Here is a 144179-nt window from a genome sequence, read left to right as displayed (position 1 = left end):
GTCAGCAATATTCCCTATTCGTCTAGTGGTATTTGAATTTATTCTCTCATTTTAGTCCTGATTGTTGAGCATTACTCTAAAGGTCTTTTATAACTTGATTTACCAAGAAAGCAGATTAGAAATCTATATGGAGACTCAGAGGCCTGCAAAGGGGAGCAATTAGGGAAAGTGTACTATTCAGCTTTCCTTTCCAAATACATAGGGTTAATACTTTAAGTTACTTTGTACTTCTTGAGGTTTGCATTTAAAAGACTATATTGTACAAATCCCCAAGCTATTGTAGCGACATTTATTTTTAGTCCTTTTTTTTTTAACACAATAGACTTCTGTTATCCTTTTCCCACTTGGATCCCATGTTTCAAACTATGGCCTTATTATAGTATGTATTTATCTAATCATTTTTAATTATATTTGCACTAACCCTATTTTGTATGTTTTGACATTGTTTTTATATAATGCTTAAGAATATATGTTCTGGCCCAGATCTGAATTTCTAAATGCCATTACCCACTAAAAGAAATCAGGATTCCTTGGAGAAGGGGCTGATTCTATGGCTAGGGAAAAGAAAGTCTGAGACATGTCCAGAATATAATTTTGTTCCAGAAGGTAAAAAAGAGCTCAAGGAATTAGAGGGTCTTGTAAAAATGACAGTCGAGTCCACTTGAGAGTTTTACCAGAGGCCAAATCTGGAACAACTAGAACATGAAAATGACAAAATGAATTACAATATACTAATTTTAAAAATCCACAAGTTTACACTGGGAGAATACATTTGTGTGTATATATGTATGTATGTATGTATATGCATAACCACAAATATATATATACATAAATAGTTAAATGAAGAAGCTCTTTGTTATGGTACACTCCTACCTAGTAAATATGGAATAAATGATATGTGTTATGGGCTCATTTGTGTCCTTCCCAAATTCATATGTTATATCCCCAAAACCTAGCATCCCAGAACATCACTCTATTTTGAGATAGAGTCTTTAAAGAGACAATTTAAGTTTCAATGGGTCTTTATAGTGGGCTTTAATCAAATATAACTGGTGTCCTTATAAGAAGAGATTAGGACACAGACAACCCAGAAAGAGGGATGGCCATATGGTGATATGGATATGGTAGGAAGGTGGCCATCTGCAAATCAAGGATTGAGACCTCAGATAAAACAAACCTACCTCCAGAACTGTGAGAAAATAGATTAGTTGTTTTAGGTACCAAGCCTGTGGAATTTTGTTACCACAGTCCTAGGGGAAAAAAAATACAATAGATTTTTTAAATTTCCATTCAGTTCAGTTCAGTCACTCAGTTCAGTTCAGTCACTCAGTCGTGTCCGACTCTTTGCGACCCCATGGACTGCAGCATGCCAGGCCTCTCTGTCCATCGCCAACTTCTAGAGATTACTCAAACTCATGTGTCCATTGAGTCGGTAATGCCACCCAACCATCTCATCCTCTGTCATCCCCTTCTCCTCCTACCTTCAATCTTTCCCAGTGGATCAGGGTCTTTTCAAATGAGTCAGTCCTTTGCATCAAGTGGCCAAAGTATTGGTGTTTCAGCTTCGGCATCAGTCCTTCTAATGAATATTCAGGACTGATTTCCTTTAGGATTTCCTTTATGATTGACTGGTTGTATCTCCTTGTCCAAGGGACTCTCAAGAGTCTTCTCCAACACCATAGTTCAAAAGCATCAATTCTTCAGTGCTCAGCTTTCTTTATAGTCCATACATGACTCTCACATCCATACATGACTACTGGAAAAACCGTAGCTTTGACTAGACAGACCTTTGTTGGCAAAGTAATGTTTCTGCTTTTTAATATGCTGTCTAGGTTGGTCATAACTTTTCTTCCAAGGAGCAAACATCTTCTAATTTAATGGTGGCAGTTACCATCTGCAGTGATTTTGGAGCCTCCCAAAATAAAGTCAGTCATTGTTTCCCCATCTATTTGCTATGAAGCCATATGTGAACCGTAAACTTCCTGATGTTCAAGCTGGTTTTAGAAAAGGCAGAGGAACCAGATATCAAATTGCCAGCATCCGCTGGATCATGGAAAAAGCAAGAGAGTTCCAGAAAAACATCTATTTCTGCCTTATTGACTATGCCAAAGCCTTTGACTGTGTGGATCACAATCAACTATGGAAAATTCTCAGAGAGATGGGAATACCAGACCACCTGACCTGCCTCTTGAGAAATCTGTATGCAGGGCAGGAAGCAACAGTTAGAACTGGACATGGAACAACAGACTGGTTCCAAATAGGAAAGGAGTACATCAAGGCTGTATATTGTCACCCTGCTTATTTAACTTATAAGTAGAGTACATCATGAGAAACGCTGGACTGGAAGAAACACAAGCTGAAATCAAGATTGCCAGGAGAAATATCAATAACCTCAGATATGCAGATGACACCACCCTTATGGCAGACAGTGAAGAGGAACTAAAAACCCTCTTGATGAAAGTCAAAGAGGAGAGTGAAAAAGTTGGCTTAAAGCTCAACATTCAGAAAACGAAGATCATGGCATCCAGTCCCATTACTTCATGGCAAATAGATGGGGAAACAGTGGAAACAGTGTCAGAATTTATTTTGGGGGGCTCCAAAATCACTGCAGATGGTGACTGCAGCCATGAAATTTGAAGACGCTTACTCCTTGGAAGAAAAGTTATGAGCAACCTAGATAGTATATTCAAAAGCAGAGATATTACTTTGCCGACTAAGGTCCGTCTAGTCAAGGCTATGGTTTTTCCTGTGGTCGTGTATGGATGTGAGAGTTGGGCTGTGAAGAAGGCTGAGCGCCGAAGAATTGTTGCTTTCGAACTGTGGTGTTGGAGAAGACTCTTGAGAGTCCCATGGACTGCAAGGAGATCCAACCAGTCCATTCTGAAGGAGATCAGCCCTGGGATTTCTTTGGAAGGAATGATGCTAAAGCTGAAACTCCAGTACTTTGGCTACCTCATGCAAAGAGTTGACTCATTGGAAAAGACTCTGATGCTGGGGGGGATTGGGGGCAGGAGAAGAAGGGGACAACAGAGGATGAGATGGCTGGATGGCATCACTGACTCGATGGAGGTGAATCTGAGTGAACTCCTGGAGTTGGTGATGGACAGGGAGGTCTGGCGTGCTGTGATTCATGGGGTCGCATAGAGTTGGACACGACTGAGCGACTGAACTGAACTGAATGGGACTGAATGTGATGATCTTTGTTTTCTGTATGTTGAGTTTTAAGTCAACTTTTTCACTCTTCTCTTTCACTTTTATCAAGAGGCTCTTTAATTCTTCTTTGCTTTCTGCCATAAGGGTGGTGTCATCTGCATATCTGAGGTTATTGATACTTCTCCCAGCAATCTTGATTCCAGCTTGTGCTTCATCCAGCCCAGCATTTCTCATGAGGTACTCTACATGTAAGTTAAATAAGCAGGTGATAATATACAGCCTTGACATACTCCTTTCCCTATTTGGAACCAGTCTGTTGTTCCATGTCCAGTTCTAACTGTTGCTTTCTGACCTGCATATAAATTTCTCAAGAGGCAGGTCAGTTGGTCTGGCATTCCCATCTCTTTCAGAATTTTCCTGAGTTTGTTGTGGTCCATACAGTCAAAGGCTTTGGCATAGTCAATAAATAAAAATAAAATAATAATAAAAACATAAAAGTTGTTAGCATTGCCAAGAGAATGCACTTGACATAGCAAACACCTTCTTCCAACAACACAAGAGAAGACTCTTCACATGGACATCACCAGATGGTCAATACTGAAATCAGATTGATTATATTCTTTGCAGCCAAAGATGGAGAAGTTCTATATAGTCAGCAAAAACAAGACTGGGAGCTGACTGTAGCACAGACCATGAACTCCTTATTGCCAAATTCAGACTCAAATTGAAGAAAGTAGGGAAACCACTAGACCATTTGGGTATGACCTAAGTCAAATCCTTTATGATTATACAGTGGAAGTGAGAAACAGATTCAAGGGATTAGATCTGATAGGCAGAGTGCCTGAAGAATTATGGACAGAGGTTCATGACATTGTGCAGGAGACAGAGATCAAGACCATCCCCATGGAAAAGAAACACAAAAAAGCAAAATGGCTGTCTGAGGAGGCCTTACAAATAGCTTTGAAAATGAGAGAAGCAAAAAGCAAAGGAGAAAAAGAAAGATTCCAGAAAAACATATACTTCTGCTTTATGAACTATGCCAAATCCTTTGACTGTGTGGACCACAGCAAATTTCCATTATATAACAATAATAATTCAGACAAGAATTATCAGTGAACCCACTGAGTCAAAGTCCAACGGTGGACATGTCTAAATGGTATTATTGTATACCCTACATATTACTTATTAGTTCCACATGAAAAAAAATAACTTTATACTAGAGAAACATGGCAGATACTTCAACCAAATGATCAATATTAACATCAGCCATAATAAGACAAACTGAGTCCCAGTGCCTCCTGCTGTGATTTACTGAGAAGGATACAGTTGTTAGGCATTCAGTACTCTTAAAACCATATACTGTAACTTGAATTGAGTCATAAGGAAAAAGTTCAGTTCAGTTCAGTCGCTCAGCCGTGTCCGACTCTTTGCGACCCCATGAATCGCAGCACGGCAGGCCGCCCTGTCCCTCACCAACTCCCGGGTAAACCTAAACTGAGGAATACTATGCAAAATACTATTTTGTGTTCTCCAAAATGACAATGTCATAAGAGAATCTGCCTACCACTGTGGGAGACTCAGGTTCGATCCCTGGCTAGGCGAAGGTCCTCTGGAGAAGGAAATGTCAACCTGCCCCAGTATTCTTACCTGGGAAATTCCAGATAGAGGAGCCTGGCAGGCTACAATCCATAAGCTCTCAAAAAGTCAGACACAACTTAGCAACTAAAAAACAACAACAACAAAAGTATGCAAACTATTGTTCTGTGTTCTCCAAAATTACAATTTCCTAAGAGAAACAGAAAGCCTGAAATCTTGCAGATTAAAAGATTAATCTAGAACAGAAAAAAAACATTTATGGATGACTGGTAAAAGTAGTAATTTGGACTACACATTAGATGTAATGTATCTGAAGTTCCTGAATTGATAATTATACAGTGATTATAAAAGAAAATGTTCTTCTTAGGAGACGCCTATTGAAATATTTGGGAGTAAAGGAGCATAATATATAAAGTGCTCTCAAATAGTTCACCAGTATTATATATAATATGCATAAATACATAGTAAAAAAACTACTACTGATATATATATATGTATAAATGTGGCAAAATTTTAATACCTTGAGAATCTAGGTGAAAGGTATTTTTGCATTTCCCTTATAACTTTTCTGTATGTTTTATGATTTTTTCCCCAAATTCCAAAGTTAAAATTTATGCCCTGGTTAGAGATATTTTGAGTCAACTTGCTGGTTTTGTTACTTACAGTGTGACACTGGGCAATTTATTTAAATTATTCAAACCTCATATTTCTAACATGTAAAGCAAACTAATATAGTACTGTTTTTGCAGTACCATGAAGATTAAAGACAATACCAATAAATCTCTCATCAGGATATCTAGAACTGAGTCACCTCTCAAAAATACTAGTTGAAATTAATGCCATCTTGACCCATTATAGAATAGTAATCCATCCACTTCAACTATTTAAAATAAAAATGGAAGTTTCTTAAATGTTTAAAGTAACTATCATATATACAAGCATCAGAGTCTACTTACTGTTACTAGCTGCTCAGTTTGAGCTATTACCAAAGACAAGTCAAATAGTATACCAGGCATACCAACTCAAGCTCTGTAACTTATTAATATGAGGCTCCAGTCAGTACCTGGGTTTCCCAATGAAGTACCAGAATTTTTTATTCTCAACAAATAAACTGCAGATATTCAGTGTTTCAAATAAGTTTTCCCTCAAGGAGTTGACATAATATCCAAACTAGAGATAAAGGAAAAGAAATTTTACTTTGATCTGTTTACATTCAGTTCTCTAATAATCCTAATTTTAACCTTCAAAGAATCCAGAATTAGTGTCCTAAGAACAATGAGGCATTCTGGACTGTATTAATGAAACAAGAATAGTAGTTTACCAAATAGAAAAAAAATAAGAAAGAATTCTTGCACTTATACTAGCAACAAAACTGAGTATATTTCCTTTTTCCATTAGTGGTGAAGAAAATATCTTTGCAGGAGGCAGTGTGCACATTTGTATGTAGAAGCATATAAAAGGTTTAACCTTAGAGATTGGAATTCCAGGTAAAACAGCCTTGTTTAGACAGGGGTGAAGTGGTGGCACAGACTGACATCTCTGGTTTAGTCCCTTAACTGGAAGAATTAAATTTAATGGAAAGATTATCTAGAGCTTTATAATATCTTTTGGGGCTTCCCTGGTGGTTCAGAGGGTAAAGCGTCTGCCTGCAATGCAGGAGACCTGAGTTCCATCCCTGAGTCGGGAAGATCCCCTGGAGAAGGAAATGGCAACCCACTGCGGTACTCTCACCTGGAAAATCCCATGAAGGGAGAAGCCTGGTAGGCTACAGTCCTCTCAGTCACAAAGAGTCGGGAACGACTGAGCGACTTCACTTTATAATATCTTTAGATAGATATAAAGATATATATATATAATATCTTTAGATAGATCATATAAATAACCATAAACAATAGCATTTTGAGCTATTTTAAGAGAAGCAACTATGAAATTAACCTATGAAAAAGTGAAGTGGAAGTGTTAGTGGCTCAGTTATGTCTGACTCTTTGGGATCCATTGGCTGCAGCCCATCAGGCAACACTGTCCATGGAATTCTCCAGGCCAGAATACCGAGTGGGTAACCTTTCCCTTCTCCAGGGGAACTTTCCAATCCAGGAACTGAACTCAGGTCTCCTGCATTGCAGGCAGATTCTTTACCGCCTGAGCCACACCAGGGAGGCCTATACTAATATATAAAAGACTGACTGTCTTAACGATCTCCAAGAAGAACATGACCTTTCCACTTAAAGTTATATTTCTGGCATCAGAGGCATGCGTCATAGTCATCTTATTATACTTTGCAGCACTTAACAGAGTGTCTTACACATATTAGGAACTCAATAAATACAGTTCGAATGAACAAAAGTCATAGTTGTAATTTTGGAATATGCAACAAAGTAAGGTAAGAAATTTACAGAAATATGAGAAAATTTGTATAGTGAAAGAAGTTGACTGGGAAAGCACTTTCTCCAATTTTATCTTCATCATTTTATTCTTTTTTTCTTTTTTAAATATAAATTTGTTTATTTTAATTGGAGGCTAATTACTTTACAATATTGTATTGGTTTTGCCATACATCAACATGAATCTGCCACGGGTGTACACGTGTTCCCCATCCTGAACCCCCCTCCCACCTCCCTCCCTGTACCATCCCTCCAGGTCATCCCATTACACCAGCACCAAGCATCCTGTATCCAGCATTGAACCTGGACTGGCGATTCATTTCATATATGATATTATACATGTTTTAATGCCATTCTCCCAAATCATCCCACCCTCTCCCTCTCCCACAGGGTCCAAAAGACTGTTCTATACATCTGTGTCTCTTTGCTGTCTCACATACAGGGTTATCATTACCATCTTTCTAAATTCCATGTATATGCATTAGTATACTGTATTGGTGTTTTTCTTTCTGGCTTACCTCACTCTGTATAATCGGCTCCATCATTTTATTCTTTACTCCATTCGTGAAGGTGAATCTATCTCAACAAAACATACAATGTATACCTTGTCTCATGCATTTCTGGCTTAGTGAGGCCTGTTTTCACCATCTAATGATACTTCAACAAGTGCAGTTCACAGAAGACCTACACCACAAAATCAATGGAAAATTATACTGATGGAGTACTGAACCCATCATTAGCAATAGAAGTACATTCCTGTTACCATTGTTAGCAATACAGTTTGAATGAACTCACTTACATTTGCAAATGAGGAGATGATGTATATATGTATATATACATTTATGAAGTGACAGATCAATTAATATTTATGAACATATTTCCAATGATTCAACACACTAGTCAATCGCAGAAAAACACGATCCCATTCCTTACCATAAAAGGAATTCATTTTTGCTCTTATTTTATAACGTGCATCTTTAGTTCCCATGGATATTGTTTTATTAACTGTCCTGAAAAAAGTTTCAAACCTCCAGCAGCTGGTACTAAGCTTTCTCTGCTACTGGATGGCATATAGGACTATTAGAAACATAAAACAAGACTTGATTTTCACTGGATTGATAAAACAGAGGATAGAATTAAATCACTGAAGTTCTGTTTCTTGAGCTGCCAGATTTTCTTTCTTAAGAAATCTTTGAAAAAATGTTTATAGGTGACTTTATTGATATTTTAGCATATTCATTCCCCGGCCAATAATATCTTTAAGTGTAGCAAAGTATCATGTTCAATTTTATCTTCTAACTGCCATTCCCCATGGCAATTAGCATTCAGAAATCATTTCTATGCTGTATATTAAATCATGAACTACAATCTCTATCCTGTCTCATCTTCCAATGTCCATTATTATTTCATTTATTATACTTTGTTGTTGTTCAGTCACGAAGTCATGTCCGACTCTTTGTGAACCCACAGACTGCAGCACACCAGGCTCCTCTGTCCTCCACTATCTCTTGGAGTGTGTTCCAATTCATGTCCATTGACTTGGTGATGTTATCTTACCATCTCATCCTCTGCCACCGTCTTCTCCTTTTGCCTTCTATCTTTCTCAACATCAGGTTCTTTTCCAATGAGTTGGTTCTTCCAACCAGAAGATAACTGATAAAGTGGATAAAGTATTGGAGCTTCAAAAAGAGTACTTCCAATGAATATTCAGGGTTGATTTCTTTTAGGATTGACTGGTTGGATCTCCTTGCAGTCCAAAGGATTTTTAAGAGGCTTCTCCATCATCACAGTTTGAAAATATTAATTCTTTGGTGCTCAGCCTACTTTATGGCCCTACTCTTAACATTTACACAAGGCTACTAGAAAAACCATAAATTTGGTGATATGGACCTTGTCAGCAAAGTGATGTTTCTGCTTTTTAATACACTGTCTGGGTTTGCCATAGCTTTCCTTCCAAAGAGCAAGTGTCCTTTAATTTCATGGCTGCAGTCACCATCCAGAGTAATACTGGGCCCAAGAAAATAAAATCTGTCACTGCTTCTACTTTTCCCCTCCTATTAGATGGGATGCTTTTTCTGACTATTAGATGGGATAGTTTCCTGAATGTTGAGTCTCAAGCCAGCTTTTTCACTTCCCTCTCTCACCCTCATCAAGAGGCTCCTTAGTTCCTTTCTGGCATTAGAGTAGTATCATCTGCATTCTGAGGTTGTTGATATTTCTCCAGGGACTCTTGATTCCAGCTTGGGATCCATCCAGCCCATCATTTCACATTATGTACTCTGCATTTAAGTTAATAAGCAGGGTGAACATATACAGCTTTGTCCTACTCCTTTCCCAATTTGGAACCAGGCTGTTGTTCCAGGTTAGTTCTAACTGTTCTTGACCCACATACAGGTTTCACAGGAGACAGTAAGGTTGTCTTGTATTCTCATCTCATTAAGAATTTTACTAGTTTGTTGTGAATCACGCAAAGGTTTAATATAGTCAACGAAGCAGAAGTAGATGTTTTTCTGGGCTTTTTCTAAGATTCAATGGATACAGGCAATTTGATCTCTGGTTCCTCTGCCTCTTCAAAATCCAGCTTGTACATCTGGAAGTTCTCAGTTCACATCCTGCTGAAGCCTACCTTGAAGGATTTTGAGCATAACCTTCCTAGCATGTGAAATGATCCCAGCTGTACAGTAGTTTGAACATTCTTTGACATCGCCCTTCTTTGGGATTGGAGTGAAAACTGACCTTTGCAGTCCGGTGGCCACTGCTGACTTTTCCAAATTTGATGATACATTGAGTACAATGACAGCATCCTTATTATCTTCCTTACTATTTTTGACTAAATAGTAGATGAGAAGAAAAACAACACTATAATGTATACTCGTATAGCTTCATTGAGTTAGGCAAGGCCTTTCACCACAAAATGCCTGTGATCCATGAAGGGGATTATTATACTTAGAAATCAACATGCCTAATTGTTTCTCTGTCTGCTTCCGGTATGTAATGGGCACTGGACACAGACTGTTGCATCTGTAGACTTCATCACTGCGTCACAAACATATCAAAAATAATACGTTCTTGATGTGCTGCTAGACGCAATCCAAGCCTCTCCTGGATTCCCCTGGCCTTGAGGAGCCCTGGCCTTTGCCTATATTGCTTCATGTCCTAATACTATCAGCTGTTTCAGGTTCCCTGTGGGCAAGGGCCCCACTTTGCAGAAGCCCCATCTCAGCCAACATCATATGAGCTGCAGCAATTCCAGGGCCAGGTAAGTTCAATCTTAGCTGAATTCCATTGCTGCTATGGGAATAGGGAGATGGGGAAATTGGGGGCTTGGGGTGTGGTTTGGGTAGGAGTGGAGTGAAGGAGAGCTAGGTAACATAGCCTATGTGCAAGAGGGTTAACTCTGATCAAAGGAAAACCAGATACATCAGGAGAGACCATTCAGAGTTGTAGGGATTCCATGCCTGTGTAGGTGCTAAGTTGCTTCAGTCATGTCCAACTCTTTGTGAACTGTAGCCCACTAGCTCCTCTATTGATGGGATTTCCCAGGCAAGAATACTGGAGTGGGTTGTCATGCCCTGCTTCAGGGGATCTTCCCAACCTAGGGATCAAACCCAGGTCTTTTATGTTTCCTGCACTGGCAAGTGGATTCTTTACCACTAGAGCCATCTGGAAAGCCCGCAGGGGCCCCACGAGGACTTTTTGAAGAAATGCTCATGTTCTAGCAGCAGATCTTCTTACTCGTGGAATTCTGGTGAGCTATGTAAGCACTATCTTGTACTTGCTCGCCTTCCTTTCCTGCCTCACTTTCTTTTACTCTCCACAAAGCATTGTCTTATGAGTTTTCTCTCAGTTTCTGTGGGAAATATGAGCTAACAGATATATAGATATTTTTAGAACAGGGAGTTCAATGGCTAAAGTAAGATTTCTAAAATCTCCAAACATTTTTAAGATTGTCGACCAATACCAATCTTAACTAATGTATTAGATGCATGACCTGGACATAGCAATTATCTTTCATATAGCTAATAAGTGGTATTAAGGGATTTAAAGTAAATCTCAGGGCTTCCCAGGTGGTACTAGTGGTAAAACACCTGCTTGCCAATATGAGACATAAGAGACATGGGTTCCATTCCTGGGTCAGGAAAATCCCCTGGAGGAGAGCATGGCAACCCACTTCAGTATTCTTGCCTGGAGAATCCCTATGGACAGAGGAGCCTGATGGGCTACAGGCAGTCCACAGGGTGGCAAAGAGTCAGACACAAATGAAGCAACTTTGCACACATGCAAAGTAAATCTGACAAGCAAATCAGTGTAGGTGAGGTGTCTAGGAGAGTAAAAAGTTAGAAGAGCACTACAAAAAGATGGTTACATCAAAAACTTTGTCCAGAAAAAGATTTCTAGAATTGAGGTAGCCTAGGAGACCTATAGTCTGGAAACCCCATTAATCCTCATCATATTTTAATAATGTTTCCTGTTCTTGAGCAATTAAAAAACCTAGAAATATCTAATTATGATTGTAAATTCTTCTTCATTAACCCAAATCTCTGTGCTCCTTTTTGGACATTCAATGCTACCAATGGAAGTTCTTGCTACCAATGGAAAGTATCTGTAAATTACCTATTAATAACCCTGTAACAAAGTTCTTTTAAAATGCTGTCAGCTTGTTTATCAATATAACAAGAATATAAATGGAAAACAATTCCATTAAGGTAGCCTGAAGGGCGATACTTCTGCCTCAGGGAGTGACCACCAAGCACAAAGTCCTTTGCAGGTTCTTCAAAGTGAACTTCTGACTGTGAGCAAAACTCTGATTAATACCCATCCTCAAACGTGGGAAATCCAGTCTGCTCAGACTTCTAAAATAATTAACATGCATGATAATGCATAATAAGAAATGTGAAACAAGAAGGTTAGCACCTTAATGTTGTATAACATTGTTTTGAGTAGTAATTAAGTGGAATTAGAATAAATCATTTGGCTGGTCTATAGATCTAAAATTGCTGCCTTATTGTTTAGAAATTCACTTCTGATTTTGGCAAGTACCCATTCCAGATGACCAGTTCTATTTTGGACACAGTGGATTTGAGTTACTTATATATTATTATTAGCATCAGGAGACTGATGCTTACTAAGAGTAAGCATCATTAATTGGTTCTAAATTAATATAGACAATAAGTGTCAGAAATAATAATTTAAATCTATCTAAATTCTCTTTCTGTATACCATTCTATATTCTTAACTTTTTGTTAAGTGTCTAAACTCATTAGCTGTTTAAATAATGAGTATACGAGTCATCTAGCTATGATAGGGAAAATGATTGAGGGTACTCTTGGTAATGTACAAAGATGGATGTATAAATTCTTTTAATTGCAGACTTGATATGAACACTTTGCTAAGTTATTGTTCAAATGAATAGTCCACATGACTTCATTCTGTATTTATAAAAATTACTATACACTTATTCTAATGCTACCATTAATCTGTGAAAACCACCTTGATTCAAACTCAGCCACCATTAAAATGTTTGCTAGGGAATTGTTTCCTTAGCAACAGTTACCATGTGCCTGGACAGTTCCTCCCTGTTCATTCTCCAATCTGACAATTGGCATAAATGTTCATGTAGAGCAATAAGGTTGAAAATTCAAATTCAGTGCAAAATGACAAGCTCAAAGTGAAAATATAATCAGAATTAAATCAAATGTTTATACCAACACACTGACTAGGGCAACTGAGTAGACCATAAGACAAAGTTAGGAAAGCATGCAAATGCCACTCAGGGAAGTTGAAAATGACAAGAGAGGATTTATAAATGCTCCCTTCCAGACTGCTGTGAGTCCACTGTTATAGAAAACATAGAATTTTTCTGATGATCAAGAAACTAATTCTAAAGAAAATGCATAAAAGAAATATCAAGAGATGGAGGGGTCTGATTCATGTACACTTTAAAAGTATAAAAAGCCTTCTTTAATTTAGCTATTAATATGTAGCAGATTTCTTAACACAGCTAAAATGAGAATACACTGCAAACCACTTTGGCATTTACAATGTATTGATCCTCATAAGACACTGGGCTTCTAAAATGAAGAATACAAACATCTTCCAAAAAAAGCAAAATAGTTGTAATCTGCAAGAGTCTTTGTAGAATCATAGAACAAAAGAGGCAAAACCAGGTCTCGATTACTGTCTTCAAAAGGAAAACTTGCTCTGTCAGTTCTGTTAGTGCAACTTGAAGGTGCTAAGTGGGGCCACCCACTCAGACCCGGGTATGCTGGACACAGACTCATACACTCATTAGTCTGTTATTTATTCATCCAATCACTCATTCAACATGCATTTATGGAGCGCCTACTATGTGTCACACTGTACTAAGTATTGTGGTAAATAGGGTAAATAGATCTGGAAAGAATAACAGTTTGGTCAACAAGAAAACAGGTACTCAGAAGAGGCAGCTAACTGAAGCTGAGAGACTGCCCAGGAGTCAGACATCTGAGCTCCTTTTCCATTCCCTATGGAAAGCCTGTGGACACGGGGCAAACACTGAGTCTTTCCAGGTCTGTCCTATTTATCTTATAAGTAACTATAAGAGACACAAAAGGAACACATTGTACATTCTCATGCAAAGTTTTATACTTTATAAAACACTCCATACATAAAAGCATAACCATCCCACTGCAAAATGGCCCTCCCTGGAGTGAAGCCCCAATCTTATCCTTTTCCTCAATCACGTGTTCCAGCCTGCACCGTCCAATGAGTTGTTTTCTGCCCCTTGTTTGAAATATGGGCTAGGTCTTAAACTTTACTAAGATCTATGAGTTTCCCTAGTAACACTTAGTCAATAAGCTTCTCATTTCATTAATTTCTAAATGCCCAGTTTTCTATGAGTCATTCAGAGACTGTTCATGGGAAAGGGGGTATGATTAGATTCTTGTCTATTCCATCCTGTCTTGAGCTTGCTCTCCTTTCTTGCTTCCACCAGACCACTACCTAGTGTTAGTACTGAGTTGTAACTAGGGGAGGAGAGAGTAAGATTCAGTTGCCAGCACTAGCATTGCTGACCCATTGTTGGTCTGGAATCTTCCCCACATAGGGTGTCCTATCCATTCTTCAGGAACCCACTCATGTTGGAGATGTCTCAACAGCAGATCTTTCCTCCAGCAGGCACTTAGCCTCTCCTCCACTCTGGTTTTGAAAGTATGTTCTCTGTTTGGGTTCCACCACTCCTCCAAATGTCCCATCTGGTCCGTGTGACCTAACTAATTCTGGTCCACAAAAATATCACAGGCTCGCTTTGCTACAACATATTCTAGGAGCACGAAGCATTCCCAACACAGCTTCTCTCCTCTACCTAATGTCAGGACATCTCACAATAATAACATTTGGCTGGGTAGGATATTCACCACCATAGTGTATTGCTTTTAGATTGTCTTGAACTTTACTAAAATTATTGGTAAGTAATGACCTGGACCCCTAGGGTCACTGAGTTACAGTTACTGAGACCAGGTTAAGAATACAGATTTCAGGAGCCACTCTTGTCAACATACCATGGATGGATTTAAAATTTCTTCTTCCAAAAATATAATCTGAGTTATTTTCGAAGTAATGAGCCCCACTGGATAATATTGTAAAATGAAATAGAAATTTTATACATTTTTCATGATAGCATTGTAAAAAGAAATACAAAACTCTTCATTGCTTGCCTGATTCCATGTTGAGGCAAGGGTTGAAAGAGATGGGCTTTGTTTCAAACTAGCGTAAGCTCGTCATTAAAAAAAAAAGGAAAAAAGCCTAATTTTCAGTAGCGATTTTGCTTGGCTTAACTAGTACATAAAAGCTGGGACTATAATGACACTGAAATCCAATATCATACCACTAAAACTAAAGGCAGCCTTTTATAATTGCACGATGGATTCTATGTTGTCAACTCTAGTTTAATAAAATGAAGGCATCGAGGCAGATTTTTTCCTCTATCTGAAATGTTAATCTTAGTTCAGCTAAACCAGAAAAGCTAAAGTGGATTTGATTCATGAAATAAAATCCATTGCTTTTATAGAGCTTTCACAAGAGTTTTTAATATTAGTTTTTCAAAAATAAGTAGTTTGCTCTCTCTGGTGCACATACTATACACATGATGCCATTTCTGAAAAGAAAACTAAAATTTGAAAATTCATCACTGTGCTTCAGGATGCCATTTATAGACCAAAGCAAGGTATGTGAAAAAAGCCAAAAGTTCTATGAATCTTTCATATATACAAAAATAAAAAAATATAATCTCATTATATAAGTACCACTCTGAAAGATGAAAGCATTTTATGCTATTGCAGATTACCAAAAGTTGTTCCTTAAAATCATGTTCTGCCTTCTTCACAATAAAAAAGGCATTATTTTATTTAGGCAGAAGGATGACAGTAAGTGTGTCCCAGATGCATTTTTTAAAAATGTAAGCTTCCACGTAGGCCTGTGTGTCTCAGTCTGACCGTACGTGATGTAGATCAGCAGGAATTAGACATGAAAACCTTAGCTGTCTTCTCTTTTCAGCATTCATACAATGAATATACTGTTTGTTATATGAGGTTTGATCAAATGTAGTTCAATTCCATATTAGCCAACTAAACTTAGGATATCTTCTAAATTTCCCTTGAAATGGTACATTCTAACTGAGGGACCTGCTTACCAATACCAACATTCATTCCAAATTCAACATGGGGTTGAATATAGCTCAAAGTGTATCTTGCAAAGGACTCATCATTTCTTAATAAACATGTATTTACTGATCTGATTTTGTACTTTTAAAAAATTAATCTAAATCTGGAATTCATTTCACTTTACTCTAAAATATGACTGAATAAAGAACATGCCTGTCATATTCTTTCCTCCTTTCCTTGATTATATATAAAATCAGGGTCATAAGTCCTCGTATAATAAGAAATTATAAAGGCAAGAGCCCTGGTAGTAATAACAAAATGTTTCAATTCCATCAGTGCAGTTTATGAAGTAGAAGTGAGGAAGAGTATAATCTCCTGTGAGATAATTAACTTCTCAGATGCTCAGGACCTAGGACTTCTTAAGTCAGACTCATAACATCCCATCATATTATTTACCTATGCTCAAGTCCATTATCTTACTACTGGAGAAAGGAGGAAGAAAAAATCATAAACATATGTATGGCAAAAAAAATGTTAACAAAAAATAAATAAACATAATTATAAATAAGAAAAATACAGTGAAAATGAATTGCTAGAAACCTTCTTATTAAAGACATAAGATGCAAAAAAAAAAAAGTCATCCAGATAATCTTAGTAGAGTGGTTTCAACAAGAAAAATTTACTTTTTTTTTTCTCAAAATTAAGCTTATTTTTTGGTGGGTCCTTAGATTCCTTGCTGTTCCTAGAACACAACTGCAACTAATAAAAAGATTCTAAAGAATCACAAATAAATAACACAGAGCCTCTGCCATCAAGATATGACCATCCTAGTAGAAGGCACAGATGCATAATAAAGCAATTATATTGCAAAGTGAAGAATTCTATCAGAGAAACAGAACGTGCTGTGGCTCAATGAAGATGCTGGCCCTTCATAAGCCCTATTTTGCTATCAAAAATGAAACTATATGAGAAAAGAATCTGGAAAAGAATATACATTTTCTTTTATTTCAGATATATGTATATGTATTACTGAATCACTTCGCTGTACACTGGAACTAACACAGCATTGCAAATCAACTATACTTCAAAAAAAACTTTACTTGCTAATCTTTGAAAAATGAAAAGTATGTAACAGATTTTATAAAAAATATATAGATTATATAATTAAAAAGCAATTTATAAAATATTTATTACAAGCAAATATTAACTAAACACATAGAAATAAGATAAAACTTTCATTATGAAATTGCCAACCATTACTGGCAGCCTGTTTTCAAATGCTCATTTTGTGACTTCTTAATATAAATTCAGTAAAGTGTCTGCCTACAATGTGGGAGACCGGGTTCAATCCCTGGGTCGGGAAAACCTCCTGGAGAAGGAAATGGCAACCCACTCCAGTATTCTTGCCTGGAAAATTCCATGGGTGGAGGATCCTAGTAGGCTACAATCCATGGGGTCGCAGAGTTGGACACGACTGAGTGACTTCACTTCACTTCACTTCAATATAAATTCAAAACCATAATGGAAAGTTCATATTAGAAAATCAACAGTTTGCATTTTCACTGATTCATAAATAAATCAAAGAAGAAAAAGAAACATAGAAAAAAAAAGCAGTATCATTTTGCCTGGATCAGTTCTCAGGTCACAGAGAAATACCTGGAGGAATCAGAGACACACATAGTCCTCTGACAGCTGCTGCTCCAAGCAAATAGTCAGCACAAAACAATATCCAGATATATTGTAATAGACAGACCTGAGGGCAATACCATCCTTGCTTTTATTGGAATTTAACACTAAAGACCTATCTGGTGGCATATGAAATAAACTGAGGAATGAATAAAAACATTTAACCAAACCAAATATAGACAAAGTGTCATCATAAGAAAGAAAAACACTGAAATGCCTGCTCATGATGGAAACAAGTCCACATAATAGTCTAAAAGGTAGAATAAATATAGTCTGTATATATGATTCATACAATCTATATGCTAGTTAGTTTTGACTCTGATGCAAAAGAGTATACATGAAAACTCTACATGTGATGAGGTGTAATAATAGCATGAGTTTATAATGATCAACTTTAAGCAAAATAAAAGTTTTGCTGGAGTTTCTTTATCTTAAAAAAACGGTTTTTCTAATCGAGAACCAAGAAAGATGTAGAAGAGTAGCCCCGAGGGTTAGGGATGTGACGGCAGGGGAAGGATGTTGAGCAATAGACACACATCAGCTTGGTAAACCTTACAGATGGGGACGGCTACCTTTGCTCAAACCCAGAGCCCACTAGCCCCACAGGAAAGTCTTTCTGACTTTTGCCAATGATATAAATGTTCAATTTGGACCAGGAAGGCAGAGAAGAAAGGTCCTAATTCTACACACTGGGGTAAGACACCTCCTCTTCAATCACAACACAGAAATCTGAAGGTCAGTGAGGCCTTTGCCATATCTGTGCCTCTAGTATCAAAATCAAGAAGGCTGCTCTACCTGTGTGATATTTTCTGTGGGACTGGAATTTCCACACGAGGCGATTTCCTTTAGCAAATGATTCCAATCTGTCACCATTTCCTACAGAGCTCTCTCCTTTATGCTTATTAGGCTTTTCTTTATTAAAAAACTTAAGCATATTACTCCCTGATAAATAATTCCTCCCTATATTTGCATATGTTAGCACAAATTTAGCAAGCATATCACTCACACTGTCATGTTGAGTTTAACCTGCAGCTTTGCAGAAGAAGGAGGAAGGAAATTACACCAAAGTCATGTCTGCAGTTATCCTTAAAATGAGGTGACCCCTTGGAAAAAAATAATGTCATTGTGAAAAGCTGCATAATTCTGAGCACATCACTGAAGACTGATTTTGTACTTAAAGCCAAGAAGGGGAGATAAAAAAAAGTGGAAAACTGTGGTGGCATAAAGCTCATTATTTTAATGAGGTATAGCTTTTGCTCAAAGAAAATGATCCACACTATTGTGCTGTTTGAAACTCTTACCAATACACATCTTGTTGAAATATAAACTTTGACTTGTAAATAGGCTTTAAAGAGGTTGATACTGAACAGATGCTTTCTAGATGTCCTTTAGTCTTTCTAAATAATACTGTAGTGAGTCTTTTTATAGTCCTTCCCCACCCCTCCTTCTGATTTGCTCTGATTTCTTTTAGATGCTGAATAAATTAATGTTTATAGATGCTTCATCAAGACTTGAAGGGTAATTTAATGTAATTGTTCTTGTCCATGATGAAACTCCTAGAATCCAGAAATCTGGGAGTACAGTATTAAGGGTACACGTTGCAATTTACAGATGCTCAGCAAACTACAGTATCATATGGAACTTAGGTGAAATGTAACCAAATGCCAAAATAACATGTTTTTACCTAGGCATCTCAGGATGAGAACTTTCCAACATGCCCTCAGGATAGACAGGGAGAAGGAAGAGGCAATTGGTTCTGTTGAGATATCCAGTAACAAATCAGTCAAATTGAGAATAAAATTAAATGAAGAAAAACCCCATGATGATTAATTAAGCAAGAGATTTTGAAAAAAAAAAAAAAAAACAGAAAGAAAAAGAAGTAAACACAAGCCATCCAGCTGTGTAAAAACCTAACAGGGCACATTGAGTTTGAAAATTTTATCTTGCTGATGATTACAATGCCATATTGTACAAAAGTGAAACTGACCCTAGAACATGTAAATAGAGATTCAGTTCTTATGCTGAAGCACTTATCAATATTAGTTCATAAAAGTAAAAGGAACCATCTCTATCTGAGATAATCCACCTGCTCTTTTCCTTTATCTGAGGCTGAAAATATTCATTTAATAACAGAGAAACTGGTATACAGACTCGAGTTTTAGTAAGCTAAGGATTTTCCAAAACTTCAATTTCATTCAGATCTCAGTAGATAATATTCTGATCAGGCTACGTTTTTAAAGAGCAAAGCAACCACAAGGTCTATTCCTTAAAAACAAAACAAACCAAAAAATCCCTATGCAAAACACACACACACACACACACACACACACACACACACACAAACTATTTGAGAATTTTCAGTAACACAGTGAAAATCTTTTTCATCCTTTCCAACACCTATGTTCATTTAAATCCAGTTATCCATCCACTTCACTCTAGATAGAGAACTGGGCATTTAGGGGAAACACTTGTTTTAGAGCAAGCTTTTTTTTTTTTTTTTTTCCTGTGTCAGAAACAGATTGAAAGCTTTTCATGCTTGATGAACATTCTGGGCTCCGTGAAGGAAAGAAGTGACGGTGCAGAGTATGGGGCAAGAGGATGCTTCTCTCACATCCACCTGTTCCAGTTTTTGATGAACTGACCCACAAATCACCCCTTCATCTTTGTAAACCTCCAAGCCTCTATTCTTCTCCAGTGACCTGGGGCTGATGCAACAAAAGGAGGCAATTCCAAAGCAATGTCAGAGGCCCTTTGGTACCAAAAATAACACCCTGCTAAAACCAGATAGCTAGAAATCTAAAAGGCAATGTTTGTATTGGTCTTTCTTTTTTTTTTAAGCACCTGAAAAATAAGATAACCGAAGCATTTTTAACTCAAATTTTGAGCTGCTAATCTAAGAAATGGGGCTACAAGTATTAAGTTCTATAGATAAAGCAGAAGAGAAATAGATTATGCAGGTTACAGCTCCAGCAAGAGCAGCCACAGCATCTCTGGCCCAGAACAGTAGCACTGCCTAGCTTGCTGTCATTAACTCCGTCAGCACTCCTGATTCCTGCTTCTTTGATGGCAGCCAGTTCATACATCCTCACGAATGCTCTCTTTTCCTGACTTTACAAAAAGCAGAATTGCCTTCTTCTGTATCTACACACGTGTGGCTGCAAAGTTTATTATCATAGTATTAAAAATGAAATTTAAATTTCAAGTATTTAAATATACCCACATATAAATAAAATACATATAAAATAAAAGGAGCTTGGACAATGCATTTTTGTAATTACTTTGTTGATACTATTTCAAAAAGTAGGGGAAGGGCTCCCTTATTACAAACAGTCAGATACTAGTCATAGCCTCATGGTTTTCCTGATTTAAACGTTTTCTGATTTGTATAATTTAGTCCAATGTGATTTTCACATAGCTCTATTTAATATTACTGTAGTAATGTGGTTGTTTTCCTTCTACTTCTAAAGATTCTGTGGAGATACAGAAAATCCCAAATTATCTCTAATTATTTTAAACCTTTAAAGCATACAAAAGACTTGGTACTCTTTATGAAGCTCTAAAGGAAGGCATGGAAAGATTACAACTATAAAAAACACAAATCAACATATTTATTGAGTATTAACCATGTGCCAGGAGTCAGGCTAAATCTTTCCCATGCATTATCTCACTTAATCTTCCCAATGACCCCATGTAAAAGTTAGAATAACCATTGCAATCTGACAAATGAAAAACAGGTTTAAGGAGTTTCATACCACACAGCATTTCTTAGACCTGGTAAAGAGAAGCATTGGTTTGAAACTCCTATAGTCTGAAAACTCTGAAGTTTACAGTTCAAAATAGAAAGTCTGCACCTCTTTCCCATTTCTTCCTTTGCTATTTGCCAAAATATGCCTCCAGCCAGTTTTCTTTGTGCACCAGCTTCTGTCAAACACTGGAGGAGATCAAATAACAGAGGAACAAATATCATCAAAGCACAGCAACCGGTCACCCGGCCAGGTTTCCTTGTTATGGGAACAGCAAAGTCCTTGTCAGCAAAACCATCTGATGGTTGCCAAAGCAGCCTGTCTAGACAACTTAAAAGTCAAGCACAGAAAAAGGCAAAAAATGAGATTTATTTGGAGAATGGAAGTGCCCACATAAAGAGCAGACTTAGTCAACCTTAATCTCCTTGCCCTCTAATCTCCTTGCCATCTTGGATGGTCTTTATCAACTGTACTGTTAATTCCTTGAGGGCAAAAAGGAATTCTTGCATATGAATGGCCTCTGTATTCCCACTGCTGCTAAGTCACTTCAGTCGTGTGCGACTCTGTGTGACCCCATAGATGGCAGCCCACCAGGCTCCCCTGTCCCTGGGATTCTCCAGGCAAGAACACTGGAGTGGGTTGCCATTTCCTTCTCCAATGCATGAAAGTGAACAGTGAAAAGTGAAGTCGCTCAGTCGTGCCCAACTCTTAGCAACCCCATGGACTGCAGCCTGCCAGGCTCCTCTGTCCATGGGATTTTCCAGGCAAGAGTGCTGGAGTGGGGTGCCATTGACTTCTCCGCTATTCCCACTAGTGCAGAGCATTTATTGACTTGATTTAAATAATTTTACCGGGGAGGACAGTCAGGTGAGATTGTTGTTAAATTCCAGATAGTGTTCTCAAGTCTCAGGTGATGAAAAGGTAGCATTTCCCTCTAACAAGACATTTCAGTTGTGAGAAAGACCAGATATCATTCAGCTCAATCTTCTCTTACTACATTTCCTAAATGTTTAATCTTAAAAATGCTCTTTTTTCAGCTAGAAGACTAATTTTGCCATTTTAAGGATTTTGAAATTTATATGAATACTGGAGAAAGCCCATCTATTAGGTACTCATTTATACAGGGATCTGGGATCAGTACATTTAAATTAGGGAAATGGAAGAAGAGTGACCAGTTGACACTGTGCTCAGGACCTTCCTGGTCTTAGAACTGAAAGCCCACATCCTAAGACACCCTTCAGTCCTGAGCAAACTAGAAAGCTTACATAATAGCAGATTTTTCAGGTGGCAATAATAACTAATGAAGGCAATGTTTCCATTCCCTGTGGTTTGCAAAGTATATACCATAACTTATCTATGTATACACAAGCATGCATGCATGAAGCAGTGCACCAGAATTGATTTTTTAAATAGATAAGGAAAGGAAAAGAATTATCATCAGTAAAAGTCCTTCTCTATAATGAAACCCAAGGACATGTATGTAAAAGAAAATGGACATTTGGAATCGGGAATAGGCTATGAAGACAATGACCTCTTAAATGCTATTTAAAAAAATTTTTTTTCAGGTCAATAATAGCCAAATGTTCTAATATCCTGATTTCCCAGTGACCCATGTCAGTTGACTAGATAATGTCTTCTCAGGGAAAAAAAAATCAATATTCAGAGGCAAAGTTACAAGAATGATAAGATATTTAAAAAATAAAATTGGGCAATACTTGTTTACATTCTGAACAATTTCTACTCTAAATCTAAAACACATCAGATCTAGAAACCCTGAGAATACACATTGTTAATAAGAGGTTGTTTGAATTGATTTGTTCAGTAAGGAATACATATACAATAGCATAAAATTTAGGGCTTTAAAGATTTGAAGAGGAGTGGTAGGCTGCAAACCTGTTCAGTGTAAATAGTAAAAAGAAAATGAAAATCCGAGCCAATTTGTAAAAAGACATTGAAAGCAAACTGGGATTCTATTATAATGACTAGATCAGGGATAGGAATTTAAAGGTTTGTTCCATGCTGTTAGGCAATTCACTTTGCTGTCTGTGACCCAATTTTACATTTGAAATATTGACTTAAACCACCCCCCTCCAAAACTTGCTATTTAGTATTGTCTATAGTGGTTTACGTCAATCAGGTAATTGGAAGACTATGATCAATCAACTTAAAGCCAAAACCTTGAAATCACAGGCTAAATTTACAAATTTGAGGAGCCATTTCTCAAATCCATACTATTTATCATAATGGAGATGGCTGAAAACACATACATCCTTCTATGGTCCATCTACAGCAATATCTTCATAACAAAGATTATACAATAATACAGGGGTCTAAAATGACAAGTACTCTTCAAATAAAATGTGTTTTGGAAAGATAACTCAATATGTATGTTTTTATAGTTAAAAAAAAAGAATATTTCAGTAGAGGACATTTCCAAATAATAATTTCCATCTTTGCCGCTGAAATAAATATTTGATTTAATGTTATTAAAATGTCTAAATGCCCTGCAACTATTTCCAATTAACAGTTGCTCTATCACCAGATGGAAAGTCTCCAGCTACTTTAACAGAGTTTTTGAGCTGAAAACATGAGTATTTTAGCCCTGACCAGCAGTAAGAAAAGTAAATTTTTAAGACATTAATATATCTTGCTCTTTCACAACCAACTCCACTTATATACTAATGATGTAATCAAATGTTGCTGGAAAACTCAACTACATGTCCCCAGTCTTGAAAGATAAATATCTCTTATTTAACTTCTGTCATCCTTTTTTCAAACTGTGAAAGTTTTCAGATGTCACGTGAAAACTTTAGACAGACCAAGCAGAAAGAGTTTCTAACCTCTCTCAGTAAGAAATTTAGCAAACCATGAAACTCTTACTCAAAAAGTATGTCAGGGGAAGAAAGGGGAATGGTTTCCATCCATTACTGGTATATTAGGTACTATATATGTATGATATAAAGAAACAATTCATGTTGCTCTTAGCAGATACGGGAAAGCCAGGTGGGCCTGCTAGGCCTTGAGCAAAGTGAAAATGCATGTTGCTTATACAAAAATGTATTGGATGAAAAAAAAAAAAAAAGGTGTAATATACTCTGCTTTCCCCATCATATTATGATTAGGTGACAGTCTTTGTAAGTGTTTATGAAAGACTTGGAGCAAAATATATATGGAAAAGGATGACAAGAACTCAAATTTGCTATTCTAAGAGACTCATTGCGTGCATACATGCAAAGTAGCTTCAGTCATGTCTGACTCTTTGCGACCCTATGGGTAATAGCCTGCCGTGATCCATTTTCCATGAGTTTCTTCAGACAAGAATGCTGGAGTGGGTCACCATGTCTTCCTGTTAGGGATATTCCTAACCCAGGGATTGAACTCTAGTCTCTCATATCTCCTGCGTTGGCTATTGGTTTCTCTACCACTAGCGCCACCTACAAAGCCCGAGAGACTCGTTACTACTAATGAAATGATCATCATGACTTGATAGCAGTAGAGTCAAATAAAAAAATATTATCCCACTGTTTAATCATAATTCAGAAGATGAAGTTAAACACTCCAACAAGATACCTAGATTCCCAAATACTGCAAAGGAGATAGCTGACAACACCACACTGTAACACTTGCTTTGTGTGCTAAAAGAAAAGCGCGAAGAAGCATTTACCTGAGTTAATCCATGTTGTGATCCAGCCAGAACACTTCGCAGAGGAGTTTGAGAAAAGGAACATTCTGTTTTCTGCAGCAGCTAATTTTACTTCTTACGTGGCTCAGTGGTGAAGAATCCACCTGCCAATGCAGGAGACATGGGTTTGATCCCCGGGTAGGGAAGATTCCCCTGGAGAAGGAAATAGCAGCCCACTCCAGTATTCTTGCTTGGGAAATCCCATGGAGAGAAGAGCCTGGTGGGCTACAGTCCATGGAGTCAGAGTCTGACATGACTTAACAACTAAACAATAACAACAACAATTCTACTTCACCGATGTCCAAATTACAGATTCTTTGGTAAATGGCTACTGGCTTCTAGTGTCTTGGGTTACACAGCAAGATGCTTGATTTCTTTAGTATTTCAAATCTACCAAATTAATTGAACAGCCAGAAATTCTTCTTGTATTCTTATATGACAATGAAACATTGAGACAAAAAGATTAGTTTTGTCTTCATCGACAGCATTGATAAGAAGGCACAGAGGCACAAAGTTCTTCTAGTCTCCCTAAACTTTACCTAGTCAGCGTACTCAAAGCATAATTCTTTTATTATGTTCTAAACTTTAAGCCCAGTAAACAAAGGGGAGTTGTTAAATAAATCATTGTCTCATTATTTGTGTAAATAAAAATTACTTGTATCTGGTTCAACCTGCTGTCACCTCAGAAAATACATATGCATACACATATGTTAAAGGTACTTCATATATGACGTGCATTTTCAAAAAGGAGTAATTTACTTATTATTTGTTTGGGGGGCTTCCCTGGTAGCTCAGGGTTAAGAATCTGCCTGCCAATGCAGGAGATGCAGGTTTGATCCCTGGGTCAGGAAGATCCCCTGGAAAAGGAAATGGCAATCCACTCCAGTATTCTTGCCTGTGTATTCCCATGGGGGTGGGCTACCGTCCATGGGGTGGCAAAGAGTTGGACACGACTTAGCAACTAGACAGTAAACAACAACAACAACAACAATTTAGTTTTTAAATAATTGTTCAGAACATCCACCTTTGAAATCATACATTTACTGTCATCTTCTTTCATCTACTGTATAATCTTGACTGAAACTAAACTAAGTGTTTATAAGAGTGAAAAAAAAAAAACCACGAAGAGGGAAACAGAGAGACTACAATTTGCCTAATGTCTCAAAAACCAGTTAGTGACAGAGGCAAGTTATGTAGAATCCAGGTGCTTTGACTCATGACTATTTCCATTAAGTAAGAGATTACCTAGGTTGAGAGCAAATACTATTTTTCAGGACTTATTCCAAAATATCAAAGATGCTGACTGAGTAGAAATTTAAAAACAAACAAAACAAAACAGAAACAGACCCATAAATACAGAGAACAAACCGGTGTTTGCCAGAGTCAAGGAGAATGGGGGATGGACAAAATAGGTGAAGGGGATTAAGAGCTAAGAACTTCCAGCCATAAAATAAATAAGTCAAGTGGGTGGAATATAGTCGATAATGCAATGATTTTGTAAGGTGATGGGTGATAACTGTTATTAGTGCTATAATCATTTCTCATTGTATCAAAATACCAAATTACTATCTTATATACTTGAAACTAATATAATATTATTAAATAAATGTTAATAATAACAAAGTAAAAAGTAAGATGTTTACTAACACTAATGTTTAAAACTTTTCTGAAGAGAAAATTCAAACAAATACATCCAGGTTAAGTGTTAGAATTTTACTTGAACTGAATTTCTTACTCATCTTGCTTGTACAGTACTATCATTTAAATTTTTAAAATCAAATATTATATCTCCTTCAACAGATTTTAAGCTCATGAAAATCATGAAGAGTCATCTTATTCAGGACCTCACTCTCCCAAGAAACACACACACTTGACAAGCACAGTTCCTAGCACATAGTAACAAACTCAATAAATATTAATATTTGTTGAATAAGTGCACGGATTTCTCAAATAAATGACCCAATCATTCCAATAAACCCCTGGAATAACAGTTAACAATTATGTACTCTTCCTGAGTTTATTCAGAATTTGCTTCATTTTCACTGCTGGTTTATTGATAAATTCATATTTAGATTACTGTGAAACTTATCTAATTGCCAGTGTATCCTATATATTCATATGTGTTTTTATTATAAGCATCATTCACTAAACCACCCAAGATGTGCCCACAAAGGGTAATGGCGTCTCCCTGCCCGAACAGTCCACGTCTCCTCCTCCTTGCTTCTCCTCTTATTCTCCACAAGAAAGTCAGACTCGGACTAGGACTCTATACACAAGGACCCTATACTGGTTTGAATTTTGTTAAAGGATATGAAAATCCTTTCTGATTCATCCAGTCTATCAACCAAGAATCAACATCAGCCTAGTTTCAGAGAAACAGCTGGGCAACTCAGACCCAATCAAAGAGTACAAAGTACCATCGCATCATCAACAAATTCTTCAGTTGCATCACAGATACAAATGCCAAACTGATCTACTTTGTTCTGTTTCAACCATCTCCACTGTCTGCACTCAAACTTATGTAATCTCTCATCTAGAGAACTAAACTAGCCTCATAACTGATCTCCATCCATCCACTCTTATTCTTGAGGGCTTGAAAAGAACATCCTATGTCTACCGCATGTAGCCTCAGCTGGGGCCACTCAACTGGGGCCAGAGGATGCACTTCCAATATGACTCACACACATGTCTGGAAAGTTGTCTTGTCTGTAAGTTGGGAGCTCAGCTAGAGCTGTGAGCAAGGGGCCTCAATTATACTTCATATGGTTCCCCTCCTTACTGCTGATTGGGCTTCCTCACAGCAAGGCAGCTAGGCTCCAGGAAGCAGAAAATTGAAGTGGCCTGCCTTATTAAATTTTAGGATCAGAACCAATACAGTATTACCACCACCATACATTAATCACAGGCCCAGCCCAGATTCAAGATGAACAATGTTTGGACTTGCTTGTGGCAGCAAAGAATTTGCAACAATATTTAATCCTTCAAACCCATCATGTTCCTTCTTTCTTTCTTTGTTTCATTCTCTTAGCACCTATCAGCATCATGATAAATTTTACATGGGTAAACATATATAAGAAAAATGGACCACAATTTACATCTGTTCTCCATAACAGTTCTTCAATTTTATATTGAAGAATATAATGGTCATATCTTAGATGAAAGGGCTTGTAAATTGTGCCTTAGGTTAAATTATCAATCTTAATTTTACTAACAAACATTTACCAGAAAATACAGGACTGAAGCAAAATGTTTGCTCTTTCTGCTTTGTTTCTAAGCTTTCACACCCTAAAGCTCAGTTTGTAATATACTTGGCCTCACTAGATCATCAGCCAGAGAATGAGAGAGCAAAGATGATATACAAACAGAGGTAGGGAGCTGGGAGAGAGAGAAAAAGATAGAGAGGGAGATAAAGAGGATACGGACCCCTTAATTAAACATAATTCTGCAAAATCTCTTTAGCTCTACGTTCATTTAAACTCAAATATATTAAATCAAACATACTTATTTTGTAAAATTTCTTTTTCAAAGAAAGTCACTAGAAATGCCTATGTATGTAAAATAAAATCATAATAAATATTTTTTAAAATAGAGCCCATAAAAATAATTAGAAAAATTGTAAATATTTGGAAATTATTTGGCAACATTTTAATAGTTTGCATGCAATTAATTTCCTTGAAAGCAGCCATTAACCAGAGAAATTAGATAGGGATTTGAGCACTATGTTATACTAAAAAGAAATTGAATTCTTTTTCACTTAAGAGGGATTCAAAATGTAGAAAATTTATCATTAATCAACACTGTAGTTAGTAAAAACATGTGTGGGTTGGTCAAGGCTATATATATTCCAGCAACAAATTTTATATTGAATTAATAATCATCTAAGCCATTAAAATGTTTTATGAAATATTATATACTGGTTCTCAATAAAACCGCACCAACTATGAGTGCCTAGTACATAATATGAAATAAATACATCGAGTTTTACTTACTATACACAGTTTTCTTATCCTACAAAGATAATCTTCCATATCGTATGTCACATATATAACTTACATGTCACAAAAAGAAGAACAAGAACCCTGTTGTGACATGTAAAATGTGCAATGAGGATATGGAGAACTTATAAGAAGGGCTGAACAGTCACAGATTGGTTTCAGTTCATTTTTAAGGCCAATTTTTATTTATCTTATGAAAAGACTATATAGGAACTAAGGCTCTGACCAGACTTAAAGAATAAGAGTGAGATTGCTTGTACCAGGATTATTTTCTGGGCATTGGAAAGTCATCTGATCTTAAATAATTTAACCAACATGATAGCACAATATGCAGAATTCACTAGAAAAGCACTCATTACACTTTTCTATACAGTTTATGCATTAAATTAATCTTCCTAAAACATAAATGATTTGCCATATGACTTTTTTTAAACAAGGATCCTGAAGAGCATGACTTTAGTGATCCTCACAGGTGAGTGAGAAGGAAGAAGAGACCAGAAGGGAAACGAGAATATTTTACAAGGATGTGGAATACTTGTGAGAAAATCTTTGTCTTTTTCATCATATTGCCTAAAACAAATCTATAAGGCACAACAAATGAAAAACTATGCCTTTATATACTATGAGGCTAAAATACAAGAAATATCAGAGAAAGATAAAACCAAATGGATAGTAATAAAGAAATGATTATTAAACAGTTTACTAGATGGAATATTTTAAACTTCATTGAAAATATTGCATGAAAAGCTTGAAATAATGTTCAGTGAAAAAAATACATTCATAATGCATTCATAAAAATCATTCATTCTGCAACCGTTCATTCAACACATATTATGTATATATGTTTATAATATATAATACATGTATACACACAAATCTACATGAATATGATTATATAAATGCATAGTTTTATTATATGATGACAGGTGATAATGGGTGAACTTTTTACTTCCCATAATTAAACTTGTTTCAAAGCTAAATTTAAAAGAAATTGTGAATACCCAAACGATCATTTTTAAGAAAATATAAATAGTAAGGATGAACTCAGGGTAAAACAGAGCATGAAATTGTAAACATGAGCAGAACTTATTCTTGCTCCATTCTAAGGAATAATAAACAAGTTCTAGAAGGAAAATGAAACAAAAGTTAATGTAAATCACTAGTCAAAGAGTTGGTCCAGAATACAGTCTATTAAGAAATTAAAAACTGATTTTAGACATGACTGTCTGCATCAGTTGGTTTTCTTCACTATTTACAAACCACTGATGCTCAGAATATCACATGACATATTCCACTGCACTCATATAAAACCCTGTCAGGTTTCTTCTTATCAGTCCATCCCTTCATCAGAGTCTCAATTTCATGCCAAGGTGCTGACTCAGCAGAAATGCCTTGCATAGTGACATGGTGACTTCTGCCCCTAACCACGAGACACCTTTCATTTATATTCATCAAGGAAATACCCCACAGGCATCAAACTGTCTACCCAGATCTCAGCTTGTTATTTGATTATCCAACTTAATCCCATTAGACACTGATATTTTAAATAGCTCAAAAATTGCTGACAAAATGCCTCCGTAAACATTAAAAATTCCCTACGTGAAGAGTATTCAATTCTACAATTACCTTTAGTAAACGCTGATGTTTACACTTATTTAAATATTAATCAGAAACAATTTCAAGTGAAAATGAAAAGAACTGAGTGTCTCAAGAAAAGAAAATCTTGCAAGACACAATAAGACGTAGGGAGATGACAGGAGCTTTCTTCTCTATTTTGGGAACACTGGAAATTCTCAGGAGCTCTTTCTCCATAAAAGGACAAATGGTTTAGTCTCTTCAAAAACTTAGATATAAACTGCATTCCCACTTTATGGAGACCTCTTAACTCACAGGGAATTTAGGAAAAGCATCATATTAATATTAGTATATATGTATACTTATGGAAAGCACAGCTCTGTAGATGCTGTATACTTTTAAATATATATATCTTTTAACAACTCATCTCACACGCTAGCAAAGTAATGCTCAAAATTCTCCAAGCCAGGCTTTAGCAGTATGTGAACTGTGAACTTCCAGATTCAAATTGGATTTAGAAAGGGCAGAGGAACCAGAGATCAAATTGCCAACATTCACTGGATCATCAAAAAAGCAAGACAGTTCCAGAAAAAACATCTCCTTCTGCTTTATTGACTATGCTAAAGCCTTTGGCTGTGTGGATCACAACAAACTGTGGAAAATTCTTCAAGAGATGGGAATACCAGATCACCTGACCTGCTTCCTGAGAAATCTGCATGCAGGTCAAGAAGCAACAGTTAGAACTGGACATGGAACAACAGATTGGTTCCAAATTGGAAAAGAAGTAGGTCAAGGTTCCTTTTATCACTCTGCTTTTTAACTTACATGCAGAGTACATCATGCGAAATGTTGGGCTGGATGAAGCACAAACTGGAATCAAGTTGGCCAGGAGAAATATTAATAACTTTAGGTATGCAGATGACACCACCCTTATGGCAGAAAGCGAAAAAGAACTAAAGGGCCTCTTGATGAAAGTGAAAGAGGAGAGTGAAAAAGATGGCCTAAAACTCAACATTCAGAAAACTAAGATCATGGGATCTGGTCCCATCACTTTGTGGCAAATAGATGGGGAAACAATGGAAACAGTGAAAGACTTTGTTTACTTGGGCTCCAAAATCACTGCAGATGGTGACTGCAGCCATGAAATTAAAAGACGCTTGCTCCTTGGAAGAAAAGTTATGACCAACCTAGACAGAATATTAAAAAGCAGAGACATTACTTTGCCAACAAAGCTCCATCTAGTCAAAGCTATGGTTTTTCCAGTGGTCATGTATGGATGTGAGAGTTTAACTATAAAGAAAGGTGAGCACTGAAGAATTGATGCTTTTGAACTGTGGTGTTGGAGAAGACTCTTAAGAGTCCCTTGGATGGCAAGGAGAAAAAACTAGTTCATCCTAAAGGAAATCATTCCTGGGTGTTCATTGGAAGAACTGATGCTGAACCTAAAACTCCAATACCTTGGCCATTTAATGCGAAGAGCTAACTCATTGGAAAAGACCCTGATGCTGGGAAAGACTGAAGGCTGAGGGAGAAGGGGAAGACAGAGGATGAGATGGTTGGATGGGATCACTGACTCAATGGGCATGAGTTTGAGTAAGCTCTGGAAATTGGAGATGGACAGGGAAGCCTGGCGTGCTGCCATCCACAGGGTCACAAAGAGTCAGACACAACTGAGTGACTGAACTGAACTGACCCTTTAATAAAATGGTCAGGAAAAAGAATAAAAGGAAAATGTAAAAAGCACACTCTACATAAGTAGTTTCCACAAATAACAGAATATTTTCTCTATAGACAATACGAATATGAAAAGTTTGTAAAATCAAAACAGTATATCAACAAATGGTACAAAATATTCACAATATTGAGGAGTTTTTTTTTCCATATACATGAGTAACTATTAACAATCCTCCTGCAAAGACAAACCCAAATTTGAGTTCTGGTTGAATGGTTTTGGCACTAATTCACTGACAGAAGAAAAGAAAGGCCATCCAGAGCTAAATTGAAGCCATGCCCGAAATTAAATAAGAAATAATTTCTTCTTTTGCCCTTACTACCCATCTGTATTTTCTTGATGTTTGTCTTAATTTGTACTTAAGCTATGGTATACTTAGTCATTTAACTTTTATTACGCACTACCATGTACTAATGGAGAAGGAAATGGCAACCCACTCGTTTTCTTGCCTGGAGAATGCCGTGGATAGAGGAGCTGTGGGGTTGCAAAGAATTGAACACGACTGAGCAACTAACACACACACACACACATACACACACACATACCATGTACTAAGCTCTGAGCTAAGTATTTGAGATATAGTTTCTGATCTTGATTATTCACTGAAGAACACCAGTAGATAAATTCTAACAGCTGGCAATGCCCACTGTTGATGGGAATGAAGATTGACACATAAATTCTGGGATAAAAATTGCCTTTTTCATCTAAAGTTGAACAGGTATACATCTACCACCTAATAATTCCAACCCTAGGTATATACCCTAAACTGATTCTAGCCCATGTTTACAATGGAATACTCAAAAGTGTTCAAAGGAACATAATATTCAAAACTTGAGAAAACCCAGACATTCATCATCAGGAGAATATACAAACTAATGTAAAATTATCTTACAATGGGATACAATACAACTGTGAAAATAAACTATCTTCAACCCATAGGAAATGTCGGGGAGGAATATTAGAAATAAAGCATTGAAACAAACCAGCAGAAGACTACATAGAGTATGATACCACTTTAATAAAATTCAAGACCAAAAACATAAGCCCATTACATTTTTAAAGATACACACATACTTGGTTGCATTATTATAAAACAGAAAAGAAACACAGGCCCCAAATCCAGCACAACGGTTATCTTCAATTTCAGACAGGATGGAGGCAGTGGGAAAGTGCCTTCAGGGAGCTTCAGTGGAATTGTCACAATCTGGTTTGTAGTTTAGTGGTTTAAAAGTTCAATTTATTATTATGCTTCTCAATTTGCTATATGTTAGAAATATTTTTGTTTGCATCGTATTTCTCAAAATAAAAATCAATTAATTAAAAGAAAACTCAATGTCAAGATATTGCACCAAGTCTTGTTGAAGATGTCAGGGAAGGAAGGCATGTAATTTCAGCAGGGCTAGAAGATGAATTAATTTTACAGGAGAAGGGCAATTAGGCAGGAAACCTTATGAGCAAGGATCCAGAGATATGAAAGAGCAGTGTACTGAGATGAATGAGAAATACACCTGGGAGCACCTGGGAGAAATGGCAGAAGATCTACTGAAGAAGGACCTCATCACTTCTGTGGAAAGCCTCATATGCCGTGAAAGGAAGAAGGGTCTCTTGTTCAGCTCAGTTCAGTTCAGTTCAGTTCAGTCGCTCAGTCGTGTCCGACTCTTTGCAACCCAATGAATCACAGCACGCCAGGCCTCCCTGTCCATCACCATCTCCTAGAGTTCACTCAGACTCACGTCCATCGAGTCCGTGATGCCATCCAGCCATCTCATCCTCAGTCGTTCCCTTCTCCTCCTGCCCCCAATCCCTCCCAGCATCAGAGTCTTTTCCAATGAGTCAACTCTTCACATGAGGTGGCCAAAGTACTGGAGTTTCAGCTTTAGCATCATTCCTTCCAAAGAAATCCCAGGGTTGACCTCCTTCAGAATGGACTGGTTGGATCTCCTTGCAGTCCAAGGGACTCTCAAGAGTCTTCTCCAACACCACAGTTCAAAAGCATCAATTCTTCGGTGCTCAGCCTTCTTCACAGTCCAACTCTCACATCCATACGTGACCACAGGAAAAACCATAGCCTTGACTAGATGGACCTTTGTTGGCAAAGTAATGTCTCTGCTTTTGAATATACTCTCCAGGTTGGTCATAACTTTTATTCCAAGGAGTAAGTGTCTTTTAATTTCATGGCTGCAATCACTATCTGCAGTGATTTTGGAGACAAAAAAAATAAAGTCTGACACTGTTTCCCCATCTATTTCCCATGAAGTGATGGGACCAGATGCCATGATCTTCATTTTCTGAATGTTGAGCTTTAAGCCAAATTTTTCGCTCCCCTCTCTCACTTTCATCAAGAGGCTTTTTAGCTCCTCTTCACTTTCTGCCATAAGGATGGTGTCATCTGCATATCTGAGGTTATTGATATTTCTCCCGGCAATCTTGATTCCAGCCTGTGTTTCTTCCAGTCCAGCGTTTCTCATGATGTCCTCTGCATAGAAGTTAAATAAGCAGGGTGACAATATACAGCTTTGACATACTCCTTTTCCTATTTGGAACCAGTCTGTTGTTCCATGTCCAGTTCTTACTGTTGCTTCCTGACCTGCATACAGATTTCTCAAGAGGGAGGTTAGGTGGTCTGATATTCCCATCTCTTTCAGAATTTTCCACAGTTTCTTGTGATCCACACAGTCAAAGGCTTTGGCATAGTCAATAAAGCAGAAATAGATGTTTTTCTGGAACTCTCTTGCTTTTTCCATGATCCAGTGGATGTTGGCAATTTGATCTCTTGTTCCTCTGCCTTTTCTAAAACCAGCTTGAACATCAGGGAGTTCACGGTTCACGTAAAAATAATGCTGGTGTCTTGCTTAAAAACTGGCGAGTTACAAGATCATAATTTTCCAGAAGGATAACAATGGTAGCAGAACTGTGGAAAAGAATTACTGGAGGCAAGAAAGGTTTCAGTAACAGCAATTAAGAGGGACGCAGTAGTTTAGGAGGAACTTCCCAGGTGGCTCAGTGGTAAAGCATCTGCCTGCAATGCAAGAGCTGCAGGAGACACAGGTTCGATCCCTGGATCGGGAAGATCCCCTGGAAGAGGGCACGGCAACTCATTCCAGTATTCTTGCCTGGAGAATCCCGTGGAGAGACAAGCCTGGTGGGCTACAGTCCATACGGTCCCAAAAAGTTGGACACTACTGAAGTGACTTAGTGCAAATCCACATATGCAGTACTCTAGGAGACATACACTGGGGTGCTTAATAAAAGTCTTAGCAGTAAAGGAGAAGAAAAGAGATGGACTTAAAGATTATATTGAAGTATAATTGACCCTTAAGTATCTGAAAAGACATTTAAGAGGTAGATTTGCCAATTAAATAGATATGAAGTATTAGGAATGACTAAGAGCCACAAACTAAGAGCTTCCTATTGCCAAATTCAGACTTAAATTGAAGAAAGTAGGGAAAACCACTAGATCATTCAGGTATGACCTAAATCAAATCCCTTACCACTATACAGTATAAGTGACAAATAGATTCAAGGGATTATATCTGACAGAGAGAGTGCCTGTAGAACTATGGACGGATGTTCGTGACATTGTACAGGAGGCAGGGATCAAGACCATCCCCAAGAGAAAGAAATGCAAATGGGCAAAATGGTTGTCTGAGGAGGCCTTACAAAGAGCTATGAAAAGAAAAGAAGCAAAAGGCAAAGGAGAAAAAGAAAGATATACCCATTTGAATGCAAAGGTCCAAACAATAGCAAGAAAGTCTTGTCAAGAAAAGAAAGTCTTCTTCAGTACTCAATACAAAGAAATAGAGGAAAACAATAGAATGGGAAAGCCTAGCGATCTCTTCAAGAAAATTAGAGATACCAAGGGAACATCTCATGCAAAGATGGGCTCGATAAAGGACCAAAATGGTAAGGACCTAACAAAAGCAGAAGATATTTAGAAGAGGTGGCAAGAATACACAGAAGAACTATACAAAAAAGATCTTCACGACCCAGATAGTCAAAATGATGTGATCACTCGTCTAGAGCCAGACATCCTATAATTCGAAGTGAGCCTTAGGAAGCATCACTACAAACAAAGCTAGTGGAGGTGATGGAATTCCAGTTGAGTTATTTCAAATCCTAAAGATGACGCTGTGAAAGTGCTGCATTCAATATGCCAGCAAATTTGGAAAACTCATCAGTGACCACAGGACTGGAAAAGGTCAGTTTTCATTCTAATCCCAAAGAAAGGTAATGCCTAAGAATACTCAGTCTACCATACAATTGCATTCATCTCATAGGCTAGCAAAGTAATGCTCAAAATTCTCCAAGCCAAGCTTCAAAAGTATGTGAACTTCCAGATGTTCAAGCCGGATTTAGAAAAGGCAGAGGAACCAGAGAGATCAAATTGCCAACATCCGTTGATTCATCAAAAAGGAAAAAGAGTTCCAGAAAAAAAACATCTATTTCTGCTTTATTGACTATGCCAAAGCCTTTGGCTGTGTGGATCACAACAAACTGTGGAAAATTTTTTGAGTTGGAAATACCAGATCATCTGATCTGCCTCCTGAGAAATCTGTATGCAGGTCAAGAAGCAACAGTTAGAACTAGATATGGAACAACAGACCAGTTCCAAACAGGAAAGGAATACATCAAGGCTCCTTTTGTCACCCTGCTTATTTAACTTCTATGCAGAGTACATCATGTGAAATGCCAGGTTGGGTGAAGCACAAGCTGGAATCAAGGTTGCCGGGAAAAATATCAATAACCTCAGATATGCAGATGACACCACCCTTACGGCAGAAAGAGAAGAAGAACTAAAGAGCCTCTTGATGAAAGTGAGAGTGAAAAAGTTGGCTTAAAACAACATTCAGAAAACTAAGATCATGGCATCTGGTCCCATCACTTCATGGCAGATAGATGGGGAAACAGTGGAAACAGTGAGACTTTATTATTTTGGGCTCCAAAAGCACTGCAGATGGTGACTGCAGCCATGAAATTAAAAGACGCTTACTCCTTGGAAGGAAAGTTATGACCAACCTAGACAGTTTATTAAAAAGCAGCGTTACTTTGCCAACAAAGGTCTGTCTAGTCAAAGCTATGGTTCTTCCAGTAGTTATGTGGATATGAGCGTTGGACTCTAAAGCTGAGTGCCAAACAATTGATGCTTTTGAACTATGGTGTTGGAGAAGACTCTTGAGAGTCCCTTGGACAGCAACAAGATCCAATCAGTTCATCCTAAAGGAAATCAGTCCTTTATATTCATTGGAAGGACTGATGCTGAGGTTGAAACTCCAATACTTTTGCCATCTGACGTGAAGAACTGACTCATTGGAAAAGACCCTGATGCTGGGAAAGATTGAAGGCCGGAGGAAGTGAGGATAACAGAGGATGAGATGGTTTAATGGCATCACTAACTCAGTGGACATGCGTTTGAATAAATTCCAAGAGTTGATGATAGACAGGGAAGCCTGGCGTGCTGCAGTCCACGGGGTCACAAAGAGTCAGACACAACTGGGCGACTGAACTGAACTGAACTGAAGAGCTACAAAAAAAACAGTAAATTTTGATACTTAACATGTTGACGAATGATGAAGTTTTCAGGCAATAAACATGAGAAAAGAAATGACTTAGGGAAGGGAAATTCAGTTTGGGACTTGGAGTTGAGGAGGTTTGGGATATCCATACAGCTCCGCTGGTAGACACTTGAAAATACAGCAGCAAGTTGGCACAGAAAATCAAATTTATGCACCCTAATTAGTAGTTGTGACCAAGGAATCCAATGATGTGCTTTGTAGAGAAAGTAGAGAAAAAGACTTGAGAGTAAGACGGATGGTTGAAACTTCGGAAAAGAGAAATAAACAAAGAATTAAAAAAACAAAAAAAGATATGAGTGAGAGCTCCAGACTCCAGAGCCAGAGTGCCAAGGTTCCTCATATGCTTCTACGATACATAAGCAAGTTATGTACCTCCTCTCTACTTCAGTTTTTTCCAATTGTAAAAATGAATATGAGAACAATATTTACTTATTATTATTTTGTAGATTAAATTATCCAGTGTGCATAAAATATCTGGCAGGTATTTCTTTTCCATTCAACAATTACAGGTGTATGTACTGTAGACTAGACATCTAGGCCTGGTTGTACAAGACTGTAATAATCTGTTATCTGAGAAGTAATTATACAGATGTTGTGATTTGAACATCCAGACAGGAAACTTTGCTGCTGCTATTACCACATTCCCCAAACCATCCAGTATATCTCCATCTATTGATTAATATTGAAACACCCCTCCTGATAGCAAGACTTTTAATCCACAATACTAAATTTTAAGATGCAGAGTATGGGAAAGGTAATACCATAGCTTAAATTGACAGCAGAAGACTAAAGGATTCAACTTTGATCCTTTCCTAAGAACATATGTCAAAAATGGTGAGAAAAAGACGTGACAGAGCGCTGAAGAGCAGAAACGAAGTGAGAACACCAGGCAGGGAGACGGACTATAGACAGAGGAGCCTGGGATGGACGGACAACTGCCTCATCTCGCATTGAACTAATCCATCCTGACCTACCTAGAAGTTTTGATGAGCAACACTTTTCTGTCATCACAAGGGTTGTTCTGCCACTGAACCTCCATTTTCTTTGTTTATGGACTAAATGATAAAATCCACATAGCATACTTGGCATCGTGTCTGTCCTGTAACACGTGCTCAGTAAACGTTGTCTGCGGTTGCCTATGCTTCAGGCTATACCAAACTCCTCCTGGCTCACAGGAATCCTATCCCACTCTCTCCCATAGCTGTGACACAATTGTTAAGAAACACTCTGAAGGATACCTGATGAAGGAGGGTTTCTATGCCTGGGAAGGAGATGATACCTATTAAGGAACAACAACAACAATGTTAATAAAAAGTATTTAGAGTGTGCCAGATATTATCACATTCCACACAATATTAATAAATAAAGTATTTAGTCTATGGATTGCCTCTTTCATTAACAAGTATTACTACCCAATTTTGGCTATAGACATTGTTATTAATGAAAGGTCAGACAGTTCTAAAAATTTATCAAGGTACCAAATTTAAAAATTAAATCAGTAGTAGAAAGAGAGAATACGGGAGAAATGCATCATTGCATTAATATTACTATAGACAGCTGCACAGGATACCATGATTGTGAAGAGAGTAAGCTTCCATTCTCTCCCTGTCCTCTCTTTATTTCCTTCGATCCCTCTTGAAAGTACTAATTATTGGCCACAAAATTCATGTTGCTTCTCAGGGAGTCAAGTATAATTGACATTCTCAGATATTCTGTAGCTCTCCTCTTACTTCTCATTAGTTTCAACCCCAAGATTTGAAAGCTATCTAATTGCATGCTTGATATTTTTAAGATTAACCATCTATAGTTAAGATGAAAGGAGAATCTTTCAAACTGCTAAAGAACAGAAATACAAGTCCAAAAAAAAAAAAATGTGTGTAAGAAAATATCGGAAGAAAGGAGCAGTCATTTGCTTCATCTGCTGGTGCCAGTTCAGGACAGGATTTTTCAAGGAGGAACTCAAAAATACCAAGATGAAAACACAGGAGCATGCTTCAGATTATCATCATTAGACCACTTATTTAATATACCTAAACAAAGTTAGCCTAAAATGATATCTGATTTCTCAAAGAGTTTATTTTAGTGCCAAAATTTTGTTAAAAAATTATATTCTTATTTTATTAGTAGAAGCATGTTAATGATTTATGTACAATTAAATGAAATTTTTCAGTGATTACATACTATAATAAAAGAAACATAGAATAAATGAAGAGAAAACCAGTTTTTATTCTGGTTTTTATTGAGAAGAGTGAGACAAAGAAAGCCATAGCATTGAAGAGACTTTTTTCCTTTTGACAAATTATCTACTTCTGGTAAAATCATGGGTTTTAAAAAGTTTCTTCTAACTATTTTTCACAATAAACTTATTTCTATTTATCAGGTATTTATTTTTATTTACCATTTTGAGAAGAGGAAAGGAATATCTGACTTAAAATAAAAATGAATTACTCAAAAACAACCCCTGACCAGAACACATCAGCACACAGCAGAGGATCTATATAAAACAGACTTTTGCTGCCCTCTTTTGGAATAAATAAGTGAACAATATCAACTGGAGTCTATGCATTTTACTACTGTCTGTTTCCTACCGCTGCCACATTGCTTAGGAAACAAAGAGCCAGGACTCAATTATCAAATGCCCTGTCGCTAAAGAATTAGAGATTTATTTTAATTTTATGAATCCAAAAATGTTATTTAGCGACGATTATTTAACAGCATATTCATGCTGAAGCTGAGACTCCAATACTTTGACCATCTGATGTGAAGAACTGACTCTCTGGAAAAGACCCTGATGCTAGGAAAGATTGAAGGCCAGAGAACGGGATGACAGAGGATGAGATGGTTGGATAGCATCCCCAACTCGATGGACATGAGTCTGAGCAAGCTCCGGGAAATGGTGATGGACAGGAAAGCCTGGGATGCCACAGTCCATGGGCTCGCAGTCAGACAACTAAGCAACTGAACAGTCAGACAACTGAGCAACTGAACTATTTAACAGCATACTGAATAAAACTATAATTTTTTAATACAACAAATCTATTTTAGATGATAACCCCACAAGCTGGAATGGTAATCTTATAATCAATCTTTGGGGTTTCATGAAGTCTTATAAACAGTAATAATAATCTAAGTGTGAATTTCTAGTATAAAATAAAAAGTAAAGAATTTAACTTTGAAAAATATTAGAAAACTTTTTAGTCTAGCATAATTAAGAAGCACTGAGTATCTCAGTTTTCTAATATACTTATACTCATTTTGGCAATAATATTGAAACTTGCTGGTCATACTACTATCATTCAAAGGAAGTACTAAATATTTGATGAGCTTGTGGAGATTTTAAAAATTAGATAAGTTCAGACAAAGCTTAGGCGTGATCCTTCTATTCATCACCCTTCCCTTCTCTACCAGAAAAAATGCCAACAAAAATGTATGATCTCAAATATTAAATTTCAATAACTATAAATTACATCTGACCCAAACTGAACAAAATAAAATCAACAAAGTTAAATATTTTCATGTGGTTTTGCTCAGATGGACTGATAAAATATCAAGTACAATGTGTATCAAAAGCCATGTTAGTGTCAGTCGCTCAGTTGCGTCCGACTCTTTGGGGCTCCATCAGGCTCCTCTGTCCGTGGAATTCTCCAGGTAAGAATATTGGAGTGGGTAGCCACTCCTTTCTCCAGGGGATTTTTCCAACACAGGGATCGAACCTGGGTCTCCTGCACTGCAAGCGAATTCTTTAAAGTCTGAGCCACCAGGGAAGCCCATCTAAAGTCATAAGAACGTTGAAATCTGGTTATGTTCCTGGGCAGCATGAGCCCTTTAGGAGGGATGCACCTTGAAAATAGGACCAAACAAACATAACAAAATTATTGTATGTCATAATTCTAGGTAGGAAGAACCTAGTATTTCCGGATCCTAGAATCTAACACTAACACACAGAACTCAAAACAAGAGCAAAACAAAACAGTTAAAGTGGATTTATGTAACCAGAAGCCTCATGATAAATAAGAACTATTGTTTGCTTGAGAAAAACTTGGTTTTGAGCATATAAAAAAGTGGAGTTTTAGAAAACCTTATTCATAAAATTAAATTCTTCTACTACAGTGTACAAATTACTGACAGCAGTTTCAAGTGTGGACAGAAGCCTTGCTGTAGTCATTCCACCTAAAGAGAAACTTTGAAAATTCTTGGCTACAATATAACACGTCAAGAACTAGGATCAACATTAGTACATTTATTTATAATTTTAGGGAAACAAATTTTAATCAATAAAATATCTATGTAAATACGGAATCATAATTAGTAATCATCATTTCTTTTTAGGTATTTTTACAACCCTACTCACAATTATTCCATATTTAGATGCCTTCATCAAAATACTTGTTAACTGAATTAATATTTTATAACTACAAATATGTATCAGCATTCAAACCCTCATCTTTAAAAGTGCTTAAATATCACTTCAGTTATTACTATTCAAAAGTGACAAGATATATCAACTCAGATGACAAAAAGAAATTATCAACTGTTTGACAAATATTATACTATTAGAAGTGAGTAAAATCTCTGAATAACCTTCGGGCTAGATGGCTGTCCTAGAAATGAGGTATAAATGAAGCAAATTGGTGGTCTTATGGTAGGAGTCAAAACACCCAGGTGCAGCTAACCATATTGGATATTCTAGAGTAAGCCTAGATCTATAGATAAGTACTTTGTTTGATTTGGGGTAAGAAAATTAAATAGACTTTGTCTAGACAGAATGACCTCACTGCATACATTTGTTCCCACAGAAGCCAGAATCTAATGAAAATTCCAAATTACTTTATTAAATAAATGTCTTTAGCTATGCATATATGTTGCTTTCTAGTGAAGCCCTGGCAATTTTACTGTGACAATAGCAAATATCATACTGCATTAAAAATTGTAGAAAAGTCCTGTGATATGAATGCAACAAACTGACCACACTCTAATTTATTACTTTTTTGTAGTAACTGATTTTTATTTAAACCTACTACTATCAATGAGTAATATTCCGTGGCGGCTCAGAGGGTAAAGCATCTGCCTGCAATGCAGGAGAGCTGGGTTCGATCCCTGGGTCAGGAAGATCCCCTGGAGAAGGAAATGGCAACCCACTCCAGTACTCTTGCCTGGAAAATCCCATGGACAGAGAAGCCTGGGAGACTACAGTCCATGGGATCGCAGAGTTGGACACGACTGAGCAACTTCACTTTCACTTTCACTATCAATGATCATACAGTCCCATAGGATCCCACAGGCTAAATTTGGTGATTTCAGGACATATTGTATAATAGTTAAACAAATGAGAATTTGCAGAAACAAGAGCATAAAAAAATTCTCATTTGCTTTTATTGTCTGTTTCTAATATGACATGTGGGTGTGTATGCGTTTGTGTGTGCACGTGTATATTGTTTTGTTTTAAATTTTATTTAGTTTGTTATTATCATTGTTCTTTTGATTGTGGTTTGCTAAGTTGGGGAAATAGAATGTTTAATTGAAGGAATATATAAGGAGAAGTACGGATGGAGCTTTACAGTTAGGCTGAAACTCTTCCTTCATTGGCTTAAACTTACTAACACAATTAGAAGTTAGTAATGGGAGGTATGCTGGCAGCAAAACTATATTTGGTCCACTCATATTATCTTTTTATATAGTCAATATTTACTGACTTAGGTCAAAATAGGAGGATCAGATGCTTACAAATCAAGTTAATGTTCTGACAATTATTTGGGCTACTTTAAAATACAAAAAGAAGCACAGGAAAGAACAAATGGTAATGGGGAATAACTTATGGACAAACCTGATTACTGCGGCTATTGGAAGTCTGAAAAAGATGCACTGGTGTAAATAAATTAACGTCCTATGATTTTACGCTTGTTCCTTGGAAGAAAAGTTATGACTAACCTAGACAGCATGTTAAAAAGCAGAGACATTACTTTACCAACAAAGGTCTGTCTAGTCAAAGCTATGGTTTTTCCAGGAGTCACCTATGGATATGAGAGTTGGACTATGAACGCATGTAAGAATTAAAGATTTTAAAATTTAAAAAATAAAAACTAAAAAAAAAAAAAAGAAAGAAAGCTGAGAGCTGAAGAATTGATGCTTTCATACTGTGGTGTTGGAGAAGACTCTTGAGAGTCCCTTGGACAGCAAAGAGATCCAACCAGTCCATCCTAAAGGAAATCAGTCCTGAATATTCATTGGAAGGACTGATGCTGAAGCTGAAACTCTAATATTTTGGTCACCTGATGCAAAGAACTGACTCATTGGAAAAGACCCTGATGCTGGGAAAGATTGAAGGCAGGAGGAGAAGGGGACGACAGAGGATGAGATGGTTGGATGGCATCACCGACTCAGTGGACATGAGTAAACTCTGGGAGTTGGCGGTGGACAGGGAGGCCTGGTGTGCTGCAGTCCATGGGGTCGCAGAATCAGACACGACTGAGAGACTGAACTAAACTGAACTGATGATTTTACAGATTGTATAGATTGTTGTTGTTCAGTTGCTAAGTTGTGTCCAACTCTTTGTGACCCAATGGACTGTAGCATACCAGGCTTCTCTGTTTTCACTATCTTCTGAAGTTTGATCAAACTCATGTTCATTTAGTTGGTGATGCCATCTCATCTTCTATCACCCCCTTCTCCTCCTGACCTCAGTCTTTCCCAGCATCAAGGTTTGTTCCAATAAGTTGGCTCTTTGCATCATGTGGCCAAAGTATTGAACTTCAGCTTCAGCATCAGACCTTCCAATGAATATTTATGGTTGATTTATTTTGGATTTATTAGCAGGTAGGATGTTCATGCAGAGAAGGTGATGGTACCCCACTCCAGTACTCTTGCCTGGAAAATCCCATGGATGGAGGAGCCTGGTGGGCTGCAGTCCATGGGGTCGCTAAGAGTCGGACACGACTGAGCAACTTCACTTTCACTGTTCACTTTCATGCATTGGAGAAGGAAATGGCAACCCACTCCAGTGTTCTTGCCTGGAGAATCCCAGGGATGGGGAAGCCTGGTGGGCTGCTGTCTATGGGGTCGCACAGAGTCGGACAAGACTGAAGCAACTTGGCAGCAGCAGCAGCAGTAGCATGTTCATGAAGTGATTGCAAATTATTAGCACAATAATAAAGCAATATCCAGGTTTCACTGATAGCTCGGTTGGTAAAGAATCCTCCTGCAATGCACGAGACCCCAGTTTGATTCCCGGGTTGGGAAGATCCCCTGGAAAAGGGATAGGCTACCCATTCCAGTATTCTTGCCTGGAGAATCTCCATGGACAGAGGAGCCTGGCAAGCTAAAGTCCATGGGATTGCAAAGAGCCGGACATGACTGAGCAACCAAGCACAGCACATATCCATTACTTCATAGTTTTTAAACTAAGGACAAAAGATGAATCATAGCTGGTGAGATTCTGTATTAAGATGGCACCTTCATTTATAAACAAAAGTTTTGCTGATTTCACTATTTCCAGCAGAGCTGAAAAGTCTATGGGTGGTCAGCATTTCAACAGTTGCTTAGTATTTTTCCTTTCTTTTCTTTTTTCAGTTATCAGCTGCTGCCTAAAATCAATTCTTATTGGCATTGGCAAATCAAACTTCTAACACGTCCATCTTTCAAGACTTGGCATAAAAAACCCCAATTCTGATTTGGCACAGAGTGACTTTATCACATCCTATTCTTTGTTGGGTATAGGGGAAGAAGAGCAGAGACATACACAGGGGACCAGAGGCAGGCTGGGATGAGGCAGGAGAAGGCTGTCTCTTACAGTTCATGTGCACGGTGCCAGAGGAAACATCATAATCATCTAAAGGGAAATATGTGAATAAATGAAAGGGGATAAATATTATATACCTCAAGTCTTCCTGCACCAATCCATACAGGAGGCTGCCACACTTTAACTCTTTTTGTGTGTGTGAGAGCTAAGATTCACTGTCTTAGGGCATCAGACTGATTACAGGACTTCAAAATGCAAGGTAAAGGTTTTAGTGGGAAGAAAGGGGGTTTAGAAGAGAGGTTTTAATGCAGCAGCTGTAGAAAATAAGGCAGCAAAGGTGAAAAGGAGCTCATGGCGTCCACCATGTGAAGGAGTCAAGGCAACAGTCCTTCTGGGCCCAGCCTGCCAATGGTGTCTAAGGGTCAGGAATAGGGTAAAACTATGGCAGCCCACTCCAGTCCTCTTGCCTGGAAAATCCCATGGATGGAGGAGCCTGGTGGGCTGCAGTCCATGGGGCCACTAAGAGTCGGATACAACTGAGCGGCTTCACTTTCACTTTTCACTTTCATGCACTGGAGAAGGAAATGGCAACCCACTCCAATGTTCTTGCCTGAAGAATCCCAGGGATGGGGGAGCCTGGTGGGCTGCCATCTATGGAGTCGCACAGAGTCGGACACGACTGAAGTGACTTAGCAGCAGCAGCAACCAGCCCTTTTTAGCGGAGAAGGGTTTTATTGCACAGAGCACATTTTGTCCAGCCAATAGTTGACCACCAGAATCTATTGAGCACTGTCACAATGCAAAAAGCTTTATTCCGTTCTTCTTCACTCAGAGAAACCCCAGTGGAGAATGAGTGATGATATAACTGGCCACAGAGATAAGACAGGTTTAGTAGCCATATTCCATTTTGCCCAGAAAATTGTGCAGGTGTATGTGTGTAACCCACTTATAGTCCATTAAATTACAGAGAAAATTGGCCAGGTGCAAAGATAATAGATGTAATGAAGAACACATTATTTTTTCCTTTTTTTAAGCTTCACTCTTGTTTTCTACTAGGATGCTACTATAGGAAGGTATGGGGCTTAAGGCTTAGAGCTCTGGCAATCACTGTGTCCGTGAATAAACCACTGGTGGTGCTGATCCACTGAGTAGGGAAGAGTGATAAGATAGAAAAAAGTCTAGATCATTGTAAGATTAACCACCTTGTGTTAGTGACCCAGTCATGTCCAACTCTTTGTGACCCCATGGACTGTAGCCCCTCAGGCTACTCTGTCCATGGAATTCTCTAATCTAGAGTACTGGCATGGGTTGCCATTTCCTTCTCCAGGGGATCTTCCAAACTCAGGGACTAAACCCGGGTCTCCCGCATTGCAGACGGGTTCTTTATCGACTGAGCCACCAGGCAGGTACCACCAGACCTCTTTCTACTTACAATAGTCGTGTCATTGTTTAAGCTACTGGTTGTTGATCAATTAGCAAATGCCACTGTGTGTGTGCTCAGTCGTGTCCGACCCTGTGCGACCCATGGCCTGTAGCCTACCAGGTTCCTCTGTCCATGGAATTTCCCAGGCAAGAATACTGGAGTGGCTTGCCATTTCCTACTCCAATATATGCCAGACATTAGGCATATAAATATTATTATATTAAATGTTATCCTGATTAGTCCTAATAATAATCACTACCCAAGAAAGTACCAGATATGTGAGGTCTTCAATAAACTTAGTTCAGTTCAGTTCAGTTCAGTCGCTCAGTTGTGTCCGACTCTTTGTGACTTCATGAACAATAAACTTGAGTTCATGGTAAACACACACACACACACACACACACACACACGAATAAATGACATAATTCCTATTAATTCCATTTAACAGAGGAGGAAATTAAGTTTCAAAAAAGTTAAGCAAACTGTTCAACTACATAGATAGTAGGTGGAAAGGCTAGGATTTAGGACCATGTCTTCTGAATCCTCAAACTGTCTGGCCCACAGTGTTGCTCCCAACGTATTCAGTGAATGACTGATTTTAACATTTAAAAGCAGTCTGTGAGCCTGTCTTGCTATGGGCTGAGCTTCTTGAGCTGTGCTGAATGTATAAATTCTGATGTTCTGAGCACTCAGGTACCTGTTTACATTTGGCTGAATATTGGCCACTACCATTTTCTTGATGTACTGTTCAGTTTTTCATCTAGATGGAGGTGATTTCTTGAATGACATGGTCTCGAAGACAGGTCTTAAATGGGAAGTCCCCACTGCCCTAGTGACGGATATTGTGTGGTATGGATACTAGAGTCCATTCAGTATGGCTTTTTCATATTTATCATCAAATGACAATAAACCTCTATTACTTATTAGTACTTAATTATTAATTTTAATAAAAATTAAACACTACTACTGGTGCCAAAGCCCACTACTGACTATTGGTATAAAAAACACCAATAACTAAAGATTATTAGCTATTTAATGTGAAATATGTTAAATATTATTGATGACAAATGTTCCCTGGAACAATTATAATTTTTATTTCTCTATGGTAACAAATGCTTCTTTATGGTATAGTATGTTTTATAAAATTGTTATTTTAATCTGAGGAAAAACTGTCATAATTATCAAACAGTAATTGATTAGTCTTACTCCTTGGAAGAAAAGTTATGACCAACTTATATAGCATTTTGAAAAGGAGAGACATTACTTTGCCAACAAAGGTCCATCTAGTCAAGGCTATGGTTTTTCCAGTGGTCATGTATGGATGTGAGAGTTGGACTGTGAAGAAGGCTGAGCACCGAAGAATTGATGCGTTTCAACTGTGGTGTTGGAGAAGACTCTTGAGGGTCCCTTGGACTGCAAGGAGATCTAACCAGTCCATTCTGAAGGAGATCAGCCCTGGCATTTCTTTGGAGGGAATGATGCTAAAGGTGAAACTCCAGTACTTTGGCCACCTCATGCAAAGAGTTGACTCATTGGAAAAGGCTCTGATGCTGGGAGGGATTGGGGACAGGAGGAGAAGGGGACGACAGAGGATGAGATGGCTGGACGGACTCGATGGACGTGAGCCTGAGTGAACTCCAGGAGATGGTGATGGACAGGGAGGCCTGGCATGCTGCGATTCATGGGGTCGGACATGACTGGGCGACTGAACTGAACTGAACTGAGTTGATTAGTCACCTTTTCATTCAGTGTATGTTGTGTGTGCCCTTGCCTTGAACTTACTTACTAGATTGCTGCAAGATTTGGTTGACCTAAAGATCTTTAGGCAGGTTTTTATCTGCCTAAAGTCTGACTGAAGGTCTCTTTGATTCAGAATTGCTGAGAATGGGGACTTTGACAACAATTTCCAGCTCCATGAAGTTATAAGATGGCCTGACCCACTTATTCATCATGGGCTGGAGAATTATTCTCTTGTAACTGACTTGAATTTATGTAATGACACTGATTGAGCAATCAACAATGCCTTTATTCTAAATTAAACAAGTATTTCTTAAAAACTTTCTATATATCAGACACTATGCCAGATCCAGGTTGTATAGGGACTTATTGTGGAGCTTAATCTGGAGAGAGAGGTCTTATATTTAGCAGCAATTTTAAAGTAATTTTTTAAATTAAGTATAAAGTACATATTAAAAAATGTGAAACTCAAATGTGTAGCTTGATTTTTAAAAAGCAAACCTACTCATACAACCAACACTGAGAACACAAAATGGATCATTACCAACACCGGACGCACCTCTCCTGTTTCCTTCAAGGGTGAACCCTATTCTGACTTTTCACACCCTAGGTTGATTTCATTTCATTTTAAACTTTTTATAAGAGAAATCATATAGTATATGTTTTTGACTTTTCTTAACATTTTGCTTTTAAGATTCATCACATTCCTGTATGTAATTGTAGTTCAGTCATTCTTACTGCTATATAGTATTTCATTAAATGAATATAGCACAGTTTATTTATACATTTTACTACACCTAGAAATTTAGGTTGTTTAAAGTTTGAGGTTATTATGCTCGTAAGGCTATGAGTATTTTTGTCTTTTGATGAATATCATATATGTATATTGCATATACATCTAAAAGTAGATTTACTAGATCATAAAGTCCACACATTTAGCTTTAGTAAATTTTCCCAAAGACTTCTCCAAAATGATTGTATCAATTTATAATCCCACCAATGTTTTCTGGGAGTTCCACTAACTTCAGATCCTCAATTCTGGCTATTATTGATCATTTCCATTTTGGACATGCTGGTATACAGTTGCAGAGACATAACTGAAGTTTTAATTTGCATTTTTCAGGTGATGAATGAGGTTGAGCACTTTTTAGTATTGATGGGTCATTTGGTTAGCCCCTTTTATAATACCTGTTCAAGTCCTCTGCCCATGATTTTTTCTGTGTTCTTCTCTGGTCTTATTCCTACTGAAGTTTAGGAGTTCCTTATATTTTGAGGATATGAATTTTCCATCAAATATATACAACTTCAACTTGCCTTTTCACTCTCTTAATGATGTCTTGTAATGATGAATTATTAAGAAATTCTTAATTTTATGATAGTCTAATTTTTTTTTAACTTCCTTTACAGTTAGCACTCTTTGAGTCTTATTTAATAAATATATGTCTGTGAAAGTTACTCAGTCACATCTGACTCTTTGCAACCCCATGGACTGTACAGTCCATGGAATTCTCCAGGCCAGAATACTGGAGTGGATATCCTTTCCCTTCTCCAGGGGATCTTCCCAACTCAGGGATCGAAGCCAGGTCTCCCACATTGCAGGTGGATTCTTTACCAGCTGAGCCACAAGGGAAGCCCTATCCCCAAAATAATGAAGATATTTTATTTCTCTTCTAAAATTTTTATTTTTAAAATGTTTTATATTCATATCTGGAATAGATTTTGAATATAGTTTCAAACAAGTTTCATTTACTTAATATGGATATCCAATCAGCCAAGTACCATTTATTAAAAACACCATTCTTTCTCCTCTGCTCTGGAGTGTCACCTTTGGCATAAAACTAGATGCCCAGATTTGTAGATGTGTTCATATACTCTATTTGTCTATTCATCTAACCTTAGATCAATACATCACTGTCTTAATCACTATAATTTATCCAGTGCTATAAAGTACAGGTGTTCAGGCTTTGTTGTTCTTCATGATTTTCTCAGCAAATTTGGCATATTATACAGCAGAGATTTCTTTGTAATACTCTGATAATATCATTGTTGTTTTCCAGTCACTCAGTCATGTCCAATTCTTTGTGACCCCATGAACTGCAGGATGCCAGGCTTCCCTGTCCTTCACCATCTCCCAGAGCTTGCTCAAATCCATGTCCCTTAAGTCGGTGACATCATCCAACCATCTCATCCTCTGTCATCCTCTTCTCCTCCTGCCCTCAATCTTTCCCAGCATCAGGGTCTTTTCTAATGAGTCAACTCTTCCCATCAGGTGGCCAAAATATTGGAACTTCAGCTTCAATATCAGACCTTCCAATGAATATTCAGGATTGGAATATTCATTGGAATATTTCCTGAATTGGAAATTTAGGATTGACTGGCTTGATCTTGCAGTCCAAGGGACACTCATGAGTCTTCTCCAACACCACACTTCAAAAGCATCAGTTCTTTGGCACTCAGCTTTCTCTATGGTCCAACTCTCACATCCATACATGACTACAGGAAAAACCACAACTTTGACTAGATGGACATTTGTCAGCAAAGTAATGTTTCTGCTTTTTAATATGCTGTCTAGGTTGGTCATAGCTTTTCTTCCAAGGAGCAAGCATCTTTCAGTTTCATGGCTGCAGTCACCATCTGCAGTGATTTTGGAGCCCAAGAAAATAAAGTCTTTGTCACTACTTCCATTTTTTCCCAGTTTATTTGCCATGAAGCAATGGGACTGGATGCTATGATCTTCATTTTCTGAATGTTGAGCTTTAAGCTAGCTCTTTCACTCTCTTTTTTCACTCTCATCAAGAGGCTCTTTGGATCTTTTTCACTTTCTGCCGTAAGGGCTGTGTCATCTGCATATCTGAGGTTATTCATATTTCTCCCGGCAATCTTGATTCCAGCTTGTGCTTCATCCAGGCCAGCATTTCACATGATGTACTCTGCATACAAATTAAATAATTAGGGTGACTTTGTACAGCCTTGATGCACTCCTCTCCCAATTTTGAACCAGTCCATTCTTCCATGTCTGGTTCTAACTGTTGCTTCTTGACCTGCATACAGATTTCTCGGGAGGCAGGTAAGGTGGTCGGCCATTAAGAATCTCATTTAGAATTTTCCACAGTTTGCTGTGATCCACACAGTCAAAGGCTTGAGTGTAGTCAATGAAGCAGAAGTAAATGTTTTTCTGGAATTTCCTTGCTTTTTCTATGATCCATCGAATGTTGGAAATTTGATCTCTGGTTCCCCTGCCTTTTCTAAATCCAGCTTGATTGAACATCTGGAAGTTCTCAGTTCACGTACTGTTGAAGCCTAGCTTGGAGAATTTTGAGCATTACTTTGCTATCATGTGAAATGAGTGCAATTGCGTGGTAGTTTGAACATCTTTGGTTTTGCCTTTCTTTGGGATTAGAATGAAAACTGACCTTTTCCAGTCCTGTGGCCATTGATGAGTTTTCCACATTTCCTGGCATATTGAGTGCAGCACTTTCACAGCATCATCTTTTAGGATTTGAAACAGCTCAACTGGAATTCCATCACCTCCACTGGCTTTGTTTGTAGTGATGCTTCTGAGGGCCTACTTGACTTTGCACTCCAAGATATCTGGTTCTTGGTGAGTGATCACACCATCGTGGTTATCTGGGTCATTGAGATCATTTTTATATGGTTCTTCTGTGTATTCCTTGCACTTCTTCTTAATATCTTCTGCTTCTGTCAGGTCCATACCGTTTCCATCCTTATTGTGCCCATCTTTACATGAAATGTTCCCATGGTATCTCTAATTTTCTTGAAGAGATCTCTAGTCTTTCCCATTCTTTTGTTTTCCTCTATTTCTTTGCATTGAGCACTTAAGACGGCTTTCTTATCTTTCCTTGCTATTCTTTGGAAGTCTGCATTCAGATAGCAGGGTAGAGGGACAAATTAAATATCTTTAGATAACATGAAGGTGACACAAAGTGATACCTGAGACAAAACTTGACGGTAGTGGATATTCTTTCAAGTATAAATGCATGATTGTCAATTTGAAGCAACTCAGGATTCAGAGAGATCTTCCATTCATTTTCAAATAACATTCCCTAACAGGCTTCTCTGATAGCTCAGCTAGTAAAGAATCTGCCTGCAATGCAGGAGACCCTGGTTCAACTCCTGGGTTGGGAAGATCCACTGGAGAAGGGATAGGCTACCCATGCTAGTTTCTTGGGCTTCCCTTGCGGTTCGGCTGGTAAAGAATCTGCCTGCAGTGACAGAGACCTGGATTCAATTCCTGGGTTGGGAAGATTCGGAGAAGGGAAAAGGCTACCCACTCCAGTATCCTAGCCTGGAGAATTCCAGGAGAATTTCATGGAGAATTCCATGTATAGTCTATGGTGTCGCCAAGAATCAGACACAACTGAGCAACTTTCACTTTCAACAGGCTTTACCCTGTGGTCTCCTCTGATATACTCAAACTAAAAACTAGAATCCAACTGATTATTACAAATATGCTAATATGCTAAATGATACATCCTGCAAATGTTGAAGACAAAATCTTTCTTCTAACTCCCCCATTCTTCCTTGGTAGTGATAGCCATCGAACATTTAAATTCACTAACTTTCTAAAATTGGGATAGTTGCTTAGTGACTAAGAAAACACATTTTATCCAGTCCTACATTTTTCTCAGTTTGCTTAGAATTAAAGGAGGTGATTACTAAGTGTGAAAAGTGAAGATTTTCTAGATAGTTTGTTTGTTCGTACACATACGAAGAGTGTAATAAATGTATGTAAGATCACAAAAGTACCAAATCCGAGATGGAATGATAAATCAGGAGAGGCATGATAAAGCCAAAAAGAAAAAAAAAAAAAACTCTGTGGAAAATATGCAGTAAGGGACTTAGCAGCAGCAGGACATGCCTTATAATAGTAACCAATTTTCTCATATAGGTTCTGTATGGAAAGAGTCATTAGATTTTGATTTAAGCTCTGAGCACAAAATCAACTGTCCTTTCAGATTATATGTCCAGACTCTGCTTTTCATCACAGCTGTTGTCTCAGATAGGTTCTAGGAGTTGATGAGATGATCAGTATACAATCTACATTCAAAAGACATATTTCAATTATCTACAACTCTGGGACTGAAGGACCACTAAAATACACATAAAATCCTGTACAATTTAGATACCCTCAGAAAGTCTATTAGGAGTTTTGGAGAGGACAGTTCAGATGTGTGAATAAATTTGAAAGCTGAAGTTGTTTGTAATATCAACACTATTTACACAATGTATTCGACTTTGTAAATGAGCTTTTAATTTTCTTTACTAACTTAAGCATAGGCTTCCCGGGCGGTTCAGAGGTAAAGAACCCACCTGCCAATGCAGAAGATGTGAGTTTGATCCCTGGGTCAGGAAGATCCCCTGGAGGATGAAATGACAACCCACTGCAGTATTCTTCCCTGGAGAATCCCATAGGCAGAGGAGCCTGGAGGGCTACAATCCATGGGGTCGCAAAGAGTTGGACACGACTGAATGACTAAACAACCTAATCATGAATTATATGATTCATTTATCTCAGGTTATTCCACTTTAAGTCACTGGGGAAAAGTGACTTAATATGCTATTTAATTAAAAAATTTGAGCAAAGTTGTTACATGGTCTTATTATATGTAAGAATATGAAAATTTTTCATGTTATTTACTTACAAGAAGCCTCTTCAACTGGATAAATCGCATAATTTAGATAACAGGTGTGTCCACCTACAATAGTAACATGCAGAACTAGAACTAACATTTTTGAGCATAGAAATAAAAGTGTCCTTAATTATCACAAATTCAATCATCTTTAGAACTTGAATTCTATTTCTATGATAAAAAATATTAATAAACAAGTATAAAATAGGTTCAAAGCCTAGAAAAGATGTACATAAATAACAAAAAGGTTTTCAGAGTTACTTTCTACATTGTGAAAATCCTGTCATTCAATGCTTTACTATAATATTACAGAAGTGTATTTTTTAAAAATTGAATGGTTGGTATGAAGCAGTAATGATATCACATTTATACTGTTCAATTAGAGGCTTAACTTTCCACTTATAGATATATTTTGAAAGTAAAAGCATGCACACACACACAAATTTACTGTACTCTTAGAATTATTAAATAAATAGTTTTATAGATTTCCATATGCTGAATAAGCTTTCAAAATGTACACAAAATTTCTAGAGATAAAAAACTTACTTATATGGACCTTGATTGCATAAAGCAGAAGTTTAAGGCCTGGGATTTTGAATACTCTTTTGTAAATGGACTCACTTCATAGATATAATCCTAGCGAGCTATGGTATTAGGCATAGAAGTATTTAGAAACAAAGATAGCATAGTCTTTACCTTCAAAAACTCTCAAGTCAGTAAGTAAGAAAGATAAGCAGAGACAGATCACTAGGCCAAGTGGCAAGTGATTTAATGGAATATAAACCAAGTTTTCCAACAACAAAGATAGAGCTGCTAATTAAACTTGGAGAGGGAACACTTGAAATGTCATTTGAGCTATAGTCTCAAGAATGAGTAATGTTTACAAAATTTAAAAAAGGGAGTGATAATTCTTGGTTCATAATGGAGGCTTGAGGATATAAGTTTTCTGCACTCACCTCCTGATGTTTTGTCAAAATGACAGTAAAATTATTTTTTAAAATCACTAGACCAGAAATTTTTACATATTTCTGAATGATGGAAAGTTACTCCACTTATATGTCAGAGTAACATAGAATAAAGTAAACAACATTAGGGCCCATGCTTGGCAAATTACCTCTCCATAAGTAGCTTCTGCCCTGGACTGACCTAGAAAATTCCACATCTTATGTTGGTGAGCATGATGCAAAAAACTGGTTCTCAAGTGTCAATGATGGTGGTTAATCAGAGAAGTTTGTTTAGAGAAGAGCAAGTTTGGCTGTTCTTCCTCTTCCGCTGACAGATAAATTGATGGCTAATATTATTCTTATTGGGAAATGGAAGCAGGGATCTCTTTGGATAAGAGGCTGATGAGAAAGGTAGAGGTAGATGGAGAAGGAAATGGCAACCCACTCCACTCTTCGCTAGAGAATCCCATGGACAGAGGAGCTTGGCAGGCTACAGTCCATGGGGTCAGAAAAGTTGGACACGACTTAGCGACTAAAGAGAGAGAGAGGTAGAATAGAGCCTACAACAACTTCAGACTTCTACAGTGTACCCAGAGGAATAAAAGGGAAGATATATCCAATTCAGAGTGGAAACCTCTTAGGTAAGGCTTCTGTGGTGGCTCAGCAGGCAAAAATCTGCCTGCAACATAGGAGATGTGAGTTTAATCCCTGAGTCGGGAAGATGCCCTGGAGGAGGAAATCGCAACCCACTCCAGTATTCTTGCCTAAAAACTCTCATGGACAGAGGAGCCTGGGGGGCTACTGTCCACAGGATGACAGAGTCGGACACAACTGAAGCGACTTAGCACGCATGCACACATGCTCTAAGAACTTGCATGGCTTTCTGTCGGCCAAGGAAGGCCACTGTAAGTCTTGCATATTCAGGCAGCACAATTCTCATGTTGGGGACCAAAAATATGGCTAGACAAAGAAAAAAAAATTACTATCCAGTTCTTCTCCCTTGACAGGCATTTCTCACCAACCTGCAGTTAAACAAGGTCACAAGACTAGGTCTAGGCAATAAGTTGTGGGTGGAAGTGACATGAAATCCAGGCTAAAACAAAGAAGACCATCAACTGACTCTTCTGATGCATCAACTAAGGAGGCAATGTATTCAGGGTGGTCCACTACGTTCCATGTATTGGGAGAGGGGATAGGAGGAGACAGAGAGAAGAGCCCTCAGCATGAGTAAAGAGATTCTCAGAACAGTCACCTGGTTTGATAGCAGACTTCACATAAATAAGAAATCACCTTCCACCACGTTAAAAAATTTAGACTTGGGAGCTTTCCTAAGACCGTAGCACAATCTAGCCCCTTAATATATAATGGCCTGTTGTATAAAATGACCTGTATGACTGATTTTAATAAATAAGTTTCATTAAGGACTGGGGGAAGGCTATCAAGTCCATTTCCAGTTATGTGAAGTTTATTTAGTCAAACTCTACCACCATTAAAATATTAGTAAATTGAAACTATTAAGATTCTAAAACATAAATTCAAAAACTGGATTTTAGAAAGTTTCAAATATACATTTAATTTTCTTCAATATATCATTCAATCATTTAATGATATTTTATGCCAACATTTAACAGAGGAGTAAATGATCAGTATTTTGAACTCTCTAAGTCATCTCTTACGTGGGACATATTTTCTGCATGGAGAATAGAATGCACAGAAAGGATAATATTTGTCATACTGAATAGCATTTTAGGTCTTTTATTTCCCAAGTTTGGACTCGGACTTGTTTGGTATCAGTGGCAAAGTGAAAGCAGAACATAAGCCTGCAACTTCACGCACAAGCTTTCCAAATCCTGCCACCTCACCTCTGTGTGTGGGAATATGCTCCATTTCTCCCCAGGTACCCTCGAGGGGTCAAAGGGTTAGCTTACTGGCAAGGTGAAAGTCAAAGCCCAGGGAGGTGATCCCTCAGTCAGTCAGTCAGTCAGTTCAGTCGCTTAGTCGTGTCCGACTCTTTGCAACCCCATGAATCGCAGCACACCAGGCCTCCCTGTCCATCACCAACACCCAGAGTTCCTCTGTCGTCCCCTTTTCCTCCTGCCCCCAGTCCCTCCTAGCATCAGAGTCTTTTCCAATGAGTCAACTCTTTGCATGAGGTGGCCAAAGTACTGGAGTTTCAGCTTTAGCATCATTCCTTCCAAAGAAATCCCAGGGCTGATCTCCTTCAGAATGGACTGGTTGGATCTCCTTGCTGTCCAAGGGACTCTCAAGAGTCTTCTCCAACACCACAGTTCAAAAGCATCAATTCTTCAGCGCTCAGCTCTCTTCACAGTCCAACTCTCACATCCATACATGACCACTGGAAAAACCATAGCCTTGACTAGACGGACCTTAGTCGGCAAAGTAATGTCTCTGCTTTTCAATATGCTATCTAGCCCTAGCCATCAGCTATTTTACTATCAATCTCAGGTGGCTCAGTGGTAAAGAATCCACTTGCCAATACACAAGACACAAAAGATGAAGGTTTGATCCCTGGGGCCAGAAGATATGCCGGAAGAGGAAATGGCAACCCACTCCAGTATTCTTGCCTGGGAAATCTCATTGACAGAGGAGCATCATGGGCTACAGTCCATGGGGTTGCAAAGAGTCGGACACTACTGAACGACTGAGAGCACACACACACACACACACACACACACACACATTTCCTTAAGGGGCTTAGCTGTCACTCTGTTCAAAGGTTTGAGCTCTTATGAAAGCCTTGGGCAGCAAAAAACGTAGCCAATTTTCCACAATAATATTATAATAGGGCTTGTGAAATATAAAGCTGTACTCACATGTATTTCTGATTCTAGTGGGACATAATTTCCAGTGTGGTAACTTTTCTAGTATGTCTGTTCTTAGCTTTACAGACTTATGACATATGTGTTTTGATGTTTAGAAATGGTCTTTTCCTCACCCATCACAGTAATGGCCTTATATTTTTATTTCTTCCCATTTTAAATGAAAGCAGGTAGAATATATGTTGCATTTCTTAAAGTTTTAACACTGCTTAAGAAAACTGATGAATAATGAAGGTCTATTATCTGCACAATAAATTACATGTTCTAAGACCCTGTGAAAGTTTATATATTATGTAACTTCCTTTTTTTGTTCTAAAAGTTATCCATTCTGAATTTTCATTAAGATATAAGAATGTCTTTATGAATTGACTGAATAAAATATACCTATCTAAATATCTGCATTTGTGTTCATGGAGTTTTATTATTGAAATATAAATTATTATATACTTAAAGCTTATAAACAATAAACATTATGGATAATAGGCATTATTATATAATTAAAGCTTTTAAATAATTAATATAGATGATCATATCTATATTTCCCTGATAAATATGAGGAAAATAGTTATTTCTGGAATTAATTGCAGCTCATCTTTAAAAAAAGGTGAAATATAACACCACTTAGGAAAATTTAACTTTCTCCAATAATTGGTGTAATCTGCATGAATAAAGAAAACACTGTGATGTTATAAAATTTTGTCTGATAGTCTATTAAATATGTATGGTTTATAGTCCAGAAATATTTGTAAGATGAAACAAGAAAACAAAGAGCATGTAAGAAATAATGATGTCATTATAAGAAGCTATAGCTCTCAGTTATAAGATGAATAAATTCTGGGATCTAATACACAAAAAGACCCCAATGATGGGAATGATTGAAGGCAGGAGGAGAAGGGAACAACAGAGGGTAAGATGGTTGGATGGCATCACTGGCTCAATGGACATGAGTTTGGGTAAACTCTAGGAGTTTTTGATGGACAGGGATGCCTGGCATGATGCAGTCTATGGGGCTGCAAAGAGTCAGACACAACTGAGCAACTGAACTGAAACTGATGGTGATTATAGTTAATAATATTGTATTATATACATGAAATTTGCTAAGAATGAATCTTAAGTATTTTTACCACACATACATACACAAATAGTAACTACGTGAGGTGATGAATGTGTTAGCTAGCTTATGGTAATTATTTCACAGTGTATGCATATATTAAATCATCACATTGTACACCTTTTAAAAAAATTCCATTGTATAATTTAAATATATATGCTATTTATTCATCAGTAAGACCTCAACAAAGCTGAAAAACTATAATAAAAGAAGCTATACATAATAAATATTCATGAAGGTTCATGTGTGTTTTGAAAAAGTAAATCTACCATATTAAGGAAAACATCAGTTATCTACCCTGATTTGATAATTACTAGAATAAAAATAAAAACCTAGTAATCTTTGTCTAACTTTAACCAACATTGCCTTTATTCTAATATACTTTTGTAAGACTATATTAAACAAAAACAAAACTAGTAATCCTAAATATCAGCATTTTATTTAGGTAACTGCAAGTCTAAGGAATAGGAAGGTGGGGTTTTTTTTGCCAAAGCTTTTATTTCATAAACTTTTCAAAAATGCTCACCTATATAGATCAGACTACTTGACTGGACAGTCTCTATGCAAGCTTTGTAAAGGTGTTTACTAAAAGTAAGTATATTTGAATAAATATATACAAGGACTGTGCTTATCCAATCAAGGATACTGAAAGCAGGATGGAAAGAAAGTGATCTGTGGCTCATAGACACTACAGAAATTATTAGCAAACACTAGCAAAGTACGTTATACAAATCATTTCATTTCCTCCTTACCCTGATAATAAGATACTATTAATCATATTTTTCAGCTGATATTTACAAAGCATGATACATTTTTATTAACATCTGTTATTTATTTCTCAAAACCATACTATGGAACAGGTTCAACCACCTCATAAGGGATGTGAGAGCCATTTAGCCAGGTTGATTTACCCACAACGGCTGCTCTCCGAAAGGACATTGCTCCAACATTTCACATTGTTACTGTTAACAAAGGAAAGACAATCTGAACACCTGAAATCCTGGTGACCAAACGGGTCCTTGTACTTGCTCATCATATTTAATTTAGTGGTAATTCTATTTCTGGTTCGAAGTCCCATGTGTGTGTGCTAAGTTGCTTCAGTCGTGTCCGACTCTGTCACCCTATGGACTATAGCTCACCAGGTTCCTCTGTCCATGGGCTTTTCCAAGCAAGAATACTGGAGTGGTTTGCCATGCCCTCCTCCAGAGGATCTTCCTGGCCCAGGGATAGAACCCACATCTCATGTCTCCTGCATTGGCAGACAAGTTTTTTTTTACCACTAGCCCCACCTGGGAAAAGTGAAAGTGAAAGGTGAAAGTCGCTCAGTTGTGTCCGACTCTGCTACCCCATGGACTATACAGTCCATGGAATTCACCAGGCCATGGTCTGGAGTGGGTAGTCTTTCCCTTCTCTGGGGATCTTCCCAACCCAGGGATCAAACCCAGGTCTTCCACACTGCAAGTGGATTCTTTACCAACTGAGCTATGAGGGAAGGCAGCTGGGAAGCCCCTTCTAATTCCCACAAGATTTAAATTTTATTTTATTTTTTGACTCTGAAGACTATATGATAATGTTTAAAATATCATTAGTAAATAGGTGGAAAATACAGCCTTCATTCTCTGATTCTAATGATCTCCAGGGAAATACTAATAACAGGCTGAGCAGCCTGGGGATCAAGGGTCTGGGTTCCACCATCAGAATCCCAGTCCTCCTACTTTCTCTTTGCAATCTGGGAGTAACTCCAGTTTTCTTACTGAACTTCAGTTTTAACATCTATTTCATGGGACTCCTGTAAGGAATAAAGGGATTAACCCACTCAAAGAACTTGGAATGTTGCTTAACACAAGTGGGTTGTTAATAATTCTTTGTGAACACTGTGCAAGTAAGTGGACATATTAATACATGTGCCCAGAGTTTGTCCTCAAAAAAAATATTAGTAGGAAAGACTGACTCACAAAACAATTATTTTCAATGAGATAAACTTTAACTATTTCAAAACGAACCATGAAGAAAGTAAAAAGATAATACACTGACTGGGGGAAAGTATTTCAAAGTATATATCTGACCAACAATTTGTATTTGGAATACAAGAAGAACCCTTGCAATTCTATAATAAGAAGACAAGCTCAAGATAAATACTCAAGACAAGCAACTCAAAAAATGAGCTAATGATATAAAAAAAATTTTTACCAAGATTGCCTAATAACATTAAAATTATGTTCAACAACATAAGTCATTAGGGAAATGCATATTTAAAACACAATGAAAGACCACTTCACACCCACTAGGATGGTTATTCTGAAAAGACAAATAATAGCAAATGTGGAGGATACAACGAAACTGGCTAAAATCCTCCTGCCTTGCTTGTGGGAATGTAAAATGATACATCACTGTGCAAAACAGTTTGACAGTTTCTTACAACGTTGAATACAAATTTACTGTACAAATCAACAATTCCACTCCTAGGCATCCATCCAGAGATTTTAAGTGGATATTCACAGCATCATTTTCACAATAGCCATAAAGTGAAGCCAAATGCCCATCATCTGGTGAATTTATAAACAAAATGTGGTATATTTATAAAATGGGACACAGTAGAACAATAAAACAGAACAGATTATTGGTACATGCTATAGAATGAGTGAACATGCAAAAAAATGCTAAGTGGAAGATCTTAAGTCCTGTTAGTTCAGTCGTTCAGTCCTGTTCAGTCCTTTAGTCCTGTTTGACTGTTTGTGACCCCATGTACTATAACACGCCATGCTCCTCTGTCCACTATCTCCTGGAGTTTGATCTAATTCATGCCCATTGAGTCAGTGATGTTATCGAACTATCTCATCCTCTGCCATCCCCTTCTTCTTCTGCCCTCAATCTTCCCCAGCATCAGGGTTTTTTTTTCCAGTGAGTCAGCTCTTCGCATCAGGTGGCCAAAGTAGTGGAGCTTCAGCTTCAGCATCAGTCCTTCCAATGAGTATTCAGGGTTGATTCCCTTTAGGATTGACTGGCTTGATCTCCCTGCAGTCCAATACACTCTCAAGAGTATCTTCAGCACCACAGTTCAAAAGCATCAATTCTTTGGGGCTCAGCCATCTTTATGGTTTAACTCTTACATCTGTGCATGAATACTAGGGAAACCATACCTTTGACTATACGGACCTTTGTTGGCAAAGTGATGTTTCTGCTTTTTATATGGTGTCTAGATTTATCATAGCTTTCCTTCCAAGGAGCAAGCATCCTTTAATTTCTGGCTGCAGTCACCATCCACAGTGATTTTGGAGCCCAAGAAAATAAAATCTATCACTGTTTCCACTTTTCCCCATGTTTTTGCCATGAAGTGATTGGACCAGATGCCATGATCTTAGTTTTTTAAATGTTGTTTCAATCCAGCTTTTTCACTCTCCTCTTTCACCCTCATCAAGAGACTTTTTATTTCCTCTTCACTTTCTGCCATCAGAGTGGTATCATCTGCATATCTGAGGTTGTTGATATTTCTCTGAGCAATCTCTGACTCTAGCTTATGATTCATCCAATCTGGCATTTCACACGATGTACTCTGCAAAATGCTTCATATTATATAGTTTCATGTATATGAAATGCAAAGGGGTAAATGTCAAATCTATGCAGAAAGAAAGAGATCAATCTAGGCTGGGGGTGAGGGCAGAAATTGACAGATGAGACAAAGGAACTTATGGGGTGATAATAGTTATACAACTCTATAATCTACTAAGATCACTGAACTATATACTTACAATGAGTGAGTATTACAGAATGAAAGGAAAAAAAAGATCTGTGAGAAATTTGGTAAGTGCAAAGTTACATGAAGATATTATGAAAGCACTGAGGCATAGCCTCTCACTGTATCTGGCTTCTGCATGAGATGCTGCTTGAAGTGACTCTTCAGGAGAGGACAAAAACCAGCAGCTCAACAGGAAGAAGGAAATCTAGGCAAGGAGGCTGTATGAACAATGACACAAGGATAAGAAATGGACATGCTAAGATACTAAGAGAAGACTGGAGGAATGGCCGAGACAAGGTGTGCAACACTGCCTATTAGGACTTGGCACCAGCTTGTTAGGTAGGAGGGATGAAGAGGAGTTATTTTTCTCTCTTTTATACTTGATTTTGAAAGTCGATATACTAATAATGGGACCAAAAAAAAAAAAAAAAAGAGAGAGAGAGAGAGACTGCTTTGAGACAGCCCCACATTAGAAAGTTTACTATTACCCAGCTGAGGTACTGAGAACTCATGGCATGCTGTTTGTAGCCATGATACTTGTAGAATTCTAACCACACATCATTAAAAAGCCAAAGCCCTATTCTTCACGTTTATGACCATTTTCTGTATTGCAAAAATAACCCAATCAAAATGGCCTTATTTATATACTAAGGAGTGAGAAATGATTACCAATTCATTGACATCATAGGAATTTTTCTTATTTTTTCATAGGAGTTTGGAATCTCTCAAGGAATACATTCATGATCTTCCAAATAATATTTTCTTGGTACATTGTTGTTGTTGCTTAGTCGCTAAGTCGTGTCCGACTCTTTGTGACCCCTTGAACTATAGTCAGCCAGGCTCCTTTGTCCATGGAATTTTCCAGACAAGAATACTGGAATAAGTTGACATTTCCCTCTCCAGAGGATCTTTGGATCCAAGTCTTCTGCATTAGCAGGCAGATTCTTTACCACGGAGCAGCCAGGAAATCCCCTTCTTGCTGCATATATTACTTGAAATAATAATTCAAAATTATTTTGAGATAAGCCAAGAAATAGAATAATTTAAAATTATTTTGAGATATACCAACTCTCAAACAGACCTAGAGTACATTTCCCAAGGACCTAAGCTGCCCTGCAATGTTTTTATCTTTATCATTTCACCAAAAACCTCATGAGAACTAGGAGACCACCAAGAATTTTGGAAAATATTTGTTTTTACTTTCTTTGCTGTTTGTCTAGTTCACTAGAATATATCTGTCAAAGAAATATAGTCCACTCAATGCAATGGGGTTTTTATTAGAAACATGTTTAAATTAGAATGTATAGGAAATATCCTGCTTGCTTTTTTAATAAATGTAAGCATGTGTAGAAAGGCATAAGTCAACTGAAAAATTTATTTCAATAATACAATAAATAAATCTCAAGCACCTTCTGTGTGTCACTTCTCAAACCTCAGATTAGGTTCCAGTATGGCAAATTGGGTTTCCCAGGTGGTGCTAGTGGTAAAGAACCTGCCTGGCAATACAGGGGACCTGGTTTTGATCCCTGGGTCGGGAAGATCCCCTGAAGAAGGACATGGCAACCCACTCCAGTATTCTTGCCTGGAGAATCTGATGGACAGAGGAGCCTGGCAGGCTACAGTCCATGGGGTCACAGAGTTGGGCATGACTGAGCGATTGAGCACGCATGGTAAATTAAAAAGATCTGTAAGACACAGTCAGTCTATTTCCCTACTGGACTTTGGACATAGTAAAGACAGTCATGGGATTGTCAGACTGACACTACACTATGGCAAAATATAATAAAACAGCACTTTAGACGTGGATTTTAGGATATCACGAATTGTTGTTGTTACTGATTTATCAAAATTGTGTCTGACTCTTTGGTGATCCCATGGACTGCAGCCCACCAGGCTGCTCTGTCCATGGGATTTTCCAGGCAAGAATACAGGCGTGGGTTGCCATTTCCTTCTCCAGAGGATCTTCCTGACCCAGGGACTGAACCCAGGTCTCCTGCTTGACAGGCAGATTCTTCACCACTGAACCATCTGGGAAGCCCATATCACGGATTACAGAAGGACTAATCTTGCCTGTGGTAGGTCAGAGAAGGCCTCTCGGGACAGATGCTACTTACGGTAGGCCTTAAGGAATTAAGTCCCTGGGAGTGGGGAATAAAAACAAACACACGCGCCTGGCACGTTTGCCAAAAAAAAAAATCAGGCTCGACAAGTAACAGAGGTATCTTTTCCCTAAAACTCCTTTTGAAGATACTACTTGCTGCAGCAGACTCTGCCAGCCCCACCCTTCCCCTTGGCACTCAGCATGCACTCAGCTTCCTGGTGCCCCCACTGCACTGGAGTGTGAAGACTTCCTCTAGGCTCAGGGGCACATTAGGCCTGCAAGCAGAACAGTCTGGAATGCTGAGTCTAAGCCCAGCATGCATGTGTGCGCAGTCATTCAGTTGTGTCCGACTCTGCAACCCCATGAGCTGTAAGCCCACCAAACTCCACTGTCCATGGGATTTCCCAGGCAAAAATACTGGAGTAGATCGCCATTTGCTACTCCAGGGATCTTCCTGGCCCAGAGATCAAACCCATATCTCCTGTGTCTCAGTAGCCCTCAAGCATGAGCTGCCTTCTACTTGGCCTCCAGAGGTCGCTAGGGGACAGAGGTTGGGTTACCCACAGCACTTGCCCAGGGCTGTTCCACTTTCCTAATGACTTAGCAAGAATGGCTAAAAAGCTGGACTCAGATGGGATAGGCAACCAATGGCCTCTCTGGCCTGATGGTCTCAGGACAGTCTGGCTTCTCACCTGTCATTGTGGGGGCCTGCAGAGGGGGTGCTCTGAAAGCTGGCTAGTGGAAACTGTCATTCTCTTCAGGCCCAGAAAGCACAGCTACATCTGCAGTACTGATGTGACACAGAAAACACCCCGACAGAGAAAACACTATAGACCCCACCTAGGAATGACAGGATTAGCAAAGATGTGAGATAAGCCTTGAGAGCAACTGACTGAAAACAGAGGTTTCAGAGGAAGCACTGTCATGAAGCCCCACACTTCAGGGGGCACGATTCACATAATAGTCATACATGAAAGTATGTGGGCAGGCATGGAGACAGAAATGCCAGACCTTCCTGAGGAGTCCAGTTCAGCGATCTTGCTCCTGGATAATCCCACCCAACCCTGGAGAAGGGCATGCACACCTGTTTCCTAGGACACCCACGCGCACACCTGTGCTTCCCCAACCATGGGCAGGCCCGACCCTGGGGTCACTTTCCCACCAGCCTACTGAGGACTCCGAGAAACTCAATTCCCACTCCTACCTCAAATCTAAAGCTGACGCTGTCAACTCATTTGGGGGAAGCCCTTTGGTTCTGCTTCTGATTGTTGTTGATGTGGGTGACTTGATGTGGGTGCAGGCAAGTGGGCAGTATGCAGGCCCAGGCATTCACAGCTCATCCAGACAGAGCTTAGCTGGGCATGGTTGTTGAGGACAGGTAATAATATTTTAACTTTTCTTCTTTTCTTTTTCTCTAATTCTTGTGTTTTACATGAACAAAGATTGACTTCCCACAAAGGGACCTAATGGCTAGCAGAGACAGTCACGTTGTATCATTTTAGGGGTATTGCATATACATAACCTGAGCAAAACCTGTCAGTAGTTTCACACTAGATTCCTGAAGATCTAGCAGTTCTGCATTCTGTTTCCAAGTATTTGCTAAACATGTGATTTTAAGGAAATAAGCCTTATGTGACTTAGCTTCTCCCAACTGACATATTGCAATAATAAGCCTCCTACAATCTACTTCACAGGATGTGGACGCATTAAGTGATAGCAAGAGACAAAGAAGTGATGTGAAAACCAGAATAAGCCAAGATGTTGGTTAAATGTCTCAGTTCCTTGAGAGGAAAGATTGTGACTATGCTTGGCTCATTCTAAACATATCATAATTATTTAAATGAATAAAACCATTATCATTAGTTCTGCAAAAAATTAATAGTAATTTGTAAGTTATACAGAAAAAATACCTTGTTCCCACAGAACATGAACCAGCAGATAATTAGAACCAGTCAATAACAATCCTCTAGCAAGAAGTGTTACCAATTGTTCCAAACTCACAAGTTCAAGGTAATGGCAACATTTGCAACTTTGAAAAATACAAAGAATCCTGGCCTAGTGCATTTCAAAGAAAAAATTTGGTTGCACTGGAAACAGAAAATAGTGAGGAGACAGAATTTTCCTACTAACCAAATGGAATATATTTTAGCTCTTAGGAAATATTGTAACCAGCTACCATAAAAGCCGCCGGCTGAGATGTTTAAAGGTGAGCAGTTCCAGCCTTCAGCCAGGCAGTCTGGGGGAGGGGTGAGTTGCTGTGCAAAAGAACAGGGAGTCATGTGGTCCAACTGTAAAATAGAAAAATTGCATGTAATTATTTTACAAGCAGAGTGTGATGATGTGAAAGGAAGAACTAATGATGGTGCTCTCAGCTTGTTAGAGGCTTTTCCTTCTGGGGAGCTCAAGGTTACAAGAAGTACTGCTCACTGGAATTTTTTTCTTCCTTTTCCCTGGATACATAATGTTACAGTAAACCCTGCATGGAGGGGGTTAATGCTGCAAGGATGTTTTTAAATAATTTCTGTGACCAAAGCCGGAGATACAAGCCTGGCAATAATTCTCCCTGACTTCAAGCATCCTGTATTGATTGATTAATTATTCCACCAATGAACTAACAGGTATTGACCTTATCTGGTTGAGTAGCATTTAGCCAAAAGTCAGTAATCTACATCGATCACTTAATGGAACATCAAAGCTCAGCATTCTGACAGGTTTATGTCATTCAGCAAAAATCTGTCTATGTTTTGCTGATACCTTGACCTTTTGTATCAAGCAGTCTTTACAGAAAACGAAAAGCAATGAGAAAATTAAATCTTGGAAATAATGCTTTGTTATGTAAAAGGAAGTTCTTCTTGGAGTGTTACAAAGGTTTTGCTAAGATCCCATTGAGGGGTTTCTTTGCAAATTGAAAAGCAGTTTTCTGCATGCTTGCAATTCATGATATTCTGCTGAAGCATGAAATTATCAAAACAATGAACCCTGGGCTAATTCACACTGCAGCAGAGCTTCACAGAGGTAACACTGAACAAATTGGATTCTCTAGTCAGGGGTTCATATAAAGAGGACTTGGACCAGTGATTCAGAACGGGCAGGACTAGCTCCTATCTGTCTCTGGCCATCCTAAGTTCCCGAATCCTGACTCAAATATTCAGACAAATCCACTGATCCAATCAAATACCTATCTACCTCAAAAACAGGAAGAGTTTTTCACAACACAAGGCTCAGCTGATACTACCTAAGCCCACAATATACAATGATAATTATATCCTTTGATATCAGATTTATAGACAGTGAATATGAAAAATCCAAGTAGATGCTTACTGTCTTTCTCCTCCTCATTAAGAAATTGGTGATGAAACCCTTAACAAATATGGCTCAGGCAATGGTCTCCAGAGTCGTCCCCCAGAATCCTCTTCTGTGGCTCCAATACTACTGCTGTCCCTTGAGGTCTGGATGCATAAAGACGCCCACGTCTTCCTTGAGAACTCTTATTTTTATATTTTAATTATTTCTCATGCACTCAGCTTAAGAACAGTTATTGAGGATGAAGGCTTGCCTCCTAGAAAGATTCTACCACCTTCCATCACATGAAGATGGTGGTTCTACCCAGGCAGTGCTGCATCACAGTGAAGTATTTTCTCTCTCTGTATCTCTGCTCCAGAGGCTGCTTTTGGTTTGGAGGATGCATATTCTAATATGCAACAGTGCTAAGTGGCAGGCCTATTCAGTGTAAAGCTCTTTCAGTGTGAAGCAGCTATTTCTGCCTGGAGTGACAGTCGCTCAGTCATGTCAGACTCTTTGCCACCCCATGGACTGTAGCCTGCCAGGCTCCTCTGTCCATGGAATTCTCCAAGCAAGAATACTGGAGTGGGTATTCCAGATTTCTGCTTGAAACCATACTTAAAATGCCTCTGATAATTACCAACCACCATTTCAATTCATCACGTGCAGTGCACATGTCTTATCTCTCCATTTGGAGATAAGTCATGGACTGTGTCTCACATACATTTGATAAGCTTTTACATTCCATGTCACTCTAAAATCTGGGTATATGTCTATGATTTGTTTATTAAAACTAAAATTTCTCTTTACTGATAATGCTTTCCAGTAAATGTTGAATATTTTCCACAACTAACCTAATAATCACTGTCTAGAATAAAAACAGCAAACAGATTTTAGCCCAGGTTCTAATCTTCTATGCTTATTAATTATTTCTGCAGTTGATATGGTTCAGTCACTAAGTCTTGTCTGACTGACTCTTTGTGACCCCATGGACTGCAGCACATCAGGCTTCCCTATTCTTCACTGTCTCCCAGAGTTTGCTGAAATTCATGTCCACTGAGTCAGTGATACTATCTAATGATCTCATCTTCTGCCACCCCTTCTCCCTTTGGCTTCAATCTTTCCCAGTATCAGTGTCTTTTCCAAAGAGTGGGCTCATCCCATCAGGTAGCCAAAGTATCGAAGCTTCAGCTTCAGCAACAGTCGTTCCAATGAAAATTCAGGGATGACGTCCTTTAGGATTGACTGGTTTTATCTCCTTGCAGTATAAGGGACTCTTTAGAGTCTTCTACAGCACCACATTTCAAAGGAATCAATTCTTTGGCACTCAGCATTCTTTACGGTCCAACTCTCATATCTATACATGACTGCTGAAAAACCATAGCTTTGACTATACAGTCCTTTACTGGCAAAGTGACATCTCTGCTTTTGAATACGCTGTCTAGGTTTGTCATAGCTATTCTTACAAGGAGCAAGCAAGCGTCTTTTAAGTTCATGGCAGCGGTCAATATCTACAATAATTTTTGGAGCCCAAGAAAAGAAAATCTGTCTCAGTTTCCACTTTTTCCCCATCTATTTGCCATGAAGCTATGGGACCAGATGCCATTATCTTAGTTTTGTGACTGTTGAGTTTCAAGCCAGCTTTTTCACTCTCCTCTTTCACCTTCATCAAGAGGCTCTCTAGTTCTTCTTCCCTCTTTGCTATTAGAATGGTATCATCTACATATCTGAGGTAGTTGATATTTCTACCAGAAATCTTGATTCCAGCTTGTGAGTCATCCAGCCTGGCATTTTGCCTGATGTACTCTGCATAGAAGTTAAATAAACAGGGTGCCAATATACAGCCTTGTCATACTTCTTCCCCAATTTTGAACCAGTCAGTTGTTCCATGTAAGATTCCAACTATTGCTTCTTGACCAGCATACAGGTTTCTCAGGAGGCAGGTAAGGGGGTCTGGTACTCCCATCCCTTTAGGAGTTTTCCTGTTTGCTGGGATCCACACAGTCAAAGGCTTTAGCATAGACAATGGAGTAGAAGTAGATGTTTTTCTGGAATTCCCTTGATTTCTCAATTATTTCTATGGCACTCATTAAGTCACATGCCACCTGCAAAAATATGAGTGTTGACCTAGGAGAAACTTAAGGTCCATTCTATCACTTACATTCTACTATACTTTACTGAGTATCAATAAGCTATTTCAGAATATGCTAATAGGAAAACTCACATACAAAAAAACTAATACTATGCTGAAGCAGTTTTTCCTCTAAGCTAATATGAAATCAGAAAAGACATGAAATAGAAAAAATGCACTAAACTTCAATAACTACACGGGGTGATTGATTAGTAGATAAAGTGAAAGTGAAAGTCGCTCAGTTGTGTCCAACTTTTTGCAACCCCATGGACTACATAGTCCATGGAATTCTTTCAGGCCAGAATACTGCAGTGGGCAGCTGTTCCCTTCTCTAGGGGGCCTTCCCAACCCAGGGATCGAACTGAGGTCTTCCACATTGCAGGCAGGTTCTTTACCAGCTGGCTCACCAGTAGATAAAGTTCAATGCTTTTGAACTGCAAATTGGTTTCATTAAGAATCTGACCTAACAGGTACAGTTCATGTGGTGTCACAATCACACACATATACAAAAAAATGCTGTGAAACAATTAGGATCTCTAATGAAGGAAGGAGAACTCAGACTTTCACCTGGGTCTTCTGTGCTCTTGTGGTTCAATAAACAATGATGACACTTGGACAATTATTGAAAATCTTAAATGGATAGTTTTCACCTGAGAGCCATTTTCTCTTTAACTATGGAATGATTAAATTAAATCAAGGTGGCTAGAAAAAACATACATCTTTTGTTATGATTTTGTAGAATGCATGATGTATTTTGTCTAAAAATAGTCCCTACTTTTGGTCACAATATACTTATTAACACTGACTGTTGACTGACATATTAGTCACTTGTTTGGATTTTCTGTTCATTTTGTATAAACAGTAGAATTTTGTCTCCTTATATATTGTGCTCCATGATATAAACTAGTCAATTGAATTTACATTAATGCTTATCTATCTTCATAATATGCAAAAGGACCAATATACTAAGTAGAAGATACATCATCTTCCTGGAGAAATAAAAATGAGATTTATTTTTCCAAAAGCACTAACTTTTGGATTTCATAATTTGAAGAAGGATACACATATCTTCTTGCTACAACAAGTTAGGAGAATAAACAACCATACAATTGGACAGGATTTGTTACAGGCAACTTGGGGAACATGTGTATAAAACATCGGTGAGTATAACTAAATTAGGTAAACTCATACCAACTGCTCAATTTCTAGAAGTCCAAGTCAGTGAAAAGAATGAGGAATGAGGAATCTAAATATATGAAGTTCAATGATCAAAATACAGATCTCAACTAGCATAAGAGACATTACTCTACTGCAGTTTAAGGTTCCCAAATGTTTTGGTCTCAGGACACTTTGCTACCCTTAATAAATACTGAGGCCCTCAAACAGCTTCAGTTTATGTGGATTCTACCAATTGATATTTACCACATGAAAAATTAAGTCATTTTTAAATGACAATAACAAATGTTTTACACATAAAAAATAAGAGTTTTAAGAAAAATAGCTACATTTTTCAAAACAATTAATGGAAAGAATAACATTTTACTTTTTTTTTCAAATTTAACACATTTTAAATGAAGGTAGCTACACTCTTACATCTTATTTTGCGTGAAGTGATAAAGAAAATCAAACCTCATACAGACCTGTAGTTGAAAAGAAAAGAATATTTTAATAATTGTTTCATATAATTGTGGAAACTTTTTGCTACTACAGAGAAAAATGACTAATGGTAGTTTCCTAAAATGAGCTGCAATGTGGAATCTATAACCATACCTAGGAATTTTTGTACCCTAGTTCATTAAAGTTCCTTATTCTATCTTTTGTATGGAATTTTTCATTATGCATGACGTTGTATATGGGATTTTTCACCCATAAGAGATTTTCAATAGATCTTTTTTAGAAAAGTTTTAAGTTCTCAGAAGAATTGAGTAGAAAGTATAGAAAGGCCCTCTATATCTCTTGCTCCCACAAATGCATACAATCCCCCACCATCAACATTCTGCACCAGAATGGAACATTTGTGACAATTGAGGAACCTTTATTTACATGTCATTTTCACCCCAAATCCATGGTTTACATTAAAATTCATTCTTGGTGTTGTACATTGTATGGATTTTGACAAGTGTATAATGACATGTATCTACTATTATAATATCATATATAAAAGTTTTACTGTCCTAAAATTTCTCTGTGCTTCACCTTTTTATCCATCCCTCCCTCCCCCCAACCCCAGACAAACACTGATTTTTTACTGTCTCCTTAGCTTTATCTTTTCCAGAATGTCATATAGGTGGAATTACATAGTATGCAGGCTTTCAGATGGCTTCTTTAATTTAATATTATGCATGTAAAGTTCCTCCGTGTCTTTTTTATGTCTGGATAGGTCACTTCTTTTTAGTGATGAATAACAGTCTATCATCTAGATATACAACAGTTTATCCATTCTCCTACTGAAAGACATCTTGATTGCTTTCATATTTTGGCAACTGAATAAAGCTTATTAAACATTCATGTGCAGGTATTTGTGTGGATGTAAGTTTTCAACTCCTTTGGTATGACTGCTGGGTCATATGGTGAGTGTATGTTTAGTTTTGTAAAACTCTTCCAAGCCTTTTCCAAACTGGCAGCACCATTTTGCATTTTCACAGCAGTGAATGAGCATTCCTATTGCTCCCTTTCCTCACCAGCATTTGGTGCTGTCAGTATTTTGGATTTTCATCACTCTAATAGATGTGTAGTGGGTTTCCCTGCCAGCTCAGATAGTAAAGAATCTGCCTGCAATTCAGGAGACCTGTATTTGATCCCTGGGTTGGGAAGATCCCCTGAAGAAGGGAATGGCAACCCACTCCAGTATTCTTGCCTGGAGAATTCTATTGACAGAGAAGCCTGGTGGACTATAGTCCATGGGGTCACAGAGTCAGACATGACTGAGTGACTAACACTTTCACTTCACTTTCAATGTGTGTAGTAGTATCTCATTGTTTAAATTTGCAATTCCCGAAGAATTGATTCTTTTGAACTGTGATGTTGGAGAAGACTCTTGAGAGTCCCTTGGACTGCAAGGAGATCCAACCAGTCCATTCTGAAGGAGATCAGCCCTGGGATTTCTTTGGAAGGAATGATGCTAAAGCTGAAACTCCAGTCCTTTGGCCACCTCATGCGAAGAGTTGATTCATTGGAAAAGACTGATGCTGGGAGGGATTGAGGGCAGGAGGAGAAGGGGACGACAGAGGATGAGATGGTTGGATGGCATCACTGACTCGACGGACGTGAGTCTGAGTGAACTCTGGGAGTTGGTGATGGACAGGGAGGCCTGGTGTGCTGCGATTCATGGGGTCGCAAAAAGTCAGACACGACTGAGCGACTGAACTGAACTGAATGACATATGATTTTGAGCATCTTTTTATATGCTGATTTTATCATTGGCTACATATCTGGAGATTCCCTTGTGGCTCAGATGGCAAAGAATCTGTATGCAATACAGGAGACCAGGGTTCGATCCCTGGGTTGGGAAGATCCTCTGGAGAAGGATATGTCAATCCAGTCTAGTATTCTTGCCTGGAGAATTCCATGGACAGAGGAGCCTGTTGGGCTATAGTCCATGGGATTACAAAAAGTCGGACATGAATGAGTACACACATATACACATACTTTCAGCTGTTTTCCTTTAACAGGATCATTTCATTCACTTTTCAGAGAATATGTCTCAAATACCATAATCTGAATAACTATAAGTTTGTCATCCATTCTTTAAAGAAAGAATGGTGCTTTGTACGGGGAAAGGCATCTAATCATGCTCCTTTCTATTTTCAAATAACTGTACAAATGTTCTTTGTGACCACCATCATACTTCCATATCATCACAAATAATGCCCACTTCTCATTTTATTGCACAGAATATTAAGAAGACATATACTCAGAGGTATATGTCAATAAAATTAACTTTATGCTTCATCACTTATAAATTGAAATAGCTTTTTTAAAACTGTTATTGCATGACAGTGAAAAATACATGGATAGTAGCATAGTTTCACCTAAGTGGTTTGAGGGGCTGAGGGATATCACTTTTACCCACCCTCAATTGTGTACCATGCCATAGTGAAAGGCAAAAAATGTCTTGGCATTATTACATAAACAGTTTTGAACTCTTGACTCCTGTGGCAGGTCTTAAGGATCTCCAGGGTTTCTTGAACCAGCCATTAAAATCTGTGGCTGCTATTTAATTTTACCTACCAGTTACATAAGTATGTGAAAAAAGTCACTCAGTCATGTCCAACTCTTTGCGACCTCATGGACTATACGGAATTCTCCAGGCCAGAATACTGGAGTGGGTAGTCTTTCCCTTCCTCAGGGGATCTTCCCAAGCCAGAGATTGAACCTAGATCACCCTCATTGCAGGCAGATTCCTTACCAGCTAAGTCACAGGGTAAGAAACAGTTACATAAATCTTGGTGAACTGCCGAAACTTATCCAGCTTCATCCTAGACAAAATTTACATATGGTTTCAGGGGTTCATAGACAACCAAGAGGCCACTTCTGGATAACTAAAGCATAGTTAATGAATACTACTTAAGAGCCACAGGCGTATTATTTGCCTATATAGAATTTTATACCACAAAATTCTGAGAAGCCTTAAAGTTCATGTCTATTTTCAAATAAAAGAGTCTACTGTCCTGAAATCATGTTTGCTATGGAAACCATGTCATAAATATTTAAGAATAGAGTCACTTACATAATAATGATGTCTCTACAACCAAGGTTTAGAAATGGGATTGATTTCTCAAAATCCCTAGATCTGTCCCTCTAATTTCTTCCCTATTAAGGAAACTAAAATAAATTATCCATAACAGTGCTTAAATTTTGATGTACTTGACCTTAAATGAACTGGCTAGACACTTATTTTCTGATTATTTCCGTTTTGTCCTGTTTTCCCCAGCACAGGCGCATAAATAAAGGTTTTCTACATCTAAGCCTTTTGTTGTCAGTGAACTCAGGAGAGTATCCCGTGGAATAGCCAGCCCCAGGTCAGTGTCAAAGCCATTCACAGGAAAGTAGCCATGCTCATGCTATATCCCTGGACCAGTGATACAGTGGACCATTACTGGTATCTGCAATTTTTAAAAACTATCAGGTTGGTACTATTTTACTCAGACAAATAGTCACACACACACACACTGATGCCTCAATAGAAGCATTTTCTGGGAAAAGGGAAAGTAGCCTTTTAGTACCTCATTGCCTATAAACTGAGCTTTATGTACAGAAGGATACTTTATACAGATAATAAACTGAACATAAAACAGTTACTTCCGGCAGCTAATTTACCTTTATAGTTTATAGAGGTGTCTTCTTCATAATGGTACCTTCTGATTCTACTTTCCCTGAGTTCAGTAATCAGTGTAGATTACTGCTGGTTTCCATAGAAACAAGACAACTAACACTTTTAAAATCTTCATTCATAGACTAGTTTTACAAAAAATGCAGAGTTTGGAATGACTGCTTACTAAACACATCATGAGTGAAACATGACAAAAATTTTAACCCTTCGAATGATGTTTAAATTTTGTGTGTAGTTTTTGCTAATAATAGACCCACATGTTTAGACACAATGATCTACAGATCAAACACTAAGGAGATTAAGTGACCCTCCCCTAAAGGGATTTTGAATGAATTGTATAATATGGAAGCAGCTGTTGAGCAGTTGTGAAACCTGAGTTGTTAGTACATACTGGCTATGATCTGTTAGGAGCTTATCGTTTTTAATGTTAAGGAATACCCAGATTTTCCTTTAAAAAAATTGACACTTAGGAAAATTTTCTACACCCCTCCAAAAGTTAAGGAGAAAAAATTCTAATAAGGTTAATATTGTTAATTACATGACTTTAGAATGCATTCATGCTCTTAAGTAGTGATGTCAATTGTTGGTCCTTAACAAGTAATTGCTTATCATGCTGTCTTAGAAATTTCTATAACTGTAATACAAATTTAAGGTGTGGAACTTTTTTAGTAGTTACTTTCTTTATGCATGCTATGGTTGTGCATGGATAATGCATTTGTAATCCATGATAGTACTTATCAATTAATTTGGCAATTAAATACAGTTGCTAAAAGCAACACAAATCAGAGTTCCATCAATTAGTGTAGCTCATTAAAGCTGGGATCTTTTTTTCAGCTCTGTAACTCCCCTCAAACTACTTATCAGGTTCTAATTTTGTTTTGTTAGCATTGTTGAGACTAGCCATAATATTAGGTTTTCTTATCATCTCTTTCATTAATACAACACAGCAGAAGGGCACTAATCTCAAATTCTCCAAGCAACCACGGGATAAAGTATTATCTGGTCTTAAGATGCACTAGCAAGGTGAAATGGAGAAGGCAATGGCACCCCACTCCAGTACTGTTGCCTGGAAAATCCCATGGATGGAGAAGCCTTGTAGGCTGCAGTCTATGGAGTCACAAAAAGTCGGACATGACTGAGCAACTTCACTTTCACTGTTCACTTTCATGCATTGGAGAAGGAAATGGCAACCCACTCCAGTGTTCTTGCCTGGAGAATCCCAGGGACAGGGGAGCCTGGTGGGCTGCTGTCTATGGGGTCGCACAGAGTTGGACACGACTGAAGCGGCTTAGCAGCAGCAGCAGCAGCAGCAAGGTGAAAGAGTGCTAGTCTTCTGAGTCTTGAAATTCCATACACATTTCAACTTGAATTAACAACAAAGCTTCATCTTCCTCCTCTTTTCTTAAGCACACAGTGTCACCTCGCCCATTTCAGAATCAAATCTGCTGGGGTTCTCTAACATGGCAGCACCTCACATTTCACCGTGGGCTTCCCAGGTGTCTCAGTGGTATAGAAATCCACCTGCCAATGCAAGAGACGCAGGAGACATGGGTTTGATCCCTGGGTTGGGAAAATGCCCTGGAGGAGGAAATGGCAACCCACTCCAGTATTCTTGTCTGGAGAATCCCATGGACATGTAGGCTACAGTCCATAGAGTTGTAGAGTCGGACACGACTGAGCAACTGAGCATGCATGCTCACTTCATTCCAGGATATAATTTACAGTCATCATCAAGGGTACTTTATCTGTGACATTAAAGTTAATCTAAACCTCATGTACCCCGAGAGCAGATTATGTTTCCATTTGTAGGTTTGGTCTTAAGTAGAGTGTTTGCATGATGACTGTTATATGCCTCGATGGGGTTACTTGTCCCACATTTGTTAATGTCAGGAGTTTGCCATTACTGCAGCTCACTGTTATCCAGCATCTCAAAGGCAAGTAAAAAAACAAAAAAACAAAAAAAACCAGCAGGGCCCAGCTGAAATATTTTCTTTCAATACAGCCAGACTGCAGGCATAAAACACAATAGTAAACATACAATGGAACAAAGTAAAAGGCCTTTGTAACAGATCTTTGTCATGCCACTGTGCCTATTTCATAACATCAGCTATTGTTTTTCTCAACTGACATCATATAGGTCTCAGTTAATGAAAAGAGACATGGAGCATATTGCATCAAATAGATGCTGGACAGGAAACAGAAAATGGATCATGTGTCCAGGCCCCCTAGCTGAAGCAGTCAAACGTCTGAATAGCGAAAGGACTAATGTGTTTTAGCCGGCCTCCCTTCCAGCCATAAACTCAAGAGCAACGTTGAAAGTATTTTCTTTTCTAGGTTGCTCACCAATCCCCTACCCACCCCACCCCACTGTGAAAGCCAGTCAGCAAGGATCAAAAACATTTCCTTTTAAATGAATCATGGCAATCCAATAAAGATGCAACACGCAGATTATGTTCAAATCAATGACAGAACCATAGCCAGTATCAGCAGGCCTCAAGGAACAAAAATTGCTCACAGTCAGGGAGTGTCTGTCTGATAACGAGCTGTGGGGCTAAACACAGAGCACATGCTCTACTCTGGGCAAAATCCCTTGAGCTTCTACTGCTCTGGCTTCTTTAAGCAATGCTGGGCTGTTGGAGTACTGTCCTCTTTTGTAGCTCCCCAGACAGGTCATGATGGCTCAGCTTAGCTTTGTAAATGGGGCCTTCAGTGATAGTTACATCCGGGAAAAAGGCAAACAACTATAATGCTAACATCTAGAAATAAAAGTTCACTTAAATAAGGGATGGGATGGATTTAAGAGAGTCAATGACTATGCATGATTATTCAAAAACCCCCCCAAAAAAATTAATACAGAGAAAATTCTTAAGACTTCAGTGAACTTGCCAACAACTGCCTGTCAATATCTTTTTAATTGTTGCTCATTGTAAATATTTGAGAGGAAATGAGATATTTTTCTATTTGAAATGCAAAGGGAATAAACACATATAGCCATGTGTCTATCACACTCTCCTTTTTTCAAAATACTTAATAGCATTAATCGACTTGCAGACCTCTCAGTTTCCTTATCCCTCTCTACCCCACAATTGCTGTAGAATGTGAGGCATCTTGCGCTCAGTTGCTCAGTCGTGTCTGACTCTGCAACTCCGTGGACTTCACTCCACCAGGCTCCTCTGTCCATGGGATTTCCCAGGCAAGAATCCTGGAGTGGGTTGCCATTTCCTAATCCAGGGGGATCTTCCTGACCCAGGGATCAAACTTCCTGCATCTCTTGTGTCTCCTGCCTTGGCAGGCAGATTCTTTACCACTGCACCACCTGGAAAGCCTCTGGTACTCATTATTGCTCTTTTCATGTAACACTGAAAGTACACTTTCAAATTGGCATTTTCAACCTTGGCACCTATGATGATAAGGTTCAGGAGGCTAAAATACTAAGGCAAAGAAAAAAAGATAATCAAAGGTCAACAAGCAAAAGCACAGAATATATTTCAGAGACGCAGGTTTTCATTCCAAAGTAACATCAATGAGGTATAAGACTTCAGACAAGACATCACCCTCCCAGAGCATTAGTGTCTTCATCAGCCACAACTTTTCAGCTCTAAATTTTCATTTTCAGATCTGAGAGTGTGTTTCCAATGAAGAGAAAAGCAAACAGCGTCTTTCACATTTAATCAAAAAGAAAGTTTATGGCTCAGTCTCTTTCAAGAGCATTCCATGTGCTACATAAAGATTTGACAGAGGTTGATCTATGATGGGCTAATTTTCTTCTTTCATATTAAAGAATCTTTATTAATATGAGTCACCTTATTTAACCCATTACCTGCTAATAGCCTCCTCTAGGATTAGCCCAAGGTCTAAAGTAATAACTAATAACCATCTGCTCATTAGAAAACAATCTACTTTTGAGGATGCTCCTACTTCTGCTAAATTCAACAGTACATTGTAGCTCACATTTATATTCCCAGGGTTTACTGATCTCTGAGCGCAGTCGGAGCATATGGTAGTTATCCTCTCTGGGAGGAGAGAATCAATTTATTCCAAATAGAAAGAACTTATCAGATCTAGACAGATTTCTAAAACACCTGTAAGATAATTTGGAATTACAGCAGTAATAAAATAGCAAACAAAATTCCCCTCTCCTGAAAATGATAAATTACTGTATTTCATTGAGCAGACCTTTCTTTATCTGATTTGTTCTAAAAATGATAAATATGTCTCCATAAATCTGAAGGCAATCCAGGAGTCACATCTACCTAATTGAATCAGAGCTTATATGATTCAAAGAGATAAGAACACATTAAACAAATGAGGATATTTCACATTGCAAAAGTGAATATAAAATTCATCTTTAAAGAAAATACAGGGTGAAACATAAATACTTGGAACAGATGAAGTGTTAAAGCCGAAGTATAATTAGTGGAACTGCCTCCATTTACGAGTAAAACCCTGCTTGAAATCTCAATTTTACTTTTGCAAAAATTCTGACCAGTTTTATTATGATTTCCTTGTACATTTATTGTTGATTATCTGGTTTCTTGCAGTTTATAATGAAATCTTTTGTCAGTAAAATTTCCTTTCTGTTCATGACCTTAGTATTTCCATTATCAACGATGAAATATTCTGTGGTTTTGATTTTCATCTTTTCAGGAAAAAAATCCTCTTTCCGATACACATTTCTTTTGCAGCTCTTGCGGTCAGCATGTAGCTTGCTTCCTGTCTCATTTTGCTCTCCTCTTGGTCACTGCCCTCTTCCACCTTCTGGCTGCCCTCTAATTGAGACCTCTGCTTCATTTCCTCTTAACTCTTTGTCATTATTTTTGATTTTTTACTTTCCCTTCAATTATTCTCAAAGTAAGATTCTAGCTCCTTCTCTGATCACATCTGGGCAAATGTGTGGCTTTGGAACTCTGTTTCAAGTCACAGAGTGACTTTCCTCCACCTGGCAGAAGGAAATCTGAAAACTCATGGTGACTTAAAGGAAAAGAGTTTGGTTCCCTAAGCAACTAAAGAATGAGTTTCCCGTTGATTTTTATGAACAATGACACTAATGCCATTTGGAATCAGGAATCCTTGATTAAGTCTCTAAAGACAGAAAAAAGAAAATCTGTCCTTGACATAAGGTAATTGTTTCACTTCATGACAGGAGAATTTTCAAAACAAAACCAAGTTCTTTCTATTCAGATGGCTTAAGTGAGTATTAGATGTAATCAGTGAATTCTTTTCAGTTTATAAACATATGCATATATCTCTTTAATGAAAGTAAAAGGAAGAAAAGAAAAAATAATGGGGTGAAGAAATGCATGTCTGAATGAACTAAGGCATATGGAATATTGGAAAGGGGAGTTAGCCAGAGAAGGCTTTTGAAAATATAAATGAGATCACAAAACTCCCCAGATCAAGATCGCTAGGGTTTTCTATCATATTTAAATTAAAATATAAACTCCCTGTTATCATCTACAAGACCCTACATCATCTGGTCTTGACCTCTAACCTTATACACTTCACTACTCCCCAGGTGAAGATCGCTAAGGTTTCCTATCATATTTAAAATAAAATATAAACTTCCTGTTATCATCTATAAGACCCTACATTATCTGATCTTGACCTCTAACCTTATACACTTCACTACTCTCTTCACCCTGTAACCCAAATCCTGTCCCTCAGTGATTTACTGGAGCTTCAAATGCATTCTGTCAATTTGTTAAGCAAAACAAGCTCATTTCCCTTTCCATATGATAGCATTTCTTTTTCCTCTTTCTGGACTACGCTACCTCCACATCTACTCAAGGGTCACTCTATCACTTCTCCTGGTATATGGCCTCCTGAGAGTCACCTTCCCCAATTCTTCCGTTAAAAAAGACCACTTTTCCTGTCTATTATCCCCTAGACTATGCTATTTTTTTTCTAAAACACTATAGAAAATAGTGTCTAGCACAAAATAATTGAAAATAATTTATTAAATAAATGAATGGAACTTCTAAGTTCAAGAGTAAAATGATATAATATATGAAGAGTACTTAGTACAGTGGCTGTTACATAACAAGTGTTCAAAACTTATCTTCTATGATTATAACTTATTATTTCTACCTTTTCCCACCAGATTATCAAGTTCCTCAGAGCAGTGGCCATGTCTTTTTTGTTTGTTTGTTTGCTTACAGCTCTATTCTCAGGACCTAGGACAGCTCCTGGCTCATAAGAAGTGACCAATATATCTTCTTCTTTGAATGGATGGAAGAAAGAATATTATGCGCTGGGTAACACCTTGAAACATAGTTACTAATCAAACCAAGAGTAATACTTCCGACTCAATAACCTAAAGCATCAAATTAAGCAAACACTTAAATTCCTTTTGTTCAATTAAATTTATTGAGAATCGACTATACACAAAACTTGATGCTAAATGCAGCAAAGATAAATAGCAATGGATGCTGCTCCCACAAAGCACAAGATAAGATTAAGAACAACTTACTTGATGTGAAAATGAGGGAATTCACATTTAATCTTATGGTTTAATTAAGACATATCTACAGTTTTTAAACATTTCTTGATGAGTTAGTATCACATAGCAAGGAAAATATACTCATGCCATTTTCTCTAAGCTATTGTCTCTAAGAGGGTAGCACTTTCACTAAAATCTTCTAAACAATTAAGTTTAATAACAAATTTCAAGATTGTAAAAACTTTGAAAAACAAAATATTTTCACCAAAACATCTAAAGATATAATTCGCAATGTAAAAGACACAAATATATGAAAAATAATGGTGATTTTTAGGGCATCAGAGTGAAATCTTCATACATATATTATAACATACTTAAAGCTAGAGAGAAGAATTTTAAAACATTTTGTACATTTTATTTTTAGAAACTTGCCACATCAGTTTGTAACACAAAAATGAATCTTAGTTTTCAAAATGTATGTGCTCTGAATGCCTGATTTTGAAGCAAAAGCTACAGCTGCAAAATTATTTCAAAGCATGCACAAATTTTTCCTTCAGCTACAGTGAAAACAAATAATTTTGCCTTAAAGTCATCAATCTTTTCTAAATGTGCAAAAACTTTAGGAAGCCTTTTCACAATAATTATCAACTCTGAAAATAAGAATCATTTTCTCATAAAATCAAGAAAAATTAATTTTTAAGCTGCTTTTATTGAATACGCCTCCCAGATAATTACCACAATAGTTTCTTTTCAACTAGTTCTCTTTGAATTATCATATTAAATTATGTTCACTTGATAAATATGACATAACTTTTAAGTGTATTCACTGGACCAAAATTGAAAAGCTTCTTTAATTAGCTTGGAATTGCTACTTTTCTGTGGATGAGCAGCTAACTTGCAGCACTCCACTCCTTATAGTTTAGTAATGGATTAAAGTGATTAATATAAATAGCTCTCTATTTTTTTAAAAAAGGAGAATTTCATACTTTTGCTTTTATACAGTTCACTTACCTTATGGATGACTCTTGTTTCTTAATCAAATTCCACCAAAAAATTTATTAAAATAAAAACAGAAAAAATATCATTATTCTAGTGTGATCAGGCCCATGTTTCATGCTGTCTTTAATGTATAAAAGTTCGATTCCTTTATCACATTGATCATGATGGTGAAAAAAGCAGAATGCAGGTCACCAGGGCTGCTCAGATGGGGAAGGACTGCCATGTCCTGGCAGTTTCATTCTCACAGACTATCCCTAGTTAAAATATACTTGAAATAGATCGTTTCTTTTTATTATCTGAACTTTACCAAGAATTCACTGTACTAAAATAAAGAGGAAAGTATCTTGATGGGAATAATTCATTTTTATATGTAAATTCAGTATAGTTGGTTTACAATGTTGTCTTAATTTCTGCTGTAAAGTAATTCAGTTATATATATTCTTTTCCAATATGGTTTATCACAAGATATCAAAATAGTTCCCTGCGCTATATAGTAGGACCTTGTTTTTTATCTGTTCTCTATATAATTATTTGCATCTGATTCATTTTTTGAAAGAGAAATAAGACAACTCCTCCAGACTCACTTAAGGAACCAATATGCATGTTAATACTAATTAAAGATTTTCAAATATGTCATGTGATTAAAATAATTGGAATGTCCTTCCAATCTGATATGGCTGATATGTACAAATATAGGCTAGGCCCTCACAGTGGACCAATCACATCATCATCCTGCAATTCCTCTTTAACAATGGTGTTTCTGGCCTCATAAGTGACAGAACAGAAAGAACTTGAGTATAAACACTGTACATATTAGCATATATTTTATGACTCATTTGGAGATTTATATTGTCAGAGTACTAACACACTTCATTTAATGTTACGTTTTAATGAGATGACTGCATTTTTAACTATGACTGTTTCTCAAAAAAACTTTTTTTTAACTGAATGTCACAAAAATTAAAGAAAATGAATTTACAATGATTTAAATCTCAGAATTCTATCTATAACAAAGCCAAATAGCTAAAAAGAGGGGAAAACCTGTGTTGGTTTTTTCCATGGAAAAGAAATGATTTGTACTTATTTTGATCCAAAGAGAGAGGGAGTAGAGTTCCTTCAGATTGCCAAGATAATTTCTCCTGAATTTAAATGAAAATCAGAATCAGAAAAGAGTGTGGAAGGAGTGGGGTTTTTTTGTGTATGTGTGACATGCCAGGCATCTGGTCCCATCACTTCATGGGAAATAGATGGGGAAACAGTGGAAACAGTGTCAGAATTTATTTTGGGGGGCTCCAAAATCACTGCAGATGGTGACTGCAGCCATGAAATTAAAAGACACTTACTCCTTGGAAGAAAAGTCATGACCAACCTAGATAGCATATTCAAAAGCAGAGACATTACTTTGCCTACTAAGGTCCATCTAGTCAAGGCTATGGTTTTTCCAGTAGTCATGTATGGATGTGAGAGTTAGACTGTGAAGAAGGCTGAGCTCCGAAGAATTGATGCTTTTGAACTGTGGTGTTGGAGAAGACTCTTGAGAGTCCCTTGGACTGCAAGGAGATCCAACCGGTCCATTCTGAAGGAGATCAGCCCTGGGATTTCTTTGGAAGGAATGATGCTAAAGCTGAAACTCCAGTACTTTGGCCACCTCATGTGAAGAGTTGACTCACTGGAAAAGACTTTGATGCTGGGAGGGATTGGGGGCAGGAGAAGAAGGGGATGACAGAGGATGAGATGGCTGGATGGCATCACTGACTCGATGGACGCTAATCTGAGTGAACTCTGGGAGTTGGTGATGGACAAGAAGGCCTGGCGTGCTGAGATTCATGGGGTCACAAAGAGTTGGACACGACTGAGTGACAGAACTGAACTGAGGATTTTTTAAAATGCTGGAACATTCAGATTATATGATAAAAAGTTCACCTGTGGAGATCTTTCTTTGTCTGGGTAATAGTTAAGGATTTAGAAGTCCATTGGCCGCAAAAGGTAAATTGCAATTCCAAAAGAGTGCTATCACCTTGGAAAGTAAAACGGGGCTCTATACCCTGTTCCTATCTTCAAGAAAACATATGCAGCAAGATATGCATTCTGAGTACAGCAATCATTGGGAAGGTCATGTACACTCTGCTATATGTAAACTGGATAACCAACAAAAACCTATTGTACATGGAACTCTGCTCAATGTTATGTGCCAGCCTGGATGGGAGGGGGTGTTGGGGGACAGAATGGATACATGTATATGTACGGCTGAGTTCCTTCACTGTTCACCTGAAACTATCAAGACACTGTTAATTAGCTATACCCCAATACAGAATGTTTTGGGTGTTAAAAAATATAAATAAATAAAATTTTAAAAAATTTTAAAAAAAGGAAAATATTTCAACAATGAAGTGTATCCAGTATCTTAAGTAAGTACGACGTGGATCTGTGATCAAAATGCATCAATAATTCTCTCTCTGTGCATCTCTTTAAACTTTTCTTACTGGAAAATTTACTCTTCGTATGTCCCTGTAAGAAAATTTCTGAAGATCTGTGAATCTTCTAATCACACTCAGGTAACAGACAGTACTAGAGTTATCATAGATTGCAAATAGCCTCAAATCAAAATTTAGGTTTTTCATTCCCCTACAAAAAAAAGAAAAATCTAATCTCAGTTTAAACCTCTTCTCCTGAGATCTGAAACCTGAATGAAAAGAATGCCTGGTTTTCTTTTTCTCTCATCTTCCTGTTCACTATCTACCCCTACCTCTAACTGCACTTGCATGCTACCTAGAATGAAAGCGAAAGTCGCTCAGTTGTGTCTGACTCTTTATGACCCCATGGACTATACAGTTCATGGAATTCTCCAGGCCAGAATACTGGAGAGGGTAGCCTTTCACTTCTCCAAGGGATCTTCCCAACCCAGGGATCGAATCCAGGTGTCTCCCACATTGCAGGCAGATTCTTTTAAAAAAAATTTTTTTTTAATTAATTTATTTATTTGAATTGGAGGCTAATTACTTTACAATATTGTAGTGGATTTTGCCATACATTGATATGAATCGGCCATGGGTGCACATGTGTCCCCCATCCTGAATCCACCTCCCACCTCCCTCCCCATCCCATCCCTCAGGGTCATCCCAGTATACCAGCCCTGCTCAGGGCATCAGCCCTGTCTCATGCATCGAACCTGGACTGGCAATTTATTTCACATATGGTAATATACATGTTTCAATGCTATTGTTTTAAATCATCCCACCTTTGTGCAGGCAGATTCTTTACCAGCTGAGACACAAGGGAAGCCCAAGAATTCTGGAGTGGGTAGCGTATCCCTTCTCCAACATATATTCCCAACCCAGGAATTGAACCAGGGTCTCCTGCATTGCAGGCAGATTCTTTACCAACTGAGCTATAAGGGAAGAATGGTAGGACAATTTAGAGGGATAAGTCTAGAACAGATCGGGGCTTGGTAAGTTCTTCCTTTCTGGTTCTGAAGATGTTACATCTGAGTGAGTTTAATGGGGTGCTCTTGAGGCTCCTTGGAGTTTCCTCTCTGCATTTCCTTGAACTAAGATAGATACTTTTTCAGTTCCTGGGTATTTGGTAAATCCAGCCTCTTTATACAGAGACTTCCCTGCAATTTGCAGACTTCACAGAAGAGAATTAAAGTTGATCCCTTTCTGATTGTCTCTGTAGTGTGGGCCACAACTGCCTGGGAAATACTCACGCATCCTTTGACTCAATAAACTCTTGGACTGTTCTCAACACTATACCATTGACTGTCCTGGTTCTTAAAGCAGCCAAGTCAAACTTTCCCTTGTTTGGAGGTTTCTCAAGAAGATAGCATCGTCTCTGCCTCCCAATGTTCCCCAGAGGCCTCTGAAAGCCCTTCTCACTGCAGTGGGAGGTGGTGTAACTGCACCCTATCCTTTTTCCGTAGCATGGTTCAAGAGCTTCATAAGAGCACGACTACTCTGGCCAAGATTCTTCCATTTTACAGAATCCTCTGGCCCTCTTTTAAAAGTTTTCTGACCTTGTAAAGCATCTAAGAGTTATAGGACAGAATCCCTCTCCATTTCCATTGCAAACTCTTCATATTTGGGCCAGCAGGGGGTGAGGGGTAAGTCTTGTCTCATAATGTTTTGGTATCCATCACACCTCAAATGAAACTAAAGCTAGTCTGTATTGTGAGTAACAGTATAGCTCAGTTACTCCATGTATTCAGTTCAGTTCAGTTCAATGGCACAGTTGTGTCTGACTCTGCAACCCCATGGACTGCAGCACTCCAGGCTTCCCTGTCCATCACCAACTCCCACAGCTTGCTCAAACTCATGTCCATCAAGTTGGTGATGCCATCCATCTTACCCTCTGTCATCTCCTTCTCCTGACTTCAATCTTGCCCAGCATCAGGGTCTTTTCCAGTGAGTCAGTTCTTCGCATCAGGTAGCCAAAGTATTGGAGCTTCAGCTTCAGCATCAGTCCTTCCAATGAATATTCCAGACTGATTTTCTTTAGGATTGACTGGTTGGATCTCCATGCAGTCCAAGGGACTCTCAAGAGTATTCTCCAACACCACAGTTCGAAAGCATCAATTCTTCAGCGCTCAGCTTTCTTTCTAACTGAGCTGTCAGGGAAGCCTGACTCCATGTAGGGCAAATGGAAAAAAACAGTATGAAAATAATGAACTTTGATATCTCTGTATAAATTGCTTTCACTCTTGAGCTTTTGTGCTACCTTAGCTCTTCAACATGAAGTCTCCATTGTATTAACATTTCTGTACAGTCCATATAACACTGAATCAACTTTTTAGCTCTTTCCTTCTTGATTTCCATCAGAAGAGAAAGGATATTAACATCCTTCTGACATCTAAGCTTTGGGGCTGCCACTGAGGTTATCTAGTTTCAATTATGTATCAAGTGACGAAACAATGCTGTGTTGTGAAGTAAATAGCTTTGATTCTCCATTATTATGAATTCAACCTGAAATACAGACATAACCAGGCATGACAGAGGTGAAATCCAAAAGAGGTGAACGTGATTTAGTTTAAATAGCTTTGTTTTAAACTCTCCTTTCATTCTATTCGGCAAGCAGTCATCATTATAATCAAGAATCAAAATGTACTAATACCAAGGACTATAAGAAAATAAATGGAGATGTCACCAACAATATTTATTACAGCCTATAATTTTTCATTTGATTAATTGTTTATTTCCTACCTAGATCATCAAAATGTATATGCAAAGAAGGCAGACACTCTGTCCTTCTTATTCATCATGTATTTCCAAGTAAGTAGAAGGATAATGTCTAGCATAGTACAAGCATTTGGTAAATATTTGATTGAAATGGGCTGAAGAATGAATGAATTAATAAAAAATAATTTTTGACTGAATACTGAGGTTAATTTTAGAATGAAGATTTAATTATTTATGTTTTCCAGTTAGTGACCAGCTCTAAATCTAGACACTGATTTTTTTTTACTATAACCATAGAACTTTAATTTTTAATTCATTACTAGAGCTCAAAAAATACATTTTACTGTGAATAAAAGAAGAAAGGGAAATTAAAGGTGATTAAAGCAAATACTTATTTCACATTAGCTGGAAAACAACATCTGGTGAACAATGTCAGAGGTCAGGCAAGGGGTAACTGTATTAGCTTCCTGTGTGCATGCTAAGTTGCTTCAGTCATGTCCAATTCTTTGTGATCCTATGGACTGTAGCCCACCAGGCTCCTTTCTCCAGGGGATTATCCAGGCAAGAATACTGGAGTGGGTTGTCGTTTCCTCCTCCAGGGGATCTTCCCAACCCAGGGCTGGAACCCATCTCTTTTTTGTATTTCCTGTATTAGCAGGCAGATTCTTTGCTACTAACACCACCTGGGAAGCCCTTATTAGCTTCCTAGGGCTATACTATAAACCATGTGGCTTAAAACAACAGATATTTATTCTCTCCCACTTCTGGAGACTAGAAATCCAAAATCAAGATGCTGGCAGGGTTAGCTCCCCGCTGGAGGCTCTGAATCTGTTCCACGCCCTCTCCTAGGCTCTAGTATGGAAGTAGCTCTTGGTGTTACTTGACTTGAAAGTGTGTGTTACTCATTCAGTCATGCCTGACTCTGTGATCCAATGGACTGTAGCTCACCAGGCTTCTCTGTCCCAAGGATTCTCCAGGCAAGAATACTGGAGTGGGTTGCCATTCCCTTCTCCAGGGTATCTTCCCAACCTAGAGATTGAACCTGGGTTTCCTGCATTATAGACAGTCTTTATTATCTGAGCCACCAGGAAGCCTCCATCTTCACATGTCTTTCTTTTCTCTGTGTCTCAGATTTCCTTTCCCTTCTCTCAAAAGGATATCAGTCATTGGATTTAGAACCCATCCTAAATCCAGGATCATATGTCTTGAGATCCTTAATTTAATCACACCTGCTAAAACCTTATTTCCAAATAAGGTCATGATCCCAGGCTACTGGGATTTAAGAAGAACATCTCTCTCAAGGAGTCACAATTCAATCTCTACAGCAACTTTCAGATATTGGCCAATAGAAGCCAACACTAAACCTCCTCAGAACTATAAATCCAGTTGTGCTCTGTGTGTTGTGCTCAGCTCTGTCTAACTCTTTGTGACCCTATAGACTGTAGCCCGCAAGGCTCTTCTGTCCTTGGGATTTCCCAAGCAAGAATACCTGAGTGGGTTGCCATTTCCTTCTCCAGGGGATCTTTCCATCCCAGGAATGGAATCCAGGTCTCCTGCATCTCCTGCATTCGCAGGAGGGATTTTTACTGCACCACCTGAGGTGCTACATTAAAACAACCTCCATAACTCCAGCTAATTTCACCTTATTTCCCAGTCTTGGTCTTTGAACCAAGTGCTCTGATTTCAGGTGCATTCCCAACCCCAGCCTGATCTAGGAAGGAGCGGGTCCTTCCTGTGAATTTCTGCCACACAGGGACGATGACCACCTGCCTTTCCAGCCCCCAAGCATCGATTCCTGCTCTCTGGGCACTGTGCCCCATCCTGTCTACATCACGGCAAAGGCATGAACACTGAGCTTTGTAGTTTTCTTCCTACACACCACTCCAGTCTGTGGTTCAACATAGAGGACACATTTCCTATGAGTAGGCAAAACCCACCGGCCCTGTGTTGTCAGGAAAAATCATGGTATCTTGTGTATTCAAATGCCCTTAAAGCAACACACTGCCCTGATGTTTCTTCCTCATTGAGCTGAGAAGTTGCCTGAAATTCCACATTAAGGTGTTTGAACCTCAAATGTCTTCTTAGAGAATATGCCTGCCAATAGAGAAAGAAGAACTGGATTTTAGTTCTAAGGAACCAACAGAGGAATCAGAGACAAACCAAACCTGGGAACTAACTAGTGGGCTTCAGAGGAGGATCTGTATTTCTCAAATGTTTTCCTATACCTGGTGTGCCTTCAGTCCAGCCATTCTCACTAGCAATTTTTAATGCCTTTCCCCCAGTCATCAGATATCTCATCTGGAAGCATGGAAGAGGGACAATGTCAGTTTCCCCAAAGTGTATAATTTTACTTCATGTATAACACTGCAAGCCCTAGAGAAATTTTAGAATGATAAATTTATCTAACACATGTTCTTTGAGGTTTGCGAAGAATAGCCTAACAGATGTGAAATTCAACTGGATGTGTATAGACACCATATTCTGGTTAATGCACCAACCTGAGTGAGGAGTTTGGTCATTCTGTCCCAAGTAAGCTACTATTCTGTTTTGTGAATTCATATTATTGGAAACTCAGCCTCCTCCATCAATATAAACCAGCAAAGAGATTATATTACTCTGAACTCTAAAAGGCATAGTTATAATTGTTAGACAGGATTCAGCACCAAAAAAAAGATCCACTACAAAAAGAAAAGAGAATGAAGTAGGAATTTGCTGCCTCTATGCAGCAGCAATAATTAACTACACTTCCCTGTATGCTGACACCTGCTACTTGAAACTAGGAGCTTATATTTATTAAAGTGAAACCCGAGATCCCAAATGCTGGTAGCCTCTCAGATCTTAAAAATTAATAATTCCAAACCAAACTCCAGCTGTTCTTGAAAAATTAGGACAACCCAGTACTGAGTGTGCCTTTTCACAAGGCATGAAACAACTAGAGGTGAACGGAGCTGCCCACATTAGACAGGGCACGTGATTTCTAGTTTGCCACAGTCCTCACCACTCTCTCTTACCTCCTTGAGGCTGTGGCTGAAAATATGTTGCTATGCCTATGCTATTTTTCCCACACTAAGCCTGTTTCAGGCATTTACAATATAAACTTATCCCACAGAAATTTGCAACTGTGGTGTAACATGCCCAGGGCTGCTCTGAGTAATGGTGTGTCTTTATCGGGTTGTCAAGTATTTTCTGTGGAAGGATGGATCCTTTAGAACCTAGACTTCTAGAGGGAAGATGGACCTTGGTTGTGAGCCTCTGCTCACAGCCCTACATACTAAAAGTGAACTTTCATTCAGCAAACACTTGTCCCATATTTGGAGCAATTCCTAGGTGCGAGGAACTCTGTGACTCCAGAATTTGTGTGTCAACAAAATTCCCTCCATGAAGACTTTTACAGTGCTCTGGAAATAACAGTGTGGGCCTGAGTAACAGTAGGGACTTAGGCTTACTTCCTCATACATCTTCCTCTTTAACCTGAGCCTCTACACATCTTATGCTCAAGACTGCCTTAAGATTAGAAAGGCACTTTGGAAGTACACTTTGAAGCATGTATTTACCTTTATCTCTATTTGAGGTCGGATCTCTTCTGTGCCATAGATGACCAAGTCCATGTCCCTTGGGTAGACTGTGTAACAGGCCACTCAGGCTTCTGCAGACTTTGAAAAATCAGCAGGATGGATCAGTTTACAGCGCAATACTTCAAGCTGACCAGGGATAAAGATTTTCCTCTGAAACACAAATCAAATCAATTTTTAGATGTTCTCAGCTATATCTTGCTATAGCAGGCTTTTCGTATTCTTTCAGCTCCTTTAGTTGCTTCTGATATTTTTGCATGCCCATGCAGAAGAAAAACTCCATAATCATGACTCAAAATGAAGCCCTGTTATGCCTTCACAGGAGGGGAGGGGTATTAACTAATACAAGATGTTGGGATAATGCATACCATATAATCAGTTTTTCAAGAATTTACCAAGCTGTTATCCAAGAAATGATGTCCCCTTTCCCTTGTGTGAATATTAATATTAACAGGCACTTAAAATGTTGTACATACTGTGTAAGTCTCAAAAAATGACATTTTTGAAATGGGAGTAATAGAACCATAGGAATTTACACAGACCAACTGTATGATGAAACAAGACAGTTGTCTAAATGTACTATCTTAATGATTTTATAGCTTTTTCAACCAGTGGAGAGAATATTAGCTTCATAACCTGATAGAAACACTGGTCAAAAAACTGAGTTTTCAAACAACAGAAATTGTCTCTGACTTCTTCAATATTCCTTTGACCTTTGCTTGGAAATCTACATGATTCATCACAAACTAGAGAGCTTCCATTAGAATCAGCCTTTACCTTGAGAACTCAGACTCCTGGAATGTATCTGACTTTCTCTCCTATTTATTCCAATTAAACTTTGCTGATAAGTGAGATTATAAAGAGGATCTCTATTTGTTATCATAAGCAAAATTTCATCTTAGTCTACAAATTCCTAACTCAAATATCAACTATTCACAACAGTCTTTTATTGGTCAAGCTATCACTGTGTTAATCTTAATTATTCCATATGTCAAACTCCAAATACAAAATATATATTTAGCTTAGGACTTATTAAAAAAAAAAACAAGCAGTAAACAAATGTCAAACTCTAATCAATGGTGCATGTGCAGAAGTGCTTAAGGGTAAAGTCTGAAACCTACTTTTAAGAACATAAAAAAAAAAAAAGATGGATTGATGGATGCCTAGAGGAATGATGGATATATGTATGATAAAGCAAATATAGCAAAATATGAATTGCAGAATCTAGGTAATGAGGACATGCAATGTACAATTCTTTCAATGTTAAAAAATTATCATAGCAACGTGTAAAAGGAAAGATTCATTTGAGGGTGATATTAAAATATTTAATAACTGGAGTAATGTGGGCCCTGACCAACCAGAACAAATGCCGACAGTTTAAACTGGAAAGGATAGGCCAGTTATCTACATTGAATAATCCCTACTATTTGTTCTGAAATCTAGGAACTCTGAGGAATGCAAGAGGTATATTTATAAGATACTAGATCCTGATCTTCAAAAACCAACACTTTTATGGAGGATAAAGATTTATACAATAGGCTGGATGGCATCACTGACTCGATGGACATGAGTCTGAGTGAACTCCGGGAGTTGGTGATGGACAGGGAGGCCTGGCGTGCTGCGACTCATGGGGTCGCAAAGAGTTGGACACAACTGAGTGACTGAACTGAACTGCACTGATGGTCAAAATAAAATTTACATGACATGAGTTTATTAGTCAAGGTTCTAGAGAGAAACAGAACCAATAGGATATATACAGATATATTCATAAGAGGAGATTTTTTTAACAGAAATTGGTTCACATGATTATGGAGGCTGTGAAATCCCATTATCTGTTGTCTGCAAGCTAGAGAACAAGGAAAGCTATTCAGTTCAGTTCAGTTCAGTCCAGTCTCTCAGTCGTGTCCGACTCTTTGTGACCCCATGAATTGCAGCACGCCAGGCCTCCTTGTCCATCACCAACTCCCAGAGTTCACTTAGACTCACGTCCATCGAGTCAGTGATGCCATCCAACCATCTCATCCTCTGTCATCCCCTTCTCCTCCTGCCCCCAATCCCTCCCAACATCAGAGTCTTTTCCAATGAGTCAACTCTTCGCATGAGGTGGCCAAAGTACTGGAGCTTCAGCTTTAGCATCATTCCTTCCAAAGAAATCCCAGGGCTGATCTCCTTCAGAATGGACAGGTTGGATCTCCTTGCAAACCGAGGGACTCTCAAGAGTCTTCTCCAACACCACAGATCAAAAGCATCAATTCTTCAGCACTCAGCCTTCTTCATAGTCCAACTCTTGCATCCATACATGACTACTGGAAAAACCATAGCCTTGACTAGACGGACCTTAGTAGGCAAAGTAATGTCTCTGCTTTTCAATATGCTATCTAGGTTGGTCATAACTTTTCTTCCAAGGAGTAAGCGTCTTTTAATGTCATGGCTGCAGTCACCATCTGCAGTGATTTTGGAGCCCCCCAAAATAAAGTTTGACACTGTTTCCACTGTTTCCCCATCTATTTCCCATGAAGTGATGGGACCGGATGCCATGATATTCGTTTTCTGACTGTTGAGCTTTAGGCCAACTTTTTCACTCTCCACTTTCACTTTCATCAAGAGGCTTTTAGCTCCTCTTCACTTTCTGCCATAAGGGTGTTGTCATCTGCATATCTGAGGTTGTCGGTATTTCTCCCAGCAATCTTGATTCCAGCTTGCTATTAGGTTGGTGCAAATGTAATTGCAGTTTTGGACCATGAATTTTAAATCATTATAACTAGACTCAAACACATCTTTATTAATCAAAATACGAACCATTACAATCAACACATTTTTGCCAGTGAGAAATTAAGTTTGCTTACTCCTGTGCATAAAAAATCTGTGCTTTGAATCTTGAGAAAGAAGAATGGAACTGGAGGAATCAACCTACCTGACTTCAGTCTCTACTACAAAGCCACAGTCATCAAGACAGTATGATACTGGCACAAAGACAGAAATATAGATCAATGGAACAAAATAGAAAGCCCAGAGATAAATTCACGCACCTTTGGACACCTTATCTTTGACAAAGGAAGCAAGAATATACAATGGAGAAAAGACAATCTCTTTAACAAGTGGTGCTGGGAAAACTGGTCAACCACTTGTAAAAGAATGAAACTAGAACACTTTCTAGCACCATACACAAAAATAAACTCAAAATGGATTAAAGATCTAAATGTAAGACCAGAAACTATAAAACTCCTAGAGGAGAACATAGGCAAAACACTCTCTGACACACATCACAGCAGGATCCCCTATGACCCACCTCCCAGAATACTGGAAATAAAAGCAAAAATAAACAAATAGGACCTAATTAAAATTAAAAGCTTCTGCACAATAAAAGAAACTATAAGCAAGGTGAAAAGACAGTCTTCAGAATGGGAGAAAATAATAGCAAACGAAGCAACAGACAAAGAATTAATCTCAAAATATACAAGCAACTCTTGCAGCTCAATTCCAAAAAAATAAACAACCCAATCAAAAAGTGGGCCAAAGAACTAAACAGACATTTCTCCAAAGAAGACATACAGATGGCTAACAAACACATGAAAACATGCTCAACATCACTCATTATCAGAGAAATGCAAATCAAAACCACAACAAGGTACCATTTCACGCCAGTCAGAATGCCTGCTACCCAAAAGTCTGCAAGCAATAAATGCTGGAGAGGGTGTGGAGAAAAGGGAACCCTCTTACACTGTTGGTGGGAATGCAAACTAGTACAGCCACTATGGAGAACAGTGTGGAGATTCCTTAAAAAACTGGAAATAGAACTGCCATATGACCCAGCAATCCCACTGCTGGGAATACATACCGAGGAAACCAGAACTGAAAGAGACACGTGTACCGCAATGTTCATTGCAGCACTGTTTACAATAGCCAGGACACGGAAGCAACCTAGATGTCCATCAGCAGACAAATGGATAAGAAAGCTGTGGTACATATACACAATGGAGTATTATTCAGCCATTTAAAAGAATACATTTGAATCAGTTCTAATGAGGTGGATGAAACTGGAGCCAATTATACAGACTTAAGTAAGCCAGAAAGAAAAACACCAGTACAGTATACTAACACATATATGTGGAATTTAGAAAGAGGGTAACGGTAACCCCATATGTGAGACAGCAAAAGAGACACAGATGTATAGAATAGTCTTTTGGACTCTGTGGGAGAGGGCGAGGGCAGGATGATAAGGGAGAATGGCACTGAAATATGTAAATTATCACATGTGAAACGGATTGCCAGTCCAGGCTCGATGCATGATACAGGGTGCTCAAGGCTGGTGCACTGGGATGACCCAGAGGGATGGGATGGGGAGGGAGGTGGGAGGAGGGTTCAGGATGGGGAACACATGTACACCCATGGTGGATTCATGTCAATGTATGGCAAAACCAATACAATATTGTAAAGTAAAAAAAAAAATTAATTAATTAATTAAAAAAAATCTGTGCTCTGTTTTCGACAAAGTCTTGGAAGGCATTTCCTGCTCCTCCTGGTTGTGGAAGCATTTTCCCTGTGAAAAGTTGTTCAGATGCTTGAAGAAGTGGTAGTTGGTTGGCGAGAGGTCAGGCGAATACGGCGATGAGTCCAAACTTCATAGCCCTATTAGTTCAACTTTTGAACTGTTGGTTCTGCAATGTTCAGTTTGGGTATTGCTGTGGAGAACAACTGGGCTTTTCTGTTGACAAAGGCTAGCTGTAGGTGCTGCAGTTTTCAGGGCATCTCATCAATTTGCTGAGGATGCTTCTCAGATGTAATGGTTTTCCTGGGATTCAGAAAGCTGGATAGTAGATCAGATGGGCAGCAGACCACCAAACAGCGACCGTGACTGTTTTCTGTCATTGGGAAGTGCTTTGAAGTTTCGTTCAGGTCCAAGCACTGAGGTGGTCCCTGCTGGTTGTCCTGTAGAATCCACCTTTCATTGCACATCACAATCCAATTGAGAAATGGTTTGTTGTTGTGTTGAGTAAGAAAAGATGATGCTTCAAAACAATGATTTTTTTTTTCAGCCAGCACGTGAGGTACCCACTTATCGAGCTTTCCTACCTTCCCAATTTGCTTCAAAGGCTGAACTACTGTAGAATGGTTGACGTTGACTTCTTCAGGAACTTCTCGTGTAATTCTAAGAGGATCAGCTTTGATGACCCTCTCAGTTGGCTGTTGTCAACTTCCGATGGCCAGCCACTGCACTCCTTATCTTCAAGGCTCTTGTCTCCTTTGCAAAACTTCTTTAATCACCACTGCTCTGTGTGTTAATTAGCAGTTATTGGGCCAAATGTGGTGTTGATGTCGCGAGATGTCTTTGCTGCTTTACGAACCATTTTGAACTCAAATAAGAAAATATTTGAAACATCAAACATCAACAACCTCATATATGAAGATGATATCACTCCAACGGCAGAAAGTGAACAGAAACTAGAGAGCCTCTTGACAAGGGTGAAAGAGGAGAGTGAAAAAGCTGGCTTAAAACTCAACATTCAAAAAACTAAGATCATGGTATCTGGTCCCATCACTTCATGGCAAATAGATGGGAAAAGTAGAAACAGTGACAGACTTTATTTTCTTGGGCTCCAAAATCACTGCAGACAGTGACTATAGCCATGAAATCAAGACACTTGCTAGCTCCTTGGAAGGAAAGCTATGACAAACTGAGACAGCTTATTAAAAAGCAGAGACATCACTTTGTCAACAGGGTCCATATAGTCAAAGCTGTGGTTTTTCTAGCAGTCATGGAAAATTTTTCCAGAGTTGATGCTTTTGAATCATTGTTCTTGAGAAGACTCTTGAGAGTCCCTCAGACAGCAAGGAGATGGAACCAGTCAATCCTAAAGATCAACCCTGAATATTCACCTGAAGGACTAATACTAAAGCTGAAGCTACAATACTTTGGCCACCTGATGTGAAGAGCTGACTAGTTGGGAAAGACCCTGATTCTGGGAACGCTGAAGGCACAGAAGGAGATGACAGATGGTGAGATGTTAGATGGTATCACTGAATCAATCAACGGACATGAGCTTGAGCAAACTCAGGGAGATAGTAAAGGACAGAGAAGCCTGGCATGCTATAGTTCATGGGATCACAAGGAATCAGACATGACTTAGTGACTGAAAAACAACAAGAAAATCACCTATATTGCTTTTTTGTCTAACATCATTTCTGCAGTCTAAAATAAATATAAAATAAACAGCAAGTAATACATCATTAGCAAAAAACATAAAGTGAGAAATGTGCATTAAAATGAAGCACTGCAAGCAGATTCTTTCCCATCTGAGCCACTAGGGAAGCCTGATGTATACATAAACACATTTATTTAAGAATGTATTCCAATAGTAAACGCCAAAGCTAAACAATCCAAAACCACAATTACTTTCACACTAATCTAACCGTAGCATAATTCATTCCAAGTCCAAAAGCCTGAGAACCGAGAAGCTGACAGTGTTAAGTCTGATTTGAGTCCAAAAGCCAAGAACTAGGAGTACTTATGTCCAAGAACAGGAAAAGATGAATATTCCAGTTCAGGTCAAGACAGCAAATTCATCCTTCCTCCACCTTTCTGTTCTATTCAGACCCTCAGCTGATTAGATGATGCCCACCTGTACTGGTAAGGGTACATCTTCATTACTCAGTCCATGGATTCCATCGCTAATCTCTTCCACAGGCAGTCTCACAGCCACACCCAGAAATATTTTACCCACTATATGGGCAACTCTTAGACCAGCCAGGTTGACATCTATAATTAACCATCATCACGGGAAAATAAAATTCTTTTTTTAAAAAGTTAATTTGTCTTTCTTCCTGATCCCCTAATTATTGGTAGAGAATAAAACAACTTTCATCCAATTAGTTTAAAAGTTCCTTCAGGATGGTAAAGCTCTTAGAAAAATAATGTTTCATCCCAGACTTCTTGGTCTTCTCCCCATCTCTCTGGCTCTTCTTCAAAATTAAATTTGAATGTGTGTGCCAGGAGGAGGGAGGTGTGTGTTTCCCGTCACCTCACAGTGAAGAGAATGAGCCAGTCTCTCCCTGGGCACTGCCCTCTGGCCCTGTGGTCTCCAAAACCATGTTGTCGTGTTATTGCTGCCTGCTTTATTAGCATTTACAACTGAATTCAACTATTAACAACTCAGAATCTCTACTCTGTTTAAGGCTCCAAAGAGTTCCCTGTGCCAATGAGCCCCTTCACATGCTCCTCACACCTTGCAATGGAGCCTGCAGTGACTACTAGGCTTCACCTATGCATGAAGGAAAGTTCAAGTTCAAGGCTTCCTCTCACTTGAGCAAATGACACTGGCAAGTTGCCTTTACAAAGAGATAACATAATGGTACCCAGGTAGGAAGAACATCCTGTGAGGAGATCTCCTTTCAGAGGCCCACCCTTTCCCAGAATGTGTCCCCTTCTGCAGAGTCAGTCTCTGAGGAGCAGGAAGAGTGGGGAGGCCAGGTATTGGAGCCATATGCTTGATCACCTGCTTCAGTCTAATTTTTTTCTTCTCCCAGCGATGAGAGTGTATTAGTTTTCTATCACTTCTGTAACAAATTCCCACAAACATAGTGGCTTTAAACAACATCCATTAGTTATTTCATAGTTCTATAGATGAGAAATCTAGGCATAGTGTGGCTCAGTGCAGGCTTCTGCTTAGAGTCTCACAAGGACTAAATACAGGTATCACCATACTGTGTTCTGTTCTAGAGTCTTAGGGAAAAACCACCTTCCAAGCTCTTTCAGATCACTGGGGGAATGCAGTTCCTTGTGGTTGTAGGACTGAGGTCCTAACTGGCTGTCAGCAGGTTCTATGCTTCCACCTGCAGCCACTGGCTGCATCGCTTCTCATAGGTTTCAGCAGCAGCTGGGGGAGAGTGGCTCTCGCACTTCCAATCTCTTCCTCTTCTGCTGCATCTCTCTGCCTCCTCTTTTGCTTCTAGCCAGGGAAAGTTCTCTGCTTTTATGGGTCCATGTGATAAAACTGAACCCACCTGGACAATCCTGGATAATCTTGTGATTTAAGGTCTATAGCATATTCACATTTCCAGGCATTTGTGCCTGAACATCTTTGGCAGGGGAGGGCATTATGCCTAGTGTTCTGGGGGATTATTAGTGATTTCCTCTTCCTGGATGAACCTCTGTTAGGTAAAACACATTCATCTAATTACCTAGCCTATTCTTCATATATTACATGAAAGCCAAAAAAAAAAAAAGCCTCAACAAAATAAGGCTCATAGAATTTAACTGTCTTGTTCTCATACTCTTGAATATTCAGTGTCAGAGATGAGTTATATAAACAATATACAGACTTTTTTTTTCATGTTCTCCTTCTTTTGGTGAGTACAGTCATTTTTTTCAGTTCTGATGCATCCTGGAGACAGCCTCTAGGAACTAATGATGACTATTTTTAACACTGTGGTACAAGACTATCAATCCAGTTAAGCAACACAGGCCTCTGGCAGTCACTGGCCTCTTAAGTTCCCACTTTACCTGTGCTGCTGAGGTATTCGGGAACTGGACGATCTCTATGATGAACATAAACATCAAAAAATAAAGAGAAGTAAAAGAAGTCATTTTAACCAAGGCAGGAAAGGTTGTCACAAACACAGCTACTTTCTTCCTGAGTTTCCTCTTACTTTAATAGAGAGGCTGAAATTTGGAGTATGAGTCCTGGTTTGTATAATTTATTTCCTAACTTATTTTATAATATTAGAGGAGTCGGGAAATATACAGAAAAAATGTGACCAATTTAGACAATACAGCAAAACATGCCATTTGGTCTCATTTATCATAATGGGAATTTAAAAGGATACTCATGAGCCACTTAGAACCTATGAGTTCATTGAGCAGAACAAGTGGTTTTGCATAAGATTCACCCTTAAATAATTCAGTGCCTGTGGCATCATGAAAAACAAACACAGGGGGGGAAAAGCTCTAAGAGTCATAACAATTAATGTCTCAGAAAAACAATTTCACCCCTGCTTAAGGGGCTGAGTCAAGAGGACCACCTTTATTCTAAGTTCCAATCCCTCTGCAATCCCTACGTGCATTTCTCCCCTGGCTCTGCGGTAGGGAATGGAATCCCTTTGGCGACCTTCATTCTTAATGGAACCCCTTTGGCCACCTTCATCCTTCTGTGTAACAGTCTCCAGCTACAGTGTGTTAACCAGCTCTTGGCACTCTGTCCGGCAGAAGAGAGAAGCTGCCCACAGCCAATTCTGAACACTGAACAAGAACACTGAACCCAGAAAAAAGAGTAAAAGGAGAGGAGTGGGTTTGTGCAGTGGGCAGGTCTGTACATTTGGATACATTCAAGCCAGCTCTAGCCTCCTCTTCATGGGCATCAAGCCCATTCCATGGAAGAAATCAGTAGAAAAGCAGTCATGCCGACCCCTCACTTGCCCCTCACCATAGACATCAGAACTACAGACCGGGGTCTCTTAATGGTTTATAAACCATTGCTCTGCTGTGAACACAGGAGACTGAGACCTATAGTGAAGAGACTGTTTTGAACACCAAGGGTAGTCAGCAGAACTTCTCCTAAGAGGAAGAATCTCTCAAAACCACTGAAGACATTGTCAGCATGCTACTTCAGGATCCAAGTACAGAAGATATTGATGCTACATGTGAATTTCCACTGGACCACATCATCACAGATATCCATAACATCATTTTTGCTGACAACTGTTGCAACTCTTGTCACAATACATCAAAATTATTCATTTAAATAATAATTGAAACAATTTAAACTCTATGGTTTTTCCAGTAGTCATGTATGGATGTGAGAGTTGGACCATAAAGAAAGCTGAGCACCAAAGAATTGATGCTTTTGAACTGTGGTTTGGAGAAGACTCTTGAGAGTCCCTTGGACTGCAAGGAGATCAAACCAGTCAATCGTAAAGGAAATCAATCCTGAATATTCATTGGAAGCACTGATGCTGAAGCTGAAACTCCAATACTTTGGCCACCTGATGTGAAGAACTGACTTATCGAAAAAGACCCTGATGCTGGGAAAGATTGAGGGCAAGAGAAGAGGACGACAGAGGATGAGATGGTTGGATGGCATCACTAACTCAATGGACATGAGTCTGAGCAAGCTCTGGGAGTTGGTGACGGACAGGAAAGCCTGGAGTGCTGCTGTCCATGGGGTTGCAAAGAGTTGGACACAACTGAGCGACTGAACTGAACTGAAACTCCACAAATGTATCTCAGTTGATCCACACAGTATCCTGAAGAAGTAAACACCATAACTGTCCTTGGTTACAGGTGAGGAGGCTGAGCAGTGGTGAAGCTATTTCCCTCAGACCACACAGCATCTGTGAACCCAGGTCTGCCTCCAGAGCCCAGCCCTCAAATCCTGTGCTCATGATACCTGCAGTGGCCTGCCTTTCTTGCCAAGGCAGCAAGCTCCCTGATGGTGTAAGGCTTCTTACTACATGTCTGCATCCTCAGTGACTAACATATAATAACCACCTAGAAAATGATAAACAGATATCCCATGAATAGTCTCACATCTGATCCAACCCATTCCACTGATCCTTTCGACTACCACATACTCTCTTTAGGGTCACGGACAAAGACTCATGCATAAGAAAAACAGATTGAGGAGCTGGTAAGTGGAATCTGCTCAAGTGACCAGTGACATCCCTTGAATTGGCTATATTACTGGTTTCTTGCCCTTATCAAGATATAGAAGGTCAGGCTGACAAACTCATTTGGCAAAGTTTCCTTGACTCATTATTATTTTATTATATATGTGCTCAGTCACTTCAGTCGTGTCCGACTCTCTGCGACCCCATGGACCATGGCCCACAAGGCTCCTCTGTCCATGGGATTCTCCAGGCAAGAACACTGGAGAGGGTTGCCATCTCCTTCTCCAGCAATAAAGTATGAAGTGAGTCAAGGGAGTGAAGTGAAGTCGCTCAGTCCTGTCCAACTCTTTGCAACCCCATGGACTGTAGCCCACCAGGCTCCTCTGTCCATGGGATTTTCCAGGCAAGAGTACTGGAGTGGGGTGCCATTTCCTTTTTATTATATATAACACATGAATTGTTAATCTATAGTTTATTTACATTTAGATTGAACCAGGTGTGTGTGTGTGTGTGTGTGTGTGTGTGTGTGTATCAGTTCAGTTCAGTTCAGTCGCTCAGTCGTGTCTGACTCTTTGCAACCCCATAAATTGCAGCACACTAGGCCTCCCTGTCCATCACCAACTCCTGGAGTTCACCCAAACTCATGTCCATCGAGTTGGTGATGCCATCCAGCCACCTCATCCTCTGTAGTCCCCTTCTCCATCTATAATGTATATAATTATATATGTAATATAACCAGGTGTATGTGTGTGTGTGTACTCTCTCTCTTTATATATATATATATATACACACATATGTATGTGTATATATATATATATATATATATATATAATGTCCTACAAAATTATTGTCTAACAAGTATTACTGTTCTCTTTGCTAGCCAACTGAGAAATGGATTTTTGGGAAAAAATTTCAAATATAGAAGCACACACAGGAAAAGAACACATCGTCTACATTTTCTCTGTTTTCCTCCCAGAGGTAGTAACTATAAACAACTGACTGCCAATCTTGCTTTGCATTTTTATACAGATTTTCTCCCAAATAAACAAGATTACATGAACTGTTGCACTGAAACTAATTAAGTCCCATAACAATGTAAGGAAGAGGATGGAAGTGTAACACTGTGGCTCAGCAAAGGCTGCTTATAGATAGATGGGGCTCATACTCCCACCCTCCACTCCCACCTGTTCTGAGGGATTCCTCATTTCTCATAGACTTCAGGACCTTCAAACTTCATGTAAATCTCCGTTAGGAAATTAGGAGCAGATGTGTTTGCTAATAAACTCAAAATCGGTGCATGTTCACACTGCTCAGTTGTTGAGCAGTGAAAGGGATGGTAATTTTAACTGAGTGAGTCCACACTTTCAGATTTCAGACCGAGCCTTAAAGACAGGTCTTGCTTAGGGTTACATGATACTTGTTGATTTTTTTTTTTTTTTGAAGCAAAGCTTAAATGTCTTTCTATTCTTCTTAACACTTGAGCAATATTCTCAAGTATGACTATTCCATAATCAGCTATTTTCATTTTGATGAAGGAGATTTAGGCTCCTCCAATTATTTGCTACCAGGAAAATATATATTAGTATGTCTCACTACTGTGATACATTTCCTATAAAAGTAGTAGGACTCACTGATGCAAAATGTGTATTAAAATACCTTAAAAAGGTCACTGTTATGGACTACATGGTTGCATCCCCACAAAATTCATCTGCTGAAACACCTCAGTTGAGACAGCGTATTAGTAACTAGTGGCTTTGGAGATAATTCAGTTTAGATGAAGTTGGATAAGTGAAGCCCCCACAGTGGAATTAATGTCCTTACAAGAAGAGAAATGGGTTTCCCAGGTGGCTCAGTGGTAAAGAATCCATCTGCAATGCAGGAGACATGGGTTCGATCCCTGGGTTGGGAAGATCTCCTGGAGTAGGAAATGGCAACCCACTCTAGTATTCTTGCCAGGGAAATCCCATAGAGGAGCCTTGTGGGCTACAGTTTATGAGTCATAAAAGAGTCAGACACAACTTACAGCCTAAACAACAACAACAACAAAGAAGAGAAACAGACTAGAGCTCTCATGGTCTCTCTGCCACGTGAGAAAACAGCAAGAAGGACCATTTGCAAACCCGGAAGAGAGTTTTTACAAGGAACAGAATAGACTGGCCCCTGTATCTTGGCCTTACCAGCCTCTAGAACTGTGAGAAATAAATTTCTGTTGCTTAAGTCACCCAGCCAATGACACATTTGTTTTAGTAGCTATATAAATCCCATCTGAAAAATACAGTCGCTGATACTATCTTAAAATATTTACTTATTTTGAATAATTTTTCCAAGCATGTATTTTTTATTGTGTACACTGCTTTGCATTATACTTATTCTATCATTATCTCAATCTACTATTTATTAAAAACATGATTTTTAATGGTTGCCTACTGCATCACATGTATGTAATAAAATTCACTTACCTTTTCTTCTATTTGGCCGTTTACAGTTTCCAACTTTCAGTTATAAACAGTAGTCAAATGAATATTATAGTTAAATCAACCTATACTTTATAGATAGAGACTATGAACCACAGGAAGGCTAAGAAGTTTGCTAAACAAAACAAGTATTAATATATGGAATAGAAAAAAACAAAGAATGATAACTGTTGTTTCACATTATTAACCCTTTCTGCCTCAATTACTTTACTACCTCACAACAGGATTATTAGGATCAAAAAAAAAAAAGTCAAAAGTGCTTTGAAAAAGAATACTGTCATGGAATACCTATAACGTCCAGATGTAACAAGGAATAACAAATCTGACTTCAATTAGATCTGCTTCTTAACTTTTACCGTCTACTGCTTTTTCTACAAGTTAATCACTAAAGGAGTTTGCCTACAGCTCAAAGTGCATATGATGACTGGTCTCCAACCCCTGGGCCTGAGGGTAAAATTAATATACTTTTGTTCAGCTAAGAGGAAACTTCCTGATCCAATCTACCTGCGAATGGCTGCAGGAAAGGGGAAATTAACAGTCCCCTCCCCAGAAACTGGCTGAAACCAGGAGATAGTTCCAGCAACATACAGCCTTTTTACATTACCTCCTCATCTTCCCTCTTCTTTGTTCTATCAAAAAAAACAAAACAAAAAAAAACTAGCATTCAGACCCCAGGAAGGTGATTTCCTAGGAATTAGTCTGGCATCTTGTCAGACTCCTGGCTTTTTGAATGTCGTATTCCTTGCCCCAACACTTCATCCTCCAATTTATTGGCCTACCACGTGGCAAGCAGGATGAGCTTGGATTCAGTGACACAGATATTAAATTAAAAATGAAGATGAAAAACATTCAAATAGAATATGAAAGTGAAAGTGAAGTCACTCAGTCATGTCTGACTCTTTGAGACCCCATGGACTGTAGCCCACCAGGCTCCTCCATCCATGGGATTCTCCAGGCAAGAGTACTGGAGTGGGTTGCCATTTCCTTCTCCAGGGGATCTTCCTGACCCAGGGATCGAACCCGGGTCTCCTGCACTGTAGGCAGATGCTTTACCCTCTGAGCCACTGGGAAAATCCCAAATATAATATAACTATTACTTAACCAATTTTCATGTCTTGGGAGTTTGCCTGAAGTGACAAAAATGTGTTACTGTATAAAAATAAACACACTTGCATTGGAAAATTAGAAAATTAACTGTCCTCTTATATGATTTTATTTGTATTTTTCTGTATCATTTGAATTATATTTATTTATTTATTATTGGCTGTGCTGGGTCTTCACTGCTGTACACAGGCTTTCCCTAGTTACGCCAAGCAGGGCTACTCTTCATTGTGGTGCGCAGGCTTCTCATTGCAGTGACTTCTCTTGTATGGATGACAGGCTCTAGGTGCTCAGTCTTCCGTTATTGCAGCACACAGGCTCAGGAGTTGGGGCTCACAGGCCCTCGAGTATGTACGCTTCAGTAATTGAGGCATGCGGGCTTATTTTCTCCGAGGCATGTGGAATCCTCCAGGAGCAGGGATCAAACCTGTGTCCCCTGTGCTGGTGGGCAAACTCATCCACTGCGTCACCAAGGAAGCCCAAAATTGACTGTTCTTACTCTTATTTATAAAAATGCAAATAGTAACAAATTTCCTCTCTTGGGCTCCAAAATCACTGTGGATGGTGACTGTAGCCATGAAATCAGAAGACAATTGCTTCTTGGCAGGAAAACAATGACAAACCTAGACTGTGTTGAAAAGCAGAGACATTACTCTGCTGACTAAGGTCCGTATAGTCAAAGTTATGGTCTTCCCAGTGGTCACGTATGGTTCTGAGAGTTGAACCATAAAGAAAGAAGCTGTAGTACATATACACAATGGAATATTACCCAACCGTAAAAAAGAATGCATTTGAGTCAGTTCTGATGAGGTGGATGAACCTAGAACCTATTATACAGAGTGAAGTGGGTCAGAAAGAGAAAGATAAATATTGTATTCTAACGCACATATATGGAATCTAGAAAAATGGTTCTGAATAATTTATTTACAGGGCAGCAATGGAGAAACAGACATAAAGAATAGACTTATGACATCGGAAGAGGGGAGGAGAGGGTGAGTTGTATGGGAAGAGTAACACGGAAATTTATATTACTACATGTAAAACAGTTTTACTTTTCAGAGTGGAATTCATATTTCTGTAATTGTGAATTACAGAAATAACTGGATAATTAGAAAGTTAACTGTCTTCTTAAAATATGTAATTTTATTTGTATCTTTCTGTATCATTTGAATTACATTTATTTATTTATTATTGGCTCTGCTGGGTCTTCATTGTTTTTAAATCTTTTTGAATCATTTATGAAAGGTAAGTCAAAAGATGCATACGACTTTGGTGGCTTGTGTTCTCCTATTTAGCCACAGGAATTTGCTGTATGGCTCAGGAAACTCAAAAAGGGGCTCTGTATCAACCTAGAGAGGTGGGATGGGGAGGGAGACGGGAGGGAGGTTCAAAAGCGAGGGAATATATGTATACCTGTGGCTGATTCACATTGAGGTTTGACAGAAAAAAACAAAATTCTATAAAGCAATTATCCTTCAATAAAATTTTTTTTAATAAATAAATAAATTTTTTAAAAAGAAGGCAGAATGCCAAAGAATTGATGCCTTCAAACAGTGGTGCTGGACAAGACTCCTGAAAGTACCTTGGAGATCAAACCAGTCAATCTTAAGGGAGATAAACCCTCAATATTCACTGGAAGGACTGATGCTAGAGCTGAAGCTCCAGTATTTTGGTCATCTGATGCAAAAAGATGACTCATTGGAAAAGTCCCTGATGCTGGGAAAGACTGAGGACAGGAGGAGAAGAGGGTGGCAGAAGACAGGATGGTTGGATGACATCACCGACTCAATGGACATGACTTTGAGCAAGCTCTGGGAGATGGTGAGAGACAGGGAGGCCAGGCATGCTGCAGTACAAAGGGTTGCAAACAGTCATGACTGGGTGACTGAACAACAACAGCTCATTAGCAATCCCTTTTAATTAATAAATTTGATTTGATGCCCTAGGGAGAGAAATGTGCACTAGAGCTCTTACCTGAATTATTAGCAGTTTAGTTTTTAGAGTGGAATTCATATTTGTGTAATTTTGAATGACCTCTATGGTTTTTAAATCATTTTGAATCATTCATGAAATGTAAGTCGAAGGATGCATATGATTTTCATGCCTTTTGTTCTCCTATTTAGGTTTAATAAGTTGCTGAACCTCATGAAAACATGTTTCTTGTAAACAAAAAAAATATGACAGAATTAATATAGAGTAATATTTCTTAACTACTAATACTAGTTAGTAATACTAGGTAATACTCATGGACTGCTACCCTTCGGCCCTATTGTTTGGTAAATTAAACAGAACAAAAGGGAAGAAAAAATATAAGATAAATAGAAAAATGAGAATGAACCATGAGGAAGACTAAAGAGGTAGACATGGATGAATCTTAGACATGAAACAACTTCTGGATCTTATGTGCTATCATGATATCATTCATTATACCTTAACCCTTCACTGTCTTCCTTCTTCTAAAACATGTACAGCAGGTATTATAAGATTATTGTTGCTGTTATTGACTGACATCTAATCACTCTCTTGTGTAAGAATAACTCAGTTTTGGTTTGGAATACCAACTATTTCCTAATACCAAAAAATTATAGCAAGTAACATTTATTGTAGGAAGGATTATATGTTACCAATGTTTTTCAGTAAGGCTATCAAGAAAAATGAAATCACATCTCTTCAACTAGTAAGTCATGATTCATAGATTTCACAGATAAACAATTAATATCTCAGCCCCAGCTACCATGCCATGAAAGATATCTTTACTCAATTCTAAGGAAATTTAGCAAGAAAATGATTCTGTTTACAAGTGGTAAATCCTACACATTCTTCAAAATGGTGTGTGAGTCAGTTCTCCTTCTGAGGTTGAACACTCCACGAACCATAACTTGATTAGAACTCAATTTCTCCCCCATCCCAACCACATTCTTCTAATCAAAAAAAAAATCATAATAAGTAAAAATATTGCTGATTCCTTTGGAAATCCTGACTTATCAAATGGATTTTCCAAAGTATGGAAATCCCCACTCAAACTAGCTTAAAACTGGAAAATGAAATAATTGTTCCAAATCAAAGATCTTCTTACACAAGAGGGTGATTAGATATCAGGCAATAGCGGCAACAATAATCCTACAATAGCTGCTGTACATAATGTTTTAGAAGAGGGAAGCCAGTGAAAGGTTGATATATGATGATATCATGATTGCACATAAGATCCAGAAGTTGTTCTAAGTTTATAATCTAGAACAGATCAAGAAAGAGTCATAGTACATCATATACCAACAAATACAATCTTACCTCTTTCACTCATCTGGGTTTCATGTTGCTCCATCATTGAGTCATGTCTGACTCTTTGTGACCCCATGGACTGCAGCCCACCAAGCTCCTTTGTCCATAGGATTTTCCAGACAAGAATACTGGAGTGGGTTGCTATTTCCTTCTCCAGGGGAATCTTCCCAACCCAAGAATCAAACCCAAGTCTCTTTCACCTCCTGCATTGGCAGGCAAATTCTTTTACCACTGTGCTACCTGGAAAACCCAATCTGGGCTGCACATCAGTTCAGTTCACTCTCTCAGTATTATCCAACTCTTTGAGACCCCATAGACTGCAGCACACCAGGCTTCCCTGTCTGTCTTCAATTCCTGGAGCATACTCACACTCATGTCCATCGAGTTGGTGATGCCATCCAACCATCTCATCCTCTGCCATCCCCTTCTCCTCCTGCCTTCAATCTTTCCCAGCATCAGGGTCTTTTCTAATGAATCAGTTCTTCCTATCAAGTGGCCACAGTACTGGAGCTTTAGTTTCAGCATCAGTCCTTCCAATGAATATTCAGGATTGATTTCCTTTAGGATTGACTGGTTTGATCATCTTGTTGTCCAAGTAACCCTCAAGAATCTTCTCCAACATGACTGTTCTAAAGCATCAATTCTTTGGCGCTCAGGTTTCTTTATGGTCCAACTCTCACATTCAAACATGACTACTGGAAAAACCATAGCTTTGACTAGATGGACATTTGTTGTCAAAGTAATGTCTGCTTTTTAATATGCTGTCTAGGTTGGGCACAGCTTTTCTTCCAAGCAGCAAGTGTCTTTTAATTTCATGGCTGCAGTCACCATCTGCAGTGATTTTGGAGCCCAAGAAAATAAAGTCTGTCACTGTTTCCATTGTTTCCCCATCTATTTGCCATGAAGTGATAGGACTGGATGCCATAATCTTCGTTTTTTGAATGCTGAGTTTTAAGCCAGCTTTTTCACTCTCATCTTTCATTTTCATCAAGAGGCTCTGTAGTTCCTCTTCATTTTCTGCCGTAAGGGTGGTGTCATCTGCATATCTGAGGTTATTTCTATTTCTCCTGACAATCTTGATTCCAGCTTGTGCTTCTTCCAGCCCAGCATTTCACAAGATGTACTCTGCACATAAGTTAAATAAACTAGGTAATAATATATAGCCTTGACATATTCCTTTCCCAATTTTGAACTCGTTAGATCTGATAGACAGAGTGCCTAAAGAACTTTGGAGGAGGTTTGTAACATTGTATAGGAGGTGGTGATCAAAACCATCCCCAAGAAAAAGAAATCCAAAAAGGGAAAATGGTTGTTTGAGGAGGGCTTACAAATAGCTGAGAAAAGAGGAGCAGTGAAAGGCAAAGGAGAAAAGGAAAGATATATTCATCTGAATGCAGAGTTTCAAAAAAATAGCAAGGAGAAATAATAAAGCCTTCCTAAGTGATCACCACAGAGAAATAGAGGAAAACAATAGAATGTGAAAGACTAGAGATCTCAAGTAAATTAGAAATAACAAGGGAATATTTCACTCAAAGACAGGCACAATTATAGACAGAAATGGTATAGACCTAACAGAAGCAGAAGATATTACAAAGAGGTGGCAAGAATACATAGAAGAACTATACAAAATAGATCTTAATGACCTAGATAATCACAATGATGTGATCACTCACCTAAAGCCAGACATCCTAGAGTCGAGTCTTAGGAAGTATCACTATGAACAAAGCTAGTGGAGGTGATGGAATTGCAGGTAAGCTATTTCAAATCCTAAAAGATGATGCTGTGAAAGTGCTGCACTCAATATGCCAGCAAATTTGGAAAACTCAGCCGTGACCACAGGACTGGAAAAGATCAGTTTTCATTCCAATCCCAAAGAAAGACAATGCCAAAGAATGTTCAAACTACAGCTCAATTGCACTCATCTCACACTCTAGCAACGTAATGCTCAAAATTTTCCAAGCCACGCTTCAACAGTATGTGAACCGAGAACTTCCAGATGTTCAAGCTGAATTTAGAAAAGGCAGATGAACCAGAAATCAAATTTCCAACATCCACTGGATCATAGAAAAAGCAAAAAAAAAATCCAGAAAAACATCTACTTCTGCTTCACTGACTACGCAAAAGTCAGTGGATCAGTCAGTTTGACTGTGTGGATCACAACATACTGTGGAAAATTCTTAAAGGGATGGGAATAGCAGACCACCTTACTTTCTTCTGAGCAATCTGTATTCAGATCAAGAAGCAACAGTTAGAACCGGACATGGAACAATGGACTGGTTCAAAATTGGATTGCATCAGTTCAGTTCAGTTCAGTTCAGTCGCCCAGTCATGTCCGACTCTTTGCGACCCCAAGAATTGCAACACATCAGGCCTCCCTGTCCATCACCAACTCCCGGAGTTCACTCAGACTCATGTCCATCGAGTCGGTGATACCATCCAGCCATCTCATCCTCTGTCATCCCCTTCTCCTCCTGCCCCCAGTCCCTCCCAGCATCAGTCTTTTTCAATGAGTCAATTCTTCACATGAGGTGGCCAAAGTATTGGAGTTTCAGCTTCAACATCAGTCCTTCCAAAGAACACCCAAGACTGATCTCCTTTAGAATGGACTGGTTGGATCTCCTTGCAGTCCAAGGGACTCTCAAGAGTCTTCTCCAACACCACAGTTCAAAAGCATCAATTCTTCAGTGCTCAGCTTTCTCCACAGTCCAACTCTCACATCCATACATGACCACAGGAAAAACCATAGCCTTGACTAGACGGACCTTTGCTGGCAAAGTGATGTCTCTGCTTTTGAATATGCTATCTTACACCCATAAAATATGTGTAATGCCATTTTCTTCATCATTACTGAAGTTAATCAGTTTTGAAAGAACACTTATTAAAAGTTATGAAAATTGGAAGAAAGATACACTCTTCAGAAAACATGTCAAATATACACTAATAACAAACATCCTAAAACCAGATAATGATCTAATAGAGACATTCTTAGTCCTTTGAAACATGAGAGGAAAAAAATTCAGACCCACTCTGCATGAAATATGAATTTATTTTAGGAAGCAGATTTTACTGCTACTTTGAGAGAGCTTTTATTGTCTATTATGTCAGCTCTCCCACCTCAACAACAATCTTTTTCACTGTACAAACACTCAAAATATGAAAAATCATAGACTTCAAAATGTTTAGAAATATGTAGTTTATTGGCAGTGCATTAGAAGAAAACATACTTAATAAGATCAGAAAATCCAACAAAAGTAGTAGTTCTCTGAACCAGAAAGTAGCAACGTTTTCTCTGCAGGTAGTGAGAGAAAAGTTGTCATCACATCAAACAACCCTAAGATTCAGATGTCCCCAGGAACTGAGTTACAACAATTCCAATCTATTACACTGCTCAGTGTCCTTCCTACCTTAGAAACTGGCCATCTAACCCAAGGGCCTGAAGGGTTCATACTACAAGTGTACAGCACTTATTTAGGCTGCTGCCTCAGGGCACATTCTCTCAAGAAATTATGGAGTAAAAAGTATGTGATATTGACTGCAAAAGACATTTCAACTCATTTAATTGTTTAATAGACAATTACTGAGTATATTTTTGTGCCAAGTATTATGATTTGCAATAGAAATATAAACCATGAGTAATAAAGTTTGGTGAAGGGTAGTGACAAGACTACTGTATGATATACAGTTTAGGTCTGTCATTAGGAATTGAGACAGGAGCTAGGTTTATGGGATCAGAGAGCTAGAGAAGTCACTCTAGAGTGGCCAGGTCTAGTGGCTCGGATGGTAAAGAATCTACCTGCAATGCAGGAGAAATCCCTGGGTTGGAAATATCCCCTGGAGGAGAGAATGGCTATCCACTCCAGTATTCTTGCCTGGAGAGTTCCATGGACAGAGGAGCCTGGCAGGCCACAGTCCATGGGTTCCCAAGAGTTGGACATGACTGAGAGACTTTCACTTTCTTTCAGGATCAAAGGAAAGAATGGATACAAAGAATGGGGGAGGCTGGAAAAATACATGTTGATGAGCATGAACTTAAGCTGAGTACTTAAAGCAAATGTATGCAAGAGTCATTCTGGTGAGGGGAAGGGGGAGGGAAAAATTAGGAGCTTGGGATTAACATATACACACTACTATAAATGAAACAGATAATCAACAAGGATCAATTATATAGCACAGGGAACCTACTCAATATTCTGTAATAACCTATATGGGAAAAGAATCAGAAAAAGAATGGATATATGTATAACTCGTTCACTTTGCTGTTCATCAGAAACTGACACAACACTGTAAACCAACTATACTCCAAAGTAAAATTAAATTAAAAAAATGTTTGTAATTAAAAAATTAAATTAAAAAAATTTTTGTAACTAACTAACAAAAATAGGTATTTCCTAGAAGTGCACTTCCAAACTTTGATGCAAATGATTGGAAACTATTAAGAACTATGGGCTTCCCAGGTGGGCTAGTGGTAAAGAATCCCCCTGCCAATGTAGGAACATAAGAGACTCTGGTTTGATCCCTGGGTCAGGATGAGCCCCTGGAGGAAGTCATGGCAACTGACTCCAGAACTCCTGCCTGGTGAATCCCACAGAGAGAGAAGCCTGGTGGGCTACAATCCACAGGGTCACAGAGTCGGACACAACTGAAGTGACTTAACATGCACGCACGCACACACACATGAAGTACTATATTGAGGTCAATCATTTGTCCCAGTTTGCCTGAGGCAGCACTGAGACATACCTGCTATTATAATAATATTTATTAATGGTATCCTCTTTCATCCTCAAAAGCATCGTGGTTTGGGTGATAACCTGTACAGTTACCTTATTTTAACAACCTATCAGTCAGACTTGTGCTACTCCAAGATTTAAGTGAATTTGCCTAGAAGTCTCTTCCTTCTCTCATATTGTCCTGGCCTTTAGAAGCCCAATCGCTCCCTGAGATTTTGACAGATTCCCAGGGTCTTACATTAGCCCAGACTTCTGGGCTCCCATGACCCTGCACTGTCCCTCTGGGCTGCCCTCATGGCCCCAGGCAGAAAGCTCATCTCTTCACATTCCACAAAAAATAGACTCCCACAATTAGTGCTGAAATTCTTTTTTAGTGACGACAAGTGGAAAGCAGAGCAGAGGTGTGCAATGCTCATCACCCAGAAAACTAATTTTATCTGTAAAGTGCATATCTGTCTTCTAATGGCAGTGGTCCAGCAGTTTCCTTCTTATCTCTTTCCCTGGGTCATGTCTAGGCTCACATTTTTCCTAATCCTCTCTCTCTGAATTTTCCTTTCTCCCCCTTTCTCTCCCTTTCCTTACCTTTTCCCTATTTCCAAAAGTCAAGGTAACCATTTTTCCTTTTATCTGCCATACATTCAACATGATGTCTTAGGATCTTCTAAAATCTGTTCTAACCGCCCATGAGGCAACAGAGGCAGTTCTCTCTCTAAATATAATTCTAGTGCCAGGCAAAGCAGAGCTGGGAGTATGGGGAAAAGGAATGAAGAGTTAGAAGTAACATGTCTTGGCAAAGACTGGGACAAGAAAGAACATGGAAATTCAGATAAATACACAGGTGCCTATTCTTATAGGCACTTAAAAAATCATCTGAAATATCCACCTAAAATTCTCTTGCTCTTGATTTTCCTTTTATGAAAATTCATTATTTGGGGGGGAAAATCCATGACTTCTTGTCAAAATACAAACAATAAGATAAACTACATAGAAGGGAGATATAGAGGAAGGATAAAATGTTTAGTTAGTACTTTTTTTAAAAATGCATTTCACATGTGCTAGGGACAAGCTGCAAAATTTGACTCAGTGCTTCCTAGAAATAAAAGCAAAGACTGAAAGAAAACCAGTGAAAAGATTTTTGGTATCTATAAGAACTTTAAGAAAAAAAAGCCCTTAGATGATGTTTTTTTTAATTATTAAGACCCTAGAAGAACTTCTTCCATGAGTTTTCATTTAAAGTATAATGAACCCCTTTCTCAACAGTGTCTCTTAAGAACTTTAAATACATTTCCTTTGCATGCATGCTTCTTCTGGTGAGTTAACAGCTTATGCCCAATGTAACTGATTCGAAACATTTTTAGAAGCTAAAATTTTATTCTGATGGCTTAAAACACATCTTTGGGGTTTTTTTTAACCATCTACAGCATTTGAGAGTTTGCCTAGCTTTCAGTCAATCCTCCTTGATTATAATTTCTCAAAATCAAGTTTCTTGATAGGATTTGAACAAGTTTTCTAAATGGTACTCTTTAGCTAGAACTTATAGAGTTAGTACTGCGTACTGCTGATTAAGGGCAAATTCGTATTCTTTGGCAATCACCTGGTCAGGTTTCCTATAGCAATTAAATAGTCTAAGTAAGACTTGTTGCTGAATAGATGGCTACCCCATCTACACATGGGGTAGGTCAAGAAATCTCTCTTGGCAGAGGAAAGAATTCCTCAGGACATAGTTCTGGGTCAGCCACAACACTTTGACAAATACGCCATCAACACTCAAAAGAGTTCTACGCCATAGAGCATGGACCTGATACAGCACCAATAGAAGTCTTACTTTGAGCAACATAACTTCCTATTGCATGCCAGTTCTAGTTTGTAAAAGGCACTATATGATATTTGATCTACTAAATATAATTTGATGGTCTCGAGCTATTGAATATTGGGTGGCATTTCCTGAAAATAGCAATTTGGCTTTGGAATTAGATTATCTTGAACCATTCTCTGTAACAGTCATTAGCTAACAGAACTTGCTTGAAGCCAGTCATTACTTAGGACAGAAGAATAAGTTCTAAATTTCTCATAATGCCATGAAAGAAAACAAGATATTTTTCCATAAGCTGAACAATCCCTTGAAAAAAATGGGAGAGTCATGCTTGAAACATAGAGAAGTAGAAGCCTAATTCCGCTAGAGACAGTGCAAGGTGTGGTTGGGGAAGCACAGAACCATACCTGGAGCCCAGGACTTTGGTTCTAGTTGGAGTTATCACTTGCATGGCATGGCCCAAGTCCATCACTTAACTTCTTTGGATCTTTCTCCTTCTTTCATAATGAGGAAAAGGGAAGGCCCAGGACAGACTAGTGGTTCTTAAGTATTTTAAGATATAGAATTTCTTCAAATAATGTGTGTTACTACATTGTGTACTATAAGTGATTGCATTGTTGACCTGAAACAAATAGCCAGATATTTCTCCAGAAAAGATGGGTTTATTTGGAAATGGAAGAGAATTGTCATTTTAGATCTGCAACCATGTCAAGCCACCAGCAAGTTCCTGCAGAGCAAAGGAATGCTTTTATGGAGGGAAAAAGGAGGTTGGGAGGGGCAGAGTAAGCAGAGCTCATGGCTTTCCATTGGCTGAGATCTTGACAGCAACGGAGAGAAGTCTTTCTTCTTCCTGTTGGGCTTTGGTATCATTGAAGGGCCTAAAAGTGTCTCCTTCTGGACCGCCTACACTATTTAACTGAGGTATCTGCTTATCAGATGTTATTGCAACATCAATATGCCTTCATCAGAGTGTTAAAGCAATTTTGCTTCTCCAAAATTAATCCATATTCCAATTTAGAATGACTCATATGTATAATAAACCTTCATCTAAAGAGAGCAATTTCAGTCAGTTCAGTCGCTCAGTCGTGTCCGACTCTTTGTGACCCCATGAACCACAGCACGCCAGGCCTCCCTGTCCATCACCAACTCCTGGAGTCTACCCAAACCCATGTCCATCGAGTCAGTGATGCCATCCAACCATCTCATCCTCTGTCGTCCCCTTCTCCTCCTGCCCTCAATCTTTCCCAGCATCAGAGTCTTTTCCAATGAGTCAGCTTTTTGCATCAGGTGGCCAGAGTATTGGAGTTTCAGCTTCAACATCAGTCCTTCCAATGAACACCCAAGACTGATCTCCTTTAGAATGGACTGGTTGGATCTCCTTGCAGTCCAAGGGACTCTCAAGAGTCTTCTCCAACCCCACAGTTCAAAATCATCAATTCTTCAGTGCTCAGCTTTCTTTATAGTCCAACTCTCACATCCATATATGACCACTGGAAAAACCATAGCCTTGACTAGATGGACCTTTGTTGGCAAAGTAATGTCTCTGCTTTTTAATATGCTGTCTAGGTTGGTCATAACTTTTCAACTTTCCAAGAGAGCAATGAGGAAATATCAATAAAAAATATAATATTCTCACCTTTATATACAACATTCCAACAAAAGGATATTGTTTTCTTCTCCATAGACTCTATGGAATTTTATGGATTTGAGGAAAGCTATCAAAATGGAGTTTATCAGTTCTCAATTGGGGAAAACGCCAACCCAGATTTCCTTCATTGGTATATTCCTATCTTAATGAAGACCATTTTTTTCATTTTGTCTATGAATAAACTTAATTGTAAAACATCTGCATTGTTTTAGTTTCACAGAGATCAATTTATATAAATAGCATCACAGAAAACAGAAGTTGAGCTCATCTTTCACCAAAGTGGACATTTGCTAAAGGAAATCAACCCTGAATATTCACTGGAAGGACTGATGCTGAAGTTAAAGCTTCAATACTTTGGCCACCTGATGCAAAGAGCCAACTCACTGGAAAAGACCCTGATGCTAAGGAAAGATTGAGGGCAGGAGGAGGAGAGGGTGACAGAGGATGAGATGGTTGGATGGCATCACTGACTCAATGGGTATAAGTTTGAGCAAGCTCTGGGAGATGGTGAAGGACAGGGAAGCCAGGCATGCTGCAGTCCATGGGGTCACAAAAAGGACAAGACTGAGCCACTGAACAACAAAATGCTATGCATGCACGTGGCTTTTACATATTTCATTGGCAAATGATTCCCCCTGAACCAAAGTGGATCCTTCAAATGCAGAGGAATCCACCGTAGATGAGAAGTCTATTTAAACAATGCAGCAATGAATATGGGAGTTCCAATTCTCCTTAGTGAGACCAGACACTCCTGTGTAATCCTCCTTAAACAAAGTATTCATATGTCCAATATTCCAATATACACAATGACAGGAAAACACAATTTCCCCCATTCGATGATCATTTATAGATTCTAAATAGCTTTAGTTTTTTAAGTAGAGTTCCTCTTTCACAATGCTTTGATTCTATTTTCCATCTAGTTAGCTTTCAATTCATTAGAAAAAGATAATTATTTAAAAAGCCAACCAAGTCTTAGATTTGATCATATACAATTCAAATTTGGCTGCCCCAGTCTTTTGTCAGCCAAATTTTAAACTATAATTTGTCACTTTTATCCTCACAGATAAATATGGAGACTGAAGTAGCTAAGGCAAAACATCCAATTCTTTCAACAATGTAATTAGAAAAGAAAAAGAAAAAACTTAACTATAAAGGTAAATACTCCCATCTTGTGGCTGCTGTTGAAATAACATGTTTTAAATGAGGATTGACTGGTGCAAAAAAATTAATTCAAGAAATCATCACAAACTTCATTGCTATTTGTTGATCCTTCCTAATTGCCAGGCACCATAGCAAATATTCTATGTATACCATCATATTTAATGCTTACAGCAACACCTGTAAATGTAAATGGCAGATTTACATTTTACAGTAAGTCATGTCATTTTACAATATGAAAATCACTCTGTGCTGCTATAATATCACAATTTTATTTAATTGATGAGAACAAATGAAATCCTAGCTGGACTAACAGTCATTGATTAGTCATTTACTCTAACAGAGCTTGGACTTCTTGGTTCCCAGTCTGGTGCTAAAATATCCCAATTCCTTCTTACGGTATATTATTCTCAGTCATATGCTAATGACTCATATTCCAGTCATACAGACATCAAATTTAAAACTACAGTCATTATAACTGTCAAGTGTTTTTAAATCAAAATAAAGAGTATTAAGTTCTTTCTTTATTTTCTTTCTTTTTTTTTTTTCTTTTTTTTTTTTGGCAATTGAATATACCGTTACAATTGATCTCTTACAGGAAAGGGCATTTTACTTCTAATGACCTAACACTGGCTCAGGTCAGAATACTAATTTGGATTGGTCAAAGGCCACTGAAAAACTTCCAGGAGAAAGAATAAGTACAATTAGTCTTCAGATGACAGAAGTTCACAAGAGAATATAACATGAAATTTCATGGCTAGAAATATATATTAACAAACTAATTTTTATTAAAAAAAAAAAAAAAGAATTCTCAACTCTCCATGCCATGGAGCCCATTTTACTGTATCATTTAATTCCAGCAAAACCAACAAGAGACAAAGACAGAGAAACGGAGACCAAGTTTTAGAGACAGAGACAGAAAGAGATACTTATTACAGTCACATCTCTTTTGAAAAGAAAGTTACGTTTTCTGGAAGAGCTCTTTAGTGAATATTTGTTAGGTTTACTCTGAAGATTTCCTGGAAGATGCAGGAGACAGAAAACACGTCATTACTGTAAGCAGTTGTCCATTTCAGAGACCCTAGTTGTTGGTTACTGGTTTGGAAGCCTCTGCAATTAGATCATGGCAGTGAGCTAAGCCTAAATAAAGATTTCCATTTTTAAAAGTTTGCTTAAGCTTGGAAAAGATAAGATTGGCCAGATAAAAGCTATCTATCTTAATCATTGTTAGTTTTTTTCCCAGTCTGTTGACAATGTGCAAATTCTATTTTATGCTAGGAGTGTGAAACAATTGTTACCTTACCCCCGGCTCCCACCCTTCACTCTTTCAGGATACATTATCAGATCTACACAAACTGAAGAGAATTTCCTTAAGCTTTTATAGGCAAGAAGGATGGAGTCTTCTGGTCTATTTTATATTAGTTTTGGGAAAACATACTTTTCCTTGTTTTATTAATTTAAATAAGGTAAAATAAACATCTAAGTTAGTTAAGAAACTAGTAGGACTACATGTTTTACTAAAAAGAGAGCAAGATTACACTAATGACACACGTTAAGTCTTAGGCGATAAGATTTTATTTTTGAGTAAGATTAGCATTAAAAAGTATACCTGAGAAAATTTTTTTTAAGTATTTTAAAAACTAATCTAAACTAACATTATGGCATCTGGTCCCATCATTTCATGGCAAATAGATGGGGAAACAGTGGAAACACTGACAGACTTTATTTTGGGGGGCTCCAAAATCACTGCAGGTGGTGACTGCAGCCATGAAATTAAAAGACGCTTGCTCCTTGGAAAAAAAGTTATGACCAACCTAGACAGCATAGTAAAAAGCAGAAACATCACTTTGTCGACAAAGGTCCGTCTAGTGAAAGCTATGGTATTCCCAGTAGTCGTGTATGGATGTGGGAGTTGGACTATAAAGAAAGCTGAGCGCCAAAGAATTGATGCTTTTGAACTGTGGTGTTGGAGAAGACTCTTGAGAGTCCCTTGGACTGCAAGGAGATCCAACCAGTCCATTCTGAAGGAGATCAGCCCTGGGATTTCTTTGGAAGGAATGATGCTGAAGCTGAAACTCCAATATTTCGGCCACCTGATACGAAGAACTGACTCACTGGAAAAGACCCTGATGCTGGGAAAGATTGCGGGCGGAAGGAGAAGGGGTCAACAGAGGATGAGATGGCTGGATGGCATCACCGACTCAGTGGACATGAGTTTGAGTAAACTCTGGGAGTTGGCAATGGACAAAGAGGCCTGGCGTGCTGCAGTCCATGGGGTCGCAGTCGAACATGACTGCGTGATTGAACTGACTGACTGAAACATAGTTTAATCTTTTTATATTAAAAACACTTTTTTTCCCTTTTTTGGCCTTACCTTGTGGCCTGCAGGATCTTAGTTTCCTAACCAGGGATTGAATCTGGCCCCCAGCAGTGAAAAGAGTCCTAACCACTGGACTGCCAGAGAATTCCCTAAAAAAATTTTAAATATCACAGCAGAGTTTCTAGCTCAGCAAAACAGGATTCCATTCTCCAAATATATGCAACACTATATACCATAACAAAATAAATAATTGTCTTCATAACTAAAATAAGCCTGATTTGCAAAGTGAGGTTTCACTCTTGCATATTACCTATGTGTGACTGAATCTCCAATTATTCATACAATATGTAAGTCTTTTTATCCCCATGTCATACCCATGTTATAACTCCCCAAATTGCCATTTTATGACTTCTGAAATAAGTTATATCCAGAGACTAGTACTCCAAGTTGAAAGCTTCCCTTAGAAATTGTGTGTATGCTGCCCCTCTTGGCCAATAAGCAGAAGATCATAAGTGCTATATGTATAAATCAGCTGCCTACTGGAGGGAGCAGCGTATCTATAAGAAAGTACAGAAAGTATAATAGCCTTCACAGCCTGAAGAAGCCCCTGAGGTCATATCTTCAACGTCTGTATGCATGACTTAGCACTTGGGCTACTGTTAAAATTGAGATACCAAGCTGGGATCTGTACAATACCAAATTAGTGCACCACTGCTTTTTTCTACTGTCAAATTCCATGAGGCATTCTTTCTCCTGAATTATGTCTTTAACTCCCTCCACCAAGGACAGCAATGCAACAGAACGGAAACACAAGCAGAGAGTACCAAATCCGGAAGTACCCACTTAGAAAAAGCTCTCTAAAAGAATAGGTTGCGTATAGGACAGTTTGAAAACAATATGCAGAGTAGTCAGGATTAGACTTAGAAAAGGTAGATTCATTAATTAAACCTGTAGATTCTTGCTCACCTCAGGACAGACATGGAATTCTCCTAAATTCTCAATTGCCCTTACAGTTTAAAAGAAAAATGACAGTAGCTAAGATATAATAGCTCTCTCATGCAACCCTCTGGGCCTTTCCACTGAAAAAAAGAACCTTTCTCCCATTGGAAGTATAAACTCTACACATTCAGCCTCTATAATCCTGACAGTGCTTGGGGCAAGCTAGAGGCAAAGAGAAAAGAGATATCATAGCACAGATAGGACAAGAATGGTCTAGATAAAATATGTGGCCACAGGGAAGATCTGACTTGAGGACACCAAAGTGTCCTCAGAAGTATCATCCTTTCTCTTTGAGGACAATGAATTGCCAGCATTCTAGATTCATTTGGTCCTTTCATTTTAAAGCCAGAACTTTTGACTTTCAGAAGCTCTTATTCAAAGGCAATTATCCCTGTGAAGGTAAAACCCCTCTGCAGTTAACACTTAAGTGAGAATTAGTGGACTCTGCCAAAAGCAGTTGAAGTTGAAAAGATAGTTAGTTGATGGTTACCTACCAGTAGAGAGAGAACAAATGAAGCAAGCATGAGCTTAATACAAATATAAAACTAGCATCTAGTTTTTCCCAAGACTGATACTCTGCTCAAAATATCTGCTTTTGGTAGCTCCTCTAGGAGTAAATAGCTATGATTTGTGCCTCTCAAAATAAATACAAAGGCTGTGGGAAATATTTCACATTCTTTCTAATTCACAGGCACAGGATATATTTTACATTTAGAAAACCTATAGTCTAATTTTTATCACTGAGATTTCTACTAGCCCAGTTCTCAAGAATATCACATAGCTGAGATGTTTTATTTTAAAAGGGAAGTGCATCAAAAATCAAAGGAGAAGTTACTGGTATGTCTGGATCTCCCTGTTTCTTCATACAGTTCTTGCTTCCATTTTATCAATATATTTCTTAAATATTCATCTTTTCATTCATCAGTAAACCCTTATTCTCTAAGATTAGGTCACAAGACTTTTTTTTGTCTGCATTCTGATTAGCTTGTCTGTCTTCTACAAATGTAGGAAGAGATCATTTGTAGAAGGAATATTAAATCTAGAGAAACGCAAATGAAAGAAGGAACTAAGACATCACTTGAGATTCCCATCTCCAAGGCGCAAGTCTTCTAGATTTGCCCCAGTTTCCAGTGACAACATAGTGCCACTATTTTTAAAGCCTTTCCCTCTAGGAAAAACCTGACATGTACCGAGCAAGTTTCCAGGACATAATCCACCAGATCTAATCAGGGCCCCAGGGTGAGAACAACCATTGGTGTAGCAAGTAATTCTAGTGTAAAGAAGAACTGCTCTCATCTGATCGGAGTATAAATTCCTTCTGCGATTAGTACCTTTGCACCAAATTACCTTTAATATCTTACTATTCTCTTTGAGGAGGAGGTGTCATTGAACATGTCTCTCACTTCTCATAAAGCTCCTAAATTTGATTTTAACATATCAAATTCCTTCATCTAATCCAAGTTAGAAAAAAAAAATATGCATAGATAGATAGATAGATTCATATGTCTCAAAATTCCTGAAATTCAGTTAATATTTCTTTCTTTTCCAATTTAGGTTAAAATATTTCCACTCTGTTTCAGACTGAACCAGTTTCTTGCTGTGTCTTTTGATGGCAAATAAATCCTGGACTAGAGACCCCATAGACTGTAGCCTGCAGGCCCCTCTGCCCATGGGATTTCCCAGGCAAGAATACTGGAGGGGGTTGCCGTTTCCTTCTCCAGGGGATCTTCCCCACTCAGGGATCTAACTCGCGTCTCCTGCATTGGCAGGTGGATTCTTTACCACTGAGCCACCAGAGGAACCCAAGTATGAGTGTACCATATTGTGTTAAACGTACAGAACTTTTTAAATAGGAGGCTGTTCAGATTAAGGGAAAACACTGGACACTTCACAGTTTAAAGTGTTTTGTTGATTCTTCCGAAAGATAAACCAGAAAACAAGAAACAGCTATTGAACATTACACTGCGTTGATAAACATTTCTTCAAATAATGTAAAAAGTATTTATCAAATTAATTTCAGCCTAGCTGTGAGATACTAAATGTGTGATGTTTTCAATTGTGTGTTCCTAGTTACAAAAGCCCCCCCCCCCTACCTCTGGTGCTCACTTTTGTTTACATTTGGCAAATGGTGTCTTCCTGCTTTTAGGAAAGGAAGGCTTAAAGAGGCTTATGACCACCTACACATCAAATAATTGCTACAGACATCTTCCTCCTTAAATACAAGTTAGATATGTATGTAATAATTATAAAGTTGAACTAAAATGGTCAGAACAAAGTACAGGAGACCAGTTCAATCAACTCTTAGCTATTTGAAAGCTCTCTTGAAGTATTCATGAAATCAGAACTATAACTGAATTCCCACTTCCTTCACATAAAACCATCTTGGCTATAAAAACTTGGCTTACCTCCAGGAGAGGATATTTAGTGGACCAACCCCAGAAACATACAGTGAACAAGCCCAGAACTTCATTCTCAAGGATTCTTGAAAGCCGAGAGCATATAAATGAGACTTCTTAAAACTTTTACCATTATTTTAATTGCTAAAAATGTATACACAGATCCATATAAACATGTAAATTATAATTATATGTATAAGTATTTATATGGGAGAAATTTCTTATAAAGCTTGATAACAATTAACTCTATGCCTAAAATACATTAAAACTTTTCATTTTGGGGACTTCTCTGGCAGTCCAGTGGTTAAGACTTTGTCTTCTAATGCAGGGGATGAGGGTTCAGTTCCTGGTGGGGGAGCTAAGATCTCATATTCCTCATAGCCAGAAACCAGAAAACATAAAAACAGAAGCAATTCTGTAACAAATTCAGTAAAGATTTTTTAAATGGTCTACATTAAAAAAAAAAAAATCTTAAAAAAAAAAAAAACCTTTCATCTTTATCCCTTTAATCTCTGTCCTCAGTTCAATACACTTCTTAAACATCTCAAACTTACGTGTGGTTTCTGAAGTGAAAATCTAAGACCTAACACTTATTCACTTAGGTCTACTTGACTTTTCGTAGACAAGCGTCTACTTTCCTTTTCCTAAAAAGGAAAAACAATGATACTAGACACTGTTAAGAACCAATAAACCAATTATCTAAGGAAGAAGACTGCCACTAGACTGTCACCTTTCCTCCAGACAGTAAGACTGCTATCATTCAGACCCTGCAGCAAGATTCATTTAAAACTTAAACCAGGAAATTATGTCTAAGGGAATTGTAAATGTTTCCATTCATCCCAACAGAAAAGTAGAGATCTTAGAAAATCTGAATAAGTGGAAAAATCAAATGAGTTCAAGAAGCTCTGAGCATAGTGAGACAGAAATTAATTCCATTAAGGTCAACAGCAAAATCTAAAATCTCTCTACTCTCAATCAAAGAATTTATCCTATATCAATGTAATGATTCTCATACCTACAGTCATTTGGATTCAGCCTTAAGATGAAAAAACTACCATGCTTTCAAAAAGGTGTTTTTCTCATTAATCTCATAGCAGAACATCAAACACAGCAATCTAAAATGGACCAGTTCCAATCCATCTGGAGCAATCAGACTGGGAAAGGCTTCCAATCATACAGTAAAATCAGAACCGAAAGCTGTATCAAAACATACAGTGATCTCACGGGAGGAAGGAAACCTCCCTCCTCCACACCCCTCTCTTCCACCCACTACCTCACCCCATGACTTCAAATAATCCCCAAATCTGGGAAACATTAGTAGAGTTGCTCTAGCTGATCCCCAGCACTGTCCGTGGCCAGGTGAAGGTGGTCTCTGTGGTAGCAAATGTCAAGGTTTACTGTAAAGTATAATGTTCATTTCACTCACAGAGATGCTCTATACGAAATAAAGAGGCCATTGATAGAGAACAGCATAAATGCCTTACAAGTACAGAACAATATCCTGGGTGAGGAAGTGATAAATAATAAGGCATTCTGACCACACCTGCTACTCGTTAAGAGACAGAAGCCTCTTAGACACCATTAATACTTTCAGCATCTGCCAGAGGAAATAGAGGGCTTTATAAAGGACAAGATGTTTTTAAAAGGTGGTGTTAGGACTGAGCAGATGTGTGTCTATTCGCTGATTACACTACAGTGGGATTTAGTGAATAAAGGTTTAATAATTAAAGCTGAGGCATAAACAACATAGATCAAACACAACTTATCTAAGGAAGTGAAGAGATTCAATTCAACTCAGAAAGACTTGGTTCCAGTACTGATTCTTCAGTTAACATTGTAATTAAAAGTTATTTCTTAAAAAAAAAAAAAAGTTATTTCTTAGCTATGGAGACATCCTTCAGAATTTCTATAAAATAAGACTTTTTAGAGATAATTTCTAGGTTTGGGGATTAAGAAGGAAAGAAGAATATAAGCAGAAACCAGGAAGTCCAAAAGGGAGGGAGTGCACTGGAGAAGGAAATGGCAACCCACTCCAGTGTTCTTGCCTGAAGAATCCCAGGGACGGGGGAGCCTGGTGGGCTGCCATCTATGGGGTCGCACAGAGTCGGACACGACTGAAGCGACTTAGCAGAAGCATATATATATATATATATATATACATATACATAAAGGCTTACAGGTGGCTCAGGCAGTAAATAATCCATCTGCATCACAGAACACCCAGGTTCAATCCCTGAGTTGGGAAGAGCCCCTGGAGAAGTAAATGGCAACCCACTCCAGTATTCTTACCTGGAAAATCCCATGGACAGAGGAACCTGGTGGGCCACAGTCAATGAGGTCGCAAGAGTCGGACGTGATTTAGCGACTAAATCACCGCCACCACATGTGTATGGTTGATTCACTTTGCTGTACAGTAGAAACTAGCTCAACACTGTAAAGCAACTATACTCTAATAAAAATTAACTTTAAAAAAGAATATAAGCAGAAGCCAATCCTCTCTTCACAAGATGAGAAGTAAGCCGCCTTAAGGACCCTTGAGCTCCACTCGGTAAAGTAATGGATTTAGTGACCTAAAGGGGCCTCTGGCGCTTTGACAAGGCTCACGAGGAGAGGATGGTGGTAGCGGCACCATCGGATGGAGGTTAAAGGTAGGATGGTAGCAGGAAGATGAAGGTAGCAGCAAGTAGCCAAGCCCTTGCGTTTTCTCAGCCCAAACATGGGAGCAAGCCCAGGAACAGACTCACAGGGCTTGGTGATGGGGGTAAGGGGACCAGCGGAACCACACCTCTGGAAACACCTAAAACTGTGCTTTTGTCTCTTCCCACCCTCTCTTCCTGCCCAGAATCACTACTGGACCCAAAATAAACCAAGCTATACTGACAAATCTCCACAAGGCTGGAGTCCTTCCATTCTTTGAGGTCTGTACCTAGAGAGTCCTCCTCTAACCTGGGCTTGAGTGTGAAAAGGAAAAGGAAATTTAGTAGACCTGCAGCAAATTAATTTCTCTATTAGAAAAGCATTTGTTTTGAGTCCTCAGAACCTGAGTTTCTGGGAGGTAATTAGGAGGATCTTTAATTCTTTAGCACCCCTAAGGGATAATTTCAACCATGATGCTAAGTCGCTCTCCAGCCCTGGGTCCATGTCTAGCAGCTTTGCAGTGTGACACTTGCCTCCAGAGTCTGCCTAGGCACTGAGGGAAAGTGATATAACTATTGAAATTTTGATTCAAGTGTTCTCTCAGGGGACTTAGCCCTTTCTCAGCAATCTGATTTTTTTTTTATCTCAATAGATAAACTTGAAGTCTAACTTTTGAATATAGCTTTTGCTATTTCAAGTTGCAACCACAAGATAGCAGACTAACTTAATTTGAGCTCCACTCCGTAAAGTAATGGATTCTAAAACTGATAAGAGCAACTCAGGAAATGCAAGAAATATGATTATGATGTGGTACAGGATGATATAAAATAAAGTTAAATAAAAGTAAATTTAAAAAATAATTTTAAGAATTTAATGCATAAATACATTTGATAATCATAAGGGAATATTATAGAGAAGTTTACAAGGTGCATAGCACACTAATACAATGATGGCCATCTATATTAAAACTCCACTTTCAAGTCATTATAGATTAAAATGATATGTATGTAAATCTGTGTGTTTCTAAATGATTTCCAGCCTTTATTATTTTGAATGTCTCCATAAAATTCATAGATCAATTATAGAAGGAACATAAAAAGGAAAAGACCATTGCATTGTCTTTTTTTTATGAACTACTGCAGTAATGAAATGTTCTCTGAAAATATTTAAATAGACTAAAATGTCTCATCTTAATAGTCATGGATGATTCTTTGCAGACCTAAACTATAAATATGTCTCGACAATCCTCACCAGTCCCTGGAGATTTCACAAAGATTTCTTCCCATCTCTCCCCAGAGCAGAGCCTGAGAAAACAGATGGGTCTTCCTCTGTGTCCCTGAGGCCAGCAGTCCCAGCCTCTGGGAATGGTCAAGGGAAAGCATTTCAGGGCCAATGGTCCGTCTCAAAAAAAAAAAAAATTCTGCTTCCTTTTCCCCAGAATTCAAAGTGAGACTGTAATTCATCCATCATTGGGTATGTTTCTCTCAACAAATTGCTAGAGGTCACATCAGATTCAGTATAAAAGAAGAAAAGAAAAAAGATAAACAGATATGGGAAAATAATCAAACCACTTACAGGACACATTTGTTAGCAGAAAAAGTCAAATACTTCATAAGATACAGCAGTGCTATACACTTTAATTATGGAATGAAGTAAAATAAGTATAAATCAAGAAACTTGAACAGCCTTGAACGAGAAAGTACTAAACTTTTAAGTATGCTTGTAAGAATGAATAGGGGGCTCACTGGGGGCACAAATATAAAAAATACACTGGAGGGAAATGATGCAAATGTTTTCTCAGTCTAAGGGTTTTTGAAAAGTATTTTTGAGGATGAGTAAATCTCAACATTAAAATTTAAAAGAACATAAGAGCTCAGGAAATCACAGCTGGAAAGACTGTACCCATCTTAATTTTAATTTTTGTCTGCAAAGACTCAATTTCCTAAAAATAAAACAAGACGAGTTTGGGGCTACACAACATCTACACAATAGAATTACAGTCAGGAGTAAGATGCCAAAAGATCTTATTCTGTTTTTTGTTAAACATGTTCCAAAATCATCATTTTTTTTTTAATACATTATTCTTCGGATACTCACTGACACAAATTGTCCTCAATTTTCAACTCATAATTTTAAAAGATTAAAATTTATTTTGGTTAGTCTAATAAATATTACAATAGCTGTCTTCCTTCAAAACTCTCCCTTCCTGAGACTTCCCTGTGATCCAAATGTTGAGAATCCCCCTTCCAATGTACCGGATGAGGGCTTGATCCTTGGTCAGGAAACTAAGATCCCACATGCCCCGGGGCAACCAGGCTCACATGCAACTAACTGCTGAGCTCTCCACTCTAAAGCCTGTGCGCCACAACAAGAGAGAGCCCTTGCAACGCAACTAAGACCCAATGCAGTCAAATAAATACATAAATGTTAAAAAAAAAATTTATCCCTTCCTTTCTTATTTAGCCTAGATCAGGAGAGATGAAATTAGTTTCTTTAAATATGAATCTTTTTCTTCGCAACACAGAAAAAATATGACAAATCACTGAGATGTTACGGTTATTTGTCTTTGCATCCTATCCCAAAGCAGAATTTGGAAAAACGTTTATATTCTCACCTAAAAGCTGATAACTTCAAATTACATCTCCATATCAGATGGTTCTCCTGACACCCATACTTCTTTGTTTAGCTGCCTCATGGACACTTCAGCCTGGATGGTCTAGAAAACCCATAAGTTGAGCAAGTCCAAAACTTTAAGGAATGAATGAGTTCATACCCTTGCTTGACAAAAGATTTTCTTGTTAGAATATGTTCTCTTCACTAATTCCATTACCCCTCATCCACCAATCATTTATTGGATTCTTTATCCTCATCCTCTCTGCCATGACCTTAATTTAGGGCTTTCTCTCTCTTGCCTGCAATATCACAACAACTTCTTGAACCACCCTGCTGCTTCTAATACTGAATCCTTCCATTCTCCTCCCAGAGAGAAATTTCTGAAAAACAAATCTAAAAATGTTATTTCCCCTAGCTAAAACTTCTAATGGCTCCCCTCCAGTAGAAAGTTGAAAGTTCTCAGGATGACATACAAGATAAATTTCCACATCTTCCCTTTCTTCTCCTCTAACTTCTTTATGTATTAATTACCTTGTGTTCTAGACACTCAGAACTGCTTGTAATTTTCCAATAAATGTCATGCCATTTCATACCTCTAGGTCAGTGCTCAAAGTTTCCATGCTCCTTGGGTGCTCTGCCATCTTCACACTTTTGGGTAAATTCTGCCTTCAAGGACTTTAACATCTACATCTCTCAAGATATCTTGGTGTGCTAAAATTTCCTTAAGTCACCCATTCAGATTTGATTACTCTTTCCTTTATGCCAGACTGTACCTAGAATATATTAACATAAATTTAATGCTATATGCATAGCACTTTATTTTAAAATAATTTTTGGAAAGTCTTTCTTACTACACTTTGAAATACTTACAACAGAGAAGTAGGTCCTTTTTCACCTTGTACTCAGCAAAGATTAAAGAGTATCTGGTATGAAAGAAGTAAAAAAAAATCAAATTTTTAAAAAGTTAAGAACTGAATTAAAATTGTATAAATTCCATGATTTGGAAGTCATCATATCATTTTAGATATTGTGGGGATTACAGATGCAAATAAAACACTGTTCTACACTTAAGGAGCTAATGGAAGTTGCAAGATGTGCATATAAAGGAAAATACAGCAAGACAGAAAGCAATATTACTATGAGATATGAAGAAAGAAGAGATGCTTTTTCTAACCAAAAAGACTAGGAAGCTTCCATGGGGAAGATGAAATAGATGTGAAAATTGAGAGAATAACAGCACCAAAATATAGAATGAAATGCATGATATTTAACTGGACTAAATCAGAAGCCCTCAAAGTTTTACAAGCATGAAAATGACTGTTCAGAGCAAGACTTCAAAATGATTAATTTGATAGCAGGAGAGAGGATATATTGAATCAATGAAGACTGGATGCAGAGAGGCCATTTAGAGAATTATTATAATATTCCAGGGAAATTATTCTGAGAGCCTTTATAGTTGAATCTCTGAAACAAAACTGCAGCTGGGAAAGAGGTAGGAATAAACGTGAGATGTTTGCAAGACAGAATCAATGAAACTTAGGAAATGATTTCACATAGGGTCAAATAAAAATGATACCCAAGAAGAATTAGAACTTTTAAATCTGAAGGATTTGAATAAAAACAGGGAATATGTTACAAACAACTTTGAAAAGGAAGATTACTCCTATTTTTGTCACATACTTGGAGACAGTGATACATCCAAGTAGCAATGTTCAGTACAAAACCTGAAAATTGTCTACAATAATCTAAGAAGGATTGTTACTGAATGAAAAAATTTTGGTCATTCATCTTAAGAAATTATTGAACAACCCATATATAGGAAACTGAAGGATGGAAAGAACCCCACAAGAGAGTAGAAAACAACAAATAACCATGAGATCATGATCCCTGCAATTGAGGAAAAGCAAAGTGTAAACAGAAGAAGTTCTTGACAAGGTCTAATGACATTGAAGAATTGAAGATGTGCTGTCCAAGAGGGTGGCCACTAGCTACATGTGCCTATTTAAACTTAAAGAAAATTTAAAATGTAGTTCCTCAGTTGTATTAGTCACATTTCAAATGGTTTACCACCACACGTGGCAAATGACTTCCGTAAGAAAATAGTGCAGATATAGAATTAAGTAATCTATCATGACAGAAAGTTCTTTTAGACAGTGTTGGATTGAGGGACATAAAGAGTAGAAGAAAGGTAAATAAATAAAAGTGGCCTTTTAGGCATTTAAAGACATTGGTATTACAATCATACCAGAGTTAAATCCTCCTTATTCCATTTACTAAATTAATCTCTATACCTAGTTGCTAGCACTGACCCCCTAGAGCTATCTTTTAAGTGATTAAATGGTGAGATATGATATGTAACCACAACACCTGGACCACTGTTAGTCCTCAGTAAAGGGAAAAATAGCAGTAGTGCCAATAGTACAATGCAGAGGGATGGAAGTCAGGCTGCTGGAGATTAAGAAGGAAATATTTGCTCAGTATGTGGATACAGCAGGTCTGGACCAGAGCTTCAGGAGACAGAAAAATAGGAGGGCAGACTATGCAAGTAACAGTTTAGAGAGAAGTTCTTTTAAGATAAGTGCCTAGAGGACACATGAGCATAAGGGGATGACAGAATACATGAACAGGGAACAGATAGGAACGAAGCTGGAAGAATATGTAAGTTTCTGTATACATTTTCTAATGGTTAAGAGGATGATTGTGTTTCCTATCAATGAAAATATGACATACCTGTGCAGAGACGGGCTCAGGGAATTTGTTTTTTCATGATCATATTTTCACTTTTTTTTTTTCAGTTTCATCTATATAGAGCTGGACTTTTCTTTTTTAATTTATTTATTTTTTAATTGAAGGATAATTGCTTTACAGAATTTTTTTTTATTTCTGCCAAACATCAACATGAATCAGCCATAGATATACAAATGTCCCCTCCCTCTTGAACGTCCCTCCCATATCCCTTCCTATCCCACCCCTCCAGGTAGTTACAGAGCCCCTGTTTGAGTTCCCTGAGTCATATAGCAAATTCCCACTGGCTACCTATTTTATATATGGCAATGTAAGTTTCCATGTTACTCCCTCCATACATCTCACCCTCTCCTTCCTACCCTCCTTCCCCCAGGTCCATAAGTCTGTTCTCTATATCTGTTTCTCCATTGCTGCAAACAATTTCATCAGTACCATCTTTCTAGATTCCATATAAATGTATTAGTATATGATATTTATCTTTCTCTTTCTGACTTACTTTACTCTGTATAATAGGCTCTAGGTTCATCTACCTCATTAGAACTGACTCAAATGTGTTCCTTTTTAAGGCTGAGTAATATCCCATTGCAAATATGTACCACAGCTTCTTTATCCATTCATGTGTCAATGGACATCTGGGTTGCTTCCATGTTCTAGCTATTGAAAATAGTGCTGCAACGAACACTGGGGTACATGTTTCTTTTTCAATTTTGGTTTCCTCAGGGTATATGCCTAGGAGTAGGACTGCTGGGTCATATAGTGGTTTTATTCCTAGTTTTTCAAAGAATCTCCATACTGTCTTCCATAGTGGCTGTATCAAATTACATTCCCACCAGCAGTACAAGAGGGTTTCCTTTTCTCCACACCCTCTCCAGCATTTATTGTTTGTAGACTTTTTGATAATGGTCATTCTGACTGGTGTGAGGTGATATCTCATTGTAGTTTTGATTTGCATTTCTCTAACAATGCAGCTTGGGGAATTTTGTTGGGGAAGTACAAGAACAAATCAAAATAGGAGCAAGAGGTGTTTTCCGTTGCCACTGAAATGATCTATTATTAGGTCAGGGGTTGGTTTTATTTCTAAAATCCAAGCCTGACTTCATTGGTAGTTACTCCCTAGAATCCTAGGTTGAAGAAGATCTGAGCAAATATTTGAATTCACTGGGGAAGCATACGTGAATGAAGAGCATGTCCACAGGGACACAGAAATCAGCTCTACGTGTGATCCTGGTTCACGTGGTTTCAGGTGATTAAATGGTCACAGAAAGAACCACCCTGGGCTTTTCTTCCCAGAAGGTCTCCTGCTTCTGGGTCACATGGACTAGAAGGGCTTAGATTCAGCTCCTGGAGAATCAGCTCTAGTGTTCTACATCCATGTAATTGCAAATCCACGCCCTATTCCTTCCTTCACCAAACACAGGATGAATTCTCCAGGTCCCTCATTCCACACACTTTCTGTGCTCCAGGACTTCCATATAACCTCAATGCAAAATTCATCCCCACTTGCTCTCCAAGATCCCCTGAGGCACCACTGGCCCCCCTGCCTGGTGAATGTTGACATTCTTTCCACATACCATTCACAGCCACTTGAACCTTGAAAGGCAGAGAGCAGTTACTTGAACTGGGTAAGGACACAGGTCATGAAAAATGAAGGCTGGGATTCAAGAAAACAAAAAGTGGTGATACTGAGAACTTAACCTACGTCCTTTTTTGTTTTGTTTTGTTTCCACGCAGGATTGAAGGTGATGAGCACTGAACTGACAGGAGGAAATGCATCACTAAACACGGTGACACAAATTGGTAACCTAAAACGAAAACAGTTTAAAGATTCTTTGTTAACAGGCCCCAAACACTGTTCAGTCTCATCTGAACTTTGAGTATCTACCGATCAGCAGTATAGTTGACATTGACGGTAAAATGATGAACAAGAAGTCACTCCTGACTTCAAGGCAACAAAGGGCTTGCACATAGTAGGCACACAATGATTTCTGTTGTTTTTAAGTGAGTTAAGAAAGGTAATGAGGTTTCTATTTGACTATTTGTTAGGGGATTAATTTGTTGTTATGTGCTCTTTTACATATACTGGCCCTAAAAACCTCCTAGAATAACAGCGATCATGCTCATCATTAAATGTGTCAGAATAACTTAGAGATGTGTAAATAAGTAAATGTTAGTCACTCAGCTGCATCCGACTCTTTGCAACCCATGGACTATATGTACCCTGTCAGGCTCCTCTGTCCATGGGATTCTCCAGGCAAGAATACTGAAGTGGGTTGCCATTTCCTTCTTCAGGAGATCTTCCCAACCCAGGGATCCAACCCAGGTCTCCTGCACTGCAGGAAGTTTCCTGCTTTGTAGGCAGATTCTTTACCAGCTGAGCCACCAGGGAAGCCCTTAGAGACGTATTCAACCAGATAAATGAATGAAATTTTCAGATTCCCTTCATAATTTTTAATCATAGTCCAGTACCATCAATACTTGAAAACAATGGAGACTATTGTTCCCATCCTAGCTTTCAATCAATTAAAATCCCAGCAGGGCTGCTCTTTTACCCCTACTCAGCCTCCCGAACAAAAACAAAATTTTGGAAGAGAGGCAAATTCCTGGGTTAGGTCAAGTTTTGCCAAAAATAGTAGCCAGACATTACCACATGTTTAGTTGTTCTGCTTTAATATATTTTTCTTCCTTAAACTGTATTATTTATGACAGGTTTCTGGAGAACTCAGAGAAAAAGGGAAGAATCACTTTGAATGATCGTGTTCAGTGGTGGGGTAGTAGGGAATAAAATAACTGTAATGAAGCCATTTCCCCCTTCACCTGAAGTATGACTAATCCTTAAGGTTTTATTCTCCATGATCGAATGACTTTGAAAAGTTAAAGAATTGGGGAAGTGAGACAAGGACTGTTTAAGCTTAAACAGAGACCTCTCAGAAGTTTGTTGAGCTACACCAAAAATATAGGGCAAAGTGAAACTGAAAGAAGACTGCTCTTTGAGTTTCAATGCCATTATACAGGAGCTCTGTAGGTATTGGAGCCCAAAGAGCCTTTCATTTCTCTCTGAGGAAAAATGTTTCTATGTAGATACAAGAGTTCTGTAAATCAGCCAAGCCTTCCAAAATCAGTGCCTCAACTCTCTCTCTGTTTATATACACTAAGCATATGCTTCCTGTGACCACTTCAAAAGAAATATAACTTTCTTAAATATTATTTAAGTGCAGCTATATGGCTGTGAAAGAGAGAAAGTATAAGTAACTTTGAATCTTTTACTACACGGGTGGAGAAAGAAGGAAAGAGTGATTGAAATGTTACACTGACCAGTCTAGGAAACGGGTAATAACTTGTGATTAAACGCAGATGTTAACCTGAAAAATTCAGTTAATCACAGATATTAAACATGCCTGGAAACTATAAAAAAGCAGAGAGTAAACCAATGAATAACCTCTCACTGAAGTAGTATACTGACACAATTCACATTGGAAAAAAAAATAATGGACTAAATTTAAATTACTTCAACTTTTCCATCTTGTATAAATGTTTATGTACAAATGAACAGACCATTACATGGACTAGTAACCAGGGAACACTGGCAAATTGAATAAATCAAAATCAGAGTGAAAAGAGCCTTGAATGACAGGTGTGTAAGTAGCATTTGGAAAGGAACAAGGTGAAAAATATTCCATTTGAGTAAGCATAAACCACACTAGCAATATTACAAATAGATTTTAAAATTCAGAATGCCTGTTGTATCTAAAGATTGTGCAGTAATTTAGAAAGCAGATCATAATTTTCCGTAAGTGGTGCTTGGAGATCACAACTAAGCATTTCAAAGCTAATGCTCCCCAGCCTAGCACTTGGCTTGGCACTTAATTGGCACTCCATAAATGTTGGTTCTGATTTATTGTTAGTAGTGCTCCTCAAAATAAAATACCTGATGTTCTAGTAATAAGAGGATTTCAAATAGAATTCAAATAGTAAGTATAATTGCTACTATAATATATATATTCATACATTTGACCAGTAGTCACCACTCTTTCCCATGTCCAGTAACCAATCTAACATTGTTGAAAAGCACCTATATTTCACTTTGTGCTACAATGAGTCTCTCATTCATCATTTTCAGCTGCTGATTTATCACTTTCAGCAGCTGGTTCTTCAAAGCTCGGTTGTAAATGCAGTCAGGAGTTGAGGGACAGAGGAGGAGAACCACAGGTTACAGACTGGCTTTTTTGGAAACAAAACGATTTCTTACCATATTTTCTTTCCAAAGCAGCTTTCGAGATACATTCTCACAAAATGTGGAGGTATGCCATATCCATCCATCAAATAAACACAGTCTTAAGGGCAGCAGTCCTCATCAAATCACTTTCGGGAAGACCGGAGGAGAATTCCAAAGTTGTGAATATAGACAAGTGAAATAAAAGAGTTTGGTGTCAAGGATACCACTGAGATTAAAAACTGTGAATTCCTAGTGCCATTGATCCAACCCCTTATATGTCTTTCCCCACCAGACTAAGTAATTTTGCAGTGTTTTGGAGCTATAGGGAGAGTTTCCTTGAAAGACAAAGGAAATTGTTGATGAAATCAGTTTTTAAAAAAAATCAAACTGAACATGCAATCCTGTAGGGGAAACAAAGGAAGGAGCCCAATTAGAAGGTTTGTAAAATGGAATAAAATGACAGAGTGGAGGAATAAGAGTCTTGAGGTCAGAGTCACGGCTATGCACGTTAGAGCAGGTCAGCTCCTGACATGAGACGTATTCAGCATGAACAACTAGTCTACAGTTCCTGCGGAAGTAAGGGAGACATGGAGGATATGAGACTTGAGGAGATATCTCAAATCTCATAGTCCTTCATAGTGATTAAGAAAGAAAATTCTAATGAATGAGACTCATAGAGTTTCCATCAAATGTCATTTCTTGCCTTCTCTAGCATATGCACAATCCCATATTTTTGATGGCCCAATGTTTGTAAAGTTAGCAATGTTATCACAGCAAAAATACTCTACAAGGAAGAAGTTTAAAAAAAAAAAAACACAAGGAAAACAAATTCCAGCTCATTTCTTGTAATGAAAAGAGAAAATCTGAAATAGCAAAGAGCAGAATCATTGTCACAACTGGAACCATACTATAATTTTTGAAGCTTTAGTTTCTCATTTCATGATACATGCCCACACACATAGAAATACAAGTCAATTTCTTCAGTTAGAGAAAAGCTATTTTGACATTTTCCTTTCTTTTTATTCCCCCAAGTACACCACTGAGATAAAAACAGGATTAAAACTATTTCCCATGATCCAGTTTAAGTTTAACATATAGTCAGTTATATCCAGGGATGAAACGGTGAGAGCATTTAGGAACAGAGACAGAGTTTGTGATCTCTTAAGAATTTAGAGAAATTCCATCTCTTATCAATTGTGGTTTAGCTACACAGCTTTGTTTGAAGATCTCCAGTCCAACTGTGAGGTAAGTCACTTGGTTTATTACAGGCGTTTTCAAATGGAACATTTCTGCTGGTTCATCAGTACTGTGGCTCTATCACAAGATAGCTAGCCATGTTCTTTCACCTTCTGAAACCTTGGGGTTTCAGTACTTATTTTTAAGCTGGAGATTTCTTTACCTGAAAACAATGACTTCAAATAAAAGAAAGAACTGGAGTCCACTCCATGTGATACACTCACATGTATTATGGCAAAAACCAAGAAGATACCAATGAAGCAGCTTTAAAATATGAGCCAACAGAAATTATAAACTCAGAAACTCTTAGTAGTAAACCACAAATACTCCTCATTCAGGAAAATACATTTCATGAAATCCAAGAAAAATTTTATTGCATGTTGACTCCAGTGCCTCCAAGAGTGCTTGGTTCATAATAGCTGTTTGATAAAGATTTGCTGACTAACAAAATGAATTAACAAATGATTGAAAAATATGCATATAACATTTAATTTGCTCTACTCAAAACATGTGGGGCTATGAGGTGCTAGATGATTATTTGTGACCTTGCCCAAATTACTAACTTGGTAGAAGAAACAAGGTAAAACTCAAAATACTCAATCATGTTTCTACTTATGTGCCTTTTTGAAAAAATTTTTCTTTTCAATGTATGGCAAAACCAATACAGTATTGTAAAGTAAAATAAAGTAAAAATTAAAATTAAAAAAAAAGAAATAATCGTAGACTCATATGCAGTTATAAGGGGGCTTCCCAGGTGGTGCTAGTGGTAAAGAACCCATATGCCAATGCAGAAGACATAAGAGACATGAGTTCAATCTCTGGGTCAGGAAGATCTTCTGAAGGAGGGCATGGCAACCCACTTGAGTAGTCTTCCCTGGGAAAACCCATGGACAGAGGAGCCTGGCAGGTTACAGTCCATGGGATCACAGAGTTGTACATAACTGAAGCAACTTAGCACTCATGCATACACATGCAGTTTTAAGAAAAAATACAGGATTCTACTAGTGTCCTCCAAAGGTAACTATAGCCATACTAGAGCTGTAGTTGTATAACTATAGCACAATATCATACCCAGGGAAGTCAAAATGATATAATCCTCACCTTATAAATCAATACACTTATAAAATATTCACAGGTTTGCATACATATGTGTATTTAGTTCTATGCAATTTGATCATATATATAGATTCATATGATCCAATTAGATGTCTCTTATTATTTTTAATTTTATTTCAATGATTTTCTTCCAGAAAGGAGGTGAAGAGGGCTTAAGAGGAAGAGAAATGACTGACATCAGGGAAGCTAGAACAGAATCTTGGTATGCAAGCAAACATATTCAATAAAAGACAAAGTCTTTTACAGTATTATAAATTGAGAAAGGTACAAACAATAAGATGATGAGATCTGCCGGAGTTACATAATAAATTAGTAAAGAACATTTGAAGGAACCAGGTAAATGGCAGAATGCAATAGGATAATCCTGCAATCCACTCCAGTACTCTTGACTGGAAAATCCCATGGACGGAGAAGCCTGGTAGGCTATAGTCCATGGTGTCGCAAAGAGTCAGACATGACTGAGCGACTTCACTTCACTTCTTCAAAGGAAATCCTAAAGGATCTTCTTCCCTGTAGCTCAGATGGTAAGAATCTGCCTGCAATGGAGGAGACCCGGGTTCCATCCCTGGGTTGAAAGATCCTCTGGAGAAGGGAATGGCAATCCACTCCAGTATTTTTGCCTGGAGAATCCCATGGACAGAGGAGACTGGAGGGCCACAGTCCATGGGGTCACAAAGAGTTGGACACGACTGGAAAACTAACCCTACTACTACCACTAAAGGAAACCAACCCCGACTATCCATTAGAAGGACTGACGCTGAAGCTCCAATATTTTGACCTCCTGATGTGAGGAGTCAACTCACTGGAAAAGATCTTGAGGCTGAGAAGGATTGAGGGCAGGAGGAAAGGGGGCAACAGAGGATGAGATGGTTGGATGGCATCACCGACTCAGTGGACATGAGTCTGAGCAAACTCTAGGAGATAGTGGAGAACAGGGAAGCCTGGAGTGCTGCAGTCCATGGGGTCACAAAGAGTTGGACACGACTTAGTGACTGAATGACAAGAAGCACTGGAAATATGCTTACAGGAAAAATGTAGAGCAAATAGGAACAAAATGCAGGTGTTGGTCAACATGGGAAAATAGCCAATGAAAGAAAGCTATGTATTTTTTTTCTGTAATATACATATGTAAATTTTAATTTCTATTTTCCAAGGTTATGATCTTCCTTTCACCTAATGGTTTCTACTAATTTCACACCATATTCATTAGTAAAGATCTGGTTAGCAAAACCATTGGATAAATAGTTAAGCATAGCATTTTAGAAACAACTCAAGAAATGAGCTATGTTTTTAAGGTTTTTTTTTTTTTTCACAGCCACACATCCACAAACTTGGGATATCTACTCTTTCAGGTAGAAAAATAAACATATTATGTCAATGTTCTATTGACAAGTCTTACTAATATTTCTTTCCTTTATTTTCACATGCTTGAAAGATAATAAGATAACTGCTATCACCCATAAAAAGGGTGCAAGACCTGGAAAATGGTGTATTTACAGAAAAACACTCTAAAATATACTTGTTCCTCATAGTAAATTTTAAACTAAATAGTACTGAAGCCTCTTAAAATCTCAGCAAAAATAAACATTTGTACTTTTCATTTATATTTTTCTTCTTCATGAAGTTATAGATTTATTTCTAAAGGTCTGCTTATATTGTTCATCCCTTCAATTAAAGCTCTGAAACCATGCCACTGCTTAGAGTTTTTGCAGTGTTCAGGCATTGTAACTTCCTTTTGCTTGCTGTATAAGAATTTCTGATATCCTTTCCAGGAAATCTACTGAATTTCTGCCTACCTATCATTCTCTATAGTAACTGATATAAAGAATTTATTAATATTTTATCCATTTCTTCATTCTTTTCTTTGACTAATATCTTTCCCTTTTTAAATTGCTCTGTCACATCTGTACTTCTCATCTGCAACCATATTTATAATTAACTATTCACATTCTTGAAGGATTAGGCATACAAATTCTTTGGACTCTAGTAAACAGTACTCTCTTTATATTTCTAACTAGGCTATGAATAAAGAATTCTTATAAAAATAAGATTTAGCCCTGGATTCAGAATAAACTAAGACAGACAAAAGTCATTTCAAGAGTGGTCTCCCCAGAAAACAGCATATTGGTGTCTTCTTGATAACTTTGACTCTCCTGATTCTACACACAAAGGAGTCCCACCTATGCATGCATAATATCACATATAAAACCTGTATATGTTAACAGTTTTCAACAAAAAGGAGAAAGGAAGGAAAACTGGCACTAAAAAATGCCATTCAGATAATATAGGAAAATTCAAAGTGAATCACAATTTATTTTACAAATACATTGGACAAGTAACTAATCTGAGGATTCAAGACAGTTGAACATAGGATAAAATGACTTATGAAAGAATTATTTCAATACATTAAACACTAAAATAGTGTGATTGAACATAGGAGGAAGTGATGAAACTTTATACATCCTTTCCCTCCTTTTATTAAATCCATGAAACAAGATTAGGAAAAAACTTTAAATGCTACCCACTAGCCTGGAAAAGCAGTAAGAATGTTTGCTGAAACGCAGAGCAGTAAAGAGGGGAAAAGATTTTAATAAATGGATATCAGGGACGTCCCTGGTGGCAAAGTGGCTGAGGAATCCACACGCCAGTGTAGGAGACCCAACTTCCACCCCTGATCTGGGAGGGTTCCACGTGCCTCGGAGCAACTGAGCGCATGCACCACAACTACTAGGCCCGCACTCTAGAGCCTGTGAGCTGCAACTACTGAAGCACGTGCACCTAGAGCCTGTGTCTGCAAAGAGAAGCCACTGCAATGAGAATCCCACACACTGCAATGAACAGCAGCTCGCCACAAACAGAGAAAGCCTGCACAGACAAGCAATGAACACCCAGCACGGCCGGAAATAAAGACGTATTAAATAATTTTTCAATGTTTGAAAATTTAAGAATAAAAGATATCAGAACCTCAGTCTTATTCTTTATGTGTTTAAATCTAATTTACACTAAACAGAAAATTATTAAAACTGGTCCAAAATCAGAGGAACTCATGGGAATCTAATGTAGGTAAATTTAAATCTATACCTTAGAAATTAGATTCTAAGGAACAGTGCCCATGGAATCAACTGGAGCTGAGGTTGTAGCTGACTGTTACATGCCTGCATTCTAGGAAAATGTGGGAGAGCATCAGTAGGCTCGGCAAGAAGGAAATTTTGCACCCAAAAGACAAAAAGTCATTTTTGAAAATCAGAAAGAATCTTCAAATAAGTATGCTTAAAATACTTTGCAAAATAAAGGAACAGAAACAATGTTTTCTGAATAGGAGAGTGAAAAAAGACTTTGAAAATGACTAAAATGGAATATTTGGCAGGGGAAATACAGTGACTGTAGAACAAAATAGATTTGAATTCACTTATATGTGAGTTTTTTCAGTGATATATGCAGTTGGTTGGATGTGCTGCAGATGCAGAATCCTGGATGCAGAGGAACTGGGGATAAGGTGGGTTGATTATAAGCTATAATGTGAATTTTCAACTGCTTCAAGGGTCATCCCCTTAACCCCCACATTGTTTAAGTGTCAACTGTTTGTGTGTCAGGACTCCTCAAGACTACTCTTAGGTTTGATGTTTCACATGAAGAACTCATAGAACTCAGAAAAGCTGTTATATTCGTAGTTACAGGGTTTTTTTTTTATTGCAAAAGGGTAGATTTAAATCAGTAAGGCACCAAGAGTGAAGTCCAGGAGACACCAGACTCAAGCCTCCAGATGCCCTCTTCCAGCAGAGTCCCACAGATTCACTTAATTATACCAACAGTGATGTGTGATGGCATACCTGAAGCTCCCCTGAGCCCCGTGTTCAGGATTTTTATTGGGTATCAATCATGCAGGCAACTGCAGGACTTAGCTTCTCAGACTCCAGTTCCACAGAGGAAAAAAAATAAAACTGAGAATATGATTTACCAAAAATCATATTCATTAGCATAAACTATCAATTAAATTGGTACTGTGTGGCCCAAGACCACAAAAGTGCTCTTATCAGAAAGAATATTCCAAGACTCAAAGAGCTCAATTTCCAGGAGCTGTCCAAGAGTCAGTTCTGAAGTCAGGCCTTTCTTGGGAATGTGGAGGGTTTGAGCAACTCACACCTGAAGAGTTAACCTAAGAGCAAACACATTCATAAAATTGAAACAAAAAATATCATTGAGTGAGTGGAGCACAAGAATAGACACCAGGAAAACAGAAGTGAAAAAAAGTCAAAGACTGATCCAAGGACATTTCCCAGAATTCAATATATAGAGACATAAGGACGGTCCAGGGGCCTAGCAGGAAGAGCTAATGAAGGAGGAAACAGAATTAGAGAAAAGTGCTCATGGTCCAGAGAGATGGAGAAGAATGACTCCCAACTTGAAGAAGTTCACCAAGTCATGAGCAGGATAAGAAAAAGAAGTACATACCCAGACCTATCAAAATGCATAAGCAAAATATCAAATAATTAATTTTTAATTATTTTAACTTAATTATTATTTAATTTTAATTTTAAATTTTAAATAAATTAATTTATTTTAATTTAATTATTTTAATTACCAAAGAGGTTCATTATCACAGAAAATAAGATAATTAGATAACATATTTTGCATTAGTGGATGTCAGATAAGGATAGAATTTTAGAGAAGCAGCTATTTTCCCTCAATGTATACTGTTCTATTATGCTGGCATTCATTGTTGGTAGCTTTTAAGAATTTTCCAGTCTGAAAAATGTATTTATCCAATCAGTGGCTCAGTCTCCTCATTTATGAAATTGATTAAAAATTGTAATGCTTACTTTATAAAATAAAATCCAGACATTTTCAAATATACATAGATGAAGAGTTTATGATTTGGTAGGCCTTTATTAAAAAACATACTTAAACAGGTGATTCAACAAGAAATAAATTGAAACCAGAAAAAAAAAAGAATGGAAGAAATAAAGACATGCTAAAGCTTGTTGGTACATATAAATAAGTATGGGCCATAAAATATGTTCATGATGAAATGGAGAGGCAATATTTTTTATAGTTGGAATTAAAATACCAGATAACAATAACATGAGATAAATCACAGTTAAATTTTTCTAAGAACCTTGTATTATATAGGTATTCTACAGGA

At 38.2% G+C, this 144179-nt stretch overlaps 1 long non-coding RNA gene across 1 annotated transcript; it reads right to left on the bottom strand.

Annotated features, from left to right (window-relative positions):
• Positions 1–82125: 82125 nt before the first annotated feature.
• LOC132657956 (uncharacterized) lies at positions 82126–138190 on the bottom strand. Its single transcript, XR_009596781.1, has 7 exons — positions 136718–138190; positions 134171–134273; positions 130597–130649; positions 130320–130499; positions 91942–92112; positions 90325–90481; positions 82126–88174 (listed from the first exon to the last, which is right to left on the bottom strand). It is a non-coding gene; the product is annotated as an uncharacterized LOC132657956 (long non-coding RNA).
• Between the last annotated feature and the right edge of the window lie 5989 nt (positions 138191–144179).

Source organism: Ovis aries, chromosome 16 (assembly GCF_016772045.2).
Source record: "Ovis aries strain OAR_USU_Benz2616 breed Rambouillet chromosome 16, ARS-UI_Ramb_v3.0, whole genome shotgun sequence".
NCBI lineage: Eukaryota > Metazoa > Chordata > Mammalia > Artiodactyla > Bovidae > Ovis > Ovis aries.
This window is presented reverse-complemented; position numbering and strand designations above follow the sequence as displayed.